General features: G+C 31.2%; 10 protein-coding genes, 1 non-coding gene and 1 pseudogene across 14 annotated transcripts; 6 read left to right on the forward strand and 6 right to left on the reverse strand.

Moving 5' to 3' along the window:
* Positions 1-13064: 13064 nt before the first annotated feature.
* Positions 13065-15111, forward strand: LOC8275732. The gene is made up of 4 exons (XM_002532480.4): positions 13065-13420; positions 13531-13713; positions 13829-13888; positions 14502-15111. Exons 1-4 carry the CDS (start codon positions 13142-13144, stop codon positions 14787-14789), a joined length of 810 nt encoding a protein of 269 aa, XP_002532526.1. The 5' UTR covers positions 13065-13141; the 3' UTR covers positions 14790-15111.
* Positions 15112-15234: 123 nt separating this feature from the next.
* LOC8275731 (probable glutathione S-transferase) lies at positions 15235-16586 on the reverse strand. Its single transcript, XM_002532479.4, has 2 exons — positions 16132-16586; positions 15235-15854 (listed from the first exon to the last, which is right to left on the reverse strand). The coding sequence occupies exons 1-2, from the start codon at positions 16438-16440 to the stop codon at positions 15489-15491; spliced, it is 675 nt and encodes a 224-aa protein (XP_002532525.1). The 5' UTR covers positions 16441-16586; the 3' UTR covers positions 15235-15488.
* Positions 16587-42301: 25715 nt separating this feature from the next.
* Positions 42302-44844, reverse strand: LOC8275729 (probable glutathione S-transferase). Of its 2 annotated transcripts, none has more exons than XM_002532477.4 (3): positions 44735-44844; positions 43815-44166; positions 42302-43135 (listed from the first exon to the last, which is right to left on the reverse strand). In XM_002532477.4, exons 2-3 carry the CDS (start codon positions 44127-44129, stop codon positions 42767-42769), a joined length of 684 nt encoding a protein of 227 aa, XP_002532523.2. In that variant the 5' UTR covers positions 44130-44166; positions 44735-44844; the 3' UTR covers positions 42302-42766. The 2 variants fall into 2 exon arrangements, with proteins under 2 accessions (XP_002532523.2, XP_025015463.2); XM_025159695.2 differs by having other exon boundaries at positions 43815-44073; positions 44735-44805.
* A 702-nt stretch (positions 44845-45546) lies between these two features.
* LOC8275728 lies at positions 45547-46097 on the reverse strand (annotated as a pseudogene).
* Positions 46098-48929: 2832 nt separating this feature from the next.
* LOC8275727 (cyclin-dependent kinase D-3) lies at positions 48930-57523 on the forward strand. 2 transcript variants are annotated; one of them, XM_015727450.3, is made up of 8 exons: positions 48930-49142; positions 49898-50721; positions 51417-51715; positions 51798-51906; positions 52361-52486; positions 54117-54352; positions 54426-54746; positions 56927-57523. In XM_015727450.3, exons 2-8 carry the CDS (start codon positions 50617-50619, stop codon positions 56982-56984), a joined length of 1254 nt encoding a protein of 417 aa, XP_015582936.1. In that variant the 5' UTR covers positions 48930-49142; positions 49898-50616; the 3' UTR covers positions 56985-57523. The 2 variants fall into 2 exon arrangements, with proteins under 2 accessions (XP_015582936.1, XP_002532521.2); XM_002532475.4 differs by having other exon boundaries at positions 48930-50721.
* Positions 57524-60392: 2869 nt separating this feature from the next.
* Positions 60393-66064, reverse strand: LOC8275736 (protein DETOXIFICATION 16-like). Its single transcript, XM_048370318.1, has 8 exons — positions 65839-66064; positions 63017-63561; positions 62262-62348; positions 62124-62180; positions 61560-61798; positions 61049-61167; positions 60863-60949; positions 60393-60756 (listed from the first exon to the last, which is right to left on the reverse strand). The coding sequence occupies exons 1-8, from the start codon at positions 66025-66027 to the stop codon at positions 60691-60693; spliced, it is 1389 nt and encodes a 462-aa protein (XP_048226275.1). The 5' UTR covers positions 66028-66064; the 3' UTR covers positions 60393-60690.
* An 11387-nt stretch (positions 66065-77451) lies between these two features.
* On the forward strand, positions 77452-77865 carry LOC107262454. The gene has a single exon (XM_015728400.2). The coding sequence runs from the start codon at positions 77452-77454 to the stop codon at positions 77863-77865; it is 414 nt and encodes a 137-aa protein (XP_015583886.2).
* Positions 77866-78797: 932 nt separating this feature from the next.
* On the forward strand, positions 78798-80753 carry LOC112536986. Its single transcript, XM_025159965.2, has 3 exons — positions 78798-78939; positions 79167-79777; positions 80064-80753. The coding sequence occupies exons 1-3, from the start codon at positions 78798-78800 to the stop codon at positions 80751-80753; spliced, it is 1443 nt and encodes a 480-aa protein (XP_025015733.2).
* A 1068-nt stretch (positions 80754-81821) lies between these two features.
* LOC8261779 (aminotransferase ALD1, chloroplastic) lies at positions 81822-90609 on the forward strand. Of its 2 annotated transcripts, XM_025159964.2 has the most exons (12): positions 81822-81940; positions 82324-82364; positions 82556-84043; positions 84164-84189; positions 84279-84346; positions 84524-84640; positions 85813-85875; positions 86513-86617; positions 86890-86940; positions 88938-89258; positions 89511-89717; positions 90074-90609. In XM_025159964.2, exons 3-12 carry the CDS (start codon positions 83973-83975, stop codon positions 90365-90367), a joined length of 1323 nt encoding a protein of 440 aa, XP_025015732.1. In that variant the 5' UTR covers positions 81822-81940; positions 82324-82364; positions 82556-83972; the 3' UTR covers positions 90368-90609. The 2 variants fall into 2 exon arrangements, with proteins under 2 accessions (XP_025015732.1, XP_048226276.1); XM_048370319.1 differs by having other exon boundaries at positions 82556-82673; positions 84164-84346.
* A 484-nt stretch (positions 90610-91093) lies between these two features.
* Positions 91094-93524, reverse strand: LOC8261780 (F-box/kelch-repeat protein At1g22040). Its single transcript, XM_002534210.4, has 2 exons — positions 93371-93524; positions 91094-92775 (listed from the first exon to the last, which is right to left on the reverse strand). Exon 2 carries the CDS (start codon positions 92692-92694, stop codon positions 91285-91287), a length of 1410 nt encoding a protein of 469 aa, XP_002534256.2. The 5' UTR covers positions 92695-92775; positions 93371-93524; the 3' UTR covers positions 91094-91284.
* A 15867-nt stretch (positions 93525-109391) lies between these two features.
* On the forward strand, positions 109392-113804 carry LOC125368727 (protein SODIUM POTASSIUM ROOT DEFECTIVE 1-like). Its single transcript, XM_048370317.1, has 3 exons — positions 109392-110214; positions 112736-112811; positions 113528-113804. Exons 1-3 carry the CDS (start codon positions 109831-109833, stop codon positions 113650-113652), a joined length of 585 nt encoding a protein of 194 aa, XP_048226274.1. The 5' UTR covers positions 109392-109830; the 3' UTR covers positions 113653-113804.
* A 5652-nt stretch (positions 113805-119456) lies between these two features.
* Positions 119457-119563, reverse strand: LOC112536981. Its single transcript, XR_003080903.1, has one exon. It is a non-coding gene; the product is annotated as a small nucleolar RNA R71 (small nucleolar RNA).
* Positions 119564-125000: the final 5437 nt, after the last annotated feature.

Genomic DNA, 125000 nt, shown 5'->3' on the forward strand with positions numbered 1-125000 from the left:
CCTCCCCTCTAACACAAACATTTACCCCCCCCCTCCCCCCCCGTAAAACGGGTCTAGAACCTGTCAGAAAAACACTACAAATATTCGACAATTTATTTTAACGGGAGTCGGGTCCCCAAGACTTCACTATTTTCTCGACTCCGCCACACAACACAAATCATGACTACGGCAGACAGTCTGACAAACAATTATTTTAACACACAAATATTATCGACTCAACACAAATCAATAGACATATAATTAAACCAAATAATTTTAAGATCAATGGGTCAGAGAAAATTACCGAGACGCTTGATTGCTCGTTCGACTCGCCTCTAGCCGCCGGAGTCCGATCGACGATCCGAACACACCATTGTACTCGAAACGACACGCTGATGACGATCCCAGCTTCTGATTTTTCGATCCAACCCCCGATCATCCTGAGCAATTTGAGGATGATCTCGGCTGTCGATTTGCAAACGAAGTCCGATCGCCACGAAACTAGTGCCATTGAGAAGCTTGAGTTGAGGAGAGTCGGGATACATCCTCCGATCATCCATCCTCCGTTGGAAAAGCCAAAAAACGCCGCTGCCACCTACCTCGCCGGAACTCCCTCCTTCAGTTACCAAAGTCGACGCCGCCCTCGCCAAAAGGAAGCTCTTGCTGAGAGGAGTCGATCGCCACCATCGTGCTGGTCATGGAATCGCACGCACGGCAAAAGCTTCACCGCCTCCTCCTCGCGCTGTGGCTCACCGGTGTCATTGCCGACGCCATCGCCTGCAGCATCGTACCGCCACCATTTGGACGATGCAATGCCTCCTTTCCTCTTCCCCCCCGCGCCTTCTCTCTCCCCGACCTCTTCTCTTTTTCTTTCTTCTCCATATCATCAAATTGGTTCCTGAACTTTTCTTTCTTACCTTTTGGTCCCTCAACTTTTTTAATTACTGCGATTTCGCCCTGCAAAATTTTCAATTAACCCCTAAACTTTTTTTTAACCTTTCAATTAAGCCCCTAACTATTTAATTTGGGCTAAATTATAATTATTGAAAATACACAATTACATATATACCCCTGGCCAACATATTTATTTTTAAAAATACCAAACATACAAATTTCCATTAAAACCTCATAATAATAAAATTATACTTTTAATCCTCATCCCAAAATAAATTTTCAATTTAGTCCTAACACACAATTAATTTAATTAATCAATTTGCTAACTATTTTTCAACTTAAAATTTAATACCAATAACTAATTAAAATACCATTTTTTCCTAAAATTTCTATTATAAAAACATCCTTTACAAATTCTTTCATAATTTTCTCAATATATAATCTTATTTATATATACTATATATACATTTTGGAAAAATTTGAATAACTAAAATATAATTTATTTCTCAAATAGTTTACTTAATTAATTTCTTAAAGATCCAACTAATTGGGTATAGAAAAATAACTCCTTTAATTGTCTAACATTAAAAATTTTATTAAATCATTTCAAATTAAACCAAATAAAAATAAAGTAAAATTAATGTAAATAAAAACTCATTTATTAATCATTATTAATATTATCTTTATTAAAGAAAAGAAAATTTCGCGTATTACACTGTAATACCTGAAATTTCTATTTAATAAAAGATAATATTAATAATGATTAATAAATGAGTTTTATTTAAATTAATTTAATTATATTTTTACTCAGTTTAATTGGAATGATTTAAACACAATTTTAAAATTTAATATTAGACAAATAAAGGAGTTATTTCTATACCCAATTAGTTTAATTTTTAAGGAGTTAATTAAGTAAATTATTTGAGAAATAAATTATATTTTTTATCATTCTAGATTCTCCCCAAATGTATATATAAATATAAACAAAATTATATATTGGAAGAATTTGTAAATGATGTTTTTATAAAAGAAATTTTTTGGGAGAATTGGTATTTCAATTAGCTAATGGTATTAAATTTTAAGTTGAAAAATATTTAGCAAATTGATTATTTAAATTAATTGTGTGTTAGGACTAAATTGAAAATTTATTTTGGAATGAGGATTAAAAGTATAATTTTATTAATATGGGGTTTAATGAAAATTCTGTATGTTTGGTATTTTGTAAATAAATGTCGGCAAGGGTATATATGTAATTGTATTTCAATAATTCTAATTTGGCCCAAATTAAATAGTTAGAGCTTAATTGAAAGGCTAAAGAAAAGTTTAGGGTTAATTGAAATTTTACGTGAAATTGCGAATTAAAGAAGTCGAGGACCAAAAGGTAAAAAAATCAGGGGCTAAATGTCGATATTGAAAGAAAGAAAAGAGAAAAAGAAGATCGGGGGGAGAAGAGAGATGGTAGAAGAAGAAGGAGGAAGGCGGCTGCGTCCAGGTGGTCGGCCTAGATGCAGACCGTTGGCCAGGCGGCTAGCATCGGCCGAGTGCGATGGCGGCACCGGTAGCGGCGACGCGAGGAGGAAGTCGAAGCTTCCTTGGCTGCGTGCGCTTGGCGTCCGATCTTGGTGGTGATCGACTCCCCTCGGTCTTGGCTTTATTTTGGCGGCGGTGTCGACTGGTGGCCGGAAAGCAGTTCGCGGTGAGAGAGAAAATAAGGCGATCGGCATTTTGGATTTTTCATGAGCTTCGGCAAGCTCTGGACGATCGGAGGGCGTATCCCGACTCTCCTCAGCTCAAGCTTTGCAATGGCATCGGTTTCGTGGCGATTAGGCTTCGTTTGCAAATCGACGGTCAAGATCATCCGTAAATCACTTCGGAGGATCGGAGGTCGGATCGAAAAATTGAAAGCGGTGATCGTTATCAGCGCGTCGTTTCGAGTCCGATGGTGTGTTCGGATCGTTGATCGGACTCCGGCGGCTAAAGGCAAGTCGACCGAGCGATCAAGCGTCTCGGTATATTTAAGAATTCTTTGATTTAATATATGCTTATTAGTTTATGTGGAGTATTAGATGATATTTGTGAGTCAAAATTAATAGTTTGTTAGACTGCTTGCCGTGATCGTGATTTTTTTACTGTGTAGCGGAGTCGGGAAAAATAGTGAAGTTTTGGGGACCCGACTCCCGTTGTATGAATTATTGGATATTTGAAGTGTTTTTCTGGCAGGTCCTGGACCCATTTTACGAGGGGTTAATGTCCATATTTTAAGGAAGGTTCTGCCGAATTTTCGGTAGAATTTACCCGAGTCGAGATTCTTAGACAGTAAGTCCTAGAAATCTAGACTTAGGGTCAATTGTAAATTATTCAGCATTATTGATAAATTATTTTCCGTGATTAGATAATCTGTCTGTTCGGCTTGCTCCAATCGAGGCACCGGAGCAGAGCTAGGAGGTCCCCAAAGCTGTGAGTTAAAGTCATATATCGATTATGCACGTGTCATGCATAAATTTTTTATTTGTAATTATTCATTTGTATCATGCTTTTGATTACTATTCATTTATATATAATTTTCTTTATCATTGATTTTATTATTGAATGATGACATGGGATGGGACGACAGTAGAACACATTAGGTTGATGAGTGTACCGATATAGGTCCGAGAGTGATAGAGAAGGGCAAATAGGTAAATTTGAAAAGTAAAGATTAGGACTTGCCCTGGTCGAGCATCGCTCTCTGGGCTTAGTGGAGTGTGGTTGCCGGAGTAAAGGTCCTTAGTCGAGCATTGCTCTCTGGGCGCCCTTATTTGGATACCTAAGTGACCAGACTGGAGGTAAGGTCCTTGGTCGAGCTTCACTCTCTGGGCGACAGTCTTATTGGAATAAGAGAGCCGAAAGGCTAAGGTTGATAGTGAACATTAAGTGACCGGACTGGAGTTAAGGACCCTGGTCGAGCTTTGCTCTCTGGGCACCAGTCCTATTGGAATGAGATTATTCGGGATATTAAAGTTGAGATTAGCCGAGATGTCGGAATGGAGATTAATCGAGATGTTTGTGTTGGGATTAGGGTTCTACTGGAGTACCCCGTCTCGTAGCGTGTGAAAATTATTTTATTTAATTTAAGCATGGCATGATACATATGTTTTTACATGACTTAATGCTTATTTTAAATTAAATAATCTATGATCGAAGTATATGCAAATATTTTTGGATATATGATTTTAACTCACTCTCGAGACTGACAGTCTCAATTTTACTATTTTTCAGATCCGTGACTGTTAGTCTTCCCGCGACCCTTATCTAGTAACCGACTCCTTCATTATCGAGTGGTGTATTTGATTTGGTATTATTAATTTATAAAATCTTATATTCTCCGCAGTTGAAATAGTAGATGTATCAGTTGTAATGCTTTGTAGTTTCAGGTCTAGCTTAATTCTTCTGGCAGACCGAATTAATTGTGTAGATTTAATGGTTACGAAATTGTGGAATCAATAGTATTGAATGAGATGAGATTTTTTTAAGTCAGTGACATGCCTACCCATTCCCTAGTGATGATCACGGGCCCACAGATAGGGTCGTGACATACACTCCTTGTCATTTCCAACTATTAAAATATCATCAACATAGAGAGATAGGATTGCAATTTTATCATTTGATCTCTTAACATAAACATAGTAGCCCTTGTCAATCATCTTAAAGTCATAAGTCAAAATAGCTTTATAAAATTTAAGATACTACTGTCTGGATTATTGTTTTATACAATTTTTATAATTTTAAGAAAAAAAAATATAATAAGTCAAAATGTGCTTACTAAAAAAAATTCAAAAGTTAGTAAAAAATATATATATATATATATATATATAAGCCCAATGCGATGAATCCAATGATTCAGAGCTTGAAAGTGTCACTGGCAAACCCTCCAACATCAATAGATTGGGATGGCAAGCCCCTAGATTAACTTGGCATACTTCTAGGAATACTGCTCTAGATCTAGGAATAGAAAATAGGAATAATATGCTAACCCAATCTAGATTCAATGCCTCTTCCGTCTATGAATGAATATAGATGGAATGTCAGAATACAACATTCTTGGTCTCTTACAACAGATGACCATGACAACTAATGCCTACAAAATCCAAAGTGGCAAGCATAGAGCATACGCTTGTTAAATCTTAAACAAGAATGGAAGATAAGATGACTAATCTTATTAATAGATGAACAAATATAGAAATTTTGGAATAAGAACTTTAAACAAAAGAAAGCTTTTAACAAAAGAAATATAACTTACAAGAGGAATTGAATATAAGAGGAAGGTGGTTTTCTCACTATCACTCTCACACTCTCTCTTTTCTCACTATATTTCTAATGGTATGACTTGAAGAATACAAGAGTCTCTTGTTATTTTTCAGTCTGCCTTCTCCTTTGGAAAACTCCTCTATTTATAGAGGTCTTCAGCCTTGAACCTTCATAATTGAAGCTTTGAATGCTCTTCTTTGGATGCTCTTCTTAGTGGAATGAGGGGCTCCACGTCTTGTGGATGTTTTTGAAAGTGGAGTGAGGGGCTCCATGACTTTTGCAGAAGTTGTCTGCCACGCTTGAGGAATCTTTTACCTTTTAAAAATAAAGGTGCATAGTCTTTTATCCTTTTTTATTTTAAATGACTTATTTATTTATTTATTGGGCATTTGGCCCATTACAAAAATATTTTGGGCTGGCATTTCTGGTTTTCAACCCAAGGGCTTTACAGAGATGTTATTTGATGGGCTTGAATATCCCAAAACAGTCATCTTCGTTCGAGTCACCATCTAGATCTATTGCTGCTGAGCTGGTGCTAGAAGAGGAAGATGAAGCTTTAGATTTTCCTTTGGAAGAGGCGGTTTCCAATAACTGTTTGATCAATTGTAAGAAATCTTCTTCTGTTTGAGCCGCCGCTAGCTTTGGAATAATGAAGGACTTTTGTGCCAGGAAAGTGGTCTGTTCTTTCGGAGGCAGTAAGAAGCTATTCTTTGAAAGAAAACTTTGTACGATTTTTAGGGATAATTTTTCTTGGTGGTTAAATTTATCCCACTATTTGACTTTGAATCTTCGGGCAAGGATGATTTCTCCATCTACTGCTTGGTTGAAATGGAAATACCATATACATACCCAGGGTAGAAAAAAGTTTGAAAAAAATAGAAGTAAAGAGGGAAAACGTCTTTCTATTTTGTTTAGTTTATAGTGGGCTTTGAATAGATTAAACAGAGGTAGAACTTCTGGAATTATGGTCTCAAGAATATTGCCATAAAAATTCCACCATTGTTTAAACCAATATGGGATCTTTGAAGTTTGGATTGAGCTTGTGTCGAAGTAGAAAAGCCAAGAATGGCTTTGTCCTTCGTTTTGAAGAAGAAAGGTATTAAACCAAGCTTTTTGGTAATCCTAGTAGTTGAAAGAAGTGTTTAGGCTTGATGGGTAGATTCTTTGGAGGGAAGTTGGAAAAGATCTTGATGAATGTAAATCCATTCCCAAATCTGAAGGGTGGAGGATTCTTTGGATGGTGCATGTGGAATATGCAGGGTCTTTGTGGTCTTTGTGCTTTTTGAAGTGTTTGAACTCTGCAGAACCAGTTACCTCAAGGATAGACTGGTAATAAGATTGAGGCTTTGATATATTCCAGGGCTTGAAATACCATCCTAGAGGGAAAAATTTTGAAATCAGTTTTGAGGGGCTTTCTGTACAAAATCCTTCCTCAATAGTTAAAATGCTTTGAAAATTCTGCTTTTCTATATACTCATTGGTTTTGAAAAGTTTTATTTGTGACAAAACTATTTCTTGAGAGTTGGACTTTGAAATACTTTGAGAGCTCTGAGATAGGTTTTGAGGGAAAATTTCTATCTCAGGTTTTGAAAAAGGGATAGAAAGTATACCTTTACCTTTGTTGGAAGAGGAGGATGTCTTTGGAGAGACTTCGGGATGAAGTTGTATCATTTGCTTTGAGTATTCTTCGACCCTTTTTAGAAATTCAGGATCTTGCTGTGCAAGCCACTACTGAATTTGTAATTGCTATTGGGCCGGATCTACCTTGCTTTTGTTAATTTCTTCCTGAATGATTTCGGTCCAGGTTCGAATAGGCTTTAAAGAGGAGGGTAAAATCTCCTTCTTTGGACTTTGAACAGGCTTTGAACTTGCTGTCGACTTTTCTTCTTTTGCTTTTGATTTTTTGGCATTTTAACTCATATTTTTGAAGGAACTCTCTGGTTAGAAAGTCTGGAATTGAATTCTAATCTCGTCTTATGTATTCGATTTCAAAATCAAAAACAGAAAGAATGGCTTGCCATCTGGCAAAAATCTATTTTGAAGCTATGTTTTGAACATCTTTTTGTAAAACCTCTTTAGCAGATTTACAATCAATTCTTAAAAGAAATTTTTGGTTTAAAAGGTCACTTTGAAATTTTGAAATGCACAAAACTATCGAAAGAATTTCTTTTTTGATAGTTGAATAATTTTTGTGTGTATCATTCCAGTGTGCAGAAGTAAACTGGACAATACATTCTTTGTTGTTTTGGACTTGCTTAAGAATCCCACCATATCCTAGATTTGATGCATTAGTTTCAACAATTTTGAATGTAGATGGATCAGCTAGGTGTAAACATGGTATTTCAGAAACTTGCTTTTTAATGCTTTGGACAATCTTTGTATGCTCATCGGTCCATGTAGGGGGTTTTTTCTTTAACCTATCATGGAGGGGTTTTGCTAGACAGCTCAAATTCGGATAAAAATCCATCACATAATTTAAACTACTAAGGAATCTTTGTAATTGAGTTTTTTCCAAAATTTTGTCTGGAAATTCTGAAGTAAAGGCTAGAGATCTTTCAATTGGGGTGATAGTTCCTTGGGAGATATAGTGACTAAGAAATCTAATTTTTGTTTGGAATAAAGATATCTTGGATTTTGAAACAACTAAACCATTTTTCTTAACAACATAGAAAAATATCTCCAAGTGTTTGAAATGTTGCTCTAGAGAATTTGAAAATATCAACACATCATCGATATAGACAATGCAAAACTTTGAATAAGGATTGAAAATGTCATTCATGATTTTTTAAAATTCAGAAGGAGCATTTTTTAATCCGAAGGGCATTACATTCCATTCATACTGGCCAAATGGAACTGTAAAAGCAGTTTTGTACCTGTCTTTTGGATGAATCTGGATTTGCCAAAATCCTGATTTCATATCAAACTTTTAAAAAATAAAAGTAGAATGAAGCTTTTGAAGAAGATCTTTTTTGTTTGGAATTGGGTATCTAATCTACTTTAGGGCTTTATTCAAAGGTTTGTAATTAATCACCAACCTAGGTTTTCCTCTTTCTATCTCACTATTTTTGTTGACATAGAAAGCTGCACATGACCAAGGAGATCTAGATTTGGTAATCAAACCCTTTTGCTCTAAATCTTTTATTTCTATTCCACAATGGCTTTCTAGGGTTTCATTCATTTTGATGGGTCTTGCTTTGGAGGGAATTTGTTTATCATAAAAATCTTTTTCATATGGTAAATCTACCATATGCTGTTTTCTTCTCCAAAAGGCATTTGGAAGATCAGAACAAACTTCATTTTCAATGTTCTTTTGTAAATCAGAGATTTTTCTTTAGACAAAATCATTTTGCATTTGACTTTGGATTCTTTTCAAACTCATATCTTATTTCGAGTGGAAAAGCTGGGTTTGTTTTCCTTTAATCAAAGTATTTATCTCAAAATTATAAATTGAGTGGGCTTTTATAAGATTGAGATTTCTCTTTTTGGGTTTTTCTATAAAAGGAAAAATAATTTTTGAATCTTGAACTTTAAAAATGATACCAGTGGTAGTTACTTTGAAAGGAGTAATTAAATTGATGAAAGGAGTTTCCAAAATAACTGTTTGCTGTAAATCTTTTGTAAGAATAAAAATATTTTTTAAAGCAATATTATTATTTAGAATTGCAGCTTCAGTTTTACCCGCAATTCTAATCTTTGAACTATTGGCTGAGGTAAGCCTTTCTTTTATTTCTTGGTGATACCTTTTAGGAACCAGCTCATAATTGATACAGTTGAGGTCTGCTCCTGTATCAAATAAAGCGATAGTTTCTATTTGAAAATCACTAGGGAAAATGAGTTTTATTTGGATCAAATATTTTCTTGAGGTAATTTCTTTTAAAACGTTAATGAAATTTTCTGGAACATTTTCAGAAACCTCAAGATTTTGAAAATTATTTTCTTCTTCAGAATCAGAATCACTAGTCTGTTTGAGAATCAAGCTTTGGAGTCAAACAAAATCATTTTGTTATTTTTCTTTCAAATCTTTGAGCTTTGTTTTGATGGCTTTGATTTCTTTCTGAAGTTCTTGGACCGTAGGAAGAGGGTTTTTTAACTTTTTTCCTTTATCCAAGATCATAGTAAGATCATAAGTGTTTTTACTAGAAGAGGGGACAAGGTTTTAGTTTTTAATATTTCTTTTAAAATTTATTTTTGGATTTGGGGGTCATTAATATGCTTGACGGCTTCAAGAAAAGCTTCTTGTTGCCTAGTGAGCATATTAATATTATTTGGAATATCATCAGAATAATCGGATGAGGTTTTGATTTCATCAATTTGAAACTTTTCCTCACTATTCGAAAATTCCGATTCAGAGGAATCAATAAAAAGAGCTGAAATTTTGCTTAAAATTTCATCTTCTATTTGGAGCTCATGAAGTTTTTTAGAAAACTTGCAATACTTTGAAGTATGACCCTTTTTGCCACATTTATAGCAAGTAATTTTGCTAAAATCTTTTTTAAATTTTTTTTTTGAAAATTTAGAAGAGGATGGCTTTTTGTAGAAATTCTCCTTGTTTTTGGGAGTTCTCCTATTTTTGAAAAATCATTTTTTCTTAAAAGATTTGGAAAAATCTTCTTTGCATTTTCCTTTGCAGGTAGGGGAAGGCTCTATGGGATTATACTCAAACTAGTTGCAAAAACTACCTAGTTCTTGCCTAGTCTTCTTCATTTCCCATTTGAGTTGTCTTTGGAGTTTAAGGTCATGGCAGATCTTCAATCATTCTGTCTGGGTAAGGCTAACTAATTCACTATAAGTGTAGAAATCATAAGGGATCTGGCCATTATGGGCTTCTCTTATGGTATTTCTAACTCTTTCACCTAGTATCTTAGGTAAACCGGCTAAGAATTTTTCTTTCCAGAAAGGTTGGTTTGAATCTTCCCTAAGCATGACTCTGGTCAGGAAGGTATCTTTGTAAGCTTGAAAATTGCTAAGCTTTTTACAGGTTAGATTGCTAAAAAGCTCAGCATTCTTATCTTTTAGAAGAGAAGGGTCTCCTATGAAGTGGAGGGAAATCGTCAAGATTAAAGTTGACACAGCATCCTCAATAGGATTTCCTAGTTCATCTAAGATGGGGGTCCCTTCTATTGTAGTTTGGATAGCACCTAGGATTTGGAGCTGATGTGCTTGTGTGAGATGGTAATCCCACCATCCTTTAAGCTGGCCAGAAAATCCAGCTATAAGGAGTTCAGCAATGGCTCTATTAGAGGTACCACTTTGGGTTTTGTAGGCATTAGCTTCCATGGTCATCTGTTGTAAGAGACCAAGAATGTTGTATTCTAACATTCCATCTATATTCCATTCATAGATGGAAGAGGCATTGAATCTAGATTGGATTAGGATATTATTCCTATTTTCTATTCCTAGATCTGGAGCAGTATTCCTAGAAGTATGCAAGGTCAATCTAGGGGCTTGTCATCCCAATCTATTGATGTTGGAGGGTTTGCCAGTGACACTTTCAAGCTCTGAATCATTGGATTCATCGCATTGGGCTTGATCTATAGCACTGATATTCCTACTGCTTTGAGGAGTATCTGGCACTAGGTTTTTGGAGGACTCAGAAGTGGCTAATTTGCTAAGTTGTTCCCTGACTTCTCTAGCAAACTCAGTTTGCTTCTGAAATTGATTTTGGCTAGGCTTTGAGATTTGGTAGGGTTTGAAGACTGGATTTTTGAGCTTTTATGATTGGCTTATCTCTTTTGGATGATCAGTGTTGGGGATTGGAGAGGTGAAGACTACAGGAGGTTTTTGGATCTGGCTTTCTATCCTAACAAGTTGCTTCCCTATAGTGTTAAAATAGGTATTCGAGAAATTGTTCTGCTGAACAATATTCTTGATATTTTTCTCATGATCTTCTCCTATCAATTTATAAGGTGTAGCCTCTATTTCATTCTCTCCATAAGGACTGGTTATTTTCCTAATGGGAGGATGTTCAGACTGGATGGTTTGGTTTTTCCCGACCTTCCACTCTAGAGTCTTGTTCCTTACAGTAACAGGACTAATAAACTTTTCTTTGAAAGGATAAAGAATACTTTTTTCTTTGCAATAAATCTGAAACCAATGAAAAAATTTGATTTGGATTTTGTTTTGTATGCAAAATTGATAGTATCTCTCTTGATTACTGTATTTTTCTTGTAAAAAATGCTTAAAAAACTAAAGTTTTTTAGAATGGTTTTTCTTTGAATAGAAATCTTCATGTAAAAGTTTTTTATTGATTTGAAATTTTTTTGAAATCATGTTGATTTCTGCTTCTAGATTTTGGGTTATTGCAGATGGTGATGGTGAAAGGGGGTAGAGACGGTCTCTATATCATCATCAGATGTTGAAAATCTTGGTTGTGTTTGTAATGGAGTTGGTTCTTTGTAAGGAGCATAAATAACAGAAAGTATTTTTGATACCATTCCAATATCTATGGTCGATGTTGAAGAATCATCATCAGAAAATCTAGAAGAGGTTGATTTTCTATTGAATGTAAGCTTTACTTTTCCATCTGGAAATTGGGTTATATTTTTTAGATTTGTATTTGGCTCTGTTTGCTTCGGTGATTCAGGTTGGGTTGCACCTTCAAGGATCCATTCTTCTGGAAGAGTGATATCTTTCTATTGAATGGTTTTTGAAATAGTTGCATTGGATTTGGAAAGATCTGTTTGTAGGAATAAGGTTTCTCCTTTTGGTGAATGGAGTTTGTGTTTTGAACCAAAAGCAGAAATCATGGCTTTGTAATGTATTTTGAAAATTAATGCTATCGGAATAGATCCTTCAAGAATTTTGTAATTATGTGTCTTTATTTGAAGAATAATACTCTTTAAAATATTTTTATCATTTAATGAAATTGTAATGTTTAGAAAACAATTGAAAGAAATTGGTCATTTATTAAGGCTTGACTCAACAGTACCTAACAAAAAATCATAAAAATTTGTAAACCTAGCATCTCTAAGGACTGCTAAGATGGAAGTATCTAAACCTTCTCTAGTAAGGGGCTTTATTCCTACCTGGACAAGACCTATATGGATATACTTATAGTCTTTTTCTTTGTGCTTCTGAAGGGTCTTTGGATTCAAAAGATAAATTTCTTCAAAAGGGTTTGAAATTTAAATAACTCTTTCTTCAGTTTTGATAATAAAATCAGTTTTGAAGAGATGAAACTTTGAAAACTCATAAATTTGTTTCTTTTGAACTTTGGGTATTTCCAATCATCAATATGCTTTGAAAAATCTTCAATAGTGATTTCCTCACTATTTACTAAACCTTTATACCTTGAAGACTCAGAAGTAGAGGAGTTTGAGAAAGAAGAAGATCTACAGAAAAAAGGTTCTAAATTCATTTTAAAATAAACCAAGATAACTTTCTAAGCAAACATGAACCAAGCCACCAGTTTCACTGCCTTTACACCAGACGGGACTTACTACTGTGCATAAATGAACAAGTTTGTTTATCAGTGATATGATGCAGATTAAAATGATTTTAAAATCTTTTTTATGCAAATGATGTTTCTTTCTTAGATCCCAATTGGCTCTGATATATATATATTAATTTTACACTTCTGACATTTAACTGCATTAAATATTTTATTAATTTGTAAATTTTTTTTAACAAGAACAACCGATTTGCAATGTTATTTCCTCGACATTAAAAAGAAAATTCATACAAGAAATTTTTGAAAATAAAATATAAATATAAATATTATTTTTAAATTTTATAATAATTAGATAAATTTATTAAAAAAGGTTCATATAAATTTATTAAAAGGCGTGGAGTTTAAGATTTAATTCGTATTTAGAATTTTTTATTCCAATAGAACATAACAATTTTCCCTAAAAAGAAAGTGAAGAATGAATCTAATCCACAAAAATATAAACGGAGAAAGAAAGGGAAGAATGGAACAACAACAACAGCAACAAAGGTTGAGAATGGAAACTTCCAAAATAAAAGATCAAGAAACCAAAAAATGGGCTCTCAAGCAGCAGCACCATTATCATCCTCTTTTTTCTCTTCCTTAAGCTTAGTGGCTTTAAATTCATCTCAACCATCAAAACTTTTTAGACAACCCATAATTCCTTTCTTCTCTGTTCATGCAAATGCTACTTCGTCTCTCAAATCTACCTCCTACCATAACCTCAAACTTCGAAGACTGAAAACCAGAGCTGCCCTTGATGAGAAAGACCAAACTCTTTCTACCTCATTTCTTGTTCAAGAAGAACAAGAGCTGCAGACTCAAACAGACCCAGTATGTTTTTTCTTTTTCCATTTCTTGATTGACTCTCTTGTCATTTTAAAATTTTGTACGTGTCTTGATTTTCACTTCTTATGCTGTTCTTTTCTTTGTGGTTTAATTAGGAGGTAGAGGAGAGTGTGAAAGTGCTTAAGAATGCTGCAAAGACAAGAAAGGTTCCTGTGGCAGAGGTTCTGTCAGCACTTTCTGTGATAGAGAAGGCTAATGTTGATCCTTCCACGTTTCTTGATACTCTTGGTGGATCAGCATCCCCTGGTAGAACCTGGATGCTTATTTTCACTGCTCAGGTTTGATATCATTATTCTTGTTCGATATGTTAATTGATGGTTTATGGGTTTTTTTTTCTTTTCTTTTATAGAAGGTTTATTGGTGCTAATTTGATTATCTTTTCTGTCTTTGTAGAAGAAATTAAAGAGTGGAAAATACTTCCCTCTTACTGCTGTTCAGAGGTTTGATGCTGCTGTAAGTTCTTTTTAGCCTCTAATTGTTCATTTATTTATGTTATTAGATTGAAAAAGTTTCTGATGTAGAAGTGAAAAAAAAAAAAATTAGGAAAATTAAAAATATTGATGAGCTTAGATTGCTTATTTTCAGTTCTAAGTGTTTCTGGTTTGGTAGTAGATATATTATACATGGGGTAGATTTTTTCTTGGAGAATAGTTTAAATAGTGAACATGCTTAGAGTATTGGTTTTGGTGTTTAACTTGTGACTTCATTCAAGTTTTGACACAGACTTTACTGTAAAAGCATAATTATGATTGCTGCTCTGAAGTTTCTGCTATGTAATTGTCACATATTTGTGGGTGATGACCCTAATATTGTTTTCAAAAACTCCCTTCAGTTTCCCCTTCCTAACTCTGACATAAACATGCCCACAAATTCAAAAGTTCTCTTGTTCTTTAACTTTTCCTGTTCTTATATGCCATATTCCTCTTTGATTATGAACTTTCCTATGTTATCATATTTTCTCCCATTGTAAAAACATTTTAAATTGCTTATATCAACCATTTGATGACAGAGAGACAAGTCTTTTCTTCAATTATAGATTGTAACTAATATGCACTTTTATTTACAGGGGAAGAGAATTGAAAATGGAGTATATTTTGGGTCACTTGGGTGCTTAACTTTCGAAGGCAGATTTACATGGAAAAAGAGGATACTGGCCTTCATATTTGAGCGCATTCGTGTAAAAATTGGACTTCTGAACCCTTTGGAGATTAACCTTGGACAAAAGGATGATAGAGAGCCGAGCACCAAGGACCCTTTCTTTATCTGGTTTTATATTGATGAGGAAATTGCAGTTGCTCGAGGCAGAAGTGGGGGAACTGCATTTTGGGTTCGGTGTCGTCGTATTACTGCCTGATTCGGTTTAAACTTGTGAGTAATGCACACATACTTCATATACCTGGCAAGAATGATTTTAGGTATACCTGTAATCATCAGGTATACTAGAGCGGCTTCTTAGTGTATCATACCTCCTAGTAATACTTGTTTTCCTAGATATTATATAGAACATTGATACTGTTGTTGCTGTACAAAACATATGTATTCATGATAGTCGGGTCAACAGGTAGTTAACTAAGTTAAGTCAGGGAAACTAACATGTCCTTACCTGCAATATGCTTATCATTATCATAGAACTCTTGTTCTTGTCCCTTGCGTTATCAATTGAGGTTCTTTTTCCATATCTTTTCTTTCTCCAAGCACTAAGGTGCAGGGACTCTGTTCTTGTATTGCAACCCCATTGAGCTTTAGCTATCATTTCTACCTAGAAAATGAGAAAGAGAATCTCCAAATCTTCCCAAACATGACAAATCAAACCATTTTATTGGACTGTTATTCTCAAAAAGAGGGTGAGCCGCAATGATAACTTTTGGAAGCAGCCCTTGAGACGGCTAAGTGCGACTAGAGGCACGCTTTGTGTGAATTTAAATAAGATATACATGAAGGAAACAATTCTCTCAGGAAACAAAACACACACACACATCAGTATACTTGTTCTTCATACTTGATTGAATTAAGTGAAAACAGATATGACGAGTCAATAAATCAAAAGCCAAGTTTACTGCTTGCTGGCAGCCAAGGAACGCATGTAGGTGACACTACCAGTGAAGTAGTTTACGAGTTGATCTCTCGGCGGAAGGCATTCTTTTATGAGTGGAATTTCAATGAAGCTTTGAGTCCATTCATGAAGAGAAGGGAACTTCTCAGCATCAACCAATTTCATGCCTCCAACTTCTTCCATAACATTGAGCCAATAAGGTATCCAACCCAGTGCTAGATCCAAGTAGCCTATCTGTTCTCCATTAAAAAATTTCTTTCCTTTTATTTGCTCCTCAAGCATTGCAAATGATTCCATTGCGGACTCTATAGCTTTCTCCTTTTCTTCCCCTTCTTTCCAACAGGCATGGAATGCACCATACAGACACTGCATGTTAAAAGTAGAAAAGATTTGACTTCCTGGCAAATCTATATAGTTCATCTATTTGAATCACCATGCTTACTATAATGCATTTCTTAACTATACTATGTCAAATAGTTCAGCGGTGAAGTGTCTCTGTTATAATATAAAAGGTCTAGCTTCAGATCCTAACGTGTATCGGAGTTTATTTTAGGCATCTTATAGAAGGAAATACGAACATATAAATAGGACCTAAAATTAGGAAAGAAAATAAGAAGAATCAAAATCAAACAAGTTCAAGTACCTTGTCATCAGCAAATTTAGCCCAGAAGCGAGCCATGGCTCTCTCATAAGGATCTTGAGGGAACAAGGGATTCTTATTCCATGTCTCATCAATATACTCAAGGATGACAAGTGACTCTGCTATTGGTTTTTCTTCATGAACAAGAACTGGGACCTTCTTGTGGACAGGGTTGACTTTAAGAAGGATAGGACTCTTGTTCCTCAAATCTTCTTTCAAGTATTCATATTCCACACCTTTGATCTTCAAAGCCCATTCAACCCTTGTGCAGAATAAGCTTGTGTAACTGCCAATCACCTTCACTTCTCCCATGTCAATAGTTTCTTGCAAATTCTTTTGAGCAAGACTCAAGTTTTGAATTGCAGGCTTCGTGCTATTCTGGTGTTAATATAATATATAAGCACTATAGAGATAGGCAGAAGGCTCTTTTTGACCTTTGAAAGAATGAAAACGAAGGAAAAAAGAGATTTAAGGCTACTCTCTTTAGGGGTGAACAACTCTTCGGCTTGATTTTGACTAAAAATCGAATAATCGAATTTTCTGATTTTATAAATCAAACCAAACTAAAATATAAAATGTAACTGCACTAAATTGAATTATTAAATCGGTTTGAAATTTTCATTATTATTATTTTTTGTAATTTAAACTATATATATATATATATATATATATATATAATTAAATATATTTTTGTAGTTAATTATATTATTTTTCAAATAAATAAATAAATATAATATGTTAAATATTTATATAAATTTCATTCAATTTGATCATAATTAAAAAAATTTAAATCAAAATATTACTTGATTTAGCAATTTTTTAATTGAATTTAACCAATCCGTTCGGTTTGATTTTCAGTTCTATTTCGGTTTTTCAGTGGTGAATGTAACCGAACTAGAACTGAAAATCAGACCCAACGGTTTGTTGATAGGAACTTTCAAACTGCATAGTGAGGAAACAATAGCAATTTTTTTTATATAAAAAATACTTTTTGACCTTTTCTTTTTGGGGAAAACCAAAATTGCATTAACTAAAAGCCAAAAATTGGCTTTGATTACATCCTCCAGCCAAATAATTTCAGAATCTAAATTATTGCAGAAATGGTCCAAACACGTTCAGCCATTGCATTGCCAAGGAAAAACACAGAATTCACATACACATACTTGAAAAGAGCCTCGTCTCTTCCACCAGAGGTTCATGATTTGGATCTTAAGCAGGTGAACCCTTGAATATGGACATAACCATCAGTTTTATTCCATTTTTTAGTTATAAATAATTTGTTATTATTTTAAATACAAATATAATTCTTTTATTTTTTTTTGTTGGTATAAAAAGAATTTAAACTTTATCTCATTTTAATTATTATTTCAATTTTTTAAAATATTAATAAATATATCACAAAATAAAAACATTTTGGCAATTTTGCCAATTAACAAGATTGACCCAAATTTTGGTGTAATATGATATGGAACACATGCTGACATTAGTATTTAAATGCAAGGGATCCACATCACACCTTGTTTGTTACCTTGACAACTAAAGTTATTATGTTTAACCATAGTTAAATGAACACTTGAACATATATATAAAATATTAGTAAAATCAAATTTACCCATTATTAATCCATTTGCAAAGAATGATTTTATATTTATTATTTCAATACAACCATTTAATTTGGATTAAAATAACTAATCTAATTTGATTAGATTTTTTTGAATGGCAAATTTGTTTGTGCCTGCGGATTTAAATACTAACGCAACCGAGTGTTTCATATCACGTAATATAATAGATATTTGCCAATTGTCAAAATATTTGTATTTTGGATAAATTTGTCAAACTTAAAAAATTAGACATAATAGTCAAAAAAGCTACTTGGAGCCACTTCTATGGTCTTTTGGCTGCAATGGAACGCAATATGGCTAATGAGACCAGCAAAGTGGTGGACGAGCTGATCTCTTGGTGGAATGCATTCTTGGCGAGAAAATTTGAGTGTAAAAGGAATTCTTGTATTTTTATTATTTGATACTTAAAAAAATAGAACTTGGTAACTCAATATATATAGAGAGAGCAAAAGAAAACAAAGTTGTTATAAGAAATAAACGTTATCAACTTAGCAGGATAATATTTGATGCCTTAGTCATCTGAATAATCTTCGTCTGTTAGATTGCCATCTAGGGCTGAAGTTTATTGCACTTTGACTTATGTTGTCTCCTAAAATAACTCCACTAATAAAGTTGTTCTTTTGAGTAAAGTCAGCCTTATCACTCCATAATTTATGCAGCACAATATCACTCCATTTATTGACATTTTGGTTGCTTGTATTGTGTTAATATCCTCCTGCAAACTATGTCGGGGTTGGAGGCGAAGTTTGTTGTAGAACGAATGAAGGACAGCCTTTGACAAAGTTTCAGTAAATATGTCAGCAACTTGTTTATCGGTGGAAACATGTTTAGTGACCAGAAGTCTAAGTGCACAAAATGATAGTCTAATTCAATATGTCTACTCCAAACATGAAACATAGAATTAACTGTCATGTAGAGAGCACTAAGATTGTCGCAATACAGTGTAGGTGGGGAGAAGAGTGGGACATGAAGATCCTTAAGAATATAAGTCAGCCAAGTCATTTCTGTAGTAGTGTTGGCCGTGGCACGATACTCTGGTTCAGTACTGGAGCACGAGATCGTATGTTGCTTCTTGGCACACTATGAAATCAAATTGGATCCAAGGAATGTATGGTAGCCATTAATGGATCACCTCCTGGCGGGACATCCAGCCCAATCAGCATCTAGAAAGGCAGAAAGATTAAGAGTAGTATGTGAAGAAAGATGTAAACCAACATCAGTCATGCCTTTCGCATATCGAAGTATACGGCAAGGTTGATTTAATGGTTGTTGGTTCACGAGGAATGTTGGTAGACGAAGTGACAGCAAATGCATATTTGGGATTTGGCTTAATGATCCCAAGTTCAGAGCGAGCAATCATAGGGTGTGATGTTGATTCTCGTTGGAGTTGTGATGATTGAGAGATTTGGGATGACTCAGGTTCAGACAAGGATTGAGTGGGTAATGATAAGTGGAGGCAACATAGGAAGATCATGAGAATCTATTTGTATTCTAGTAGAGAGAGTTGGCGAAGCAGCAGTTGTCGAAGATATATATGGTATTGAGGATGGAGTATCTGCAACAACCAATGGTAGAGGACTTAAGCATGGTGGTTCACTTAATTGTAACAAATGGTTTGTAACTGGATTGGTGTTATTATGTGGTAACCATGAGTTAATTTCAAGTTAACAAACTCACCTCCACCATTTGAGTGAAAGAGTTTAATCTTTTTATTGAACTGCCTAGCAACATACTTTCAAACATTAAATAATTAACAAAAAAATCTTATTTATGTTTCGCTGGAATGATCCAAATATATTTCGAATAATTATTTACCAAACAAACATAAAATTTAATTTTTTTAAATAGATAATACAGTAGCCGTTCCCCATAAATCACAATGAGTTTTTTTTTATAAAAATATCGGAACTGTAGGGATCGGAAAGGGGTCACAACGACACCCACAATGTCACACAATTAAGACAACCAACCAATTATACAATCCAATCAACCCAAATTGTCACACAACCAAATTAACAAAGGAAACCAGCAACTAAATGCAGTAAATAACCAGCTATAACAAAAGAAAATAATAGCAAACAACACACACGATTTATACGTGGAAAACCCCTTCGATGTGAAGAGTAAAAACCACGGGACCTTTTGAGGAGTCCACCCTTAACTTCTCTTATTTATAAATTGAGGGAAAAAGAACCCCAAATCAGTCTACAAAGGATTCACAACCCACTAGCAAACACCAACAATAAGAGAATTGAAATAGAAAACAAAAAGTGTAGAATTCACCCAAAAACAGCAGCTTTGTCCAGAGACAATTCCCGATGGACCGGAGCTCCAATTGACGATCCGAGCGGTCAGAATGTAGCCCCTGTGTCCTCAACAAGCTGACAAAATTTCAGCAAAATCCAACGGTGGGATCTTCTCCGGAGACCAAAACACTAGGACTAGTGCTAAGAAAAACGAGCAGGACATCACCCTTTGAAACTCTCTAGTTTCCTCTCTCTTTTGTGTGTGTTTTTCAATCTGAAAAAATTGCTGCTCCCTTCACACATTAAGTGTCTACACAATAGCCTCTACAAGCTTCTCTTGGAAGCCACAAAACCCATGTCAAAATGGACCCAAAAATAAGACATAACAAGTCCATCATAAAAGCCCATAATACATGTGTCCAAAAGAAATAAAAATATTGCAAGATGGGCTGGACCCATAACAAATCTCCCCCTCCATCCCAACACGGGGAAGACGATCACGCTTCAATCATTACTTGAAGCTCATTCCCGCAAGCTTACCACAAACTTCAAGTTTGCTTCCGGGAACTATCTTTGTTAACATGTCTGCACCATTCTTATCAGTGTGGACTTTCTTCAGTTTTATTTTCTTCTCCTCGATCACATTTCGCAACCAATGATATCGAACATCAATATGCTTGGTACGAGCATAATACATAGAGTTCTTACTCAAATCCATAGCACTCTGACTATCACAGAATACAACATACTCACCTTGCTTCAAACCCAACTCTTGAAAGAACCTCTTTAACCAAAGCATTTCCTTACTTGCTTCCACAACTGCTATATACTCTGCCTCGGTAGTTGACAAAGCCACACACTTTTGTAACTTGGATTGCCAAGAAATAGCTCCCCTTGAAAATGTGAACACATAACCTGAGGTAGACTTTCTGTTATCAAGATCACCAGCCATATCTGCATCTGTATAACCCTCAAGAATAGGTTTGCCACCTCCATAACACAAACAAAGTTTAGAGGTGCCACGCAAATATCTGAAGATCCACTTTACTGCATCTCAATGAGCCTTACCCGGATTGGATAAGTATCTACTCACCAAACCAACAGAATGTGCAATATCTGGCCTAGTACACACCATAGCATACATCAAAGAACTAACAGCAGAAGAATAAGGAATAGAAGACATACTTGCTTTCTCCTTCTCTGTTGTAGGACAAGCTCTCTTACTTAGCTTAAAGTGAGCTGCTAATGGTGTACTAACAGGCTTGGCATGCTTCATATTGAACCTTTCAAGCACTCGTTCAATATACTTTTCTTGTGATAACCACAACTTTCCAGCTTTCCTATCACGAGCAATCTCCATGCCTAAGATTTGCTTCGCAGGGCCCAAATATTTCATGTCAAATGACCTGGACAAGTCTTTCTTCAAGTTGCTAATCATCTCTGCATCTTGTCCAACTATCAGCATATCATCCACATACAAAAGAAGGATAATAAATTTATCACCAGAGAATTTTCTGAAATACACACAAGGGTCTGCAGAAGTTCGTTTATAACCATGACTAGTCATAAACGAATCAAATTTCTTGTACCATTGCCTTGGTGCCTGTTTAAGCCCATAAAGACTTTTCTTCAACTTGCAAACAAGTTTCTCTTTTTTCTTTTCTTCAAAGCCTTCAGGTTGCTCCATGTAGATTTCTTCATGCAAATCACCATGTAAGAAAGCAGTTTTCACATCAAGCTGCTCCAACTCAGGATCAAGACTAGCAGCTAACCCCAAAATAGTTCTGATAGAAGTCATCTTGACAACCGGAGAGAAGATCTCATCAAAATCAATGCCCTTTTTCTGGTTGCATCCTTTTACCACCAATCTGGCTTTCCCTTCACTATCTTCTCACCATCTTTCTTGTTCTTGAAAACCCATCTGTTCTTCAAAACTTTCTTGCCCTTAGGAAGCTTTACCAACTCATAAGTCTGATTCTTCATCAAAGAATCCATCTCCTCTTTCATAGCCTCGAGCCAAAGATCCTTATCTTCACTAGACATCACTTCTTGAAAACTCTCAGGCTCCCCCTCATCAGTGATTAGGATGTACACTGAGCTGGAATACTTAGAAGAAGGTTTGCGATCTCTGATTGACCTTCAAACTCGTACATCATCCACCGGTGGGGTAGGTTGCTCCCCCTGATCATAAACCTCTTCTTCTTCTGATTGAGCATCATCAGGAGCATCATTAAATTCTGGTACATCACCATCATCATCAGGTTGTACCTCCTCAACACCATCATGTGTTGCTTTAACATTCTCATGTGTTGGCTGTTCAACAGAAATAGAAGTAGGAACAGAAGAAACATCAGTAGTATCAACAGATGAATCTGAGTTAGTGTGATACCTTGCACTCAGAAGATCTGCACCCTTTTCGTGCTCAAAGAATACCACATCTCTACTTCTCACTACCTTTTGTTTCTCGGGATCATAAAGCCTGAACCCATACTCATCATCACCATAGCCAACAAACACACATGGAGTAGTCTTGGAATCAAGCTTCAATCTCTAATCTTTTGGCACATGCATGTATGCCTCACATCCAAAAACTCTAAGATGCGAATATGTAGGATCACATCCCTTCCATGCTCTATCAGGAATATCAAGACCCAAAGGAATGGATGGAGAACGGTTGATCAGGTACACTGCAGTTTTAACTGCCTCAGCCCAAAATGTCTTAGGAAACTCTGACATCTTCAACATGCATCTCACCTTCTCTACAATGGTTCTGTTCATCCTCTCTGCAACACCATTATGTTGTGGGGTGCCAGGAACTGTCTTCACATGTCGAATGCCATGACGTGAGTAATAGTTCTCGAACTCATGTGAAGTGTACTCACCACCATTGTCAGAACGAAGACACTTCAATTTTCTTTCCGCCTCCTTTTCCACCATAACATGAAATTTCTGGAATGTTTCAAACACTTGGCTCTTGGTCTTCAACATATAAACCCAAGTTTTTCTAGTAGCATCATCAATGAAAGTGACAAAGTATCTGTTGCCACCATTAGACTCCACTTCAATGGGACCACAAACATCAGAGTGAACAAGCTCAAGCTTAGCTTGTCTCCTAGTAGACTTCCTTGAAAAAGAAGCTCTATGTTGCTTGCCTGCTAAACAATGATCACAAGGGTCAAGTGCAATTGTAATATCAATAGGAATGAGAGTTTTACCTGCTAGACATTTTAAACCCTTATCACTCATGTGTCCCAATCTACGATGCCACAGGTTAGGAGAATTCTTCTCTTCCACTGCATTGAGCTCACCAGAACATACACTCAAATATGTTTTGTACAAAGAGCAACACAACTCGCCTCGTGCAACTGTCATAGAACCCTTGGACAATTTTCATTTACCATCACCAAAGGTGTGTCTGAATCCTTCTTGATCAAGAACATTAGCAGACAACAAGTTAAGGCTTAGATCAGGAATATGGCGCACATTCTTCAATGTAAGCATGCACCCAACACTGGTCTTCACACGAATATCACCTAACCCAACAATGCTTGCTGAGCTCTGGTTACCCATTTTGACACTGCCAAAATCACCAGCTTGGTAATTCATGAAGAACTCCCTTCTAGGAACACAATGGTATGAAGCACCTGTATCTACTAACCACTCTGTGTCTGAACTATCAACATGATGACACTCACTAGTTGCACAAATCAATGTGACCTCATCATCACTTTTAGAAGCGGTTGCTACAGTATTTTTGTCATCTCCCTCCTTTTGTGAATCATGCTTCTTCCTTTGTTCTATTTTCAAGCGGAAACAATATTTCTTGATATGACCAGGCTTCTTGCAGTAATGACATGTAGCCACATTTCTCCCATCACTGGATTTGGACCTACTCCTTGAGTTACCACGGCCTTTGGGACCCTGACTCTTGCTTCTTCCTCTGTTCTCCACAACAAGAGCTTGTGAATTGTCAACTCCCATCTCCTTCCTTCTGATCTCTTCATTAAACATGCTTTCTTTAATCACATCTAAAGATAGCACACCATCCGGAGCAGAGTTACTAATAGTCACAACCAAGGTCTCCCAACTATCCGGCAAAGAACTCAACAAGAACAAAGCCTGTAACTCATCATCAAGAATAATCTTCATAGTAGTCAACTTGTTAATAATATCCTGGAAGTCACTAAGATGCTCAGAAACAAACTTCCCACCTTTAAGTTTTAAATTAATAAGTCTTTTAATTAGTGAAGCTTTGTTATGATCAGTTTTCCTTTCATATAGACCTTCCAACTTATTCCACAAATCATAAGGGTCGAATTCTTGTGACACATGGTTGAATATGCTAATGTCAACCTATTGCCTAATAGTCCCCAAAGTCTTTCTTTTTAACTTTACCCAATCTTTTTCTTCCATTTTATCTGGTTTAGATGGTTTAGAAACACTACCATCCGAAAGTTTCAATTGGGTCATACAAGTCCTTGCAATATAACAAGTCCTCCATCATAGGTCTCCAAATAGAATAATTGGTTGATGTCAATTTAACCATCGAACTACTACTACTCGACTCTATAATGTGACTAATTAACTTCTGGCTCTGATACCAAGTTATAGGGATCGAAAGGGGGTCACAACGACACCCACAATGTCACACAATTAAGACAACCAACCAATTATGCAATCCAATCAACCCAAATTGTCACACAACCAAATTAACAAAGGAAACCAGTAACTAAATGCAGTAAATAACCAGCTATAACAAAAGAAAATAATAGCAAACAACACACACGATTTATACGTGAAAAACCCCTTCGATGTGAAGAGTAAAAATCACGGGACCTTTTGAGGAGTCCACCCTTAACTTCTCTTATTTATAAATTGAGGAAAAAAGAACCCCAAATCAGTCTACAAAGGATTCACAACCCACCAACAAACACCAACAATAAGAGAATTGAAATAGAAAACAAAAAGTGTAGAATTCACCCAAAAATAGCAGCTTTGTCCAGAGACAATTCCCGATGGACCGGAGCTCCAATTGACGATCCGAGCGGTCAGAATGTAGCCCCTGTGTCCTCAACAAGCTGACAAAATTTCAGCAAAATCCAACGGTGGGATCTTCTCCGGAGACCAAAACACTAGGACTGGTGCTAAGAAAAACGAGCAGGACATCACCCTTTGGAACTCTCTAGTTTCCTCTCTCTTTTGTGTGTGTTTTTCAATCTGAAAAAATTGCTGCTCCCTTTACACACTAAGTGTCTACACAATAGCCTCTACAAGCTTCTCTTGGAAGCCACAAAACCTATGCCAAAATGAACCCAAAAATAAGACATAACAAGTCCATCATAAAAGCCCATAATACATGTGTCCAAAAGCAATAAAAATATTGCAAGATGGGCTGGACCCATAACAGGAACTAGTATGTTCCCCAAATTGACAACTATCACATAAATGTTTAACTTTTGTAGGTCCTAAAACTTCAATCAATCCTTTATTATTTAATAAGTGTATAGTTGAAAATGAAGAATGCCCTAAGCGTTGATTTCGAGTATCTGTTGTGCTATATTTGAAACAAGTTGGAAAAATGCTCTTTTGCAAGTTAGACAAGACATACAAGTCACCCTTTTGTCCCTGTTATTATAGGTTTTCTTGTTTTCTGAACCTTAACACAAAAATCAACATTAGAAATTCACAATTAATGAAAAATTGAGAGGATAGTTGACTTATAAGGAGTAAAATCATTATTAGATCAGGAACTAAAAGAACATTAGTAAGAGGTAAAGTTGTATTGTTTTGCTTGATATATGAATCACCGATGCATATTATTGATATTGAAAAGAGCCATCTCCAATTATAACAGAATCAAGTCCAGAATAATTATGAATATTAGTTAACATACGTACTTTACCTGTCATATGGGTTAAAGCTCCAATGTCAGAAGTCCATTTAAGGTCAACAATGGAGTTGTCTAACGTAAAAGCTGCAGGGGCTTGCGGAAGTTCATCATTCTGAGAATCGTTCGTTTTGGCATCCACTAACAAGATTTTGCAATGTGACATACTTTCCCACAGTATTGGCATGTTTCATCTCGGTATAAGTCTCTTTCAGCTGAGATCATGCGTCTCTCTCCTAGTGGTGGAGGATGTCGCTGTTATGCAGTAAATATAGAGTTGTTTGAATGACTTTGGTTTTGGATTCTAGGTTATTATGCCATAAATCCTCGGCTTGAGGATGTGAATGTGTTGCTGTGATTTCTTGAAGATGTATTCTAAGAATATGCTCTCTCTTCTTTGGCTTAGATTTTGTCTAATTGAATTTTTTTAGTAAGGTTTTTAATGAGACAATGCTATGGTGCAAGTTTCTATATGGATAATATACTCTTTTTTCTTCATTAAGATCTTTTCTATAGAATTTTTTTAGTAAAATTTTAATTAGATATATTCTTTGTAATAGATATCCGAAGATGAGTGTTATAATAATATTGAACTATTTAAGTAATATTGGATGTATATCATTCTTTCTATTAATTAATTTTCTTATATAAATAGAATGAAATGAGATAAAAATTATTTCTCTTCTCTCTCTTTATTTTTTTATTATTATTCTTTATTTTATAATAATTTTTTAAAAAAATATTTCTAAAAAATGATTAAATTAGTAAGCAAGTTGTTCTTTAAAACATGTATTCTATGCACTCGAGAGAAATGAAATTAAGTAAGAGTAATTTAAATGTGTATAGTAATAATAATAATTTAAATAATAATTAAGGGTTATAATTTACGGCTAATACTATATATTAACTACTAATAAATTAAATATATAAAAAATAAATAATTTAATAAATGAAATAATTAATTGATATCATAATATTTTTTAATAATATTAATTAATTAATTAATTATATCAAATTAATAAAATAAATATAACTAATATATTATTTTTATATTAAAATAATATTTATTAGAAAAATAATTTATTAATTAATATGAAATATACATCGGTAAAATTGGTTAGCCATATATCAAAATCTTGACTAATTATTTTTAACATATGCCAAAATATATAGAAAGAAGCTGGTTTTCATATTTATGTCAAGGAAAGAAATCTCTCCATATTTATTTGAAGAAGGCAGCAACTTTGATTTTTTTTAATAGAAGATATGCTTAAATTTTAAGCAGAATTCAAATGTATAATAACTTAATAATTATGAGATGTTAACACTCATATATGATAAGTTCATATTATATATCTGTATAAGGTATTTTAGTGCTTTATTGGTAGGTTTTATATATGTAATATGTAAAAATATAGGCTTATTACTTCACTTTAATTTTATTGTCTAATTTCAGGTCTTAATAGCCAAAGAGGGAGAATATGAGCTAAATATGCATAAATAAGCTCAAATATAGTTGTTGCTGCCAATACCCAAAATTAAAAACGCGTTGACTACTAATTTCACAAGTCTGCCGAATATATCAAGGCTTAAGAGGAAATTAATTAAATCTTTTATGTAATTATGGACCATCGTCAGTTATTTACTTAAGTTAGAATAGTTAAAAGTTGTAGGAAATAACTCTTAGAAGTTTTATATTTGGAGGAGGACTTTACGAAAGGAATCTCTCAAATAGTGAAGATCAATTATACAACAGGAACATTCATTCTACATCTGTCCAATATTCATCTCTCTACAATTATCTACAGTTCATCTTCTACAAACAGTTTAGTTTAGTATTTTCATTGTTCTTTTAAGATCTAATGAGCTATTCAATAAGTAGATAATGAGGATCAATCATCTTCCTACTTGAAGGATTTTTTATTTAAAGGGAGCTTTTATTTTTTTATCTAGCTTTTCATGTCTTTCTATTTAATTACAATGACCATTAGATTAAATATGTCAAGCTAATTTTATAAGTATTTAGTTTAATCTTTTTGCTACATATGAACTTTGGTATTTATTTATTTGATGAATGATTTCTTTACCTTCATATCTTTGATAGTTTCAATTGTTGTTGTTAGTTGACCATCATATCAATTTAATAATAATACTTGCAATGAATGTTTAGGTTGAATGTATTAGAGACACTATCTTTACTTCAATAAATGTAGGTATAAGAGAGTTTAGTTGCATCATTAGTTTGAATAGCTAAAGGAAAAGACACATCACCATCTCATTCATTAGATATAGGCTAAAAGTAAACAAGGGGATTACTTAATAAATGACTAAGCTAAATACTAGTTTTACCATATAGTTTTAATACATCATAATTATTGCATATTTATTTTATAGTTTATTATATTTATTTTATATTTCATTTCTCCAAGATATTGATTTTGAGCGTTTAGATTTATTTTTAGTGTTTTTATAATAGTTAATCTGTATGATACTTGTTCTATAGTTCCTTAAGAAATCGACCTCGTGGTGAACTTATTCTTGCTATAGGAACTATTCATACACTTACGAATATATATTGATAGATATCAAGTTTTTTGCGCCATTGTTAGGAAACTGTGTCAATATTATATTGATTGATTGTCAAAATTATCTTATGTTTGTACTATTTATGTATTTTTATTTTATTTTTAAGTTTTTAAATCTGAAATTTTTATTATTATTTTATATACCTAGTAGGAAACAAGATCAGGTGATTCATCAACTCAAAATTCCTATAACTTGATATCAACTGTTAAAAAGGCAGAAAAAGTCCAAGAAGTAGAGAGTAAGTTTGTACCTCTAAGGCTAGAAGCAGAAGAAAACTTTGAAGAAAAGTTAGAAGAAGGATTTGAAGAAAAGGTTGAAATAATGGCTAACGAACAAAGACAAGTAGCAGCTGAAAGACAAATGGCTATGAAGGATTATGTTCAACCTGTAATTAGTAATACTACTTCATGCATCTAAGTGATGCATCTAAGAATTATGAACTTAAGGATATTCATCTTAATATGTTTCATTCATTCTATGGTATGCTTAGTGAAGATGTATTGATATTTATTAGAGAGTTCTATGCTATAGTTTATACATTTTCATTGTCTAGACTAAATGAGAACCAATTAAGGATGAGATATTTTCCTCACTCATTAAAGAAAAAAGCAAAGGCTTGGTTGATAACCTTGCCTCTTAATTCTTTGAGAACTTGAGATGAAGTCTACCAAAAATTAATAAGTAAATTTTACTCACATAAAAAAACCAAAGAGTTAAGGGGTGAGATTTCTAACTTTTTTTAAAAGGATACTGAATCCTTTCATGAAGCATGAGATCACTCCAAATCACTTTTATTGCAATACCAACACTATGAGTACCAGCTTCATGTAACTAACCAATAATTATGTGATGATTTAACACAATAATATCAATGTATGGTTGATAATGCAGCTGAAGGTAGGGCTGAGCACGGATCGGTCCAGTTCGGTTATTTATAAATCACCAGTATCGTATCAAACCTCGGTTATTTTAAAATTGAAGGTACCAGTACCGTACCAAACATAAAAGGATCCAATACCGTATTGTACCAATTTTACGGTTCAATACAGTTCGATTCGGTGCTATTTTTTATTCTAAAAAATTTTAAAAATATAACTTTAATCTCATCTTTAATCAAATACATTTAGAGAAAATATGATTACTAACCTAAAAAAAGTAGCATGAAAATCTAAATTAAAATTGCAATCACATTCTTGAACAACCTGTTTCGCAATTCAGTCACTTGCAAATACAATAATTCATTCAATATTCAAATATAAACCATTAAAATATATATTACTGCAAGCATAAAAATATTTTACATATGACAATCATTAAAATAAATAAATTTACAAACTTTATGTAGCACTAAAATACATGTCCAAAATTAGCAAAGGAATATTATTACCTCCCCTCAAAATTAGCACTTTAATCTTGGCATAAGTGACTCACCAATCTCAGGATCTTGAATAATTCCTACAATAAAAGTAAAAAATTACGTCAATAAGATTTAACAGCATCAACAATAAACAAACATATGTAAGAAGTAAAGAAATTTTACCTCACTCTATGCTTTCAATTTCCTCTATTGATTCTTCTAGTTGGATAGGTTTATTTGAACTTCTAAGCCAGTTTTGACAACAAATGAAGACCTCCGCTGTTGTAGGAAGTAAAGAACTTCTATATTGTTAAAAGATGTTTTGACAATTTTTTCTCAAGTTTTATTTGATCCTTTTAAAAAAAACTTAAATTTATAAATATAATTTAATATATTTTTTATATTTTAATATTAAATTATAATATTTTAAAAGTTAATAAATTAATTATTTCTAAATATTTAATTTTTAAATTTTATTAGTATAATAATATAAAAATTATTTTTAAAATATTTATTTCTTAATTTTAATATGTATATAAATTAATACTTTTAGTATAATTAATATTATTATTCTTAAAATAAAAATATTATATAATTAAAAATTAATTTATTAATAAATATAGTGTAAATAATATTATACTTATATAATAATATCTTTTATAATTTTTACTAATTTATATAACTTTTTATTAAATTAAGTAATTTTTTAATTAACTTGTCAAAAATTTCTAGATAGTAAATAAATTTTAAATCTAGTATTATCGTATGTATACTAGATTACTAGTATCAATATACTATGTGACATATTAATATATATAACTTATATTTTTTATACGATTATAAAGTATATTATAATATTATAGTTATCTTTAATATGTATTATTTTTATATTTCGATAACAATTGCTTGAATTATATAAATGATAAATATAAAATAATTTTTTATAGAGTATATGTATTATTTTTTTTAATATATATATTTTTATATAATATAAATAATTATTTATAAATATATATAAAAATTCGGTTCTCATGATGCGATTTTTGCTAAAGAACCAGTACCATACCGTAATAGTAAAAAAAATCGGATCGGTTCAATTCGGTTATAAAAATTTTCGATTTTTTCGGTTATGGTACTTTTCGGTACGGTTATTCGGTTCGGGCGGGAATCACCGAGATCCATGCTCAGCCCTAGCTGGAGGTGCTATGTTAGAAAAAACTACTGATCAGGTTTATAATATCTTTGAGATGTTAGGAGTCAATTCATAATAAACATGAGAACAAAAAGAGTAAGAGTAAATGAAATTGTGTCTAATAATGAAATGGCTATACAAATAGCTGAGTTAATTAAACAAGTTAAAATACTTGCTTCAATTAAGAATATACCAAGCAATGAGGTTTGTTATATATATGGTGTTTATGGTCATGGTGCTAATGTTTACTCATCTTATGAGTTATGCAAAAATTATTATGAACATGTTAATTTAATGGAATCTTATCAACCTAAGCAACCTAGGAATAACATATATTCCAACACCTATAGTCCAGGTTGGAGAAATCATACAAATTTCTCCTGGAGAAATAATGACCAAAATTCACCACAATTATTGAGGAACCAAAATTAGCCTCAATATCAAAAATAAGAGCCTCAATACCCAAAAAATCAAAACTGTCCATTCCAAAATCAAGGATAAACCCCTAAAAAAAAAACAAGCTTAGAGGAAACACTCCAATCTTTTATGATAGCTATCAATGATAGGATGGAGAGGCATAAAAAAAATTGATTCCATTGAAGCTTCAATTTGGGAAAATTGCTAAAGCTCTACAAGAAAATAAGAATGAAAATTGTCAAGTCAACCTGGGTAAGTCAAAGCCATCACCATTCTAACGGATGGTTGGTTATTTGATACTAATGTTGAAACTTTAATTGAGAAAGATTCTCTTTATGCATATACATAAAAAAAATGGATTAGTTGATGTGGAAATAATTGAAGGATGTGACAAAAAGAAGGAAGAGTAATGCCCAATCTTAGGCAAAAGAAGAAAGAGAATGAGACATTTTCAGGACCTGAATTCCATAAGGCAGCTGAGCCTTACAAGCCTCATATTCTATTCCCTAACATATTGAAAGAAAGCAAACAGGATAAGTACTTTTTTAAATTTTTTTATATGCTTTCTAAAGTTAACATTAATCTATCTTTGTTCGATGTTATTAGAAGTATGTCAGCTTATACTAAGTTCTTCAAGGAGCTTAATTTTAACAAAAGAAGATATAGGAAAAATGAAGAAGTTATAGTCTCTGAAACAACAAGTGTTCTTCTTTAGCAACAACTACCTGCTAAGATGAAAGATTTTGGGAGCTTCACCATTGATATTACGATGGAGGATAAAATGGTTACTAAAATCATACTAGATTTAGGAGTAAGCATTAATTTGATGCGTTACTCAATCTACGCACAACTTAACTTGGGAGAATTAAAACCAACCACAATATTTTTACAACTTGATGATAGGTTAATGAAGTATTCAAGAGACATAATGGAAGATTTGCTGATTCAGGTAGGAAAATTGATAATCCATGCTGACTTTCTAGTTCTTGACATGGAAAGTACCCAACAAAGGATAAGGAGTAAACAGTACTCCTTTGTAGACCTTTCATGGCAACTACCAAAGCAGTTAATTTAATATGCACAATAGAAAGCTGACTATGACAGTCTTGGGAGAGACTGTAGAATTTAAGTGTTTGATTCTCTAACTCTATTTCCTAGTTCTTTAATCAATGAATGTTCATATGTTGATTACTTAGATTACTTTATGTACGAAATATACTTAAAAAATAGGGATGATAAGTTAGAGGTTGCATTAATATTGAAAAAAGTACAAGGGAACCTTAATGAGGAAGTTTTAGACTTTCATGATAAATTAGATGAAATTATTCCAATGTCGCCTGATCAAAGCACCATTGAACTTTTAGATTTTTTTTATTGAAAATTAACTAGAGATTACTGATGAACCACCTAAACTTGAACTTAAGAACTTGACTAGAACACTTAAATATGTCTTCTTAGGAGAGAGAAACACATACCTAGTAATTGTAGCATTTGATCTTTCCCCTTCTGAAGAAGAGGCAACTATTAGAGAATTAAGGAAACTAAAGAAAGCCATTAAGTATGAAATTTTTGATATTAAGGGTATTAGTCTAACTATATGTTTGCATTAAATATCTTAGAAGACAATGCCAAGGCTGTTAGAGATACCCAAAAAAGGCTTAATCCTAATATGAAAGAGGTGGTGAAAAAAGGAAGTCTAAAAGTTATTGGATTAAGAAATAATATATCCAAAAGCTGATAGTAATCTAGTAAGCCCTGTACATGTAGTGCCTAAAAATTCAAGAATTACAGTCGTTAAGAATGAAAAGGAAGAATTAGTTCCCACAAGAATGACTATAGGATGAAGAATGTGTATCGATTATAGAAAGCTAAATGCTACAACAAAGAATGATAATTTTTTCCTTCCTTTTATTGATCAAATTTTATAACGTTTAACAAGATATGGATTTTACTATTTTTTGATGGACTTTCAACTTATTATCACGTACCTATTGCACCTGAAGATAAAAAAAGACAACATTTACATGTCCCTTTGGAACTTTTATATTTAGAAGAATGCCATTTGGGCTTTGCAATGCACCTGCAACATTTCAGAAATGTATGCTTTCTATTATCTCTGATATATTAAAAGACTGTATTGAGGTATTTATGGATGATTTTTCAGTTTTTGGTTCCTCATTTGATGCATATTTTAGTAATTTAAATTGTGTGCTTGAAAGATGCATTGAGTGTAATTTGACTTTGAGTTGGGAAGAAAGCCATTTTATGGTTAAACATGGTATTGTGCTAAGACATGTGGTTTCTAGTAAAGGTATTAAAGTTGACAGAGCAAAGATTGATTTAATTGCTAAATTGCCTCCACCTACTTTGATAAAAGGCATTAGAATTTGTTTGGTCATGCAAGATATTATAGGCGTTTTATTAAAGATTTTTCTAAAATTGACTATATTTTAACTGAATTGCTGGCTAAGGATGTTAACTTTATTTTCGATGATGCATGCTTTTCTACTTTTAATACTTTGAAAGTAAAGTTGACTACTGCACCTTTTATTTGGCACCTGAGTGGTCTTTTCCTTTTGAAATAATGTCTGATGCATCTGATTATGCATAGGAGCAATCTTACGCCAAAGAGTTGATAAAGCTTTGCATGTCATATATTATGCTAGCATAACTCTTGATGATGCCTAAATGAACTATTCTACTATTAAAAAAGAATTTCTAGCTATTGTATTTTCCTTAGACAAATTTAGATTTTACTTAATTGGATTTAAAGTTATTGTGTATTCAGATCATGCAACTTTAAGATATCTTTTGACCAAGCCTAATGCTAAACCACGGCTTATTAGGTGGGTATTGTTATTGCAAGAATTTGATATAGAAATAAAGGATAAAAAGGGTAGTGAACATGTGGTTGTTGATCACCTTTCTAGGTTGATTTCTGATTTTGATAATCTTGGTTCTAAAAGAGTAATTAATGAGACTTTTCCTGATAAAAAATTATTTATTGTGAATCATGAGCCTTAGTATGCTGATATTGTTAATTACTTGGCTTGTAGTATTATAAGACCTGACTTAACATGACAAGAAAAGAAAAGATTTTTATCTGTTTATAGGTATTATTATTAAGATGACCCATATTTGTTTAAATATTATTCTGATTAAATGATTAGAAGATGTATTTCTGAGAACGACTAACAACGTATTCTTGCTTTTTGCCATAATTGTGCAGGTCATTTTGGTGATAAGAAGACAGCCTACAAGGTCCTTCAATCAGGTTTCTTTTGGCCTTTATTATTTAAGAATGCTCATATAAAGAAGAACCAAGTTTAACGGCAACTTATGGAGCTCCATTTGACATTTATATCCATGAGGACGGTAATAGATTCCTTAGTCTTGTCTCAAGAGAGTAAATTTCATGTAAGTTTTTGGATGCTCATTCTCTACTTAAATTGGGTATTTTTGAGAGAATGGCGATTCTTTTGGATAGGTTAGGATGGAAGGGTTTTACTTTCAAAACATTATCCTCATATAGTAAATTGAATATAGAGTTTTTCACAACTGTATAATACAATCCTTCTAATGACAAGAAGATTAAAGTTAGATTATTTAGGCATAATTATACTATTACTTGTGATACTATTGTGAAAGCTTTTAGGTTGAAGAAGAAAAGGTATCTGTGAGCAACATCATAAGTTTGATATTGAAAAGTTTTGGAAGAAACTCACACATCAAGACAAACATGATGTTAATAATATGCCAAATAATGTCTTTAATGATCATTGTTATTTGTTTATTTTAAAGTTTATGTGTGGGGGCATATTTGGTAGGAAAGAGACAAATAAGATGACTAAACAAGAGTTAAATTTTTTATGGTGTTTAAACACCCATAAATCTATCTCTCGGCATATTTTATTTTGCAAATCTTATTAAAGACACTGGCTAGACCTAAGAAGTGTATTGGATTAGGGCATTATTATTACGAGTTTGGCTATGTATCTTTATAGCTTTGATTCGGAGTCTTCTCCATTTAAGAAATTACCCTTCACAGGAAATTTGGATATCAATGCCTTGATTAGAGCTAATTTAGTTAATTCTCATTGTGGTCTTATTACCTTTAAGCATGAATCAAATGAAGATAGTAATAGTGTGGCTAGAGAAAAGCCACTAAAAGAAGAGAGGAAAGAGGAATCGGATAATGAAGAAAGAAAAGGGCAAGAATGTGATAGTCAAGGTTGGCACCAAATATTGAATCAACTACATACTATGAACACTAACCTTAACCAAAAGCTTAACGCATTCGACTCTCAGCTAATGTGGAAAGGAACCAACACCGACAAGCATACGAACTCGATTATTATTTCGAATAAGTTGATCTTGATGCTCCATCACCACCATCATCCTTACCTCATCATTGATTTTAGTTTTTTGTTTTAGGACTTCTATTTTTCTATATTTAGGACTTAGATGTCTAACTACCTTAGGAATTTTAGCTACCTTAGGATTTCTATCCTTTCTAGCCATTTAGGATTTCTTTAATGTTTGGTAATCATAACTTTATGATTATATTTTAATTTCAGTATTTTATTTTAACTAATGTGTTTCTTGTCAATGATGGTTCTTTAAGTTTATCTAAGGTGAATTCAGGATGATGATTATTTGAATAAATATGGCAAACAAGTTGCACTCCAAATTATCAAGGAAATATTCTATCTTTTTCTCTATTATTTAATTGTTCATATATGCCTATAACATTAAGGTTAATGTCAAAAATAAGTGCGGAGGAGGAGAATTAAAATATTTATTTTATTTTATTTTATTTTATTTAGATATGTCATGTATTTAGTCACTTTTGATTAATTTTTATAAAGTTTTAAATTTTTCTACTCAGCTTTTTATTATTATTCTACATAAGAATCAATGAAGGAATGCTATTATGTTGACACTTGAATTCTTAAATTTATTTTTAAACATGTATAAATGTGAATTCATGAGTTATTTACACTTAAATGATCAAGTGTTCATTCTTTGCATATGGACAAGAAGAGTAGTTTGGCAAGTCTGAGTTTGGTATAATTAGAAGTCTATTATTGAGATTATTATTATCTTCTTGTTATTAAATTTACTTGTCTAAGTTTGTTAGATATGATATGGACAAGTTAAATCTCTAAATTTTATAATCTACTCCGCTTATTTTAGTTGCTTAGTAGTTGGGAATCTTCATGACCAATATTGATTTTTGCGAAAAAAGGCAATTAAAGTTAAGAATATGCAAAGCATCTTGATGTGTGTTTGGTTAAATAACCAGGTACATTCATTACTCATGTTTGTATTTGTGTAAAAAGACTTGACATCTCAAGAAAGAAAGAAACTTCTCAAGTGTCTAAATAAAAATCTAAGGAGTATAAGCATAAAGAAAAAGAAAAGAAAGGAAAAGAAGGTTATGATGATTTCAAATATAAATGTCTATTGATCTCTTGTATGTAAATGAAGGTTTTTACCTTTTAAATAAGGTTATGATGATTTCAAATATGCATAATAATTGTATCATTTGATAATAAGTTTTGTTGTGAAACATATGTAAATAATAGATGCTTGAATCTTTTGACTAACACTGATTGAGTTTACACCTTTTACACAAATGTTTTTGATTCAAGTCTTCTTGGATTGACATAATTTCTGCATTAGTGATATTCTTTTGAATAATATCTTTAAATTGAGTATATATGCTCTTCATTATTTTTGCAAAGGTTAATTCTTAAGTTGCTATTTACTTGATAAGTAAAGGTTTCAGTATGGGGGTATTTGATAGGTTTATATTATGTACAATATATTTAAGACATTTTAGTGCTTTATTGGTATTGTTTATTATACATAATATGTGGAAATATGTGCTTATTACTCCATTTTAGTTTTTTTATCTAATTTCAGGTGTTAATAGCAAAAAAAAAGGGAGAATATAAACTAAATATGTATAAATGGGCTTAAATAGAGTTTTTGTTGCCAAGACCCATAACTAAAAGCACGTGGACTACTAATTTCACAAGCTTGACGAATACATCAAGGCCCAAAGGGAGATTAATTAAATTTTTGTGTAATTATGGACCACTGTTAATTATTTACTTAAGTTAGAATAGTTAAGAGTTGTAGGAGATAACTCTTAGAAGTTTTATACTTGGAAAAGGACTCTATGAAAGGAATCTCTACAAGTAGTAAAGATCAGCTATACAATAGGAACATTCAGTCTGCATCCACAAACACTTTATTTTAGTATTTTCATTGTTCTTTTAAGATCTAAAGAGTTTTTCAAGAAGTGGAGAGTGAGGACCAATCATCTTCCTACTTAAAGGATTCTTGATTTAAAAAGAGCTTTTACTTTTGTCTAGTTTTTCATATATTTTCATTTAATTACAATGGCCATTGGATTAAATATGTCAGGCTAGTTTTATAAATATTTAGTTTAGTCTTTTTGCTGTGTATGAACCTTGATATTTATTTATTTGATGTATGATTTCTTTACCATCATATCTTTAATTATTTTAATTATTATTGTTAGTTGACCATCATATCATTTTAATAATAATACTTGTTATGAAAATCTTTAGGAGACACCATCTTTACTTAAATATATGTAGGTATAAGAGATTTTAGTTGCATCATTAGTTTGAGTGGCTAAAGAAAAAGGTACATCACCATTTCATTCATTAGATCTAGGCTTAACGTAAATAAGGGAATTATTTAGTAAATGACTAAGCTAAATACTAGTTTTACCATATTGTTTTAATACATCATACATCAGAATCATTGCATATTTATTTTATAGTTTATTATATTTTTTTATATTTCTGTTAGGCAAATTCTGCAAGTGCACGGATCAAAACAAGTAATATAGAAGGAGTATGAATATCGTTCTCATGAGGAGATCGATACCAAGTACTAACCCTAATTATATTTCCATGATCTAACAAAATCAAATAATTATAATTGAGCAAATAAATAACAAGAAAAAAAACTTAAAGTTAGCAATAATTTTCTCTAGAAATCTAATAATTAAAACTAGATCCTAGATTTATTTCACTAACTATTACTTAGATTACAATATCTTTTCACAGTCAAATTATTAATTTAGTCAAGGGTAAATCACTCAGGTTACTTAGAGTCTCTTTCGAGCTTATCTAAGAATACCAAAGTCAATTACAGTCTGTTTTCATGGTCATGTCAATTAACTAGGGTTCATTAAGTTCCTTAGCAATTTATGGCTCCCTGAAGGATTCGTCTAATTTCATGATCGAGGATCCTAAGTTTTACAAGTCTATGAGCTGATAAATCATGCAACTTTCGTTGTCTCTAATTTACCAAAAAATATGTATTTAATCAAGTCTAAAATCAAATACAAGTAAAAACAACTCATAAAATTGACTGAAAATTAATTCATTGAAAGGAAATAAGGATCCGAAAAAGTAATAGAATAGCTACACAAATCCAAACCCTAAAGAGTCTAGCCACATATGATTGTGGCAATACACAAAAACAGTAATTAAAGAAAGCAAGAAAGGAAAAGAAATAATTGATTCAAACTCTTGAATCTTCACACAGATCTTCTTGATCTCTTTGAATATGTCTTAAAAGTTATTTCTCTTATGGTTCTCTCTCCCTTAATAACTATTCTTCTTCCCTTTTTATAGCCAATGCTTAAGGAAACTCGAAATTGCCCTTAATTTCTGAATATTCCAATAAAAGAAACTATACTTTAATTCGATACCGCTTGGAACACAGCCGTGTGATGTCCTCTTGGTTTCGGCACGTTTGAAACACGCCCATGCGTGATCCTATATTGTGCAATCATTATATCCTCAATTTTGTCAAAAGCAGGCACAGTCTGGAGCACGCCTGTGTATTCCCTGCACACTATTTCCTTCAAAGTCCAGTGGCAGACATGGCTTCGAGCATGGCCGTGTGTTAAACTGTGCTTCTTGATTTTTCTATCCAGTGTGCGACAGGGGCACAAGCACGCCCGTGTATCGATAGGACACATTCTCTTTGATCATCTAGAGCTCCTTTTTGACTTTCCTACAAAAAAGGGAAAAATTTATAAAAAAAATTAAACATAAATTCTTAAATAGACTAAAGGTAGACAAAAACACTAAAATAAAAAGTGTAACCTAAATAAACTCCTAATTAAATTTAAATTCTTTCTAACTAATGCTAACTCTTATTCCAAATTCATTAAAATTCAACTCAAATACATGTGTAAAATTACACACAACAATTTTATTTCTCCAAGATATTGATTTTGAGTATTTATTTTGAGTATTTTTGTGTAATAGTCAGTCTTTATAATACAAACGACCTTGTGGTGAACTTATCCTTGCTATACAAACGATTCATACATTTGCGAGTACATACTTATAGAATCAATATATTATCAAAATATAATAAAAATGTGCAATTACAACCTTTTGTAAGAAAGATAAAGGGCTAATTGTAAAAAAAAAAAACATGACTTTTAGCATTTTGTTCGAATTTAATATGAATTTTTAATTTTAGTAATTGCAGCCATGAATTTTTACAATTGTTTGTAATTCAAAGCACCAATAAAAAAATCTAACACAATCTTGCTGATGTGGCACCAGAGTTGATTAAGCTACTCCACATAAATATCATGTTAAGAATTCTGCTTTTGTTTAATTGTAAATAAAATCTCGTATTTTAATTGTTTTGCAATCTTATCATATTTTTCTAATTTTAACAAATTGGTATACTTAAATAAGAAATAAAGATATAATAAATAATTGAATAAAATGGATAAAATGGTGATAAATTAAATTATTAAAATTGTATAAAATATTATAAATGTGATTTTAATATTAATATTAATATTGGTTAATTATAAAAATATAAAATATAAGTAGGTTCTAAAATAATTTTTCATGACTTATAATCTATAATTTATAATTATTCAATATTTATATTGCATGACCAATACTTAATTACTTAACATAATTAAAAATTCATGCTTTCTCTTTATAAGATATGAATTTTTCTAATTTTTTTCAAAATTTTGGTTAATATATGTTAATTATTAGTCTTAATAGGGTAGAAGATTATTTTAGGTGACTTACTATACAGTCTCATATTTTGTCTAGTTACTCTTTGAAAGATAACCCTTATAATAGGTGGAGGGAAATCTTAAAATTGAGATCTCTAACTCTAAAGGTAAAAACTATTATTTTATTCTAATTAAATATACAGTTTTCTTATTACAATTAAATTTTATATTAGTTACTAAATATTTTAATTTTTATTCTTTTCTAATTGTAATTAATTTATTATTTACTTATTCTAATTAAATTATATCTTAAACAATTATATATTTAAATTTGTATATCAATTTGCTAAAATTAAAGAATTATGACAAAATTGCAAACAAATTAAAGTTTGTGATGTTATTTGCAATTAAGCAAAGGTAATTCTTTACATGGTATCTATGTGGAATAGCTCAGCCAGCTCCAGTGCCACATCAGAAAGATTACGCTGGATTTTTCAACCGGTACTTTATATTGCAAAAATTATAAAATCCATACTTAAATTTATCAAAATTAAAAAATCATATTGAATTTAAAAATGTATTATAAATTATGATTATTTTTGCAGTTAGCCCAAAGATAAACAAATTAATTTTGTGCTTGTACTAGATATTAAGGAGAGATAATCATAATAATGTTAACTTACGATTATAAAGATGATTATAAAGAAAAGAAAAACAAAAGCTTGCAAATTGGTAAAACTCAACATATTTAAAAATTTATGCTATCTCTCCAAAATTTGAAAAGTCGACCCAAAGAAAAAAAGAAAACATCTCCAATGCATTATTTATATATATCAAGTTATTTATCTTAAAAAGTCATTTCATAAATAAGATTATAATGAACTTTTTAATCTTTGAATATAAAATAAAAAGTTGGTTTAGCTCTTTATATTTGGAGCCTTAAATTTTATTTTTTATATTAATTTTTAATAGATAATACTATAAATTTTATTAATTAGTACTTTTGGTTTTATTTTTTTATTAGCAAAACTTAAAAAGAAAAGAAGAGAGAAATTAAAATTATTAATATTTTTAAAAATAAAATAAAATATAACATAAAATAAAATAAAAATAATTTATTAAATTGAAGTTAAAGTATTTTTATTTTTATAATTAACTATTTCTAGATATTTTATTAAATAAATGATACTCTTTAAAATAAAGTGCTCTTAGTATAAATGAAGCATAAATTCCTCTTAAAAATCTCAATACTAGAAAGTATAAGCAAAGATATATATGGTAAAAAGAAAATTTAGATATAAAGAGAATTGGTCAATTGAGTTAGAAAAGAGATGCCAAAATACTGATCCAAAAAGAATAAATATTTAAATGTGATGAAACTTGTGTTGTCCAAATAATTTTTATAAAATGATATTATTTTATTTATCTCTTAAGAAATTAATCAGCTAAGAATTTTAAAATTTATCTTATCAATTTAAATTAATATCTTTTTATGAAATTGTAAAGCTAAGAAGTCTGTAGAGTTTTTTTTTCTAATCTTACATATATCAACTTATCTTTTTCAAATTTAAATGATAATAAATTTTTATTTTTATTTTTAATTATGTAAAAAATAATAAAATTTTATAATTTTTTCATAATTTTAAATTTTTATCATTATTTTTTCATTAAAATCTTTCCACTAAAAGGACATACCATAAAGTTATTTTCTGTAGTAACATTTTAACAAAATAAATTATATTTTATCAATAACTACTCTTCGAAGCCCATAAATCTTATGGAAGAAGAAAATAAAGTGATGAAAAAGAATAATAAAACAATCATAAAATGGACCTGATTGTCAATAAATAGTATAGGATTTAGTTTTACATAGAAGAAGAAGAGGGAGACAAGAACCAAACTATTCTTTCCAGACCTCTCTGAAACATGTTCATCAAACCATTTTATTGAACCAATGTGAGCCTTAGCGCAGCCATAAGGGTGTGTTTGGAATTACGATTGAATGATGAGAAAAATATATTTGAAATTTTTTAATTAATATATTAATATTTTATAATCTGTTTTTTTACCAAATCTATTTTTTAAAATCTTTTTCAAAAATAACTTCTAAAATCTTAAAAAATAAAATAAAAACTAAAGTTAGAAAACGAAATTACTTTTCCAACCTTAGTGCCAAAAAGGACCCGTAAAAGTTGCTTCTCTAGTGATACTAGAGACACCCCTTTCTTATTTCATCTTCTCAAGAAAAGCACAAAGAAGTTACACCTAAAATGGAAGCCAATATTCTACTTCTTGTTGGGTATGGCAGAGGAACGAATGTAGGCAACACTGCGAGTGAAGTAGTCAACAATCTGATCTCTTGGTGGAAGGCATTCTTGGATGAGAGGAACTTCATTGAAGCTCTGAACCCATTCACTAAGAGAAGGGAATTTCTCAGAATCAACCAATTTCATGGCCCCAACTTCTTCCATAACATTCAGCCAATGAGGGATCCAACCAATTACTATATCCAAGTATCCTATCTTTTCTCCATTGAAAAATTTCTTCCCTTTTATTTGCTCCTCAAGGAATGCAAGTGATTCCATTGCGGACGCTATAGCATTCTCCTTTTGTTCTCCTTCTTGCCAACATGCATCGAACGTACCATACAAGCACTACAATTGAAGCGTCATACAAAAATATCGATTACGATGATCACTATTATGTTAAAAAAAATAAAACGGACATTTTAAATATCTCAAACCTTTTATAAGATATCAATAAACAAATGTCTATCTTATAATTAGACTTGTCTATATACTTAGGTATTTGTCCAGCCCGTCTAAGTATGCCTGTTAAGTTTTAAATTTATACATGTATTTTTTTATTTTAGGTTCGTCTGAGTCCGAATTTAAAAAGTTTAATTATTTTTTTAATCAAATTTAAAAATATTATTTTTTTTAGGCTTGTCTAACAAGCCCGACCTAATCTAAAAATTATAAAGCAAAGATTATAATATTTCTTGTAAAAAAATCAGTTTTGATTAAAATTTAAACACGTATATCCGGACTTGAGTCTAGACTTGAAAAATTTAATTCAACCGAGTCGGTCGGAACCCAACCTGGCCGAAGTTTATCTATTTATAATGTAAAATGCTTTAAAATTTTAAATTGATTATTAATAATAGCTAGCTTCGTTGCTATAAATCCGATTTATATAACAAAGGATGAAAATTCGAGTTCCGTAAGAGTTTATTCAATTTCTATTTGGAAATTTTATTTAGAAAGAAAACCACAAAATGTGAAACAAAAGAAGAAAGATTTAAATCTAAGCAAATTCAAGTTCATCAAGTACCTTCTCATCAGCAAATTTAGCCCAAAAGCGAGCCATGGCTCTCTCATAAGGATCTTGAGGCAACAAAGGGTTGTGTTTCCATGTCTCATCAATGTACTCGAGGATGACAAGTGACTCTGCAACTGGGTTTTCACCATGGACAAGAACTGGGACCTTCTTGTGGACAGGGTTGTACTTAAGAAGGATAGGACTCTTGTTCATCAAGTCTTCCTTCAAGTTCTCATAATCCACACCTTTAAGCTTCAGAGCCCATTCAATTCTTGTGCAGAATACACTTGTTTCAGAGCCAATCAACTTCACTTCTCCCATATTCATTAGTATTTAACTTGCAAAACTTGTTCTTCTTTTCTTTCTTTGGATTAAAAGTGAAGAATTTTAGTGTAGAGGAATTGTGGTATTATAGTGTTATTATATATATGATACCTTGGTTGACCTCTTAGAATTATACACTAAGAAAATGATAGGAACGTGCAATGCATTATGCATTATCAAATTGTTGGGTATCTTACATATATATATATATAATTGAATTAATGTAACAAAAAATATTAGGTTTTGATATTTTGAAAGATAGAAAAAATACTTTTATTTTATTCTATCAATATATTAAATTATATGTTCATAATTCATCTTTTATATTAATATTTATTAATAGGTTATCATAAATAAATTATCTCAGACAGTAAATATTTTTTTATATATTAAACTAATTATTATGATAAAATATATACATATGAAGTCGAGTTGTATTGTTATATTTTATTATAAATTTAATTTATATATATGATGTGGACATAAATATTGAGATTGTTTGAATTTAAAGAAGTCATTTTTCTTTGTTGCTAGTGAGTCAATACCAACATGTCAAGTAATAGGAGAGAAAATATCATTTAATTTTCTTAATATTTATTTATACTTACTATTCTTTTAAGCCCTCCCTTAACAGAAGAATCAAACACACCGTTAAGCTCTGGTGACGTGGCAATTGTCTCTATTACAATAAAAAAAAGACCCGTCACAACTGATATGTCAATAAATGATTGGCTAACAATAAATTAAAAAATATAAATAAGTTTCATTAAAAAGAAAACAGATAATATGCATTAATACATTAAACAAATATAACAACTAATTTTTATTAAAAAAAGATAAAAAAGTTACAGTTTTTTATACCAACCGTTCACCGTCACCGTCACCGCCACCATTTTCACTACCACCCACCACCACCGCCACCACTATCGCTGATCAACAAAAAAAACCCACATAAATTAACATCAATGTAAATAATAAACTGATAACAAACAAACTTACCGCCACCATTTGCTTCATTAGTAGTTCTGTCGCTACTGCAAGATTGTTGCTGCTGCTATTGGTGGTGGCGCTGGATGGCTAGGTCGATTTATTAAAAAAACAACGAGGGAGAGAGGTTGTTTGAGTTTCTCGAGCTCTTAAAAAATGGCTAGGTCTTCTTGTTCTTTATTGATAGATTTTCCTTGTGAAATTGATTCTTTCATTTGGATGAACAAATAAACATAAAAAGAAATGAAATTGAAAGCAATACAACACTCATTTCCTTAGGAGAATATTAATAAATTGATAGAATCCTTAACTGCACAAAATTCAGAATGCTACTGATTTTACAAAAATTGACAACCTCCTCGCCGATGCCGACTGTAGTTTGCTCCTCTGATCTCTGCCAGATTGCTCAGCGTCTTGAACGCCTCGAAACCGCCATGCTTAACTCTCATTCTTCCCATATTTTAATCCTCGCATCTTATACTGTTTATATAACCCATTCAGTCTTTCTTTATGGGTATAATCTCTCCTTTCCAAATTTTGCCAGTCTTTGAAATTATCCTCAAACCTCTTCTTGGTCTCTTTTACGAGTAACTTTCTTATCCTTAGTAACCAAAGCATCGAGAGTCGCCACATCCTTCAAATCAACATCAAGTGTGTATCTTGTTAGCATTAAATGGTTGCAGTTAACCACCTTCATAAGTGCCTTCACTCGAGATTTCTTTGCTGTCTTCGTAGCAGAGTCTTTCTTGATCACTTTTGCTGGGTACTTTGATATCCAGCGACAAGGCAATGCCCATAGGGAGGTCACGTGATCCATCATCGAAGGATCTCAGAATCACGGCTTTGCGCCCTGCGTAGCGCCCTTGCATGAGGATTACGACTTTGTTGGGCTTCAAGAACTTCACCATTTCTGGTTCTTGCTGCTGCGACCTGGATGAGCTTTGCTTGTTTATTTGTTGTCTCGTGATTGTGGGTTCATTCAAAAAGAAGGGTGTAAAAGAACTAATTGTAAGTAATAATTTAAGAGTAAAAACTATTTAAATAATAAAATAAATTATTAAGATTTATTTTCTTTAATTGATAGACCCATTTAAATACACATTATTAAGACCGTTTGAATTCTTCTATTAAAGAAAGGGTTTAAATTCATGTTTTTGACACTTTAAAGATTTATTTGCACCTGAAAATAATTTAAAGACTAGTCTGCTCATCGCACCAAACTGTGAGGATAAAAATACACTTTCTTTCATATAATTATTATATATATATTGTAGAATTATTTAATTATATTAATATATTTTTATATGTGAATTTTAGTCTTTTAATAACATATTAAGTTTATTTATTGATACCTTAATAACTTAATATAAAATTCACAAATCAAAAATATATATATTTAGAAATGAGTTTACCATAAAAGATAATCTTATTATTATCACATTAAAACCTCGATAAATTAATATTCGATAAATTGATAACCTCAACTAAATAATAATTTTCTCTGGTCTCGACTTGAGCTAATATAAGATAAAATAATAATTTCACTAAATTATAAGATAATAATTTAAAAAAAAAAAATTAAATCTATGAAAAATATAAAATAATAATTAATTAAATACATTTAAAAATTATATATATTGCATAAATTCATAAAATAAAACACTTTCTAAGTAACTTTTATTTTTAAATTTTATTCTTTCGTAAAATATGTATCTATAGTCAATTGTTTCTTCTTTGCAAGTAAACTAAATTCAATTTCATCTTTAGTCTTTTGCAAAGTATAGACTACATCTGGTATATTTTTCTCATTTTGAAGCAAGTAATTTTTAAGATCTTCACCGCAAAAAAAAAAAAAAATCTCTTTTAGAGAAACATGTGGTAAAACAGTACTATCATCTGGATCTTGATCGTCATTAGCTGGTACACTCATTACTCCTCCAATAATTTCTTCATTTGTTGGTGATTCCATTAAAACTTCATTTTCACTAGGATAATTCAAAATCTGCTTAATGTTCATAGCATTTCTATAGTGCAGATTAGAAATAACTTTTTCAAGTTCATGAACTCCTTCAACATCACTTATTTCTTGTTCTAGAGGCATACCTTCCTCGGATCGAATTTTGTAATGTTTGAAACAATTTGCAATAGTTGTTGTCTTCACATCAATATTCCAAGCAGCCTTAATAAAAATTGATAGCATCTAGCACATTAATTTTTCAGGATTTATTGCTCCCACTTCATAGCCTTCCAAAATACTAGAATAAAAACGATGCTGATAATAAACTTTAAGTGTTCGAATAATTCCAGCATCACATGGTTGAATTTTTTATGTTGTATTTGGAGGCAAAAAGAATAATTCAATATTTCTCAAACCTTCAATAACCTTGGGATGGGCTAAGCAATTGTCTATGATAAGCAGCACCTTTATACCGACCATTCTATTGTCAAACCAACGAACTAATTCTTGAAAAAGTAATCCAGTCATCCATATCTTTTTGTTGGCTCGATAATGACAATTAAGATTGCCAATATTCACATTTTTAAAGCATTTGGGATTAGCAAACTTACCAATAATCTATAGAGGTACTTTATCTGAACCATCTCCATTGCAAGAAACAGTAACAATAAGTCTTTCCTTATCATTTTTTTGTCCTTCTAATTGCTTTGTAGCTAGTGAATGATCAGCTTGCAAACGATAAAATAATCATGTTTCATCCATATTATAAATATCCTTCCAATGAAACTTGAATTTAAGGTAAAGTATTTTCAATATTCTCCATGACAACTGAACCACTTTCATCGAACTTTCTATAAGACTTAATCCCATGTCTCGCCTTGAACCACTTTAGCCAACCACTTGAGAAGTTAAAGTTTGAATCTGCATCGCCATATATTTTCTATAGAAACTCTTTTGCTTTAGTTTGAATAATTTCTCCGGTCATGTTCATTTTCTCTTGATATTGGAGAAACCACTCATACAATACCTTTTCTAATTCGGGATATTTGGCTGATTTGTGCCTTTTAACATTTCTATTTGTTATCCTTTTGACAAATATTCTACTGACCTTTTGAAAGTATTTGATATTGTTCCTTGGCTGAGGGAGAGACCAAACTTTTGTTGAATTCATTGTTGCAAATCTTTTTAACTGGAAGAGGGATGCTCATTTTTGTACTCATACGATACTTTTCGCATCTCATCTGTTAGTGTAGATTTTTTTACACCTTTCAAATGAGAAGCCACGAGGGAGAAGATATATATGAATTTTTATATTTTGATATATGAAATTAAAATGCATATTTCTATTTATAAACATTTATTGCACTTGAAACACTTCATATTCTAATATACATACATGCATGCATTGCATTTTAAACCATATCATTCCTAAAATTAGCTCTGATACAATGTACATTGTTCACCATACATCTAGAATATCAAAGATCATTTCTAAATTCTTTAATCTCTTCATTAATTTTATATGAATTTAATAAAAATAATATATAAAATATTAACTATTTTTTAAAATAATAAATATTAATTTATTAATAAATTAATAAAATATTAATTTATAATAAAATAATAATCTCTATAAGATAATAACTTTTTATGGTTTCAAGATTATTATTTTATAGAAATTTTACTGTATGTATAATAATAAAACTTAAAAGATATATACTGTTTTATTTTACATCATAATAAATTAAATAATTAATATTTACTTTTAAGCGTACGTGAATAAAAAATACTTGTAATTCTATAAAAATTTAAAGTTGTATAAAATTATTTATTATTATTATTATTATTATTGTTGTGTTAACGAATATATTAAAACTAGAGGAAAGTTTCCACCATAGCTATTTGCTTACTCGTTCATCTCGTTTCCTACCTACTTTTTCTCAGATAACCCTTGAGTTCACCTCTGATCACATACCAGACAACAGTCTGTCCTCAAAGCAAAACTCTCACTCACTCACCCAATACGACCACGTACCAGCAGCTCCGTTCCTCTTTCCTTTTCATCAATTTAGGTATTTTCTAATTTCCTCCCTTCTTTTCACTCTTAATAATTTCCATTTTTTATTGCTATTGTTATTGTTATTGTTATTATTATAATATTTGATTGCTGGCCAATATAAAAGGAGTCCCTAAATTATTCTCGCTATTTAACGCGTTTACGGGATTTTGGATCTCCTAAACCCTAATTGTTGGTGCTGGAATTAGCTTATGCATTGTTGCAATTATGTTTTTACTTGTTCTCTATTACAGAATTGTTAGAAAGATTAACTGTTTGTTCAGTTTTGTGCTTTCTGTTTCCTTTTCTTGTAAACTTGATTGTAATTATGGTTCATAATTGATTGTTAAGAGGTTAGGGTTTGAGGGTGTTTCTTTTTGCATTCCATGTGGCATTGAAATGTTTAGCTTTTTTAGGTATATTTAGTCTTAAATCTCATAAGAAAAATTTCGTGAATACTTTTGTTTGTTAATGTAAGTGCCTTTTCACTATTTTAAATTTGTGAAAAACCCAATACCATTCAATTTACTTCATGTTGTTATATATTCATGAGCAGTAATAACATAGCAAATTAAGAGCAATATCTCCCTACACCGCACTACAGAACTCATATCTATTATTCTTCTGTTAAAGAATTGCTTACTAGACAAAATAGAATGAATATAGAAATGCTGCTACGTACTTTTTCAACTTCTGTTTCAGTTAGAGGATTGCTGTTTTAGTTTCTTGTGTATTCTTTTTCCTTCTCATTCTGGGTAATCATTCTTTTAGGCACATGTTTGTACTTGTGATGGAAAAATAATAAAGCTGGATTGTTTGGCTTGTGAATTGGAGAAAGCCATCTGCTTTACTTGACTTGCCTGTTTCAGCAGCCTTACTACGGCAAAGGCTGACTCAGCACACATAGCTGTATAGCTTGCCTGCTGCACATATAGATGCAGCACTTTACTATTGCAAGAGATAACTATAGCTATACTGGATAGACTTCGTTGTTGGTCTAATTGTGCCGAGTCTCTTGTGTACTGTGATACTTAGTTTTGACACCTAGAGAGGTGTTTCACTATTCATTTTGTGCTGCTTTACCGTGCACCTGCTCTAACATCTTTAATATATCTATTAATATACTTATGAGCAAACATTGAGGCGTAATTAAACTCTATAAATTAGAACAAGGGGATAACCACCCTTACTCAACTTCCTTCTCTTCTTTTCCCTCCTTCGCTCCCTATTTCATCCTCCCAACTGCCAAACACACTGCAAAACATCAACTGTTTCTCTCACCCCCTCTTCCTCACTCTCTCTGGCTCAGTGACCTTCCTTCAAGCTCGTTTTAACACTTCTAGTTCACTGTATAGAACACCAAAAGGGACCACATGTCTAAATCCTAATTCCCGAGTGATATTTTTCTAAAATTAATATAAAATATCAATTTTGATAATCTGTCATATAAGTATCCACTAAAAGAAACAGGAAAGGAAAGAAAAGCAATAATGTCTGAAAATGATGGAGAAAAGAAAGTGGCTGATAGGTATCTAAAGCGCGAAATACTGGGTGAAGGTACTTATGGAGTTGTCTACAAAGCCATTGATACTAAGGTAAGGCCTAAGAATCCTATTTACATGTGCTTGCCTTTGCATCTCTTATAATTATATCTGTTTCGTATTATAAGTTTGGATATATTATCAATGAGTGTACTTTCAGGTTCTTCTGTTCTTTTTTATTTTCTGAAGTAGGGGAGAAAAGGAAAAGGAAAAAAGGTTTGCTTTAGAGGTTTTACTTAGCCTTTCAAATTGGTTGCGGACGCTAGAATGTATTGAATCTTTGGCCATCTTTTCATTTTTTTTTCTGTTAGTTACAATAAGTTGTTATAATGCACTGTTTTGGTAAATTGAAATAAAATATTTGTATATTACTATGGTTATGATTCCAAATTGATTAACAATGTCTGAGAGAGGTCTAATCAAGTTATTAGAATTTTTAGCTGATTTTATCAAGCAGTCAGACAGTGCAGTCTGTTTCTAAAGTCCATATATCGAACTTACTTTAAGTTTTCCTTGAAGTGGCATTGTGAAATATGCTAGTTTTTTTCTTCTGTTTCTTAGGCATTTCAGCTTACTGTTCCTGCATTAGGTGTTTTTATCAATGTTTTTCTCTTCTAATTTCAGCACAAGAGTTTCATGTGGAGTTTAGATGAATATAATGCTAGTATTCTGAAATTTTTTGAATAGCTAAAAATGAAAGTGATAGTGTTTTCTATTTGATCTGATGGATCAGTGTCTAACATATGCAGACTGGACAAACAGTTGCAATTAAAAAAATTCGGCTTGGGAAGCAAAAGGAAGGGGTTAATTTTACTGCACTTAGAGAGATTAAACTGCTTAAAGAGATTAAAGACCCAAATATCATCGAGTTGATTGATGCATTCCCCCACAAGGGGAACTTGCATCTCGTGTTTGAGTTCATGGAGACTGATCTTGAAGCGGTCATTCGTGATCGAAACATTTTCCTTTCACCAGCTGACATAAAGTCTTACTTTCAAATGACATTGAAAGGATTGGCTGTTTGCCACAAGAAATGGGTTCTCCATAGGTATTGCTCTTGTACTGGAACTAGTTTGTGCGGTTTATAATTCCTAAATGTTGTCTCAAATATCTGTGATTGTGTCTTACAGGGACATGAAGCCAAACAATTTGTTGATAGCTCCTAATGGACAGCTCAAACTTGCAGATTTTGGTTTAGCTCGTATATTCGGAAGCCCAGATCGCAAGTTCACTCACCAAGTATGCTTCTTCTCAGATAACTGCTCTTGATTCTTTTTAGTGTGTAAGCTCAAGACTAAGGATTTTGATCAGTAGCCCTGTTATCCTGTTCAGTTAATATTTTCTTTCTTGTGTTTACTGGGAAGAATGCTGCTTATTGACATACTGGAACAAAGCATAATCTGTTCTTAAGTTAGATTTAATAATAAATATCTTCTTTTTGTGTATTTTCTATTTATTTTCTCTCATCATATGTTTTATTTATAGTCTTTTCAAAACAAAAAGTGACCTTTTTGTTGGTTATCTTTTCTGATAGATGGATATCACTTTATATGTTCCTATAATAGTGTTTTATTTTTGTTTTTTTTTTTTTAATTTTATTTATTTATTTAAGTTACCTTCCTGACTGTAATTTTGTGGTTGAACTTGTAACTGAACAACGCTGAACTTACATGCTTTGCGTACCAATCAATAGGTCTTTGCTCGATGGTACAGAGCACCTGAGCTGTTGTTTGGCACCAAGCAATATGGTGCTGGGGTTGATGTTTGGGCAGCAGCCTGTATTTTTGCTGAACTGCTCCTCCGCCGACCATTTCTGCAGGTGATCAGAGATTTTTATTACTAGTCCTTCTAACAATTTGGTTTTGATTACTTGTAGAAATGCTTCATAGTGAGATTTCAGTTTTTATTATTTTATAGGTTATGCTATTATCTTCCTCCTATTTGCTGCTGTTTCTTCAAATATGGGCTGTTATTTTCTTTCTGCACAATTCTAAATGTTCAGATAAGATCATATGTTTTACTATGGAATGGGAGAATGACTTGTCTAACCTTTAAGGACATGAATCTGATCATTGACTTATTTTATTAGTTTCTAAGAAGTTCGTTTGGACTCTACTCCTTTTTATGTTTGAGATAATGTAGTTTCATCATTACTTTCTGAATTTTGGTAGAGTTGGGAGAACAGTTCTCTGTGAATGTGTTGCAGTCTTAAGATTTTAGGATAGGCTGCAGCTAGAAGACAAGAGTGAGGTCTTTTTCAGGATGTGAAAACACAAAAATATAATTTGCAAGGTGGTTTCTTTGAAGTATAGGCTACCCACAGAGCCTGCTTTGCAAATGACTTTGGGGAGCTCATTTGAAGGAAAAGGTAGTTGGAGGATTCAGTTGGGTGAAAGAAGGAGATGGCCAATGGCGAAATGGTGGTTTGATTCAGAGTTCAATACTTATAATTGCGAAGTTAAGAACCCTGTTTTATTGTGGATGGAAATACACAATTGAATACACATTTTCAGGAACTCTTATGTTTAGAATACTGTTATTGGATCTTTGAGATGGTTTAGTTGACTCCTATTTTGCATGGGAATGCTTGGTGATTAGACCGATCATTTTAGAAACAAGAGGTTGGGGATATTGTTCTAAAGATGAAGGGAGATTGGACTCCTACATCTAATTGATTTGCCATGGCCTTTCTCTACAGCTGTTGGATTTGGCAAGATAGTTTCTCAGGTCTTGATTCTTGGGTGAAGCAGGAACACTGTAACTTTAGGAAAACTAGTCTCATCAAATCTAGGTGAAGACTGAACAGCATAAGGATCCAAAGGATGTTTAGCAATGTTGCCCAAGGGAGGGAGACATGGAGGGTGGGAGGAATCAGAAGTTTTGGTAATTATTAATTTGGAGTTAGAATACCCTGAGAATGTCTTCCAATGATATCGTGCATTATAACTTTGATGGTTTGAGGCATTCACTTATTGTGATTGACAAAGTTGTCCTCTCTTATGAACCATTGCTTATAATTGTGCTGACCTATTGTTCAGTTCACCATTGCTTAAGAAAGGATTCAGTAGGAAGAAAGCAGTTTTCTTCTTCAACCATACAAAGGTTATACAGTCAATTTCGGTTAGCTTTCATTGTTCATTAAACTGGTGCTATAAATGGCTATTGCGTTCATGTGGCTACTAAATATCTCTCATCATATGCATGTCCTCATTTGCAAAAAATCTTTTCCTGACTAATAGGTGCTTGGTAATTTTTCTGATTAATATATGGCTGCAGTATAACCTCCTTTTCTCTGGTCAACTTATTTGGCTATTGTTTCAATAATTTTGAGAATTTCTCCACTCCAGATTTTGCAGTTACATTTTGCCCATTTCTTGTGTTTCTGGTGCTATTTATTAGTGAGGCATCCATGTCTAACAATTCTGAATTTCTGATGTGAAATGTTATAGGGAAGTAGTGACATTGATCAATTAGGAAAGATTTTTCAAGCTTTTGGCACTCCATCACCTTCTCAGTGGCCCGATTTAGTATACCTCCCTGATTATGTGGAATACCAATCTGTTCCTGCTCAGCCTTGGCGTAAATTATTCCCAATGGCTAGTGATGATGCTTTAGATCTGTTAATAAAGATGTTTACTTATGATCCAAAAGCTAGAATTACAGCAGAACAGGCATTAGAGCACAGGTATGAAGAACATTGTGCATGAGAAATCCATATTGTCATTGGTTTCTTGCTCTCATTTGTTTTCTCGTTTTAGGTATTTCTCATCTGCACCTCTGCCTACAGAGCCGGCAAAACTCCCTAGACCTGCCCCGAAGCGGGAATCTCTTAATTCTAGGGCTTCAGATTTTAATCCACTCGAGGGACCTACTGTGTTGTCTCCTCCAAGGAAGACAAGAAGAGTGATGCCTGAACGTGAGGGATTTGCGGGAAATGCATATCAAGTTGATAAGAATGATGAACATGGTGATGTCAAACAGGCAGCTGGGAATTACACAGGCAGGAGTGAGCAGGCTCCAATGTCAATAGATTTTTCTGTCTTTGGATCAAGGCCTATGAGCAGACCAACAATTAACAGGTAAAACTATATTATTTATATAGTCCTCCCATATTTATAATGGTTTTTAAACCCTTGTGAATTTCTAAAACACAATAAGTGAACCAAATTATAGCATGCTGCATTGGTAATTGAACTGCAAGATGACTTTTTATTTGTATTCTTAGTATCAGTATCATTGACGGGTTTGGGTTAACACATTTTTTGTTTGAGCAGAATTTTGAGTTTTATAATCTAATAGATAGATGCTTTAATGCTTCGAGTTAGATGTGGGCTGAACAGGAGACTGTAAGAAACTTGTTAGATGCTTCATTGTTGATCATTGCTATGGATGAAAGTCCAAAAATTTATCTGGAAACCTGAAAGTGTAAGGAATCAAGTTTGAGACTTCAGGAAAACTCTCAATGACCTTAATAGTTGAGACAAACATCCATTGAGAATTGGCACTATGCTGTAAGCACAGAGCATACGAAGTGCAACTATTCTGCCTGATATAGTCATGTGTCCCACCTTTCATAAATATCAACTGTCCATTGTGGGAAATACATGTAACATCTTCATTAAAATGACTTGTGGGCTCACTTCTATTCCCCCCTCCCTTTCTTAAGTTGACTTGTTAGTATTAGTTCCATTTGAAAGCATTCATCTTTCTCAATTTATCATATACCTAAGTTTTCAAATTGGACTTGCCTTGTCCTATGTTTTACCATTACAAGCACATGTATTTGAATGCTTTGGCACACCTTTTTATTTTAGCTAGGGATGGGAAGGTTTGTGTTGCTGGTAGGGTCTCCTTAAAGAGTTCAGTTAGTTCATATCTGAAAAAGTTTATGCTTTCCAAGAAGGGACGAAAAAAGCCCCATAAATGATTGTTTTACACTTGTTGCTCGGTTTTTCTAACTTTTAAGTATGTTGTAAGCCAGAACATTTCAGACTATCTAGTATCACTACTTGATGATGAGTTATTTGAAGCTTTTAATTTCTTGGGATAAATACAAAAAAGTACTCTATGGTTTCACGTTTTGGCAATTTTCCGTATGTGTTTTCTGTATATGGTTAAAAACCGTAACAAAAAAAAGTATTTCGCTGTTAAAAAATGTTGATTCATAAGGATTCAACCATCTTTACTCTGATCAACCATTATTATCATATTGCTAATGTTTAATAATATGGATTTAGAATTTAACAACTCAAAACATTATTATTGTTTCACCGACAAATCGATTTTATCGGATCAGTGACTTCTTAAATCACAATTTGACAGTTAAACAATGAAGTTATAAGTTGTTAAGTTTTAAACTCATGTTATCAGACATATACAATATTATAATAATGACTGATTGGAGCGAAGATGGTTGAATTCTTGTGAAACGAGACTTCTTAATTGTAAGATTTTTTTTTTTTTCATGATTTGTAACTACATCTCTCTGGCTAAAAGTATAACACATTAGAAATTGTAAAACAGTTCACATAGTACTCCTTTTGTACTTAAAGGTTCAAGAATTAGTTGTTTGATGAAATTTACTGTTAAACTTAAGTTTCATGAAGTGAATTTTAAATGCTAGATTAACTTCTCATATGTGCATCATGAAGTAGGAATTAAGTTTTCCATTCACATGGTATGACATTAGTGCTGCTGCTGCAGTGACCCTTCTTTTTCTTTCTTCTTTCTTCTTTCAACCGGAGATTTTATTGTGGGAGATGTTAAATATATACAATACTTTTTGTAGGCATATTATGAGTTATTTTGTGCCAAAATGAGTTTTAACACATTACTTGAGTCAATATTAAAGTGATAATGAATTAATTCCTAGGTGAAAGAAAAATGGTGCAAGATTCTCATGTTCCTAAAGTGTCAAAGCCCTCAACCATAGGGAAAATTTTTCCTTGGTAAAATGCTTGATAATAGCTGTATTCTAGTGGACCATGGAATCTGTCATAATTCTTATCAAATTGTTTGAGATAATGCCGAATTAATCTTCTTCATAAAGTTAGGTGTGTTATGACTTGTCTTAGTGCTGAAGGATATACAAGTTGCTATGTACTTTGAATTTTGTGTTCTAATTGATTTACTTATTTCATATGGGTTGTGTTCCCCATTGCTGTAGCCTCTAGTTCTTTCCTTTTTCCTGAAGTCATAGTTTTCTGTACAGCTTGTGCTGTAGGGATTATAATTTATTCTTTTCTTTCTACTCATGCAGTGCTGACAGATCCCATTTAAAGAGGAAACTAGATCTTGAATTCCAGCACCCAGAATAGATACTGTTAACATTACTAATTTTTACTGGATTTGGCAGTCGAGGATGTAATGTTCACTGAGCAAGCAGTTATGAGGTAATGATGTTACTAATGAGTTTGTTGTAATTATGCGGTAGTATGTCCCATTTTCTAAAGTGGGGAGCAAGAGTTTTTCTTGGCTTTTTTTTTTTTTTTTTTTTTTTCACTCAGTTACTACAAGGAAGATTATTATCTTTTCACATGTTTGAAGTCGTGTCACAAAATATTTGTCCAAAAAGTGCAAATAGATATTGTTTTCCTCAATATTAACAGAATTTGGTTTCTAGTCCAGAATGTATGGAAGTATTTCTAAAGAGAGTCACAATATGTATGCTTGAGAGTGAGTGTTTGACCTGCAGCTTGCGGTGCTCAAGCTCCAGTGTAAATCATGTTTTGGTTTGGTCTAGATTGGACAGGTTTTAATGAGGATCCAATGGGTTATTATTTTCTTGTGTATTTGTCAGACCTTTTTCTGATGGAATTTTGCTATTCAATTATAAATGTTCTATTCTTATGATGAAGTTGCAGGACCTGTAATTATTTTCCCTCTTCTGTTCTGTCATGTTCAGTGAAATAGTGACCGATCCTTTGGCCTCTGTAATATGCTGCATGTGATTTACTTGGAATTGTTCTGGACTGCATTTTGAGTGCATGCTCAATGTGAAAGTGTCTATTTGACTTTTGAACTTTCAGAAACCTCACAGTTGAGTTCACCCTTTTTTCATTTTTGTCCAAGTAAGCATAAAACTTTTATACTTTTTAGTCTTTCTGACCTCTTATAGTAACATCCAATTTTACCTTTGATATTTTTGCATGGACCAATTTGCCCTAATTGTTTCAAAAAAGTTTTTTTTTTTTTCCTAACATATAATAAAAGAAATAATTTCAGTTCATTAAAGAAAGTAACATTCATAATTGAAATGAAAACATATGATATTTATAATTTATACCATCATCATATTCCACTCTTTGTATTTCCAAAATCAAAGAGTTCATGTGTATTTTTTTTATTCCATTTTTAGTGAAGATTTTTTTTCAATTTTTTAATCTTTGTAAATCTTAGTATTTAGAAGTCGTATACATTATTTTGCTGTTTAAGCAATAAAAGTTATTTTTATTACTTTTTAGGATTTTCTTTCTCTTTTTGAAAAAGTAGGGTAAAATTGGCCATTGAGAAAGGTTCATGCAAAAACTTATAATTTAAGAAAAAGTAGAAGAGACTTGAGTAGGTTTAAAAATTCAAGGTTTTGAAATAGGGTGAATTGACCCATTATGAAAAGTTTTAAGGGTCAAATTGGCCTTCATTCTGGAGCTTTGCAAAAAGGGTGCTAGTCAAGTACAAAATTATTTTTATAAACTAGAAGTTTATTTGGGTGTTATAAGTCTATTATTATTATTATTGTCGTTATTATTATTTTGATTATAAATTCTTTTAGTATTTAATATAATTTATTTTAGAAAAATAATAATAATAAGCTAATTATTTATAGTAGATTAATCATTTTTAAATTTTTTTAATTTTTTTAAAAATTTTAAAATTTTATTAGTGTAATAATATAAAAATTATTTTAAAATTAGTTTTAATATTATATAAATTAATATTATCAATATAATTGATATTACTATTTTTAGCAATAAAAATTATTATATAATTGAAAAATAATTTATTAGTAAATAATATTTAAAAATATTATTTTCTAATTATAAAATTAATTTATTAGTTAATTTAATATTAAAATATAATTAAAATATTATTTTTTAGAATAATTATTGTTTAATTAAAAATTAATTATTATTTAGTTAAAAATTAATTTATTATTAATATATTATTATGTTTAATTAGGAACGTAACTTATTAATTAATAAACTAATAAAAATAATTATAAAATTATACATAAGCTTGAATCTCATTTGTTAAAATGAGTACACATGTCAAAAGAATTTTAGATCTCGGAAATTAATATATACTAGTCGTTTATTCGTGCGTTGAACGGTCGTTTTATTATTTTAATTATAAAATCAAGTTGATAGATACAATCTAATAAAATTCTTAATATTTAATACTGTTTTGTAGAATTTTTAAAAATAATAACAAGCTAACTAGTTTTAATTGTTTTAAAATATTAAAAAATTTTAAAATTTTAAATCTTTTTAATGCAATAATATAAAAGTTATTTATTAGTTAATTTTAATATTATAAATTAACATATCAATGTAATTAATATTACTATTTTTAGAATTAAAAATTTATTATATAAATTAAAATTTAATTTATTATTAAATATAATATTAAAAATATAATTTTAAGATGTTATTTCTGTATTAGAATTATTATTTAATTACAAAGATTTTAATTAATATAATATTAAAATATAATTAATATTTTATTTTTTAGAATAGATTTAATATCATTATCCGATTAGAAAATTATTTATTAGTTAATATAATATTATAATATAATTAATGTGCTACTATTTCTTAAGATATGATTAGTATTAGTATCTGATTAGAAAATTATCTATTAGTTAATATAATATTAAAATATAATTAATGTTTTATCTCTTACAATTAGAGTCCGTGTTTAGTTAGGAATGTAATTAATTAATCAATAAATTAATAGAAGAAAAATTATAAAATTATACATAAGCTTGAATCTCACGTGTCAAAAGTAGTATATATGTCAAAATAAAATTCTATGTGTCAAAAATTAAATATACATATCAAAAATGTTTAGAATTGAGAAATTAATATATATATATATATATATATATATATATAGACTAGTCGTTTACTCCTACGTTACACGGTTGTTATTACTATTTCGATTATAAAATTAAGTTGATAAATACAATTTAATAAAATATTTAATATTTAATATTAATTAATAATATTTTAAAAAAATAGCAAACTAACTATTTTTCAATATCCTTAATTTTTTAAAATTTCTTAAAATTGTATTCGTGCAATAATATAAAAATTATTTTAAAAATATATTATTTAATTTTAATATTATATAACTTAATACTATAATTGATATTACTATTTTTAGAATTAGAAAGTCAAAATATAATTAAAAAATAATTTATTATTAAATATAATATTAAAAATATTATTAAAAATATTAATTTTAGAGTTAGAATTATTATCTAATTAAAAAACCTAATTTATTAGTTAATATAATATATTATTTGTTAAGATAGAATTAGTATCATTATCTAATTAGAAAATTATTTATTAATTAACATAATATTAAGATATAATAAATATACTATCTTTTAGGATTAAAGTTAGTGTTTAATTAAGAGTGTAACTTATTAATCAATAAATTTATAAAAAAAATTATAAAATTACATATAAACTTAAATTGTACGTGTAAAAAAATAGTACACATATCAAAAATTAATATATATATATATATATATTGGGCAAGTGCGAGCAATTACTAGCATTATTTTCAGTAGTAAGTAAAACTTGCACTATCTTTTTTTTTTTTTTTTTTTTACTAAAGAAAAATAATTCACCTTTGACAATTCATGGATTTGATGTACTTTTCACTGTACAATATTCCATTGAGCCCTAGTCAGCTTTGCTCTATTGGTTAGTGCTAATGGCCAAAACTGACCTCAAAGCTCACTTTTGATCCAGTCACAAATTCTGCACTTTCTAATGTGCTATTAACTCTATATTTTCAGCCTTGTGGTATTGTATCTGATGACATGCCAGAATCTTCCATTCTTTCTGCAGCTTCATTTGCCTGAGGAGAGAGAGGTTTCAAGCATTAGATTCTAAAAGGGCAAAGCTGTAGGATCTGAACTGCCTAAAGTTTGCAATGCTTTCTTTTTTCTTTAAATTCTTTTTACTTGTTTCGCCCAATCCGTGCGAACTGCGATGCTAAAGAGGAGGAACACTTGAAGAAAAAGTGCAGATATGATCCCCAGCCATAGCCCCTGCATAGAACATTATCAGTAGAATATATACTAAGAGGAAAAGTGGATGGCATGTCATCCATGTATTATTAATATGGCATAGAAACATTAGCTAATAACCTGAGCCTTCATCTGAGTAAAGAAAGCTAGTATTACAGCACAAGGAATGCCCACAAGATAAAATGAAACCAGATTAACATATGCACCAAGCTTCTGCCAACCGCATCCTCTAGCAATGCCTGGATCTCCAAAGAAAGGAAAATGAAAGAAGAAGAAGAAGAAGGCTAAAAAACACTGGGTAAATAGCTCTGTCGGTCACTTAACTTTGGCTTTTATTTCGAAATAGTACCGTAACTATATTAGCATTCACATAAGAGAATTTCTTACATGGATACTGATGTGGCTTTTCAATGGAGAATATTGTTAAAGCTTCTCCTTTTAGACACCGTGTTAGCAAATAATAATCTTACATTTACAAGTAATCTTCAACAGAAACAAAAAAAGAAGTTTGGTTATTGAAAAGAAAACAAATTGAAACTAAGGTACCATTCTAAAATAAACCAAAATCAGGTGACCAATAATGCAGTTTAGCCTAAGAAATTGGACTGATGATTGATCAAGGTATTCCAACCTGAAAGAACACTCTGGATTGCATCTAAGAAGCTGGAGGCAGCAAGGAAAGGCATCATGGCTGCTACGTTTTGTATTACTTGTTTCTTATTGCTATAGACATGACCCCAAATTCTGCGAATCACTACCATGAGTAGCCCTACCAGAATACCCTCTCCAAGGGCCATGCACAACACTACTCTTGCTGCTAAACTTGCAGCTTGTGGATTGCCAGCTCCAAGTTCGTTGGCAACTCTTGTGCTATAAAAAGAGTTAGATGTGCATGTTAACAATAATTAGGAGAAGCCTTGAATTATGTGTTGTTAGGGTTTAATTTCACAAGTAGTCACTCAATCTGTCATTTTTCAATTTAAATTGATTAAGTAGCAAGAGGATTCTCTCCTGAAGAAAAAAAAAGATTTTAAATTTAAATTCTTTTTTCTTCACTGAATGAATTATCAGATATAAATAAATTAATAATTAAATTAAATTTAATATTATAAAAAATTGTTGCAAATCTCAAATAGGAAATTCAAATATTTTAGTAAAAAATAAGAGAGTTATAAAGTTCAGTTAATTAACTGACCTGACAGCAGCGCTGAGTCCAAAAGGGATCATCCAGACCAATCCAAATGTGTTAATGCTGGAAAGAAGCAAACAAATATTAATTTTCTTAATGATTATATAATTCATTAACATCTCTTTAAAATAAATATGCACCAACCATATAGAAAGCACTGAAGTTTGTAACTTTGGATTGGGAAGCAAGCCAGAGAGAAGAACCACTATCTCAAAAGTCCACACCTTCAAGCTGCGCAAAAATCATGGTAATCATTGCCTGAAGAGCATTAAAACATGGGTAGTTCATATGTCAATACACTCATGGTTTAAATGATAGGTTAATGGAGATAAATTAACACAAGTTATTCATTGCATATGGAGTAGATAATATCAATCCAAATCTCCTTAGATTAGTAAGATTTCTTTACTCTTGGAGGTAGAAGTTTCATATTCCAAATCTTCTGTGGCGTTAATTTTCTACAAAATAAGAACTAGATCCATAGTGATTCATCTAAAAAATTCATCTTTTATAACACTAACAATGATTATATACTAATCATATTTCTAATTAAAAAAATAATAAATTTGGAAATATAGATAATTTATGAATTGTGATTTAATTCTCGGCCAGTGAAACAATTACAATGATCCTACAATTCAAAAAGATAAGTTTTAATATGAAATATTTTACATACACAAACAATAAACCATTGAATATAATGCCCTTCAGTAGTGCCATGAATTCCCTGGCTCAAAAAGAAAATTCCCAAAGTTTTCAATTTAGTCCCCCTAAAATTTGATATTGTTGCCTTATAATTTTTTTCATATCCCTTCTAACTATACAAGTATATCTCAAAATCTCTGCCTCTGGACATGTTCTTAAAAGATGGAAATAACATTTGCAAAAGAGCAACTTACCATAGCATAAGGGCTGAGGGGAAGGCAATTTTCAGGAAATTGGGGATATTGTGGAGGGCTTGCTTGGAAAATCCAATCCATGTTATGTTGCAAGAAGTAGAGAACTTAATATAAAGTACTAAAACCAAAACATTTATCCAGTAAGAAATGGCATTTGCCAAAGCAGCTCCTCTACTTCCAAGGCCAGATTTGAACACCAAAGCCCAACAAACCAACACATGGATCAAAGTTGTAAGGCCAGAACTCAACATCATTGGAAAGACATTGTTTTGGGTTTGTAAGAAAATGACAAGACATTGAAGAAGACCATATGCAAAGAGGCCTGGAATCATGAAACAGGCATACACTCCTGCTTCTTGTGAAATTTCAGGATCTTGGTGCAAAGCAACTAAAATATGTCTTGTGTTTGCCCAAATGATGGCAAGGCATACACTAATGAAGGAAAGCACAAGCATAGCTCTTTGCGTGTGTATGCCAAGCATATGATATTGCTTTGCTCCATATGACTGCCCACACAAGGTATCCAATCCACTAGCCATTCCCATCTGATCAATCAAACAAGAGCAATTACTTTAGATTAACTTAGTACTTCAGATCCATTTGGGATTGTTTCTTTTCTTTTCCTTAAATCATAGACTGATTGTTTTAATATTTTTATAAGCTTTTTTTTTTTTTTTTATCAAACCAGCATTATAAAAAATAAAATCAAAAATCAATTTACCTGTTTTTTTCTTCTAAAAGCTGTTTTCAAACTTAGAAAAATTATAAACAATAATATATGTTTTTTTCCTTGCACAATATATGCCATACTTTGAAAATAAAAGTTAATTTTGTTTATAATTTAAGTTTTGCTAAACTTTAGCACTCCCTTGATCTTCTCTAAACAATATAATAATTGTTCTCCACAAGAATTTATCTATGCAAAACATGGTGAGATGCATAAGGTCATACCCTTCAACATTCCCCACATCCCACGCAATTATATTTATTCAGTTAATAAATATACAAATAATATTTCCAATCCCAACCCAGGTGCCATGCAAATAACAAAAATTCACATTCAAATTAAATACAGTTAGTTTATTCATGCGTTTTGCACGACCGTTATTATTATCTTGATTATAAAATTAAATTTATAGATATAATTTAATAAATTTTTAAATATTTATAATACTCTAAAAAATAATAACAAACTAACTATTTTTAAATATTTGTAATTTTTAAAATTTTTATTAGTGAAATAATATAAAAATTATTTTTAAAATATTTATTTATTAATTCTAATATTATATAAATTATCAGCGTAATTGATATTACTATTTTTTAAATTTAAAAATTATTATGTAACTAAAAATTAATTTATTAGTGAATATAATATTTAAAAATATTATTTTTATAAGTAGAATAATTATCTAATTAAAAAATTAATTTATAGTTAATATAATATTAAATATAATTAGTTTTAGAATAATCATTATCTAAGTAGAAAATTAATCATTATCTTTTCAGAAAACTAATGCTTATCTAATTAGAAAACTAATTTATTATTAATATGTTATTTTTTAAAATTAGAATAAGTATTTAATTAGAAATGTAACTTATTAAACAATAAATTAATAGAAAAACTATAAAATTATATATAAGCTTGAATTCCATGTGTCAAAAATAGTACATATGTCAAAATAAAAATTTTATGTGTCAAAAATTAAGTATACATGTTAAAAAAATTTAGGTTTCAGAAATTATATATATATGTAGCTTTCACTTTGTTACAATAAATGTATGAAATTGTAACTAAATAATTATTAAATTTTAATTATAATAATATTGATAAACTTTTTCGATTAGTATGTAATACATGTACAGTTATCAAATTTTACATTTTATAATAAAAAGTACTAGACTTTTATTTATAACTATATAGTTAATAAAATTTAATTTGAATAATATTAATAAATTTTTTTAACACATATAAATAATATAGCATTTAAAAAAGAATATTCTAAAAATATATTTTTTTCTTAACTTCACATCATCAATGATACTTTATAAAAAATAATTTATGTCATTAAATCTAGTCAACATTGGACACATTAAGACTTATTAATACCCTAAAATTAAAAAAGTAAAGTTTAATGATTATTTAATTATAAGAAATAAATTTTATATATGATTATTTAATTATAAGAAATAAATTTTATATTTTTATTACAAAGTGTAAATTTGATGATCGCTCGCATTATTTATTCTTTAAATGTATTGAAAAACTCCACTAATATTAATAACACCAAAATTTATTAACTATTTAATTACATATTAAAATTTTAGCACAAAATTTAGTACCCTTCAAAATGAATGAATTTTTTTTACCCAAAATTGGGTCCCAAATGTATAAAGTAATTAAATTAATTTGGATCCCATATGTGAGAAGTATTAAGAAGGTTCAAAACTCCTACATATAATTTAGCTGTGAATTGATTGATTAATCCAAAAGGAGAATATGTGGATGTATATTGCAGGTTAAATGTCATGCAAATTAAAAAAAAGAACCAAAACAGAATATCCTAACTATGCTCATAGACATGGAACTTTGACATTGCCTGACTGAAGCAATTATTAACTATCTATATACCTAGAAATCATCATCAAGAATTTTTTTTTTAATTTCTTTTTCTTGTTTAAATGATCAATGGGTGTGTTATTATCAAGACCATTTTCAGCTAAAGAACTTGCAAAGAATCATTCATGCATATACATGCAATAATAGGGATAAGTTTTTAAAGAAAATTGAGGAAGAGGAAGAGAAGCCCAAAAATACCTACCAAGAGATTGAAGCCAGTGAGTGATGCAAATGAAGTGGCCATGGAAGCACTAGAAAGAGGCAACTCTCCAAGATGACCAACAAACATTACAGAAATCACTTGTAGACTATACTGTAATAATCCAGTAATAAAGAGAGGACCTGCCAACCATAACTGTTTCTTCACTTCTTTCACTACTTTCTCCTTCATCTCTATCTCTCTCTTTCCATCCCACTTTTCATCCCCCACTTCTTTATTATATAGAGCTAGGAACACACTATTTTAATTTATTTATATCATATAACAGAGACAGATAAATTTATTGAATAAAATATTATTTTTATTTTAATATAAAAGTTTTTATTAAGTAGTTCTTTATTATTATAAAATGAACTTTTTTTTAGGAACATATTTTTCTTGCTGCCTGCTATACTGGCAGAATATGGGATCTTCTAAGTATCAAATTCCTTTTCTTATGTTGGGGAAAAGAGAGAAAAAGGAAATCAAATATTTTATTTATTTTTAAATCGTTATAAATTAAATTTTGTGGGAGTAAATGAAATTGTAAAGATCAAAAAATAAAAACATAAATTTATACAAAAGTCTGAATGTTTTCTGCCATTAGTATTCTGTGTGTTTGTTTTTTAAAATTATTTTTATATATAAATTTTGAGACATAGATTTTTTTGATATTATATTTATCTTTTACGTATAAAATTTATACTGATATATAGATGTTATGTTTATTGTATAATTAATTTAGTAATTAATAAGTAACTTTCCAATTAAGAGTACTCTAAATTGAGAAACTAATTTTATTTATATTTTAATTAACAACTTTTTAATTATAAAATAAATTTTTAATCCTATAAAATAATATAATAATTACTTTTTCTAGTAATAATTATATATATAACTAATAAATCAGTATATAGAATTTGTTGACATATATATTTATTTTTTAGATATAAAAAGGATTATTGATAATATCAATTTTTTATATGTAAATATTATATTGATGTACAACTTTTATTTTTATTGTATAAATTTATATTTTTATTAATAAATTATTTTACTAATTAAATAAATCAATCTATGGACCGTGACTGGCGCTAGAGGATGGGTATGCTTAAGGCTACCGAAACCTGTAACAAGCCTAATTAACTGAAGATCCAAATAAATACATACATTGATTATATACTATTAAAACAATCCAACATTTTACTCATAAATTGGCACATAATTAAATTAATCCTCCAGCTAGATTACTAGTAAATATCCTATAATTTTTAACAAACCAAATTAAAATATAAGATACTAAGTACACTATTACGAAGAGTCTAGAATTTCAAATAATTTAAAATACCAAAGTAAGATTTAATTACAATAAGCCCGAAGGAGAAAGGAAAGTCAAGTTGCAAAAACAAGTTGGCGGAGAACCTAGCTGTCACCTGAAAAATTTAAAATTGAGATTGTCAGTCTCGAGAGTGAGTTAAATTCATATATATGAAGTAAAACAACCATAAATATCCATTTGCAATGGTTGATAAATTAATGTGATACATCACAAACTAATAAATAAGTATCATAGAATAATTTAAAATAATTCATTTTTAACTCATAAGGGACAAGCACTTTAACAGAATCCTAACCCTAATACTAGCAGTCTTTCGCTCTTTTATTCCAATAAAACTGATGCCCAGAGAGCGAAATTCAACCAGAGTCTTTAAATCCAGCCTGGTCACTTGATTTCCAATAAAGTCGGTGCCCAGAGAGCGATGCTCGATTAGGGAACTTTCTTCCGACAATCAAATTCTCACAGCCAAGAGAGTGTACTCGACTAGGGCAAATCCCAAAAAACTCTTTTTACTACCTGTCTCTGATCAATATCGGTGCGCACGCGGTCCTGATGCAACTCATCAGGTAGCATGTTATATTGCCTCCTCATTTCGAGTCAATATGTAATCATAATATCGACATTGCGAAAAATGATATATAAATAGCAAGCAACTTAACTATTATTCAGTAACTTATTAAATAATATTAAACAACACATAATATGCAGTCATAAATTTAATTAATTAAATAAATAATAAATAGATAATTAACTTCATAAAACAATTATTTAGATGAATAAGAAATAACTAACCTAAAATTTATAAATCAATCAATTGGATATTTAATAAATAAATAATTTTAAGCTATAAATCGATTAATTAAATATAGAATAAAAATTAATAAAAATTTCCATCAATATCCACCATAACAATATATATATATATATATAATGATAACAATATATGTAATAATTATTAATCGAAATTGCTATATAAAAATTTGGTATAACACATGTATAGAAGATATGTGATTTTAACTCACAGTTTTGCCGCGCTCCGCAGTCTGCTCCTAGGCCTTAGGTGGAGCTGGCTAGACGAATGGATTATCTATTTAAGAAAATAACTTAATTAATAAGGTATACATGATTTTTCCTAAGTCTAGACGCCTAGATTAGACTGCCTAAGAAATTCTGACTCGAAAATTCTACCAAAAACTCGGCAAAACCTTCTCTAAAATATGAACATTTACCCCCATATAACAGGTTCAGAACCTGCTAGAAACACTTCAAATATCCCACATTTGTATAACAGAAGTCGGGCCATTAAAACTGCATTATTTTCCCGACTCTGCAACACAATCCACATCACAATATCAAAAATAACAATTCGGCAAAATAATATTATTTCATGATACATCACACAAATATATTTTTTTCGCATTTAATTCAATTAATCATAGCCTCAATTTAAATAACAGACTATTAACTCCTCCTGCAATTAATTTACAGCAATTCTAAGATTAGGTTACTAATTAATTAAATAATTTAATTAATTAATTATAACTAACAATTAATACACCAAATATTTTCTAATAATTTCAAAATAATTTTTAAAGTTCAAATAAAATTATACCGAGCCAAAACTCGAACTTCTGCGCGTCCGAAAAGTACTAGGGTTCGAAAGCGTGTACCACCAATGATGTCGGATTTCGAATCCAGAGACGCCTACGCGAAGCTTGAGTTGCGGAAACTTTAAAAATACTAAAATTATAGGCTAAATATTATTGGAAAATGCTAGATCATGGAGGAGGAGATTCTACTCCGATGAGGCTATACAGAGGAAAAACGATTAGAAGGAGCTAACTTGGGGTTTTTGGGGTCCAAGAGTCCGTTTCTGGCATCAGATCAGCAAAGAGACACCAACAAGAGGCTATTTGGTGGCGGTAGCAAGGTGAGTTGACTTTTCCTCCTTGTTGCAGTGTGGAACGACGAGGGGGAGGGAGAGAGACACGAAGTCGGCGAAAAATGGGAGTGGGGAGAAAGCTGCAGCAATTGGAGGAGGTGGCAGTGGCGGTGGCGGTGGGATGGTCGGAAAATGGGAGGGAGTGAGGGAAAAGGAAGGAAAGGATGACAGGAAGAGAGAAGAAGAAGGGGAAGAGGGAAAAGAAATTTTGTTATGCTTTTTTATTTAATAATAAAAGATGAAAAATGCAAATGGGTCCCCCCTCCAAGAAGTTACTACAATGACACCCTTGATCCAATTATTTTTTATTTATTCATCTATGTAAAATAATTAATCATCAATATTTAATGAAATTTCGAAGAATGAAATGAAATTCAAGAAAGGTTGTCAAGGTTGGAAGGAAGAAGAAGGCTTTTCAGCCAGAAAGCAGTCAAGGGAAGCGGGTTATGGGATGAGGTGCTATGGCCCAAGGAGCATAATCGGTTTAAACATCGATAGGGAGATAGAGGTTAATGACTCTTCTTTTCCTCCCGATTGGTAATGATATCTCTTTCTTCTGCCATTGCGAAACAAGAGAGCTTCCTTCGTTAATTTAAAAATTTATCAAATTATCCCCGATAAAAATTAGAGCAATTAAAATTTAAATTTATAGGTATTACATTCTCCCTGTTTTAGAAAATTTTTCTCCAAATTTGAAAGAAACAAGGCTTACCTCAAGATTGAAATATTCGAGGGTAGAGCCCTCTCATCTCCTACTCTATTTTCCATATACACTCCTCGGTAGAATGGTTCCACCACAACACCTTGATCATCGGTATAGCTTTGGAGTGCAGTTGGCGAGTGGGAAGGAAGGAAAGGGTTACGGGAAGAGAGAAGAAGGGGAAGGGGGAAAATAATTTATTATATTTTTTATTTAATAATAAAAATAAAAAATACAAATAAATCTCTCATGGAAGAAGTTGCTGTAACGACACCCTTGACCCAATTAATTTTTTATTTATTGTTTATTTATTTATATATGTAAAATAATTAATTCATCAATATTTAATGAAATATTAATTTAAAATTTTATTAAATTACTTCCGATAAAAATTAAAACAATTAAAATTTAAATTCATGGTTATTACATCTAATTCTATAGGAGAATACTTTTTATTATAATATTATATTAACTAATAAGCTATTTTTAATTATATAATAATTTCTAATTATAAAAAGTAGCATAACAATTATCTTTGTAGTACTAATTTTATATATAATTAATAAATTAACTAATAAATATTTTGAAAATAATTTTTATATTTATTATATTGATAAAAAATTTAGGATATTAATAATTTTATAAAAGAACACTTAAAAATATTTTAAATATTATTTTTAAATATAATAAATAATTATAAAATACTAAAAATTATGAAATTTCTTTTAATAAATTTTTTAATATTATTTTTTATAATTAAAATAATTAAAATATTTATAAAACACATGAATAAATAATTAAGTAATAATGATTTTCTTCATTTTACATTTGTTTTTTTTTTTATCCTTTTAAGTAACTTTATTTCTTTTATTAGTATTGTTATTCATTTAAAGGAAACCTAATAGAATTATCAGGTAAGTATGACACATGCACCTTCCTGTTAACTTTCTTTTAAAAGACAGAATTGGTGCTAATACTAAACAACGTCGTTTTAATTCCACCAGTCCATGACTAATTATCTAAAAATCACTAAATTTCAAACCTTGTAGCAACTTTAATTAGTATTATTATAGAAAGTATTATTTTTTGATTTTTTAAAAGATATTATGGCTAAATACATAAATAGTCCTTTGAACTTGTTCTATTTTTGTAATTAGTCATCCCAAACTCAATTTTGATTCAATTGAATTTTTTAATTTTACGAATTCTTATTTTTAACCAATTCATTAAAGATAGTAATAAAAAGTTAACATTCTCATTAATGGCGTTATTTATAATAGACAAAATACATAGTTGAGCTCTTGAATTAGTCATGTTTTTGTAATTGGCTTCATAAACTTAACTTTGATTTAATTGGGCATATGAAAGGTCAATGTGGTGCATATAACTGTGTTTGCGCTTGTTCGTTTTTCTTGAAACAAGAAAAACTTTCATTAATTTAATAATTCGGGAGCAACAATTTTAAAAACAGAATAAAGGGCGAAAACCTAATCTGTCAAAGAACAAGCCACACTATCAAGCATATGAGCAGCCTTATTTGCAGTCTTTTAACAAAACTAAATAACAAGTTTTCAAACTGAGAAGCTAAACATTTAAAATATGCAATGATCAGACCAAACGCATCAACACCCAGTACAACAATATCTTGAAGACTAAAGAACACAAGTTGGGCATCCATCTCAACAATGACCTGATCATAATTTTTATTGTTTAGCTAGCTCAAACCCTCCCTATAATTTTTATTTTTTAGCTAGCTCAAACCCTCCCTAACGCCATTGCTTCAGCTTCCTTAGGAGCACAAGAGGTTGTTACCATTTTAGAGAAGGCAGAGACAAAATAACCCTCTTCATTACCTTCGAGAATAATTTGGAGGCTTTGTCTTGCATTTTAAAATTTGAAGCAATAATTGTGGGGTAAATTTCCCAGCTGGTACCAATCTTTTGGACCATATATCAAATTGAGTCCAATACTTTAATTTGAATTTAATTGATAATTAAAACTACACGAAAGTATATCAATTTAGGGCAGCTCCCCAATTTTCAGACAATTGATGCTGACTTGGCAATTTGAGGAGGTATATTCTGTTTGATTCTCTGCCTGAGCATGTGCCATGTCATAAAAGACAGTCCAATCAGCTAGCAGGTCACACTCCCTAATTTCTCCTAAATTAAAACTAAATTTTCCCAAATTGAACTCTATTACTAAGTCTATATAACTAAAGCTAAAGCACCATTGCACCATTGTTACCCTCAATCTCTCCTTATCACCTCGTGTTTTCTTCGAAAAACTGAATTTCTCTCCTTGAACTTACTTATTATCGGTTGTTACCTCTAATTTGGGTTTCACATTGTTAACATAGTATTGAGAGCACACTGTAATTTGTACTGTATATATCAACATGTATCTTGAATGGAGGCGAAGGGAAGAAGATGAAAGGCAACCCATATACTGTAAGTTATATAACTTACATTTTATATAGTAGTTTAGCTTCGGTTAAAGTATTGGTAACTTGCATTTTGTTCTTATGTTCTGTATGTTGCATGTTGATGGTTTTGTTTGGTTTTTGGTAACTTATAAATGGTGTTTGGTGTTTTGACCCTATAATGAATGATTTTCTATGTATGACATAACTTAATGTTTGTATTGAGTGATTAGTAAAAGTATTTTACAGAATTCGTAATATATAGAAAATTGATTTATTTTATCAATTTTAACACATGCAGTGCCTCATACATAGTACTTCAGTATAGAATGACATTGTTTTAGGGTAGATATTAGGGGTAGGCCAGAAATTAGGGATGTTGGGAGCATAGATTTTTGTTCTGCTGATATGATGTCAAGATTAGAGATAGATACAGTGGCTAGAGAATTGGGTCTAGTACCTGCATTATTTTGTATGTTTTGGAAGCATCCAAAGAAAAGTGACATAGATGGTTTGAGAAATTTAGATAAGGACAGTGATAATATTGAGATGTCTTTAAGTGTAGATGAGTCAAGAGTGATTTATATTTATATTAGGGATAAGGTAAATATACAACAAGATGAAAATACAGAGAATGTTGTACATGATGAAAATATTGATAATGTTATTAAATCATCTGAGGAAGTGAGAATGCTAAGTAGTGATGACACTAATTTAGAAGAGGTACAGATTAAACAGGATGGTCATGGTGATGATGATAGTAGGAAGTCTGAAAGTGAGGCTGATGAGGAAGATAATGAATTTGTTGATTCTGATTATAACTTGCACGATGAAGATGATGATGAATTATTTGAAAAATTTGTTAATACGGAGTTAGAAAAGGATAAAACAAGGGCTAATGAAGAATTTATTGGTGATAAGGGTTCAGATGAGACTGTTTATGCACCAAGTGATGAGCTTAGGTCATGCTCTTCATCTGATGACAGTAATATTGAAAATTGGCTACTTTCTCTTCCTTGAATCAATATTACTGTCATCAGATGAAGAGCATGACCTAAGCTCATCACTTGGTGCATAAACAGTCTCATCTGAACCCTTATCACCAATAAATTCTTCATTAGCCCTTGTTTTATCCTTTTCTAACTCCGTATTAATAAATTTTTCAAATAATTCATCATCATCTTCATCGTGCAAGTTATAATCAGAATCAACAAATTCATTATCTTCCTCATCAGCCTCACTTTCAGACTTCCTACTATCATCATCACCATGACCATTTTCAAAGCATAAGAGTTTGGGAAAGGAAAAAGATAAGGTGCAGGCAACAACTCAGAAGGGTAAGGGGAAAGGGAAGGTTGAGACTGCAACCTCAAACAAGAAGAAGCCTTAGATGCTTGCAGGTCTTGGAGACAAGAGCAAGCCTATCATTGTTTATGTGTGGGAACTATACTTTATGTATTTAATACTCTTAAAGTTTTACTCACATGGTTGTTGATATGACCTGTTTTGTTGCTTTTAGGACCAAAGATGCTTTTGTGGTTCTTTAGGACATATTTTCTTTTGCCAGTTGATTGTGCTCAATATAAACACTGTATTTTGAACAGGACCATAAAATCATTTATTTATATTGTCATGTTTTTATGTTCCATACTCAATACAAATTACTATTTTGTAATTACTTAAAGTCTAATAGTTAACAGTTTTGCAACACCACTAAATTGTGTCTTTGAAGAAATAAAAGACATATATAAATAGAAATAACAATTTGTTTCATTGATTTAATAAGAAATATATAATTCTAGTTCTACTACATTAGAACTATCAAAGAGTAGTTATCACCACCCAACCAACAAAAAGTCCTACACCAACACCAACAGTAACAATTCAAATCATATATACAAACAGCTTACAAAACAAAATACCAACTACAACGAACAATCTAATCTTATAAAAACCCCTCATGCCTTGGATTGTTGCTAACTCTTCTGTCGTTGTCTTCAACTTGGCTTTCAGTATAATACTTTCCTTCTTCAGTTGCTTTGATTGAACCCTACCAACTTCAATTCCAGAACTGGTAGCCCCAAGTTTCTCTAAGCATGAATTCAGTTGCCTCAACTCTATCAAAAACATCACAGTCCTCTTATTCTTCCATTCATCGTGCCATATGAAAAAATCACAATTTGAAGCCTATAACCACAATACCAAAGATTCATCAAACAGAACTAAAGGTTTAAGTACAGAACAGAAGAACATACAGAACAGAAGAACAAAATTCAAGTTACCAATACTTTAACCGAAGATAAACTACTATATAAAATGCAAGTTATATGACTTACCTTTCGCCTTTTTTCCTTCACCTCCATTCAAAAGACATACTAATATGTATGATATAGACCACAGTATGCTCTCGATACCCTGTCAACAATGTGCAACCCAAATTAGAGGTAACAACCGATAACAAGTAAGTTCAAGGAGAGAAATTTAGTTTTTTCAAAGAAAACACGAGGTGAGAAGGAGAGATTGAGGGTAACAATGGTGCAATAGTGCTTTAGCTTCAATTATATAGACTTAGTAATAGAGTTCAATTCGAGGATTTTAGGGTTCAATTTGGGAAAATTAAATTTTAATTTAGGGGAAGTTAGGGAGTGAAATCCACTGGTTGATTGGACTGTTTTTTATGACATGACAAATGCTGAGGTGGAGAATCAAACGGAATATACCCCTTCAGATTCCCAGGTTAGCATCAATTGGCCGGAAATTGGAGAGCTGCCCTAAATTGATATATTTTCGTGTAGTTTGAGTATCAATTAGATTCAAATTAAAGCATTGGTATCAATTTGATATAGGGTCCAAATGATTGGTACTAGTTGGGTGATTTTCTGATGGGAATTTAGGATTTATAGGATAAATCCAAGCGTGAATTTGAGGAATTAGAATTTGATTGGGCAAACAAAAAGATGAGTGTGGGTTGAACGAGAGAGTTAGAATATTAGGGCAAAATGGTGAGTTTTTGGTTAATTAGATATGTGAGCATATGCTGCTGCTGACTTATTTCTTTTCCTAAATAAATAATATTACACAGTCAACAAAAACTGTGACTTCTGGTAGTTGAATGGTATTTTAGAAAAGAAAATAATAAAATAGTGCTTTCAGTGATAAAGTGGATAGTATTGGTTCAAATTGCTAAAAAGTCTAAAGTTTGGTGAGTTTTAGGTAATTATGGTTTATTTTAGTATCGAACCACATTAAATTTTCAATTTAATCTAAAATATATATATAAATTTTTATTTTCTGGTAATATTTAAATACCTTTGTATAATACACGTGGATGTGTTGAATGAAGAACAAATCAAAACGTGTTAAAATATCACAAACAAACACATTTAGATATTCATTAAATTACACCGAGAGTTAGAGAGTCCTAAAGTGACTAAACGACCAAAGTCAGGAATACAATATGCATTTAGTCTAAAAATAATTAGTCAATTAAGAACAATTGATGATTGAAAATATTTACTAACACAAATTTAATTCTGAAAAATATCAATTTATTATAAATTTTAAATTTTAAAACATTACGGTGACAAAAGAATAAAAATACTTAAATCCAAAAATAAAAATCACACCAAACTTCTTAGTCTTTTCTTCCATGTTTTTGACAAAAGATAAGAATATTAACCAAAATATTAAATATTCAAAGAGATCAGTTTCTTCTAATTTTTCTTCTTAAATTTCTAATTTACAAATAAATATAAGTTCTGAAAGATTATATTATATATATAATAATATAATATCAATAGGAATTAATATGTAATAATATATATTAATATAGTACAATAAATTAATATATAATATGGTTGTTTCTTTTAGCACACATCAGTCAATAAATTTCACCGACAGTAGTGGAACAGTAGAAATGATTTTTTTTTTTATATTTGTTATAAAAATAAAATTTCATTTAGGGTATAAAGAAGAATTTAAACAGGACATCTTATTCTTAAAACACTTTTGTCATTTTGAAATAGACTTCCGACTATAAGAAAAGATATCCTCATAACAAAAAAAATGACGCATATATAAACATGTTTCGCTTATTTAAATCGATCTAAAACAATAACTTAATAAAATAGTTGAGATATTTAAATGGAAATAAAATTCAGACATTAAATAGAAAAAGTTAAAAACAAAAGTTATATTTCTTGGGGTGACGTCTCACATTGGAGTTATTTTTATCAACTGATAAGTTTTTTGCCTTTACAATGAATATAATAAAATAATTACTCCCTCATAATTTATGACCCGTTGCCTTGATAAATAGAAAAAAGAATAAGTATAAAAAAATTATCTTCTAGTTTCATTATTTGACAATTTTGAGTATGTGATTTTTAAGACAAAAAGATATATGTGACAAAAAGAAATATTTCACCATTAAAAAGTATTCATTGACAATGATCTAGTCATTTATTAACTTTCTTTTCGAATTAATGACTTTTTAAACTGTGATTTAACAAATAATAGAATGAAAAATTATTAAATTCCAAATTTATTGATGGACTTATTCTTCCGTAAAATGAGTTACCTTTGAACTGATTTGATATAGTTGCTATTTTCTCTCTGTTTAGTTAATAAACAGGCCTATTATTCAGGTATGAATAAGTATTTTTGATTCTTTTTTGTTAGACTCCTAGTAGGTGAAAACCTAACGTCTCTTTTAAGTTGTAAAAGGCTATTTAAGCCAAGTATTCCTTTCAATAATAAATAAGGTGACTTTTGCTCTTAGCAAATATTGTGTCTGCATTTTAGTGTGTGAGTTCTAGTTTCTACAATTGGTATCAGAGACTGGTTAAGAGGTCTAATTTCGAGAGTGAAAGAAACACGAGTGAATTTGAGAGTGAAAACAGGAGTGAACTTGAGAGTGAGAAGAAATATCGAATAAAGGACAGAACTGTTGAGTATCCCCAAGTTTGATGGTGATTACGATCATTGGAGTATGCTGATGGAGAATTTACTTCGTTCCAAGAAGTGATGGCATCTCATTGATCCAGGATATGTTGAGTTGAGAGCATATGCAAAGGAGAGTGATGCCTAGAAGACGCCAAGAGCAGAGCTGAAATTGAAGGATCTGAAAGTCAAAAATTATCTATTCGCAGCCATAAATAAGAGCATTCTGAAGATAATCCTGCAGAAAGACATCTGCACAGCTTTGGCAATCAATGAAAAGGAAATATCAAGGAAGTGAGAGGGTACAAAGAGCCCAATTACAAGCTCTCAGAAGAGAATCTGAAATCCTTGAAATGAAAGAAGGAGAAACCATTGTCGAATATTTCTCCAGAGTTATGATGGTGGCAAACAACATGCATAACAATGGAGAGACAATGCAAGACACTCAGATTGTGGAGAAGATTCTGAGAACTCTCACTGAGAGATTCAATTACAGAGTTGTCTCGGTAGAGGAATCAAAAGACATAAGCTGCCTCACAGTTGATGAACTTCAAAGTTCACTTATTGTCCATGAACAAAAGTTCCGAAGAAAGATCAATGAAGAAGAGCAGGTGCTCAAAGTGACTCAAGAGGAGAGAAGCGGAAGAGGAAGAGGCAGGAGCACGTTTGGAGGGTACCGAGGATGAGGACGGGGGAGATCATCACCAGTTTACAAAGCAGCAATAGAGTGCTTCAAGTGTCATAAATAAGGACACTTCCACTACGAATGTCCAGATTAGGAAAGGAGGGCCAACTTTGCTGAGTTAGAGTATGAAGAGGAGCTGCTACTCATGGCATACGTTAAAAAAAAGCAACAAGAGAAGAAATCTAGTTCTTGGACTCGGGATGCAGCAATCAAATGAGTGGAAATAAAGAGTGGTTTACAGACTTGAATGAGGGCTTCAAGCAGACAGTAAAATTGGGAAATGACAGCCGCATTGCAGTGGTGGGGAAAGGAAGTGTGTGGTTGTGTGTAAATGGCATTGTTCAGGTAATCACTAATGTTTATTATATTCTTGAACTCAAGAATAATTTATTAAGTGTTAGGCAGTTACAAGAGAAGGGGCTCACCATATTAATCCAGAATGGCACCTGCAAAGTATTTCATCCTAGAAGAGGATTAATCATGCATTTAGATATGAGTGGAAATAGAATGTTCTATTTCTTAGCAGAGATGGTGTCAACTCTACCTAAATGTCTGCAAGTTGAAACTGATGATGAATCACGACTATGGCATTCACAGTTTGGACATCTCAACTACAAGGGACTCAAAACTCTTGCATATCGAGGAATGATTGAAGGGCTGCCTATTGTGAAAACTCCACAAAAGCTGTGCACACATTATCTCGTCGAGAAGCAACACCGAGATCCCATTCCTAAAAGAAATCTCTGGAGAGCAACACACAAATTGCAGCTTGTGCACTCAGACATTTGTGGCCCTATTAATCCAATTTCCAGCAGCAATAAGAGGTATATTCTAAGTTTTGTTGATGACCTTACACGTAAAACTTGGATATATTTTTTGAATCAGAAATCAGAAGCATTAGAGGTACTCAAAGGATTTAAAACATAAGCTAAAATGGAGGCTGAAACAAGCATCAAATGTTTGCGAATGGATAGAGGAGGCGAGTACAACTCGAAGGAGTTCACAGACTTTTGCAACATTCATAGGATCACTCGACAACTAACGGCAGCATACACCCCCCAACAAAATGGTGTTGGTGAGCGGAAAAACAGGACGATCATGAATATAGTGCGTCGATGCTGACTAGGAAATAAATTCCGAAGGAATTCTGGGCTGAAGCAACAAATTGGTCAATTCACATCCTCAATAGATGTCCAACAGTAGCTCTTCAAACTATGACTCCACAAGAAGCATGAACTGGCTGCAAACCAAGAGTGGATCACTTCCGAATATTCGGATGTCTTGCTCATGTACATGTTCTAGATCAAAGAAGAAGAAAGCTAGATGACAAGAGTAGAGCACACATATTTCTTGGTGTGAGCAAGGATTCCAAAGTATATAGACTCTTTGATCCTATTACCAAGAAAATAACAATCAATAGAGATGTAAAATTTAAAGAAGATGCATGCTGGACGTGGGAACAAAGCAAAGGAGAAATGCAATCAGATGCACTGGACTGGGGAGATAAGAACTCTAATACTAACAAAGAGTTAGAGTTAGAAGAAAACTCTGGTTTTAACAATACAAGTAACACGGCTTCACAAACAGAAGGAGACTCCTCCACAACCTCATCAGGCGGAAGCGAACTAAGCTCATCAGAAGGAAGATCTCGGAAAACTCATGCATGGATGTCAGAAAACACAATCGGAGAAGGACTTTCAAAGGAGGAAGAAGAAGCAATGATGATGATAATAGCAGAAGATCCAGTTACATACAATGAAGCTGTGAAAGAAAAAAAATGGAGAGAGGCGATGGCTAAAGAGATTGACTCTATAGAGAAAACTGGCACGTGGAGACTCACAACCTTGCCGAAAGGAGTCAAAGCCATTGGGGTTAAATGGATTTTCAAAACCAAGCTTAATGAACATGGTGATGTAAAGAAGCACAAAGCAAGATTGCTAACCAAAGGCTATACGTAACAATATGGGATTGACTACACAGAGGTGTTTGCTCCGGTGGCTCGTCTTGATACAATAAGACTTATCCTGGCAGCCACAGCACCAAACAAGTAGGAAGTATATAAGTTAGATGTCAAGAGTGCATTCCTTCAAGGAGAACTTAAAGAAGAGGTGTATGTACAACAACCTATTGGCTTTGAGAAGAAGGGAGAAGAAGTAATAGGTATATAAGCTAAACAAAGCTTTATACGGACTGAAACAGGCTCCGCAAGCATGGTACAGCCGCATAGGATCCTACTTCATTAAAAAGGGTTTCGAAAGGTGCGCGTCTGAACATACTCTCTTTACAAAAGAGAAGGATGGAGGTAAATTCCTAATTGTCAGTCTTTACGTTGATGATTTAATTTATACTCGGAATAATAAAGGCATGTGTGAGGAATTTAAGATATCAATGATGCATGAATTTGACATGTCTGATTTGGGAAGGATGAGATATTTTCTTGGCGTGGAAGTCATACAGAATTCGAAGGGGATATTCATGTGTCAAAGAAAATATGCAAGAGAAGTGCTGGCAAGGTTTGGCATGTTTGATAGCAAATCGGTTGGAAATCCTATTGTGCCAGGCACAAGGCTTTCCAAGGATGAGAAGGGAACTAAGATCGATTCAACCATGTTCAAGCAAGTTGTTGGGAGCCTGATGTACTTGACAGTAACTAGACCAGACATAATGTTTGGAGTGAGTTTGATTATCAGATATATGTCATCTCCAACTAAGGAGCATTGGTGTATAGCAAAGAGAATATTAAGATACATTAATGGTACAATTGAAATGGGAATTCTTTACAGAGGTGGAAGCATCATAGACTTGGTGGCATACACAGACAATGACTTTGCAGGACATCTTAATGATAAGAAAAGTACTTCTAGGTTTGTATTTCTTCTTGCAGGATGAGCAGTTTCTTGGTCATCAAAGAAGCAGCCTATGGTGACATTATCTACCACCGAAGCTGAGTACATTGCTGCAGTTTCTTGTGCGTGACAATACATTTGGCTCATGAGGTTGCTCGAAAAACTTAGGCATAAAGGAGAAGAAGGTAGCCTAATGTACTGCGACAACAGTTCAATAATACAATTATCGAAGCACTCTGTGTTCCATGGTAAGAGTAAACACATACATGTGAAGTTTCATTTTTTGAGAGACTTGGTAAATAGAGGAACCGTGAAACTGAGGCACTGTAATACTGAGAATTAGATTGCAGATATTATGACAAAACCAATGAGGAAAGAACAGTTTATCAAGCTTCGAGAGATGCTGGGCTTGATGTCTGCAATAGAAATAAGTTAATTTACTTACAGTATTCAGCTTAAAGAAGGGATTGATAGACTTATTCTTCCGTAAAATGAGTTACCTTTGAACTGATTTGATGTAATTGCTATTTTCTCTCTGTTTAGTTAATAAACAGACCTATTATGCAGGTCTGGATAAGTATCTTTGATTCTTTTTTGTTAGACTCCTAGTAGGCGAAAACCTAACATCTCTTTTAAGTTGTAAAAGGTTATTTAAGCCAAGTATTCCTTTTAATAATAAATAAGGTGACTTTTGCTCTCACCAAATATTGTGTTTGCATTTTAGTGTGTGAGTTCTAGTTTCTACACTTATATTATTAATTTTATATTAATAATTAAAATTAAATTATATAATAATTTAATAATATTATTATAAATATAAGTAGTTTAAAATGTTTAAATTTGTTTAAATTAAATTGTATTAAAAATAAAAAGTAAGAGTAATAAAAAGAATATTAAATTTATTATTTTAATTAAATATTAAAATTAAATTATACTAAAAATAAAATTTTATTTTATTTCAATAATATAAATAACTTAAAAAAGTAAAAATTAAATTTTAAATTATCAGTTTTTAGTTATTAAATTATTAAAAAAATAATAGATAATTTTATTAAAACTGAAGTAATTATGTAATAGAAAAAAATGCCGATACCCGCACGTAGACCGGAACAAACCCAGATAAATAGTATTTAACGCAAAGGAAAAACAAAAGTTATATACATAAACATTAGAACTTAGAAACAAAAAGTTATGATGATTTTTCCATTGCGAAAAGCAGTTCCAGTAGCTGTAAGTGCCAGTTTCACATAACACTGCGACTGTCTTTAACAGTAGAAAGAAAAGAGCCCTGCATTCTTATTTGTTTAAATTGTTTTTGGGTTTTTGTTTGCATTTTCCACTCTGTGGTTAGGTTTTTGTCTTTCTTTTATTATTTTCTTTGGCACATATTATAATTTTCTTTCTTGACTGCCTCTTGACTTTATATAATGAATTGAAATAATTAAACAAAATAATATAGAAAGGTGTGTGTTCATTGAACCTTAGATAATTTTGCCATAATAATATTGTCAAGTTCAGAGAAGTATCTTTCTATGATTTTTTGTTTTTTTTTTGTTTGTTTGTTTTGTTTCTGGGTTTTCTTTGACTTGTGCTTTGTTTTCCCATATTTTCAGATTGCTGGATATTGCCAAAATAATAAGCTCAGGAGCAAAAGGTCAGAATTTCAATGTTGTCAACTTGGTTTTTTATTTATTAATATTTGTTTATTGAATTTAATTTTGATGTTGATATTGGTTTTGTGTCTCTTCTTATGAATTGCTGTTAGGTCTTTAGTCAATTTTAATTTATTTGTCAAAGGACAATGAGTTTCTAATGGCAAATTTCTTGATGGTTTCATACTGGCAGGAGTCGTGCACTGTAGTTCTATTGAAGCTTCTGAGTGACAATGGTTTTCTGTTCTATGATCCTTTCTGTGGTCCTGAATGTTTCCCTCTTTTTTCCTGTCTTTTTTCCACATGAAAAGGTGAATAGACTCCACTCTATGCAAGTGATTTTTGAAAAGCTTTTAGTCAATTCTGCATTCTTAGCATAATGAGACTAATTACTTTGAAGGTTCTTGGAGATATCCTGGTATCTTTCTCCTGGAAAATTATCATATTTTAATGCAGAAAAAATATAGAAATGGTGCCATAAGTATTTCTCAGAATTAGGTGAACTGATATTGGAATTATGTGTGGAAATTCTTACGTTTTGACTCTATATGATGGAGAAATATGCTAAATAATTTTTGAATCCATTGATCAAGGACTTCTGAATGATGTTCACTAATGTTTCCTTATTGTTTGACATATGACCTGACAGAGGTAATGCTCCCAAGCATTCTCAAAGAGGACACGGGATACTTATTCTTTCTATTAAATTTGGTGTATCCTGTGCTTCACTTTAGCTTGAATTCCTATAAATGGAACATATCATAATTGCTGGCCTAATAAGAGTAGGAATAAGAACAAGAATGAGCTCCATTGCACCTGTGAAGATAAGGGGCTAAGTATTCTCATAGAAGTTTGGTGGGCTGTGTAAGAGCATGCTAATCCAATGGTGCTTTTCATTGAAAAAAGAATGAAGCATTTTTTTTTCGTTTTTGTTTTACAACATGAGGAAGAGATTTTATTCCTTGGACGGCATGTTTATGCTGCTGCATTGCAGTCGCAGAATTGATTAAGATGCAACTGGCCACAACAAGTACCCTTGCTGATAAAAGAACCAATGGCGACAGGAACTTTATTTTTCATTAAATTAACTTGTTGGAATTGTTTTTCTTTTGCTTTGCTATTTTTAAAGAGATTATAGGACTTAAAGAATATAACAAGTGGTATGAGGCAGGAATCTTGGTAGTTTTCCAAGCATTATGCAAGTCAAGATGATAACACCATTGAACAAAGGAGTAAGAAACACATTAGGTAAATGTGGAACACAGACCAATCACAATTCTCTAATTTACAAATATGGATAACATGGATACTTTAATCCAAGAGTAATTATCAGCAAATGAGATGTAGACATGTCATGTGAATGACTAGTTATATGTGTTTTCTAATGGGGACTATTGCAGAAAAACTTGCATTTGTCACCTTTTAGACATTTCAAATAAATCCAGGTTGAGGTTGACATGCTTTGTCATGAAGCTTTTTTTGATTGTTGATTGACTGTTGTAAGCATCTATATATATCTGTTAATGTGGATTGCTTAGCTACTTACTACTCATCTCATATCCAAGCGAACATTTAAAGAAGTCTGTCATTGTGTTAACTTCAAACTCAAAATGTATTATTTTTGGACATGCAACTCTATGCCTTGTAATTACTATTTGTGGCCTATGATTCCTCAGGCCAGGTACTGTTATAATATCTGAGACTATGAACCAAAGATTGTTGCTTTCTTTTTCACGTACACAGTTTATTTTCTGTATTATGCTCATTGTGTTTTACCGTTTGAGTGCTTTTTGTTGCACAGATTAAACATCCAGAAGGAAGGAGTTGGTATGTGCATATATTGTACTGCTGAAAGCTTTATATATATTTATAAATCTTTGATAAGGCTATAGACAGCTAACATCATTTGATTGTAGTTTTTCATACAAAGGTACCTCGAAATGTCAACATGGAGAAGTTACGCAATGGCTATTTGTTTCCTGAGGTCCTTATAATATCTTTATACTTCCCTCTGTTTAGCGAGGATTCTTTGTATTTATTATTCTAAGTAGCATTCTCCTTTTACTTAATTAAAAAGTGGCTTATCAATCTTTATGCTTACCATGTAGTGATGAGCGTTCATAGATTAGTTATGCTAACAACTCTGTTTTCTTTGAATCAGATTTCAATTCGTCAGATTGGACACCTTGAGAAATTCCCAGATGCAAAGTTGCTAAGCCTTGGAATTGGTGACACCACACAGCCGCTACCAGATATCATATCATTGAGCATGGAAGAAGTAATTGTTTCTTCCTGATTTTCAACTTTGTCTTTTAGATATTTTATGCTTTCATATCAAAGATAAAAACTAAAAGATTGCAAAAACCATTCCTGAATTCTCCATGGTGATGACATCTAATGTGTCTGCGGTAGAGCAAATCTCCTCAAGTTGAGTGCATCTAGGTTATATATATAAATCAGTGCAAACTATCTCCCTTTTCAGTGAGAAGAATGTTTATGAGGTCTAAAAGTTTCAATTGGGTTGCTCAGCAAAATGGGCAAGAAATTCTGGGATTTAGAATTCTGATTTTGGCTCAACAATGATAAATTGAACTTGGAACTGTATGAAAGTTTTTTTCTCCTGTAGTTTGACAAAATTTACTAGTGAATTGTTTTGCGAGTTTAATCAGGAAGAGGTTGGGTTTAACCTGCTATTGAATTTTAGTTATATGGCAGCTAAAGTGATGCTCAAAGAGTCTATAGACTTGGCTCTTTTTAACCCTATTTTGTGAAAAAGTTGTTTCTTTTATCACCCTTTATATAAACAAAGATGGAATAACTTCTCTAGAAACTTTTAAAAATATGAAAGCTTGGACTTGAAACTGGATAATATATTTATGTTGGAAGACTGTCTGCGGGCCTTCTCAAATTGATTAATTTCAGAAGAATGGCCTAGAGGTTCAATCTTCCTGTGTATTTGACATTCATGCCCAAGTTCAATTAGTGTAGAAGTGTCTTAGTTGAACTGTTCAAATCTAGCCTTTCTTTTCTGACAGAGTCCGACTTAATTTAAGCTTTACTTAGTCTCTAACCCTTTTCTTGCTTTTTATAGTAAGTTGTGAACTGTCCAGTGTTCTCAACCCTGAAGATCTAAGATCATACTATTCCAAAGCTTTTTGATATTGACCTTTTCTTACATTCATCTGCAGCAAGTACACATCTTAATAAGTTATTGGCCCAGGAAATGAGATTAATATGATGTGAATAGGCTATTGTCAAGTGTATATTTGTGAACTTAATGTCAATGCAAAATTCAGACTGAAAGTCTAGTTCGCTTTCTTCTTATTTTTCTTTCTGTCGAATTGAGGAAGAAAGAGTTTAGATAGTTGACTATGAACTGTACAGATTATATCTCTGTAATAAAATTCTAAGTGTTTCCTTCTGAAAGGATATTATATTGGTCTTTTGCAGTATGCACGTGCACTTTCGACATTAGAAGGTTATAGAGGATATGGAGCTGAACAAGGAAACAAGGTAGGATGATTTGAGGGCATTGTTCTATTGGTGAAAATCTTTTGTCTGCTATCTAGTAACTGGATTTTCTTCATTCTCCTGTTTCACTTGGTTCTTAAATTTGTAACTTGGCACTTCATATTCTACTGCTTCTGTGTCCAAGCATATACTCATGTATGTGTCAGCTGGTAGATCGACGAACTTAATATTAATTTTTTTGTTTTGGGAATAGTGCATCTCCACTATTTTAGGATAAAAGTTCCCATATGTAGTGGAGCCACATTTTTCTAATTTGGGGGCATGATGGGTGACAACTAAAATTATTCATTTAATTTTAGGGTTCAATTCATATCATTATATCATGAATGTTTTCCAATTTATCCTTTTTGAGCTTTCAGAGTAGTTAGTACTAGTCACAAGTTGATCTAAATTATGAGCAAAAGAATTTAAAATTCCTTTGCCACCATAATTTTCTTTTACAAACTTGATATACACACACACACACACACACACACACACACACATATATAACACTATTGATCTATACTTGAGAACTTCTATATTTTAGTGAGCAGTCTGGTAATTCCTTACCTTTCTTTACATGTATAATATATGAGAAAGTCTGCCAATAAGTTAAACTTCTACTTGTAAACTGCAGGCATTGAGGAAAGCAGTTGCAGAAACATTTTACAAAGATGTGCAGGTTAAAGACACAGAAGTTTTTGTATCGGATGGCTCACAATGTGATATTGCTCGCCTTCAGGTATCTATTATTGTGATTTTTGGCGCTTCTGACGATTTCCTTTCTTTTTCTACTTTTCCTTTCCAATGGTGGCCATTAGTTTTTATTTATGTTCATAATACAATACCACTCCATCGAAGCTTTGGGACGAAGCTGTGGTGGACATTAGGACTCTTTTCTATCCAATTAACAGAAGATTATTAATGGATCCAATTTTTTGATTTAGCAAGCTGTGGGATTGATCCACTTCAGTTACATATATACTATAATATGAATTTTCTCCATATTTACAGCTGCTTCTGGGTTCCGACGTGACAATAGCTGTGCAGGATCCATCATTTCCGGTAATAATTTTCTTCAATTTGTAGTAGTATAATGAAAGAGCATGCTTCAAAAATGTTTGATAAGTCACAAATAACGATCTTTGCATTCCGATTTTTTTTCTTTTTTCATTTTCTCATCTGTTCCAAAGCCTTTATCAGTATGGTTGTGCTTGGGCACAAGTTAGTATATACTTGAATAAAGGAAGATTGTTGAAAATTGCAAAATATAGTTTTCTTTTGGGTTAGTGAAATCTAACTCATTTAATCACAAGAACTTCCTCAAATGTTGGCGACAGTAATTTACAACTAGGTATATGCCCATGGATTGCAAGGTTATGTAATTTCACATTATTTATTGTTAATGAAGGAAAAATTTATTGACATATTCATTAAAATAGGCTTAGCTTATTAATATAAGGTGTTTGTTAATTGTGGCCATTGTTCATGCTATAATGATATAAACATGTTAGTAGAGACTAATAAGAGGAAAAAGGATATAAATTCATTGTTACAGAGGGAAGCCACTATTTTTTATTTGAAGAGAAAAACCTTCATCACTCACTTTCCTTTTTCTCTCTTTTCTTTTCCACTTATTTACTTTATTAATTGTTATCAATTGTAATTGGTTTCTTAGTGCTCAAATATGCCATCACATTGCACACTTAGTTATGCATCCCCCCTAACCTTGTCATATAAAGAGGGCAAAAAATGTAACATATGTATATTAACTTAGAGGCTGTCTGGTTCATGAAAAAATAGAAATAGGAAGGAGAATAGAAAATGAGTAATTTGCATTGTTGGTATTTAGTTCATCAAGAATCATTCCAAAATTGGACCTATCAATGGGAATTGCCTATTCTCCTCCTTCTCCTTGAAAATGAATTTTCTATTTCCATGAAAATCAAGTCAAACTAATTATAAATGATCAAATAAATGAAAAGAATAACATGTCATTTATATTTACGTTATTTTTATATATTTGTTGCATACAATAATAACAAATTAAATGTTATTAATGGAGTAAATGATAAATGGAACTCTATTCTCATTTGAATCAAAAAAACATATAAAACATAATCATTCTCATTCTCATTCCTCACGTTGAACCAAATAGTCCATAATGTAGCAAAATAAAATATTTTTGCTTGTTTTAGTCAATCTTTGCTAACATTTGGCCATCCTTGAAAACTTGATTATTGCTTCAAATGCTAGTATACGCCCTATTTCAGAGTCATGTTATGTTTAATCTCAATTATGTTACTACATGCAACATGCCAGAGCTAGACTCTAACTTGCTTTAACTCAGTATTGTGATAAAAGCACCATCTGAAACAGCAGCAAAGCCCCTAAGCAATCCAAAAATATCCACCACCAACCTCGAAGTTGTATTATACATGAGCACTATGTAGCATGGAAACAACTTTTAATATGCACCTTTCGGTTAATATATTCAAGCCAGAGTTATTTTCTATAGAACATCAAAAAGGATGAAACTCGGATTAAAAGGCAACGAATCTATATTATTTATGTAGATGATGCTACTCTCTGCATTTTAATTTCCTTAAGCTGGTACTGAGGTTAAAATTAATTTAAAATAAACTATGCAGAGTATTTAAGACTAAGTTGTCTGTAGATCTAATGGAAATATTAACTGCAAGATGCTCCTAGGCCTGTCAGAGTGGGAGAATTAATTAATTGCTCCAGGGCCTCACACAGTATAAGAATAGAAATTATTGGTAATTTGGTGATATTCTGCTCAGGTGTATTTAAACTTAAGTTTCTCGTAGATTAGTTATTATTCTAAATCCTTTTTTGACAATGTTTCTGACAGGCTTGTTAATGTGCATCACCGTGTTTCCCTTGTCACTTCTCTTTTCCTTCTTTTGGCGGTGTAATAGCATGCAAATTTGTTCTTGTTTATCTCCTTTCTTGATGGTAGAAGTTGCATTTTTTTGTTTTCTTTGTTTTGTCTGCAATAACATGGGTGATTTTGCAATGGAAAATTTGATATGAGACAGGCTTATATAGATACAAGTGTCATAATTGGTCAAGCTGGTAATTTTGAAGACAGAAGTGGGAGGTATGGGGACATTGAGTACATGAAATGCGAGCCGCAGAATAACTTCTTTCCTGACTTGGCTAAAACATCAAGAACAGATATAATCTTCTTTTGCTCTCCAAATAATCCCACCGGTCATGCGGCAACACGGCGGCAATTAGAGGAACTTGTGAGATTTGCAAAGGAGAATGGATCGATCATAATATTTGATTCTGCGTATGCTCTGTATATTACAAATGATTCTCCTCGGTCAATCTTTGAGATTCCTGGAGCTAGAGAGGTAAATGCTGATCTTGTACTTCTGAATCTTGCAAAGTGATTATGAGAAGCAATTAGAAAGTTGAAGCCTTCTGCTATACAAATGATATAACTGTAAGAACTCTTCTTTTCATTGAGTAATTGCTATTGCAAGTCCAAAGGCATTGAATATGCCATGCAGGCATGGTTTGTTTCTTGTTTGTTAAATAATAAATAGCTGCTTTTATGTTATAGACCTTTTGGTTAAATTCCTTTCTGATTATTTCTTTTCCAGGTTGCAATTGAAGTTTCATCTTTCTCCAAGTTTGCTGGCTTCACTGGTGTTCGCCTTGGGTGGACAGTTATTCCTGAAGAGCTCCACTTTTCAAATGGTTTTCCTGTAATAAACGACTTCAATCGCATTGTGTGCACTTGCTTCAATGGAGCATCAAACATAGCTCAGGCTGGTGGATTAGCATGCCTTTCTGCAGAGGGTTTTATGGTAAGATTACGTGCAGAAACCCATTTCCTGCAAGAATCCCATCTGCTAATTTGTTCAGCTCACCCAGCCACCATGTGCGTGGTGTACAAAACCACTGATGAATGAGTAGATATTGATTTCATTTTTCCTCGTACCAACATGCTGCATTTTCTCATTTTCAAACTGCTATAGGAGATTTTCAAGGTTAACTGGTGTTTTGGGGGAGTGGGTTGTACTTACTACAATGCTTATATGTAGGTTGAAGCAAGACCATTTAACTAGATCTTTTTCTTTTTTCTGCTGTTAATATGTCCTGAACCTTCCTTTATATCAAGTAAAATCTGATAACTAAACATGGGTCTGATTATTTTTTCCAGGCTGTTCGTTCCAAGGTTGACTACTACAAGGAGAATGCTAAATTACTAATTGAAGCTCTTGCTTCTCTCGGTCTGAAGGCGTATGGAGGCGAAAATGCCCCGTATGTCTGGGTACACTTTCCTGGTTCAAAATCTTGGGAAGTATTTGATGAGATTCTTGAGAAGGCACACATAATAACTGTACCAGGTTCTGGATTTGGTCCTGGTGGTGAAGAGTTTATAAGAATTAGTGCATTTGGACACAAGGAAACTATCTTGGAAGCTTCAAAGAGGCTCAAACACCTTTTCTCTTAGACAAAAAAACAGCACTACTATTTCTGCTACAAGTCCCTAAACTAAATAAATTGAACTACTGGCCATATGGCCTGACCACATGTTAACTTCATACATGTGGACTTACTAAATAAAAACTGAAACGCAGTGAACTCAGAGTGCCTTTTATTTTGGAAACTATATGCATATCATGCAGGATGTTTATTCCAGTTCAAGAATTGGAAGATTGAAATTTTGTTTATTAGAATCTGTTTTCTGATCAATCATCATATTAATATCAATTTGAGTGGACCCTGCATTGAGTCCTTGCTAAGACAGGTATCTGTTGCTGAAATACAGATACCATTATGTCCATGGGGTCCTCAAAAAGCTCCAGGTCTTCTCAGAAAAGTCTCTTTACGAGAATCATAAGACAGACAGGAAGACACGATTTAGAAGAAAAAATTTAATGAATTTTTCTTGTTGACCACTCTGAATCCAAATGCAGAGTAAAGTATGAAGTTTCTCACCTTGTATTCAGAACCTTCTCAAAGTTTACCAATTCTTAGCTAGATCTCAGTTCTTGCAAGTGAATCATTACTTGAAAAATTGTGCATTATGCATCATACATTGACAGCCAAAATGAGCTCAATACAATTGAAACGCGCCCTACGCCCAGTAGAACATAATGATTCAATCCATAGGCAAGGGGGGAAATGCCCTGTTCTTGATTTTCAGTAAGATTATCAGATCTTTTAAGAATATATGAATGCATGAAAAACAAGTGCCCAATATATATCACTAATCACATTACAGATTTTCAATATCAACATATTTTTCTTCTTTTGTTTTTCAGTTTTATGTCGTCTCTTTGTAACAGTAATAAAAATGTATTTAATGTATGTAGCCTGATAATCCACACAAATTACAGCAACGTAAAAGTTCTAGCTGAAATGAAACTAAAGATCAATGGTCTGACAACTAACCAGATCAGCAGACCTGGCGCTCCTAGTCGCAATGACCCTCCAAAGAGGTGTTTCTGATTCTGCGCCAGACTCCGCCTTTTGATGGAAGGAGTCATTAAATGAAAATGACTGAGACGATGAGGATGAATCTAAATGATTTTGTACATCTACTTGCATAACTCTAATGTTGTTATTGCCATCTTTAGTAATCACATGGAGCTCTCCAAGTAAACCAGCAAGTAAATAGGAAGACTCCGAGTTACTAAAGTCACAAATAGGAACATCTCCAACTAAAAATTTCCAGGTATCAGTCCGATAATCATATACCTTGATTCTAGCACTGTCAAGAGAACTAGATGGTTCCAGTGCATACAATTCATCTTCAACTGTGACACTCAATTTTGTTCCTGCCTGCTTTACTGGCCAACCATCGCCCATGCCAGCTGGCATTTCACACCACAAATTCATCTCCGGATCATAAACCTCTCCTCCCACATCAACAAAGAAAGGCCAGCAATACAGAGACTGTGCCACAAACAACTTCCCCCTGTATGATGTCATTCCTGTTGCAATGGGCTTCAGCAAATCTGCCAGAAAAGCAGTAGGCAGCACCTGAGCCTTGGAAAAAGGCATGCTTGGAATTTCAGACCACACACCAGTATGAGGATCAAACACTTCGGCAGATTGAAGCGAGATCAATCCACCACGGCCTCTAGTAACTCCTCCGACAGCATAAAGCTTCTTGTTTAAGATGCCAGTCTTACAAAAGGCTCTACCAGTGGACATTGGACTCATCTCACTCCAAGCATTTAGAACTGGATTATACTGCCACACGCATCTCACAGCTGAAGCTTTAGAGAGTCCCCCTAACACATAGAGGCAGCCATCAATAGCTCCAACAGCAGAGCCATGGAAGGGTAAAGGAGCCTGTTGGCCCTTCTTTACAAACCAACCCCTTACTGTGTCTGCAATTTTGACACTTGAGCCCACTACATTCCAGATACCTTTTCCGGGCTCATCTTCAAAAGAAACACCAGGCATTATTGGCAACCTCTGCCATCTTCTTGACAACGGATCTAAGGCATACCATAGAAACTTGTCATCTTCAACCTTTGTTAATAAATAGAGCCACTCCTCAGTTGTTCCAAGTTCTTTTCTAACATTGAAAAGTTCAGTACTCACAATGGCTGCTTTCCAAGCCCGAGATACTAACTTCATTTTTAGGTAACAAATCCTAGGAATTCTGGCAAGGATCTGAATCGAAATCTCATCAGGAAGGCTGGGAATCAATCTTGCATTCCCCTCACAAGACAACCTCTGTCTCTTGCAACTTTCGATTTGGGTTACTTCAAGAACCTTGCTAGTCACAGTCTTTGAACTATTTACACTTAATATAGACCCCATCAGTAAAACTCGGTGTTCAACTAAATGATCCAGTTCAGATCACTTCAGTAAAACTCATGCTACTTCACACATCTGAGCTTTCTGAAACAAGAAAGAAACTTATCAGTATCAATCTATAACTTGCTAATTCAAATTAGTCTCTCTAATTCCCAAGGATCATAAATTGCTTCAAATGAACTACTGCACACAAATTACTCATTCACACTGTTTGCTAAGCCTTCTACGCAAATCAGCGGAAATTTCACTATTAATTCAAAGCATTTACTGAAGTCCACACACAACACAATCTCCATATACAAGAAAACAGAATTTTATAATCCAACTTCCAATTCTAACAAATTATCCAAATTGAAAAAACGACAGAAAAAGAAAATCTTTACCAAATTCCCAAATTCAAGACCAAGAAATTAAACGACAAGTCAAGCCTAAGACCACCCAGAAAAAAAAAAAAAAAAAAAAAAAAGGGAAGCAGCTAAAAAACCCACCTAAAACCTACAACTCTAAAACAAACCCAGAACATGAAAAATAAAAAAGAACCAAGAATCAAAACCTCAGAGCTTACAGAATCTACGCCCAAAAAGATCACCATATTTTTATGTAAAATTATGTTGCTCATCTTATTACATTTAAAAAAAAAAATTAACAAGATCCAACATCAAAATAAAAGGAAAAATACCTTTAAATGTATGAAAGATCCTTTCTTTTCAAGAAGAAGATTGAAACAGAAAATAGATGCATATCAGATTTTTGTGTTAGAAAAGAAGGCATTTTTTTATTATTTTTTTAAGTGTGTGAATAAAGCTAATCCCATATTCCTGTATTTAGTATTTAGCATACGCAACTTGCCACATAATATCCCCACGTCATCTAATTGCGATACTCACAATGTCATTTACATATTATTTTGTTTTGTATTCTTTTTTGATAATTCTAACTTTTAATTTATTTATTATTTTCATGTAAAGCCGGACCGACTATAAACTGTATAATATAATATAATTATATTTTTATATTATTAAATATTTTTCACCCAATGGAAAATTTTCGAAAAGGGGTTTTAAATTTAAAAGTCTATCTTTTCCTTTCCATTAGAAATAAATATAAAAATAAAAATTCAAAACCAAACACTTAATTATATTAAAATTAATAAAATAATTTACTTATTTATTTAATTTTTATATCAATTCCTTATTTGGAGTTTCCCTTCACATAAAATATTCTTAATTATATAATTTTACTCATCAAAATTTATCATGTAATTTTTTTTATTGTGAATCAATTATAAATTAACACGTATATATTGTTGCTACCTATTGGGTTGTAGTTAAATAACCTTAGAGGTAGTCCTATTAATGAGACATAGAAGGACATTTTATCCAAAACAAAAAGTATGCCAAATGGAAAGGAACTATAGATCCTTTAAGTGTATATATTGTAGTCTCTATAGAAATCAAGAAATGTGATAATCCTCAATGGACAAGATTGGAGCCCATAATGATATTGTTTCCCAATATATAGTTAGTCAATAATATAGAATTTCACTACAAAAGGTATATAGTAATTACCCTTAATATTATTAGCCACTCTCATATTACTAATTTTATATATTCAACTCATTTTAAATTTTTAAGACATAGTTAATTTAGTGGATTTATATAGAAACATATATCAACAGGCAGCTCTTGCATGGTCTGCCATTTCCATCCCTTGATGGGTTCATCCCAACTTTTGTTCTTGCCATTAGAATTCAACCTATTGAATTGGCCCATATCTTTTTAAATTGAGGTTTTACAGTAAATTAATAAGAAAAGGACATATGCTATCTGTTCATATGTTTGTTTTGTTGAGCCAATCATAACACTTCACCATGTAATAGTAAGTCATGGGTTCCTCTTGAAGCATACTTTTCAGAACTATGGATGGGTTTCAAAGTCTTCTCACAATCAACTATATATTACAAAATCAACTTTTCCCTAAAGAAAACCTCAATTTCCTTAGTTTAATATTAAATAGCTTCAAAAATATATTAATAAAGAAACGATTGATTTACTAAAACTAATCTAATTTTGTTGTGCATTTCTTAACCTTTATTTAGCTATCAACTTAATTTCTTTACACATTAGTTTGTATCAAGGAAAAGAGTTTGACCATTCTGGATGTATATACTACAATAGAAAAAAAGTGATCCATAGTTTGAATGTTTTATATTTAAATATCGAATAATTGATAATGTGTTTAATTGTTAAATATTGATAAATATGTTACTTGTTTATCGATTTAGTAAATAATTTAAGAAAGTACACCAAACTAAATAGGTAATTTTCTAATAATAAAAGACTATTCGGAGCTCCATTTTCGTAAAAGAAAATTTATTTTTAAAATCATTTTTAAGTATATAATTTTATTGTTTGGCCGCTTATGAAAAATCACTTGAAAGTATTTTATGGTGTTTTGAAATACTTTAGAAAATATCACTTATTTTACAATTAAAATACAATAAAAAATGTCAAGGATTTATATTTTAAATTTTAAATTAATATAAAAATGATAATATTAAAACTTTTCGCTAGCCGACCGATGATCGATGGTAATTGAAGATTATCAGAGGTTATTAGAGGTGATTTTCAATGGTTGATATAATAATAGCTTATATTTATTTAGTTTTAAGTAAATAATGTCATTCATGTAAATTTATAAGAATCTAAAAATAATAGCCTTTTATAAAAGAGGGCTAATGAGTTATGGATCATAGAACAATAGTCATTTTCTTATACTCACCGTAAAGATAAAAATTTAGATGATACTGAAAAGATGACTTGAATTTAAAATCTCTTATTTCCAAAGCCAATAAAAACTAAACCAAGCTAAATTACTCTAAAGTTTCCAAATAAAAACCAAAAATCAAATTAAATTTTGGTTTCGTTCTGTTGTTCAGTTTTAACTGAATAGTATACAACCATTGGATCAGACAAACTGGAATCCAGTTTGAACATGTTTTGGATAAAATTTCTTTAAAGTCTAATCACCCTTTTTAAAATTAAGTAGCAGGAATTAGATGGAAAGGTTAAAAAAATAGTCAGTGTTTTGGCGCTTTTACACTTGAAATATAATAGTATATTTTCTATTAAATGAATAATATGTATTTTTTAATATATTTTTAATATATTTAATTTTTTATATTTTAAATTATAAAAATTAATAGAAATATAAGTTTATAATAAAATAAATAGTTTAAAAAATTTAGTATTCGACTAGATAATTATGATTATAATAAATTATTAAATATAATTTTAATTTTAATTAAATTTTAAAATTTAAGATAAAATTTTAACATATTTATTAATTCTAAAATGCGTTGTTAGTTGTTATATTTTTTATAAAATAATAATTTAATCATTTTTTTTATAAAATCACAATTTAACAATAGTTTATATTAAATACATATAAAATTATATAAAAATAATATAAGTATAAATAAATAAAAATAAAAATATATATACATAGATAATATTTTTTGATATAAAAAATATCTCAATCTCCCCTTTGAGAAAAGGGTACACGATAATTTTGTTGAACTTTAAAAAGAAAAAGATAGTAATGGTCCTTGAATAGAAATTTAGGAAGGGTCAGGTGAGGTGCTCAGAGCCTCACATGGTCTGTCTACCAAAACTAGTTATCTTCTACTCATCAACTAATCATTAGGAACAATGAATATGGAATGGGCCATTCTTTCCTACTTCTTTTTTCTTCTTTTCTTTTCCCTGTATTTTCTGTGGTTAGCTTGCTCTTAGCCATGGTTGGTTGTTAGTTAATTGATATAATAAAAAAGAAATTATTATTTAATAAATGTAAGAAATAAACCCACAATTGAAAAATGAATTTTAATATTGAAAAACTTATTCCACACACTTTAAAGTATTGGCCAGAATTGAATGTTTTTTCTCTTTGAAAAGAGGCTCAATGAGGTTTAAATTTCCTTTCCTTTTAAAAACGAAAAATTAAGGTCATGTAGGAGAAGGGTTCCAAAAGGGCTAAAAATAGGTTTAATGAAAATCCAGCATGGGTGTGTATATGTGGCATCAGAGTTATTTATTTATTTAAGAAAAAAATAAAAAAACAGATCAAGAAATTAACTTTTCAAATGTGTATTTGTTCAAAACGATGCGTTTTGAAGAGAATCCCTTCCCCTTCGATTCTTTTCATAAACCTAGGGTTTGAATTAGCAACAGAATCTTATTCTTCATTCCATCATTCCATCTCGACAGTCGCTGGTGATGGTGACGATGTTAGTGGTTTAATAATAGGAGCAGGTGTCGGAGCAATTGCCTTTTCGAGGAGAAGCAGATGAGCCAGAACGTCTCCTCCGGGCTATGAAAGACTTAGAAGAAGAGAACTCAAGTCAGAGGATGCAACTTGCTTGAAAATGTGATTATGAAATTGGAAATCCAAAAATTCACAACTAGTTCCTTCTTTTGATATTTCTCTTGCTCCGCCTTACTTAGTAGCAAAACATCCTCTTCCAATTGATAGAAAAGAAAAAATAGAGCCATTCAATCCAATATCCAATCGAATTCCGTGTACCACAAGAACTGTTCTTAGCACATTCCTTGAATCCCTCATATTTCCTACTTCCTGTGCAATAAAATTCTATTAGATTGCCACTAGTACTAGCTTATCGACATGCTAGAGTAACCTCCTTGTTTAACTCCAATTATCAAGCACAAAATCTTCATTTCTTGACCTTATTCAAATGATTCAATGCATTTTCTGTCACTGAAATCGCCAACGCAATTCCATCACTCGCTGGTGCCGCTGTTTATATCGGTTAACCGATGACCGAACAGAAAGGAGCACTGTACGGTTAAGATTTAACCTTGAGAATAAAAGAGAAATGCAATTTAGAGGTGAAAAGGATGATGTATTATGTCCATCAGGCAAGCGAAGAAAAGAACGTTTTAATAAAAAGACTCGCCGTTTTGATTAATGTTTCATGTCAATAATTCATTTTGCCGACGTTTTTTGTCTTAAGTTGCTCCGGTGCCACGTACGCGTGCAATAGCCCGATATTTCTTCCAAATTTTTCAGAATTTCATAATAAAAAATTATATAAAAATAGTGATCGATGTGATAAATAGAAAAAAAAATTATTTAAAAAAAAGGTCCAAATATATAATTATTTAAATAATTAGGATACCCTTTTCTTTTGGAAAAGGGTGGGCCCAGAATTTTTTCAGGGTCCTTTTCATTTTTTTAGATATGTTTTTTTTTTTTACTTAGGCTCAATTTTTTTTATTAGACCACTTCAATATACACGTATTTATTTATCTTATATTGAAATAAAAAAAGATGTATGTGGAACTAAAATGACTTCATTATGTCTAAAAATTAGGGTTTTTAAAAGAAAAAAAAAAGAAATTGAATAATCAGTATTTTTAATTTGACAACAGTTGTATATCTCAATTTTAATTCTAATAAAAGTTTCTTTACATCTATATATAATCATAATTAGCATTATGTGAAAAGATCTAAATTAAGGGAAAACTTTAAGAATTTGAGTTGGGACCAACGAATAGGACATGTCAAATCATGAATTTAAAACCTTAGCAACTGTGTGTGCATGTGATAGCAAAAGGAAAAACAAAGAATAAAAGTCTGAAGAAGTAAAAGCTGTTACCAGCTCTGTGTGATCATCTCCTATAATTTATTGCTCTGCCAATCATAACTGAGTTTCCTTTTTTTACAACTCTAAATTCCTTTTGACAATCTCAATCTTGTTCATCTAGATTCCATCCCTTTTATATAGACTTAATTGATAATCAAATCTTATATTTTATATTTTATATTATTAAATTTATTATACAATTTTTTAAAATTTTTAAATTTTTCATACCATACTTTTATATTAATTTTAACTTTTAAATTTTAGTAAAATTATCAACTAAATTTATTAATATAGCATAAAAATGAGACGATAATAAAAAAAAGGCTAAGTCAATATAAGAGTTGTTGGCTAATCTCATTATTAAAATATCATTGTTTTAAGCACCAAAGATATTTTTTTTTTTAATTTTAAACTTTCATTAGTTAGTTTTATATGTTCATATAATAATATTTTAGTAATGAGAATGTTAATTTAATATTTTTCTTTTTCATTGCTGTCAAAATTTATGTCAAGTTAATAAATTTAACTGATAATTCCATCAAAAGCTAAAATTAAAATCGATATTAAAACATGATGCTGAAATTTTAAAAGGTCTAAAAATTATATGTCAAATTTAATATAAATGTAAAACACAAGATTTTTGGCAATTAAATATTTTCTATGTTGTTGAGTTATTTCCGATAAGGGACAAGTATTTTTCACAATCCTAAATGTAATCATCAAGAGTTAAAGTTTGTAGCAAGAATGAAATTCACAAAATATAGAACAATTTAAAAGAGCAGTACAGAGTTATGCAATTACAAATGGGTATTGATGTGTGGCGAAAAAGGACTAGAGAAGATAGGATGGAAGCACAATGTAGAGAAACTGCATTTGGAGAGTCTATGCTTCAAAGGTTCCAAATGAGAGGACATTCATAGTTAGAACTTTTAGACCTAACCATAACTGTGTTAGGGTGCAAACAAATAATATGGCAACTACAAAGTGGCTCGCTGATGAGTTTTTAAATGAATTTAGGAAGAAACCAAATTATTTTGTAGCTGAAATGGAATTTGATTTGATGACAAAATATGCACTCAAAGTCTCAATATGCTTATGTTATAACGCAAAAAAGCTGGCTTTAGTGAAGCTTAGAGGATCAATGGAAGCTCATTGGGCCAAATTAAGATCCTATGTGCATGAATTGAAGAGAGTTGATAGAGAAGGATGTTTTGATCTAGAATACAATATGGAAGGGAGATAATTCTGTTTTTCAAGGGTTATACATATATTTTAATATATTAAGGAAGGGTTTTATGCAAAGATATAGACTTGTCATATCTCTAGATGGTGCATTCTTGAAGAATATACTTGGGAATGCAATTTTAAGTGCAATTGGTCGTGATGGTAACAACCAAATGTACCATATTGCTTGGATATTGGTGTTGGCTGAGAACGAAAGCACTTGGAGATGGTTCATAACCAGATTCTTCAATGACTTGTCCATTGACACAGGCATAGGATGGACCTTCATAAGTGACCAATAAAAGGTTTATTTATTGCCTATTTTTCCTTATACTTGAATCAGTTAATAGTAAAATTACTTACACCTAATTTGTTTTGTTGACGCTTATAGGGTCTTATTAAAGTATTACAAGAGTTAGTCCCACATGCTAAAATAAGAAATTATTCAAGACATATTTATGCAAATTGGAAGAAATTGCATAATGGAATTGAACTCAAACAGCTATTTTGGAAAATAGTATATAGTACATATGAAGCACAATTTGTGGCTAACCTGAAGGCCCTTAGAGAAGTTGATCCTGGGGCAGAAGATGAATTTGTTTCCAAAGATCCAAGAGTGTTCTGTAAAGCATACATATCCACTCTACCTAAGTGTGACAATGTTGATAACAATATTGCTGAGACTTTTAATGGATGGATATGTAAAGTAAGGTTGCTGCATATTATTGATATGTTGGAAGAGATTAGAGGTGCTTTGATGGAAAGGATTAAAATCAAGTCTGACATGATGAAAAACAGTATGGATGTATTGTGCCCAAGGATAAGAAAGAAGATTGAGAAGTTAAAGTGAGAAACCAGATTCTGTATACCAAAGCTAACTTTGAATGACAAATTTCAAGTTAAAGTATTTGATGATCAGTTTGTGGTGTCTCTGCTACAAGAAGGACATGTACTTACAAGCCTATCAGTATATGCCATTGAACCATTAAATGGCCAGAAGATATGGCATGAGATCACTGAGGCATTAGTGCATCCACCACCATTCAAAAGGATGCCAGGAAGACCTAAAGTGAACAGAAAGAAAGCTGCTGATGAGAAACAAAGGGATCCAAACAAATTAAGCAGAAATAGAATAAGGATGCAGTGTAAAATTTACTATGCATATGGACATAATAAAAGAGGATGCTCAAGAAAGGATAATCCACCTCCATCTAAAGATATTCTGGAAAATCATATATAATTTTATTGTTAGAGCTGTCATATCTCAAAACTTCAGTATGCTCATTCATTATTTTTCTACTTGTAACAGACAAGCAGAATGAGAACTAGATGCCCATCAGCTCCTAAAAGTAATGTCACAAATATTGATATACAAAATCAGACCAAAGTTGGAAATATAGAAGCTGCTCCTTCACAATCCAAACCACAATGTGATAAGAGAACAATTGCCAAAGAAAGAATTCAGGTATTGTTCATAAGTTAGTTCTGTGTATATTTAAGAGTTGGATGTATGAATTATCCTATGTGCCTATGCGTTATATGTCGTTGTATTACTACAGGCTAGAAAAGGATATGGCCCGCACATATCCACAGATACTGGCAATATATATTTAAGAGTACATACCTCAACATGTCAGATGTGAATCTCCAATTTTGTGTTCATGCTTTTCATGTTCTAAATATAAAATGTCATATTGCAGATGCCAGGAGAAAGGAATGTAAGGACTGTTAGTGGTTATACAGAAGCAGCAAGGCATTCCAGAAATAGGTCTGACACCCAAAGATCAACTATAGCTACTCATGAACAAAGATCAACTATAGCTACAAAGGAATAAAGATCAACTACAACTAGTCATGAACAAAGTGTGAAAGTTTGTAGCCAGACTTCAACAACAATAAAGGCAAAAGAGAATGTGACTTTGGTTGAAAGGTTGTCTCAAATAAGTACAACAACTAATATCAATTAGTTTGAAAGGCAAAGGGAAGGTGGTAGCTACAAAGACAAAGACTAGTAAGAATGCAAATTTGGTAATTCAAAAAGGGCAACATGTTTTGCCAAAGCTAATGCAAAAGTTTAAGAAGTTGCCTTAGAGAAGTTGCATTACTGTGTTTTTGTAATTTTGGAATTGCATGGAACAAAACTGTCATTTTGACTTTATTAATTAGTTTGCCTTAATATTAGTTGTTTTATATGTTTGTCTTTTCCAAGGCATATGCTTTCTAAACCTCATGCTTTTTGTAAGGATTCTATATTATAATAATGTTAAAAGGTTGTTTAATGCCTATTTTATATGTCCAAATGTGAAACCAATAAACATATAGCTCCACATGTCTGTCATAATAACTACAGGTTCAGTTTACTTCATCAAAGCTATAAGAAATACATGCAAACTATCTAAATATAAGAGAAAAATAAGAGCTTCATTGCATAATCAATTACAAAAGTTGGTAATTCATTTCACCATTCATTACAAGGTTCAGCCCCACCCATCTACTATAAAGACAAATCCTACACCTTGCTACATCAACCATAAAGCTTGTGACCGACCATGAATACAAGGAATTCCAGTCAATTGCCAAGCTCTACAGGTGCAACTCCAGTCTGGCAGAGAGCACAAACTGATCATCAAACATCAAACTTCCCTTCATATTTTTCAGTTTTTCAATCATTCATTACAATGTTCAACCATACCACAAAAACCGAACTTGAAAAGCATCAAACTTCCTTTCATATTTTGTTCAATCATCAGTATAAGAGGATAGCTCCGCCCCAATCGTCAAATTTCCTCTCATTCACCCAATCTTCATGATAACTAAACAAAATACAACTCCGCCCCTACATGACCAAATTGAAATGAAATCATCATACATTGTTCAATCTTCTGAAGTAAAACAACTAAACCCTAACATTACTAATACAGCTTACCTCACTGTAAGATCAACCTCGTAATATACGCCCTAGATTTTTCATTCTCCTTGATATCATCAGTTTCGCTGGTCTCTCATATTCACAAAATGCTTATTCAATCCCATATAAATACTATCGATTATTGATAATAGAAGATCTTGATGATGCCCATTGCATTTTGAAGTGGCCATGAGAGGAAGAAGAAATTAGAATTGGGGAAAAAATTAAGAAAATTTTTAGGACGAAACGATGAGTTTTGAGGTTCTTCAAGTCCTGAGCCATATAGGCAAATATTTCTTGCAACGTGTGGACGCCATATGTCATGAGTGGCACACGGCAAAACGCTTGTGGATAGATATGATACAATATGCAAATATGATGGACCAAATTGATAAGTTTTAAAGGTGAGGGTAGATTCGCGAAAATGCTCAAAGGTCGGGGTATCTGGGATCGTTTTCCCTTTAATATACTGTTTTTCAAAATTATTTATAAATTATTCTTCTCAAATTTACTTTTTAAAAAAATATCTATTTATCTGCTTTTTAAAATAATAATTTTAAAAATTTTAAAAATTATTTAAAATAAAAATTAAAGTTAAAAACTCACACTAAGAAGTTTTGTTATGCTGCCTGTGAAGCCATAAATTGATGAACATGAGAGTGGGAGATGGACTGTTTGTTGAAACTTGAAAGTAAAAAAAAAAAAAAAATGACAAACTAAAATTAAGTAAAATGACAAAAAGAATTATAAATTAGGTAAAGATCATTTGCTGTATTGGATGTGTATGGAGTGAGAGATAAAAAGGATATTAACTTTGAGAAGTGAAACATTGTTGTTGACTGATTAGATTTCCCTTTGGCATCATATGAGGATCTCTAGATTTGGTATTTGAAATCTTCATTGGTTGTTAACAAGAAGATACCATTTGTTAATATAATAAAAGGAAATGCCAAATATCTCTATTAATTATCTTAATTTTATCTATTGTTGTGATATATGATATTTTTATTTTATTATTTTTTAATTTAAAAATATTACAAAATATTTTAATAAAAATATTATGTATTATATTATATTGGCAAAAAATTGGACTAAATAATAATACACTGCCTAGCATTACTCAATATCTAAATCTTTTGAATTTGAAGTGATAGCTTAGGTTCTACTTTTCTAGAGAATTTATCTAGAAATTTAAATATAAACTAATCAAATTTGAATACTCAACATTAAATATTCAATATATTAATACAATCCAAACATAAATTTAGTAAAATTTAAAATAATTTTAATATAATCAGATTTAGGTAACGAGTACCCGTAGGTTTAAATGAACCCGATACAAATAGTAAAATTAAATTTCAAACCCATCTCAAACCTGTTTATTATTATCTGAATCCGTACTATTAAAATTCGATCGGGTCGAGTACCCGAAAATACCTGTCATCCCTGAAAATAATATTTCAATCTCAAATTTATAAGCTTTATAATGACCAAAAAAAATTATCATTTTAAAATATATATATATATATATATATATATATACACTAGTTTCTTTTACTTGTGTACAACATACGTGAATATTGATTATTTGAGTCATTGTAACTTAAAAATAAAATAATATATATTTTTAAAATTTATCATCATAAATGTTTTTAGTGTTAAGATAGTGACAAAATCATATATTATGGTAAACTCATTTATGACTTATGAAATTTATATTTATTATTTGTTAAGCTGTCAATAAATGAATTTAATATATTATTAAAGAAAAATTAAAATTCATATGTAAAATCATATTAATATAATTAAATAATTATATAATATACAATAATTATATATAGTAAACACTTTCTGGTATGAATTACTCTTTTCATTTTTTATTTAAAAAATTATAAGATTAAATTTTTAATTCAAATATTATATTTAGATTAAGATATCTAAAGTATATTTAAGTCATTTTTAGGATAAATATAATTAAGCCGGAAGTTTGATAATTTACTTTTCAAAGAAATTTTAAAATATAAAAAACTATCCAAATTATTGTAAAAATTTTGCAAAGCTTTTTTTATTTAGATCATGTCAGTTATTTTGAAATTATTATGTATTGCTCATGGCACTATAGAATAAATACATTTTAATTGTATTTTTTTATATTATTCAAATATTTTATTTTATTTTTTATTATTATGAAAATAAATAAATAATTTTTACGCATCTGTGAAGCATATGAATATTAATAATTGAATTTGTTAATTCACTCTTCTATTAGCCTACTCTTAGTATAGGTGTTATATTTTTATTTTGGTTTGAGATCCAACTAAAGATAACATATTTTATAATTTTTCTATATAATTAAAAATCTACTTTAAAGAATCTATATTCCTAGTTTTAAGAAAATATTTCATTAATAAATTTGATAAAATTATATAAGATTTTAAGTAAGACATTACTAATATATATATGTAAAGAGCAATAAGCACTTAAATAATACATTTCGAGTGTACCATTTTCTTTCTCATTTCGCGGAAAAGGTGCGAGAGGAAAAGGAAACAACGGAGAGATCCGAATCAGACCTAAATAGGAATGACATGAAAAGTATTAAGGGCGTTACGACGATATATGAGAGGAATAAAGAAAAACTCGTGATTGGTATGGAAGGGAAGATTTGTTTATGATATAGTTCAAGAAAGAGTCGTCTCATTTCCTTACTTCTTCGTTCTTTCTAATTCATTCACTTCAAGGCTGGTTCTGAACACGAATTTTAGTTACTAAATTATTATATACACACACACACACATATATATATATATATATATATATAATTTAGTAACTAGAATTCGTTATTCATTATTGCTGATAAAATAAAATGTAATTATTAAAATTTAAAATCATAAAAAAGTTTTAGCATAGTCTTTAGACTATAATGTTGATCTAAACTTTATTTTTTAAAAAAATAAATTGACCCATGTATTATATTTATCAATCTGTTAATTAAATTATTAAATTTAATTAAAATAAAAATTTATGAAATTCAGAATTATAAACACTTTCAATATTAAAAAGTGAAATACTACTGCTCTTACTGCTACTATTAGTTTTACGACCAATGTTGAAATTCTAATAACTCTGCTCCTACTGTCAATGCTATATATTGAAAACTATATTTTTTATAAGGATTCCTCTTATGAAAAAAGTATATGAATATTAATAATTACAATTGTAAAAAAGTCAACTTTAATAGTGAAATATTTGTCGACACAATCATAGATCTTCAAATAAAATACAAACTCGAGATATTGCCTAAGTTTACATATATGATTGAATTAATCAAGTCATAATTATCAAAGCAAATTGAATTATATTTGATGTTCGTGAAAATCAATCATTTCAGATTAAAAGAAAAAAAAGAAGAATAAAACAACTAATTGGCTGAAATTGAAAACCCAACTCTATTTGCACATAATCATCCACTAATTTTAGCTTCTATCGAGCAAAATGTAAGAAATTAACCAATGCAAAATTCTGCTGGCCGTCTCCTTAGAATATGGGATGGAATATTCACCAGAAGAACACATTTGCATCCTGTTTTTCTTATTTTTCAACGATGAGGTCTGCAATTGTTTGTTGTTAGCAACTGATAGATCCAAATTATATATAAATATTAGGATGTTTTAGAATTTTAATAATATAATTTTTATATTTAATATGGTAAAAATATGTTTTTATAATAAGTGGCTTCATAGTTTCTTCAGAGATCGATTCGTGCACTTACAAGTACTAATTTAGACACATCATCAACATTATTTGATAAAAAATAGTCTAGTAATTTATATTCATCCTCGTTAATAAATGACTTATATTTAATAAATAACTTAATTAATAAATGACTTATATTTTATAATTAATATTAAAATTCAAATAGAATTGGACTTCTAAAATTAGATTTATACATGATAAATTATTTATATTTTTATATTAATAAAATTAATTAAAAAATAATTTAAGTAATAAAACTAACTAAACAATTAATAAAGTTATTTTAGTATATCTGTCTGTTCTCTATCTTTAAATCTTTACATATGTTATGATATGACATATATATAAAGAAACTAAAATGTAATTAACTTTAGAACGTTAAGGACAAAAGTGTAATTGAAGTTAAAATCAAGAGTTCAAGCTTAGAGTTCTAGTTTACTGTAACTAACTCAGAATTAATTCAACTCTAATTTAAAACAAATAGATTCTTAAAATATATATAATATACAACTTATATATATATATATATATATATATATATATATATATATATATATATATTAATTATTGAGATATAATTCTATTTTTTAAATATGTGTATTTATGTTTTGGAACATATAATTTTTTGTTTTGATATGCGTATTTATTTTTGATACATAGAACTTAAATTTATATGTAATTTTATAATTTTTATTAATTTATTAATTAGTAATTTATATTTCTAATTAAATAATAATTTTAATCTTAAAAAAATATATATTAATTATATTTTAATATTATACTAACTAATATATTAGTTTCTTAATTAAATAAGAATTCTAATTCTATCATAATAAATAATATATTAATTATATTTTAATATTATATTAATTAATATATTAATTTCTAACTAGATAATGATTCTAATTTTTAGATAATTATATTTTAAAAATCACACTAATTTTCTCTAGTTTTTAATTATATCAGGTTTTTTTTAGCACAAGCGTTGCACTTGAATTATAATAATTTGATTTGTTATTATTATGTAATAATAAATTAAAAAACTTTTAAATAAGAATTAATATGTAGTAATATTATTATTTTAAAAACAAGACCTTTACATTAAAATTCTTTAACTTATAATTTTATTATTTTTATTTTTATTTTTAATCTATATTACTTTTTACCTTTTATTTTTATTTGAACTACTTTTTATCTCAAAATATATTTTACTTTCTATATTATTGCACATTGATCCATATGTTTCTTTTGTAATTACTAAAATGTGTTTAGATAAATATACTATTATAATTTGTCAAAATCAAATTAATTACCTTTATATTAAGAAAAATATATTTAAAATAAATTAATTAGTTGATTAAAATATAAAAATACTATCAATTAACTCTTATAGCACTTATAATTATTAATAGCATGCGAGACTTGTCTAACATTTTTCCATTTTAAAGTAGTAACATCTTTTCTTTTATTAAAAAATAATAGATTTAAAATGGATAATGCTTTTGCAATGAATAAAGTAAATTTTTATTACCGTATATCGATGTGAATATCAAATAATTTATTTATTATCACTTAAATATAAAATTTTATATATACTTTTAAACTTATCATCACAAACCTTTTTAATGTTAGAATAATGATAAAATCTTTAAATTATAGTATATTTATCTATAAATTAATTTATTTATATTTCATAAAATTTATATTAATTAATTTATATAGCTTGATTTTTTAAATTTTTAATCGATCTAAGCTCGAGTGTGTATAAAAATATTAAATTAAATCGGTCGAGAAGATTTTAAACTAAAAATTAAAGCTCAAGCATGGTCTATATTGACACGATTCATTCCCTTACACACTTAATCTCATAATTAATGGTTTGACCATGAAACCATTAATGGTAACTATTCATGATATATATTGTTCTTCCAAAAGAGAAATATTTAGTATAAAGCTAAAAATTAAATTTTATGGGCTAACTTTATAGAAAAAGTATAAAATATGACGATGTAATTAGGAGTGAAAACGAACGAGCCAATCCGAACATATCATTGTTCACATTTGGCTCGATGAAATTATATTGATGATTGAAATTAGCTTAAATTTGATATATTTTGAACGAGCTCAATATTAATGGAATGACTAAAAAGTTAGTGGAATCCGAATTAAGCTTGAACCATTTAAAATATTAAATTTTTTAACTCTTCATTTATTTTTATTATATAAATTAAATAAATTAACATAAAATAAATAAATTAATATTGAGATTGATTGAGAGAAAACACAAAATCTAATAAAGTTTAAAGTTATCAAAAACTTCTATAAAGACTTAAATAAAAAGATTTTACTTTACTTAAAATAAAACAAAAGTCTTTTTTAATAAATAAATATTAAAAACTATTATTATATATTTAAAAATAAAAAAAGTAAAAAAAATATATCAAGCTCAGCATTTTTTTTCACATTTGATTTGAATATTTAACAAACTTAAAATTAAGATCAAGTTCAAATTATTATAAATTTTGAACGAGTTGGATTCGAGTCTAACTCGAACTTTCAAACCATTTTATACCCTTGCACGTGGTTTAAGTTTTTGAAAAAAGAGGTACTGTAATTTTTGGTGAAACTTTAATATTTTGATAATTATATTATTAGTAATTTGTGTCTAAATTTATCAAACATTATTAATAGTTTTGACAATCGAAATTTAAATAAAGTCTAATCACCTGCAAAATTAATCTTATTTATATGGATGACAAACTGTAAAATTCTGTAGCATTATCATATCATTCAATACTTATCGAAGTCGACTAGAATTAAAAAAAATAAAACTATGAAACTATCTTTTTTCTAAATTCTATAAAAATTTGACATAGCTGGTTTTAGATGAAATCTATATTGATAAGAAATTGAACAAGTGGTAAAATCACAAATAATTAATATCAAATAAATGAGCTACAATTATTAAACCAACAGTATCATTGAATTTAATATAAATTGTTGTAAACCATATGATTAAATTTTATCCCTTTTCATAAGTTTAATGGTAAAAGATATACAGTTGACTATGAAGGAAGTGTGTGATGTGGTGTGCCATTGAGCATTAAATCCAAAACAGATAAACTACCAAAGGGGCAGTTCAGTGATGTAATGAAGAATGAAGTCGAAGACAAAGCAGTCAGTTTCTCAACATTAACCTAAGACAAAGACAGGAAGGTAGAAGGCATTGAAAATGTAACTACATAACAGCACTCACAGTAGTAGAATAGTAGATCACTGGTACAGACTAAAGAAAAAATAAAAGAAAAGACCACTGCCACTACTAATTAACCCAATCCTTGTTAGCTAAATCATAAATATAGCATGTTACCCTTTTCCTCTCTCTCTTCTATTTATTTACTATCCTCACCTATAGATCTTAGACCCCATTTTCAATCACTACCACCACCATCCCCAGCAGCAGCAGCAGCTTCAACTGGAGCTATAGAGCCTCATTACCTTCTCTGAGACATACATCAAACACCTGTGTTTTCGTTTCTTTAAACCGTAAGAAGTACCTCTTTTATCACTCTTTCTCCGGGGAGCCATGGCCATGAAGGCAAGCAAGAAGATGAAGGGCGGTGGTTTCATGTGCCACTCTACAGCAGCAACTGCGGTATGCACAGTAAGTGGTCCTCGTTCTGCCATTGTGCCAAGAAGGCCTAACAGAACCACCATGGTTATTGAACACTCAAGGTTGAAAAAGACAACAGCTTCTGCTGCCGCTGCCGCTATCACTCCCAAGTACTCGAGACTCCTAGAGTCTCCTTTGATTCTTCCAGCTGCTATCACTAACAGACCATCATCGGTCGAGAAAGAAGAAAGCAATTATAAGCAGCAAATTCACAGACCTATTCCTTTGCAGAAACCATCTCCTCTACTGGCTTCCTCCTCATCATCACCATTACCATCATCTGATCAAGTTTTTCAGGTTTGATATCTTTAACTCATGAAAGAATGTAGGTCACGGGATTCATGGTCATCATCAGGAATATTCATCACCATCATAAATGGCTTTTTTCTTTTTTTCCTTGCACTAATAATTCTATATATACATATTTGAATCAATTGAAGTTAAATAGTTCAGTTTGTGAATTTTCAGAGACACAGACATGCCAATGGACCTAAAGAATTCAAATCTTTGCTAACAGAAAAATATAATTTTATTATTAGCAAAGTTAATTTAGATTATCTTCATAAAATGTAGCATAACGCCTCAGTAGAATCCTTCTAGCCCACATTGGTAATGAGTGAGCTCCACCTTGTCGGATATATTCTTGTAATTAACTTTAAACATTTATGATTTTAGACCTAATTACTGATTAAATCTTGAGTTCTATACTTTTTAACAATTTAATCTTAAAATTTTAAAAAATAAATATTCATGCTTTCAATCTATTTTAAAAATATTTTTGACAATAATTTTTAAAATTTTATAATGAGAAAAAAATAACACGGCGAGTTAATTCTACTTAATAAAAGAAATATTAGAAAATCGAAAAAAAATATTGTGTTTAGATGTAAGATGTGTGAAAAAATGCATATATATGCAAGACTTTTAATAGCTATATTGTTAAGTATAGAACAAACTATTTTTGTTGATTCACAATTATTATCTTTTTAGTAAGTATAGTCGACTTCCGTTATTCTTTTTACTGTGAAATTTTTAAAACTTGTCATTGAAATATATTCTTGAAAAGAAATTAAAATTTATTTTAAAATGTTGAAATAATTAGATAAAATTATTAAAAATATAAAATTTATAATCTAATTAGTAATCATGCATTTATTAAATACAAAATAGAAAAGTAAAATTTAGTTCTCCATATATGGAGAGTCAATCAATCATCTACTTTATATCTAAAAAATAAAAATATATCATAATATTATTCTATAATATAACTCTTTTAAAATAAAGAATTTGATTTAAAAATTTGATATAAACTGCGGAAGTATTTGGCGAATTGGCAAAAACCATGATTACTTTTTTAGTTAAAACTAAAGGAATTTAATTTTTTTTTTTTTGTGGCACGTGAATATGACAAAGGAATAATATTTGGAACATGATTTTCCTCATCTCACATGTAATTATCACATGATAACATAAGAAAATGAAATTATTTAATTGATTTATTTTGTGCAAAATTGGAGAATATTGTCCAAAATTAACCATAAAGAAATGGCCCGACATGTTATAGGATGTATCAAAGAATGGTACATATGAATGTTTGCGCCACTAATGTCTCTTCTTGCAAGTTGGGATGTTTTTTTGCCATATTTACAGGCACCAACATTATAATGCCAAATTTTTGCACTTTATTCTTTAAAATGAATAAAAAACTAAAATTCATCAATTTCAAAATATGTTAGTTTATCAAACCATACAAAGATTTTAAATAATAAAATAATGATAAATAGTTCCAAATGTCTATTTATAGAAAATAAAATGAATATATATATAGATATTAATTTTTGAGATCTAAATTTTATTTGATATGTATGTTTAATTTTTGATACATAAGATTTTTATTTTGACATGTGTACTTATTTTTGATACATGAAATTCAAATTTATTTATAATTTTATAAATTTTTCTATTAATTTATTGATTTATAAGTTATATTTCTGATCAAATACTGATTCTAATTTTAAAAAATAGTACATTAATAATATTTTAATATTATATTAATTAATAAATAATTTCCTAATCATATAATGATACTAATTTTATCATAAATATTTCTAATTCTATTTTAAAATATAGCATATTAATTATATTTTAATATAATATTAACTAATAAATTAATTTTTTATTTATATAATAGTTTTAATTCTAAAAAATAAAATCTTAAATTATATTTTTAAGATTATATTCAACAATAATTTAATTTTTTAATTATGTAATAAATTTTTAGTTTTAAAAAATAGTAATATTAATTATATTGATAAATTAATTTACATAATATTAAAATTAATAAATAAATAATTTTTATATTACTATATTAATAAAATTTTGAAATTTTTAAAAAAATTAACAACTTTTAAAAATATTTAGTTTGTTATTATTTTTAAAAATTTTAATATTTAAATTAAAATTTTTACTGAATTGAGTCTATCAACTTAATTTTATAATCAAGATAATAATAACGGTCATGTAACTCACGAATAAACGACTAGTTTATAAAAATTTTAAAGTTAAATAATATTAAAATATTAAATTCAAGAAAATATAAAAGAGCTTTTATATTGCACTAGAAAAATATAAATTTTTGTAATTTAATGAATTGACCACCGTATAATTAACAAGCCTATTTATAGATTCTAAAGTCTTATAGATATTATACAAAAATTCTCTTTTAATTTAAGATGATATTAATTTCAGCTTCTATTTTTCTTTTTTCTTTTTTCTCTTTTTCCATTTTTGATAATACTATGGTGTTGTGATTTTGCAGGTGGTTGTTATGCGAGTAGCTCTTCATTGCCAAGGATGTGCTGGAAAAGTGAAGAAACATCTATCTAAAATGGAAGGTATATTCATTTAATTAACTAATAAACTTTAAAAATGGCTGGAAAAAGTTAAAAGAAAAAGAATTATATTTTGCACCCATAGAATTAAATGTTATTGCAAGTTACATTTTAATAAGTAGTTAGCTCTAATTATTTACGAATAATATTACAGTATAACTAATATATTAATTACATTTTTTTAAATTAAATAATCATTTCTAACTCGAAAAATAGCATATAACTAATTTGTTAAGTAATAAGTTAATTAAATAATTATTATTTTTATTGGCCTTTTTATATTCTTCATTTTTTTTTAATTGCAGTTATAATTTTAAAAGTTTCATCTCGTGATTGCTTTTAATTCTATTTTTATTATTCCTCAATAATACTTTAATTGTATTTTATATATACATATTTAATTAAAAGTCGATCTAAACCTAAATACTTATTTGATATATATAACGAACCTAACACGAGTTGAATATCTTATTAGAAAATCATTGCTACAGGATTAGATTTTGATCTGCACTCTCATTATTACCTTATTATTCATCCTAATATAATTTATTTGCATGATTAGGAAATAATCCATTATTTCATTCTTTATTATCTTTCCTTCGTTATAAGTTGGAAACACAAGGCTAAGGTTCAAAATTGCCCTTAAATATTGTTGCTTACAGTTGAGTAGCAGTGAATTGATGCTTGGTTTTCCTTTTTTTGAAACTCCCAATTGATAGGAGTAACATCATTCAGCATAGACCTAGAGGCAAAGAGGGTTACTGTGATGGGACATGTGTCCCCTGTGAAAGTGTTGGAGAGCATTTCAAAGGTGAAAAGAGCTGAATTTTGGCCATGCTCGTGACAATTTGGAAGAAGAAATTATAAAGTTATTTTCCACTAAACAAAAAAATAATTTATGTGAGTGGAAAATAGTAATTATTATTGTTATGTTGTTAACTTTTATTTCAAGGAAGAGAGGAGAAATTAATGTTAAAATTTTGACTTTTTTTTCCACTTGTGATGCAAATACTTGATCATGGGTTAATGGGTTTTATTTTTTATTTTTTTTTAGAATGAAAACATTTATATAGCATTAAAGTTAAACAAAGATGTATCAGCCCTTATACGAGAAAATATACTTAGTAGACTATGTAATATCATAGCTTTGGATCAAAGTGGATATGGCCAAACTATGTATCACATCTTCCCTATTTTAAAAATAAACAAAAACTAATAGCATTATCAAAACAAAAATTTTATATGTTAAAAATTAAATATATATGTCAAAAAAATTTTAAGTGTCAGAAACGATACATTCAATAGCAATTAGCTTCAAATAGTCTCCATTCAATAGTTTAATTGCTCCCTTAGAATCCAAACACAACACTACTCAATGCAGCCCAAAATCTCAAGCCAACAGAAGAACGCCTTCCATAATCGAGTTTAATTCTGCTTCAAGAGGAGATATTATGGGTAACTAGTTTAACACTAATGCATTGATGGTTATGTTTTTTTTTCTAGATTTGAAAATCATAATAAAATAGAGTCTAAGAGTAAAATTAATGACTGTAAGTGATCCTATTTTATTTAATAAATATTAATTAAAAATCAATTAATCTTATTAATTAATAGATTTTTGAGAAACTAACTCCTTTCTTCTTTAAATAATTAATAATTCTATTATTCAATAATTAATAAACTTTAAAAATAATCTTTGTAATTATTAACTATTAAAGAAAATATTTAAAATAAAAATGCTAATTTTCTATATATCATTTTTCTTTACCTAGTATTTGGTTGAAATAAATAATTTTGTAGAATCTATTTTCAAATTCAAAGTTTATGCGTTTGGTTGAAATAAATTTATTTACGATGTGTTTATTTGAAATATATGAAATTTATAGAATTCACTTGCAAATATAAAATTTACATATTTTGAATTGAAGTGAAAGCTAATTTAAAATTCTACAAATTTGTATGGAATTAAACTAAATTTTAACAAAATATGTAGAATTTCCAAATGAATTCCACATTAATAAATCAATATATTTCATAACACTAAAAATATCTCTTTCAATTTTATCATTTTTATTTTACTTTCTATCATATCTTCTTCTCAAATGATACAAATTCTTTAATGGATTTCAACTAAACATAATATTAAAGTTTTGTTATAAATAAACTTCTTACTTTGTTACTTGTCTCATTCTTTTACATGTATTTTTTTCTCTAATATGTTCCAAAGTTCTCTCAGATCTCCAATATGACATTAAACAAAGAATCACTCGCAACAATAAGAATATGTCCCACGCGCATTTCATCATTTTGTTTTCTATTTTTGCATTTTTCTTATATCAAGATGAGTTTTATGCTAAGTTTTCACATGCGTGGGAGTATTCAGAATATATATACCATTTGTAAAATTGCCAATATTCATTTATGCGAATGAATAAAATTTTCTCCATGTGCACAAAATTAGAAGTAAAATTGTCACGACCCGATCTGTGGGCCGGTGACCGGCACTAGGGAATGGGTAGGCTTAAGGCTACAAAATTCTGTAGTAAGCCTGACTATTTACTAACTCAATCAAGTTAAAATTCAGACTCAATCCAAAGCACTGGTTCACAATTAACTTTAACCATAAAATTCTATATATTTAATTCAGTTTGCCAACATAATTAGGCAAGACCCGAATTTACATAAAATTATAACTGATAAGTCTAAAATTTCTACTGCGGAGAATCTAAAATTTTACAAGTCAAACATACCAAAATCAATTACATCAATCCGATGATGAAGGAGTCGGGTTGCTAAATAAGAACTGCGGGAAGACTAACAATCACCTGAAAAACAGTGAAATTGAGACTGTCAGTCTTGAGAGTGAGTTGAAATCATATATCCCAAAAATGAATATAAACACTTCAATAAAATATTTACTTAATTTAAAAATAAAAATACATATCATGCTATGCTTCTGCAAAATAAAATAAAATAGAATTTTATTTCATACCACGGGACAGAGTACCTCAGCAGAACCCTAAACCCCACACTAACATCTCGACTCTCTCATTCTAACAGAACTGCTGCCCAGAGAGTGAAGCTCGACCAGGGTCCTTAACTCCAGTCCGATCACTTAATTATCACTATCATTCTTAGCCTTTTCTTATTCCAATAAGACTGGCGCCAAGAGAGCGAAGCTTGACCATGGTCCTTAACTCTAGTCCAGTCACTTAGGTTTCCAAATAAGCCGACATCCAGAAAGCGATGCTCTACTAGGGACCTTTACTCTGACAAACTCACTCTACTCAGCCCAAAGAGCAATGCTCGACCAGAGCAAGTCCTAAATTTACCTTTTAAAAAATTTACCCTTTTTACTATCTATCTCAGATTCCTACTGGTGCGCACACGGTCCTGATGCAACTTATCAAATAGCATGTTCTACAGCCGTCTCATCCCGAGTCAACACAAAAACACAAAACCATAATGCAGTAAATGAAACATATATGAATAATGATTAAATAAATAATTAAAATATTAAATTACTTAATCAGAACTATCATGAAAAAATCTTAGCATGACAGGTGAACAGATATATGGCTTTAATTCACAATTCTGACGACCTCCTAGCTCTGCTCCGATGCCTCGGATGGAGCGAGCCGAACTGACGGATTATCTAATCATGAAAAATAATTTAATCAATAACATTGAAATATTTGACAATTAACCCTAAGTCTAGACTTCTAGGACTGATTGTCTAAGAATCTCGACTCGGAAGAATCCTACCGAAAATTTGGCAGAACCTCCCCTAAATTACGGACATTTACCCCTCGTAAAATGGGTCCAGGACCTGCCAGAAAACATTTCAAATTTCCAACAATTTATTATTTTAACGGGAGTCAGGTCACCAAGACTTCATTATTTTTCCGACTCTACCACACATCATAAATCATGACTAATGGCAGACAGTCCGACAATTAATTACTTTAACTTACAATATTTCTCTAATGCTTAACAAGTCAATAAACACATAAATCTACCAATGAATTCTAAAATCAACGGGCCAGAGAATTACCGAGACGCTTGATCGCTCGGTCGACTCACCTCCAGCCGCTGGAGTCCGAACGCACCAACGGACTCGAAACAACGCGCTGATGACGATCCCAGCTTTTGATCTTTCGATCCGACCCCCGATCATCCGGAGAGATTTACGGACGATCTCGGTCGTCGATTTTCAAACAGAGTCCAATCGCCACGAAACCGGTGCCATTGGAAAGCTTGAGCTGAGGGGAGTCCGGATATGCCCTCCGATCAACCATAGCCTGAAAACTCCGGTTGCCATCCATTTTATCTCTCCACTGAGAACTTCCAACTCCGGCCACTATTTGTGACACCACCACTGCCAAAATGAAGCCCAAGATGAGGGGAGTCAATCGCCACCCGAATCGGCCGCCAAAGCCGCCGAAAACACCTGGAATGGCATCCGGAAGCCGCTGCCTCCTTCGCGTTCTTCCTCTGCTTAGTGCCACCGCTCCCTGCCAGCCACGCGTTGTCACCGTTTCGTTGCACCCTGATCGGCCATGGACACCGACTTCTTCTCCTTTCTCCTCTCTCTCCCCGATCACTCTTGATATAGATGATTCTATGCATATTTACTGATTGTTTATCAGTCGTTTATTCATGTATTTGAGTCATATTTATTCCTGTTTGATCGCACTTTGGTATGTTTCTGAGTTTTTCAGGTTTTCAGACTCATTAATGGGAAATTGATTGATTTTCGAGTAGAAACCAAGCTATATAGATGATTTACACATATTAGATGTTTGTCGGAGTTGATTCCTTGATTAACGCGTAATTCGAGGCCTTTGCACGGGCAATTGCACGGCTCCCTTGCCCGTTGCATGGGCCATGCATATTAGCAGGGGTCGTGGCACGGGCGAGGGTACTTTTGCCTATAAGTAGGTGCACGTAAAATGAGACAGGGTTCCGCTTCTGATTTCTAAACTTCTCTACGCGCGCGACCCCTCACTTCTGCACCTCTGTTCTTGACATTTTGGGAGACCAACGTCAGTTCAAAGGATTGATTTGGGGGATTCAAGCAAAGATTGAAGTTTCTAGACGATTGACCGAGACATCCAAGATCCATACTTGAGGCTGGTTTCAGAATCAGTGCTTGTGATATTTCCACTCCGATTCGAGAGAAGAGGGGTTACGTGTTCCATTTCCTTTTACGTTGTTTATTTCCTTTTGTATTTGTTTCTTTCATTATGAGTAACTAGGGCTGCCGAACCCATTGGGGTTCACCTTTGTTGATGGATTGTGCTTAATTATTGGATTTTTATTTGCCATTCTTGTAATCTTCTTGCTGTTTAGTAATAAAGTTTGATTCAGTTAATTTGAGACGTTGAATTAATTATCTTTTAGGTTGTTTCTTGACATTGAGAAATGCTTGTTACAACTGGAAATTGAATAGTAAGAACTGGTAGTTAACACTTAGAGATAAGGTTAATTCAGTCATCGGATTAAGAATTAACAACTCTTAATAGATCTAAATCACGCTTAATGCTAATTTATAATAATCTGATAGGAAGAGATTCCATTAGGTTAGAGCAGGTTTACGGACTTGGTGAGCTCGATAGAGGAGCCGAGTTCGATTTAGGATTTAGGCACGGGTAGCAAGATTGGTAATTTATAAAATCAACCTTAGAATTCCATCACTTAGGTCCCCTTCGGGTTTGCTTCTTCTGTTATGGTTGTCTTTCGATTGTCAGTTACTGTTCATTCATTTATTTGTATTCATAGTCATTAGTTATGTAATTTCGACTTCTCACACCTTATTTCAGATTAGATAACATAGCGAACAGTAGTAACTTTAGGGTCACCCGATCTCGAGGGATACGACCTTGATACTCACTTGTGCTAGGACGCATCGATAGGTTCACTGCCTTATGTGTAGGTTGCATCAATAGTCCATCAAGTTTTTGGTGCCGTTGCCGGGGAACAGTAACGGTGAATTAGAGTGAATTGTTTTTGTGTTAATTTAGTCATTATTTATTCATTTATTTATTCTTTATTCTTTATTTTATTATTTTTATTGATTGGTGGTTGTTTGGTTGTCGGTTTCAGGTAGTTTATGACCAGGAGCTCTAACCCTGATCCCATAGCACCGTTATCTGACCCTAGCGCTCTCTCAGATTATTGAGATGACGTTTGTAGGCAGTTGAGGAGGAGGACAGAGTTACAGTTCAGGTTCAAGGAGCTGACGCATTGGAGAATCTCAACCCCCAGGCCGATGACGATCAGAGGACGATGTACGAGTTTGCTCGACTATCTTTAGATGGGACAAAAACTAGTATAGTCAGACCTGCTGTAGCGGCCAACAACTTTGAAATAAAAGCTAATGTTATCCAGATGATCCAGCAGAGCGTGCAGTTTGGAGGATTGCCCAACGAGGATCCCAATGCTCATATCTCTAACTTTTTGGAGATTTGTGACATATTCAAGATAAATGGAACAACCGATGATGCCATTCGGTTGAGATTGTTTCCATTTTCCTTGAGGGACAGAGCCAAGAGATGGTTGCAATCTCTTCCACATCAGATAATTACTACTTGGAAAGCGTTGGCCGAAAAATTTTTATATAAGTATTTTCCTCCCGCTAAAACTGCTAAACTTAGAAATGACATATCTTTTTTTGTGCAGTTTGATGATGAAAGCATGTACGATGCATGGGAGAGGTTTAAGGATCTTTTGAGATGCTGTCCATATCACAGATTGCCAGTATGGATGCAGGTTCAAACCTTCTACAGCGGGTTGAACCTTACGACAAGACAGATGGTGGATGCTACAGTTGGGGCGCTAAACAGTAAGACGCTCGAGCAGGCTCAAAATTTGATAGAGGAAATGGCCATGAACAATTACTAGTGGCAATCCTCTAGGAGCCGACTAGGAAGACAGGGAGTGGTTAATCAAGTAGATTCTACAACAGCTTTGGCAACTCCGGTGGAGATTCTAACCAAGAAGATTAACCAACTCCAGATGTCGGTTCATGCAGCAAACGTTGGCTGTGAGTTTTGTGGTGGCCCGCACTGCAGTGCGAACTGTACTACGGGAGATATGTTTGCTTCATCTTCATCTACTTTTCCAATCTGTTTCTGCTGTGTCTTCTGATGTTGAGCAGGTTGATTATATGGGGAATGCCCCAAGGCAGTAGAACGACCCTTACAACAACACATATAACCCTAGATGGCGCAATCATCCCAACTTCAGTTGGAGGAACAATAACAATAATGCTCAGGGTCCACCTGGTTTTCAGAGACTTCATCAGCAACCACAGCAACAGCCAGCTGGGCCTGCACAAGCTCCTCCTCCACCAGAAAAGAAATCAAATTTAGAGAAGCTTATGATGAAGTTTGTCACATCTACAGAGATGAGGTTCCAGCAAACTGATAGTGCACTTAAGAACCAGCAGGCCTCGATTCAGAACTTGGAGACCTAGATTGGCCAAATCTCTAAGATTTTATCTGAAAGGTAACAAGGAGCGCTCCCTAGCGCCACTGAGTCTAACCCGAGGGAGCACGTGAACGCCATCACTTTGCGTTCAGGTAAGTTAGTTTCAACTCCTTCTAAGCCTATTTTTGACGATTCCACTATTGATGTACAGGTTGAGGCGAGCAGTAGGGTTAAGGAACCTGAGGGACAAAAGGTGAAATTAATTCTAGTCAGGGAATATCAACCTAAGATTCCTTATCCTGCTAGAGTCAAACAAGCAGAAGCGCAAGAGCAGTTCAGTAAGTTTTTAGATATTTTTAGACAACTGCATGTTAACTTGCCTTTTATTGATGCATTGGAGCAGATGCCGAAGTATGCCAAGTTCTTAAAGGACATACTTAGCAGAAAAATGAAGTTGGATGAGGTAGCCTATGTTCAGCTTAACGAAGAGTGCTCAGCGGTGTTTCAGAGCAAGTTGCCAGAGAAACGTCACGATCCAAGGAATTTCATTATTCCTTACACTTTAGTTAATTTGTGTGTTGATGATGCATTAGTTGATTTGGGGGTTAGCATAAATGTCATGCCTACTAGTTTATTCAATAAGCTAGGTTTGGGGGAGGCAAAATCTACTAGGGTTTGCATTCAATTAGCTGCCGTTCTGTTAAGCTTCCTAGGGGGATTGTAGAGAATGTGCTAGTCAAGGTAAATAAGTTCATATTTCCTATGGACTTTGTGGTTATGGATATGGATAATAAGCATGGTGTACCATTGAATTTGGGGAGACCTTTCCTTGCCACAACTAGAGCTAAAATAGACGTATTTGAGGGAAAGTTAGAACTTAATGTAGGGGATGACTATGTTACTTTTAGTTTACCCCCATTTGTTCTTCCACCAACCATGTTCATGCCATTTGTAGTATTGATGGGATTGGTCCTGCATGTAATAAACAACCACAGGATGTACAAACGGATGATGCTATGCATGTTTCTTTCCCTGTTGATATGTGTTATTCATCTGAAGAAAAGAACTTGTATCACTTTGAGACTTTGTGCTATGATAGACCCGAGAAGAGTAGTTGCAAGTTTGTTTTTGACAGATCACTTAGCCAGAATTCGGAGTGGATGAATGGGCATCCCAACTCGGTGCAGAGAGCACCTCTTTGGTCATTTACTGCACACATCAGACCTTCTCTTTGCGCTTATATGCCTCAGGCCCCAACTTACATTGAGCCCACCTTCTCAACTTGCCGCGATGCAGGAATACTACTTTAGAGTCCAGCTAGATGACTCGAACAAAAAGAAGCGCCTTCGAGAGGCATTCCCGAATCTATTTATGTTTTTGTTTTTTTTTTTATATTTTTGGACATCTTTTATTTATGTAGTTATTTTTTTAGTTAGATACTTCAGTTTGTTTTTAGTTTGTTTTACTTTGAGAAGATTTTATTTTATTGAACCTTTTACTAGATGTTGCTTGGGATGTGTTTATTTTTGAGTTTTGCAAGAGTTAGCCTACTCGATACTCATACGTAATTTTGAGGACTAACATATTTTGGAGTGTTAAAGCACACATCAAGGGCAGTATCCAGTAGACTTTCTAGTTTTTATCTCTTTTTGTTGTCTTATTTTTCTTTTAGTTTTCCAGTTTTTTTTGTGGACTCTCATAATTTGCTTCTTTGTGCGTATTTTTTTTGGAGTGCCTACCTTGTTCACACCGAGGATAGTGTTTTTCTCAAGTGTGAGGTAGGTACCTTAGTTTTATGCAGGTACCAATTTTGTTTCTGCAGTTTTTATCTTGCTTTCATTTCCCTTATTGATTGAGTCCATTCATTCTTACTGTCATTATCTTGAGTTTTATTTTAATCAAGTAGTTGATAATTTTTTTCTTTTGAATGGATACCCGTATAGCTTTTTATCGAATCTTGTTGAAAGAAGGCAGTGAACGAATCTCTTAATTTCAATCAAGTCAGGTAAAACTGGTGTTTTTCCTTAATTTTTTTTTCATTTTACTTTATCTTGGATGCAGAACACTATTAATATTGATGCTTATCAGATTGTTTGATTGTTTAAACTTTGGTTTGAGAATTCATGCAATTTTATCCCACTCAAATGGTAAGCCTTTTATGCTCCTTCTGTTTTTTATTAGTGAGCATTGTGCAAAATTTTTATTTCTAGAACTTGTTTTGTGATGAATTTTGAGATTACATGAATTTTTGATAGTCATGAGATGATTGGGCACTTAGGAATTACACAATTTGGCCAAAAGGCTTAGTGAACCCATTTTGAGCCTTAGCCTTTTTCTTTCATTGTAATTTATATTTGACACTCATTTTATCACTTCTATTTATTCTACCATTCTTTCTACCATTATTGCTAGAAATTATATACGTTTATGCTGCATTTCATTTTGGGATCAATTTGCATATATTCACTAAGTTACTAGATTTTTCGTAGATGCTCCCTTCAATCCAAATGGTACATATCATTTTACTACTTTGATTGAGCATTGTATTACTCCATCCTGCGTTATCTGTTGTTGCAGGAGTTAAAAATAATAATAATAATTTCGAGCATCATTTTATTATTAGAGCAACTTAGTGTTCAATTTTGGTACAACATTTGATCCTTGGCTATATTCTTGCATTACCTGCATAATTTTCTAACAACTTTCAGCTCACTTTCCATATTTCTCCATACCCTACCTTAGCCCCATTACAACCTGGCTCAAGACCCTTTGATCATGTTTATCGACTATTTCACAGTAGTGGAGATCGGATCTATAAGCAAGCTTATAGTAAGCACCTTTTTCTGTAATTTTGCGTTGAGAGCTTGGCGATATTCTTTCACCTATATACACTTGTGTGTTTTGAGTGACATCTTGTAAGGCATGGTTCTCGAATTCTCAATTTGGACGGTTTATTATTTTAATTTTAGTAGCTTTATTAACTTTGTTCTCTGTCTTAAGGATTTAGTGTGGGGATTTTAAGAAAATTAGTCACGAAGTTTTGAGACTTGTTTTGAGCTAACCTCCTGCAAAGTATTTGATTGAGTTATTTGGTATATGTTTAGGAACTGAGTTGTTGATTGCTTGAGGACAAGTAAGTGCTTAAGTATGTGGTAGTTTGATGTAGATGATTCTATGCATATTTATTGATTGTTTATCAGTCGTTTATTCGTGTATTTGAGTTATATTTATTCCTGTTTGATCGCACTTTGGTATGTTTCTGAGTTTTTCAAGTTTTTGGACTCATTGATGGGAAATTGATTGATTTCCAAGCAGAAACCAAGCTATATGGATGATTTACGCATATTAGATGTTTGTCGGAGTCGATTCCTTAATTAGCGTGCAATTCGAGGCCTTTGTACTGGCAATTGCACTGCCTCCCTTGCCCGTTGCACGGCCCGTGCATATTAGCACGGGCCATGGCACGAGCGAGGGCACTTTTGCCTATAAGTAGGCATACATAAATGGAGATAGGATTCCGCTTCTGATTTCTGGACTTCTCTACGCGTGCGACCCCTCACTTCTGCACTTTTGTTCTTAATATTTTGGAAGACCAACATCAGTTCAAAGGATTGATTTGGGGGATTCAAGAAAAGATTGAAGTTTCTAGACGATTGACCGAGACATCCAAGATCCATACTTGAGGCTGGTTTCAGAATCGGTGCTTGCGACATTTCCACTCCGATTCGAGAGAAGAGGGGTTACATATTCTATTTCATTTTCTATTGTTTATTTTCTTTTGTATTTGTTTCTTTCATTATGAGTAACTAGGGCTGCCGAAGTCATTGGGGTTCACCTTTGTTGATGGATTGTGCTTAATTATTGGATTTTTATTTGCCATTCTTGTAATCTTCTTGCTGTTTAGTAATAAAGTTTGATTCAGTTAATTTGAGAAGTTAAATTAATTGTCTTTTGGATTGTTTCTTAACATTGAGAAATGCTTGTTACAACTGAAAATTGAATAGTAAGAACTGGTAGTTAACACTTAGAGATAAGGTTAATTCACTCGCCGGATTAAGAATTAACAACTTTTAATAGATCTAAATCATACTTAATGCTAATTTGTAATAATATGATAGGAAGAGATTCCATTAGGTTATAGTAGGTTTAGGGACTTGGTGAGCTCGAGAGAAGAGCCGAGTTCGATTCATGATTTAGGCACGGGTAGCAAGATTGGTAATTTATAAAATCAACCTTAGAATTCCATCACTTAGGTCCCCTTCGGGTTTGCTTCTTCTGTTACGGTTGTCTTTCGATTGTCAGTTGCTGTTCATTCATTTATTTGCATTCATAATCATTAGTTAAGTAATTTCGACTTCTCACACCTTATTTCAAATTAGATAACGTAGCGAACAGTAGTAACTTTAGGTTCACCCAATCTCTAGGGATACGACCTTGATACTCATTGGTGCTAGGCTGCATCGATAGGCTCACTGCCTTAGGTGTAGGTTGCATCAGTAGCCCATCAACCCTTACTTTTGTTTCCTCTTCTTATCGCCATTAGGTCCCTGAACTTTTCTTCTTTACCATTTAGTCCCTCAACTTCTTTAATTACCAACAATTTCATCCAGCAAAATTTTTGATTAACCCTTCAACTTATCTTTAGCTTTTCAATTAAGCCCCTAACTATTTAATTTGGGCCAAATTAGAATTATTGAAAATATATAATTACTTATTTACCCTTTCTTTTAATGTAAAATTATCAAAGTGCCCTTGCTGACA

This window comes from Ricinus communis, unplaced genomic scaffold (assembly GCF_019578655.1).
Source record: "Ricinus communis isolate WT05 ecotype wild-type unplaced genomic scaffold, ASM1957865v1 Ctg15, whole genome shotgun sequence".
NCBI classification, from domain to species: domain Eukaryota; kingdom Viridiplantae; phylum Streptophyta; class Magnoliopsida; order Malpighiales; family Euphorbiaceae; genus Ricinus; species Ricinus communis.

Excerpts from the sequence above, each read along its gene's own strand:
- LOC8275732 (XM_002532480.4), top strand. The coding sequence starts at position 13,142 with ATGGGCTCTCAAGCAGCAGCACCATTATCATCCTCTTTTTTCTCTTCC. Across the intron at positions 13,421-13,530 it reads TGCAGACTCAAACAGACCCA|GAGGTAGAGGAGAGTGTGAA; the intron begins GTATGTTTTTTC and ends TGGTTTAATTAG. Across the intron at positions 13,714-13,828 it reads TGCTTATTTTCACTGCTCAG|AAGAAATTAAAGAGTGGAAA; the intron begins GTTTGATATCAT and ends CTGTCTTTGTAG.
- LOC8275731 (XM_002532479.4), bottom strand. The coding sequence starts at position 16,440 with ATGGGAGAAGTGAAGGTGATTGGCAGTTACACAAGCTTATTCTGCACA. Across the intron at positions 15,855-16,131 it reads CTAAATTTGCTGATGACAAG|TGTCTGTATGGTGCATTCCA; the intron begins GTACTTGAACTT and ends TTTAACATGCAG.
- LOC8275729 (XM_002532477.4), bottom strand. The coding sequence starts at position 44,129 with ATGAATATGGGAGAAGTGAAGTTGATTGGCTCTGAAACAAGTGTATTC. Across the intron at positions 43,136-43,814 it reads CTAAATTTGCTGATGAGAAG|TGCTTGTATGGTACGTTCGA; the intron begins GTACTTGATGAA and ends CTTCAATTGTAG.
- LOC8275727 (XM_002532475.4), top strand. The coding sequence starts at position 50,617 with ATGTCTGAAAATGATGGAGAAAAGAAAGTGGCTGATAGGTATCTAAAG. Across the intron at positions 54,353-54,425 it reads GAACAGGCATTAGAGCACAG|GTATTTCTCATCTGCACCTC; the intron begins GTATGAAGAACA and ends TTCTCGTTTTAG. Across the intron at positions 54,747-56,926 it reads AGCAGACCAACAATTAACAG|TGCTGACAGATCCCATTTAA; the intron begins GTAAAACTATAT and ends CTACTCATGCAG.
- LOC8275736 (XM_048370318.1), bottom strand. The coding sequence starts at position 66,027 with ATGAAGGAGAAAGTAGTGAAAGAAGTGAAGAAACAGTTATGGTTGGCA. Across the intron at positions 63,562-65,838 it reads TCACTGGCTTCAATCTCTTG|ATGGGAATGGCTAGTGGATT; the intron begins GTAGGTATTTTT and ends TTGATTGATCAG. Across the intron at positions 61,168-61,559 it reads AATCCAGAGTGTTCTTTCAG|GCATTGCTAGAGGATGCGGT; the intron begins GTTGGAATACCT and ends TTGGAGATCCAG.
- LOC107262454 (XM_015728400.2), top strand. The coding sequence starts at position 77,452 with ATGAAAAGGAAATATCAAGGAAGTGAGAGGGTACAAAGAGCCCAATTA.
- LOC112536986 (XM_025159965.2), top strand. The coding sequence starts at position 78,798 with ATGGAGGCTGAAACAAGCATCAAATGTTTGCGAATGGATAGAGGAGGC. Across the intron at positions 78,940-79,166 it reads CCCCCAACAAAATGGTGTTG|ATCAAAGAAGAAGAAAGCTA; the intron begins GTGAGCGGAAAA and ends TACATGTTCTAG. Across the intron at positions 79,778-80,063 it reads AGCTTAATGAACATGGTGAT|GCTCCGCAAGCATGGTACAG; the intron begins GTAAAGAAGCAC and ends GGACTGAAACAG.
- LOC8261779 (XM_025159964.2), top strand. The coding sequence starts at position 83,973 with ATGTATTATTTTTGGACATGCAACTCTATGCCTTGTAATTACTATTTG. Across the intron at positions 86,618-86,889 it reads GTGATATTGCTCGCCTTCAG|CTGCTTCTGGGTTCCGACGT; the intron begins GTATCTATTATT and ends CCATATTTACAG. Across the intron at positions 86,941-88,937 it reads TGCAGGATCCATCATTTCCG|GCTTATATAGATACAAGTGT; the intron begins GTAATAATTTTC and ends GATATGAGACAG.
- LOC8261780 (XM_002534210.4), bottom strand. The coding sequence starts at position 92,694 with ATGGGGTCTATATTAAGTGTAAATAGTTCAAAGACTGTGACTAGCAAG.
- LOC125368727 (XM_048370317.1), top strand. The coding sequence starts at position 109,831 with ATGGCCATGAAGGCAAGCAAGAAGATGAAGGGCGGTGGTTTCATGTGC. Across the intron at positions 110,215-112,735 it reads CATCTGATCAAGTTTTTCAG|GTGGTTGTTATGCGAGTAGC; the intron begins GTTTGATATCTT and ends GTGATTTTGCAG. Across the intron at positions 112,812-113,527 it reads ACATCTATCTAAAATGGAAG|GAGTAACATCATTCAGCATA; the intron begins GTATATTCATTT and ends CCCAATTGATAG.